The 142,540-nt window shown below is 48.8% G+C and overlaps 6 protein-coding genes across 6 annotated transcripts in view; 1 reads left to right on the forward strand and 5 right to left on the reverse strand.

Annotated features, from left to right (window-relative positions):
- Window positions 1-60,042: 60,042 nt before the first annotated feature.
- LOC128728798 (protein stoned-B) lies at window positions 60,043-64,577 on the reverse strand. The gene is made up of 6 exons (XM_053822444.1): window positions 62,379-64,577; window positions 62,090-62,318; window positions 61,209-61,967; window positions 60,721-61,141; window positions 60,249-60,641; window positions 60,043-60,184 (listed from the first exon to the last, which is right to left on the reverse strand). Exons 1-6 carry the CDS (start codon window positions 64,575-64,577, stop codon window positions 60,043-60,045), a joined length of 4,143 nt encoding a protein of 1,380 aa, XP_053678419.1.
- Window positions 64,578-64,608: 31 nt separating this feature from the next.
- On the reverse strand, window positions 64,609-70,190 carry LOC128729128 (protein stoned-A). Its single transcript, XM_053822777.1, has 3 exons — window positions 70,073-70,190; window positions 66,015-67,162; window positions 64,609-65,954 (listed from the first exon to the last, which is right to left on the reverse strand). Exons 2-3 carry the CDS (start codon window positions 67,132-67,134, stop codon window positions 64,609-64,611), a joined length of 2,466 nt encoding a protein of 821 aa, XP_053678752.1. The 5' UTR covers window positions 67,135-67,162; window positions 70,073-70,190.
- A 758-nt stretch (window positions 70,191-70,948) lies between these two features.
- On the reverse strand, window positions 70,949-72,416 carry LOC128728469 (alpha-(1,3)-fucosyltransferase C). The gene is made up of 2 exons (XM_053822095.1): window positions 71,674-72,416; window positions 70,949-71,605 (listed from the first exon to the last, which is right to left on the reverse strand). Exons 1-2 carry the CDS (start codon window positions 72,414-72,416, stop codon window positions 71,167-71,169), a joined length of 1,182 nt encoding a protein of 393 aa, XP_053678070.1. The 3' UTR covers window positions 70,949-71,166.
- A 1,597-nt stretch (window positions 72,417-74,013) lies between these two features.
- On the reverse strand, window positions 74,014-75,272 carry LOC128728496 (glyoxalase domain-containing protein 4). The gene is made up of 3 exons (XM_053822121.1): window positions 75,059-75,272; window positions 74,937-74,986; window positions 74,014-74,870 (listed from the first exon to the last, which is right to left on the reverse strand). The coding sequence occupies exons 1-3, from the start codon at window positions 75,146-75,148 to the stop codon at window positions 74,138-74,140; spliced, it is 873 nt and encodes a 290-aa protein (XP_053678096.1). The 5' UTR covers window positions 75,149-75,272; the 3' UTR covers window positions 74,014-74,137.
- Window positions 75,273-83,096: 7,824 nt separating this feature from the next.
- Window positions 83,097-119,165, forward strand: LOC128728816 (disks large 1 tumor suppressor protein). Its single transcript, XM_053822463.1, has 18 exons — window positions 83,097-83,265; window positions 87,993-88,124; window positions 89,358-89,479; window positions 92,172-92,309; window positions 107,186-107,218; window positions 107,293-107,568; window positions 107,640-107,991; window positions 108,091-108,283; window positions 108,361-108,436; window positions 109,163-109,300; window positions 109,382-109,530; window positions 109,622-109,880; window positions 110,052-110,154; window positions 111,354-111,401; window positions 114,070-114,216; window positions 114,298-114,580; window positions 114,658-114,749; window positions 114,827-119,165. Exons 1-18 carry the CDS (start codon window positions 83,247-83,249, stop codon window positions 114,931-114,933), a joined length of 2,667 nt encoding a protein of 888 aa, XP_053678438.1. The 5' UTR covers window positions 83,097-83,246; the 3' UTR covers window positions 114,934-119,165.
- A 9,636-nt stretch (window positions 119,166-128,801) lies between these two features.
- LOC128728591 (potassium voltage-gated channel protein Shaker) overlaps window positions 128,802-142,540 on the reverse strand; it is a 107,862-nt gene continuing 94,123 nt past the window's right edge. The window contains exons 9-12 of the mRNA XM_053822219.1: window positions 140,439-140,568; window positions 136,920-137,110; window positions 136,378-136,851; window positions 128,802-133,563 (exon numbers count right to left, since the gene is read on the reverse strand). Of these exons, the coding sequence (XP_053678194.1) occupies window positions 136,385-136,851; window positions 136,920-137,110; window positions 140,439-140,568 (788 nt within the window). The 3' untranslated portion in view covers window positions 128,802-133,563; window positions 136,378-136,384. The remainder of the gene's footprint in view (window positions 133,564-136,377; window positions 136,852-136,919; window positions 137,111-140,438; window positions 140,569-142,540) is intronic.

The following is a 142,540-nucleotide window of genomic DNA, read 5'->3' on the forward strand; positions in this document are numbered from 1 at the left end:
GGGCCAATCCACCGGTCGGGCCGGTTTCCTTTATTATTCCTCAAACATGCTGCGCTTCGCAAACACCCACGCACACAAACACACATTCATTGATCATACCCGCAGCAAGGACGCAACCCGATCCAGACGGGCTACGACTGCAAACTTCAAAAAATCGCCCGCCACGTGTTTGCCAATGAAGCGAGAACGTGATGGATTGAATATCCGGTCGGCAACTTCATCCGACGGTAAATCCTTTTCCATCCTTTCTCCTGGTTGGGACGTCGCTCGGAAGGATCTAGCTTCCATCCCAATCGTCTCGTTCATCTCGACTCCAAACTGCTTCTCCGTGCGGGTCTAGTCTCGGAAAAGGCGAAAACTTTCCACTCTCGAGTCGAATCTCGAGCAAATCCAAGCAAATACCGGCGGCACTAGTCCGTCTCTCTCTCTCTCTCTCTCTCTCTCTCTCTCTGTCCACGTCGTGCTCCAACACCCGGTAAAGGTTTCTTTCGATCAATTCCGGATATCGGTAGCGGACATTCGTCCCGGCGCTGGCGCTTCCGATGTTTCCGGTTTTTCCAGTGGGGGTGAGGAAATTCCATTTCCCGATCACGCCACACCTCCCCCACGCGCGGCTCCCACACACACCACAGTGCTGCCCTCAGCCGGCCACAACCAGCCGCTTAATCATTGCCAGAAGGTATTCATAACTTTCGGTAAGATAAATAATCTAGAAACCGTTTCCCGGGCGCCTGCCACGCGGTGGGGTGCTACGAGCGTCGAATTGAATTAGATTTGTTGCTTCGATAATATTTGTTTAAGTTTCTCCTAATTTATTCATTCTGCAGCTGCAGCGGTCCGATCGGCTCGTGGCACGTACCGTTCGAGCCGCCGGTGTGCTGGGGACGATGGGGAAAAAAAGTTTTCAAGTTCAGCCGGCATCGAGAGTGGCAGTTGGGCTATTAGGCCGGCTCTTTTGGGGCTGGTGTTCACGTTTCGCGGTATCGAACCAACCAACCAGCTGCCAATGGCTAGGTAAATGGAGAAAGTAATGGCGGAAGACGCAACAGCATGGTATACCGGACGATGCGAGTTCTTGGAAGCGTTTTCTCTGGATTACACGTTATGTTTGATGTGCTTCTCGGCTTTTACAACAGCTTCAATCGTTAATCAAGGAGCTAAAATGATCAAAATAATAGAATAACATGCGTACATGTTTAGATTATTACCAAACAGTGCTAGTGTGGTAGGTATCTTGCCAGAGAAGACTATTGTTTCTCTTCTCAATGTTCACCAGCAATGTTCTTTATACAACGACCATATTAATGAATACATTTCCAGTACACAATTACATGTACATGTGTAAACCCATCCCATGTGAGGTAAATAGACCATTACTCTGATAATACATCAAAGCAGCCAAAGCTTCCGAAAAGTTAGGAGATTTTGGAATTAGAACACGCCTTGTTTGCTGCCATGACACCGACTGTGACCAAACTGCAAACCTCGGCTGGTCAAAGAACGTAAAACTTATTCTGCTTTCTCCTGCTTACATTCTTGAACGCTCTGGCTAGTCACATTTCCCAGTTTCTAACTTCTGTAAGCTACTTATGCTGCTGCTTGCTGGTGAACGAAGCAGCTCGTTTTTTTTCTGATTCCTTTTCCCGAACGGGGAGTCACTGGGCAGCCAGAACAGCGTCCGTTCACCCAAATTTGCCTTCCATGCATTAAAGGGATTTGCAAATGGTTCGAACGTTGGTTGGAAGCCTATGGCTGGATGAAGCATTCTTGTTTTCTCGTTACTGCTCCGGAGTATCGTTGTCCATCCACGCGCAATGTAGCGCTGTCAAAATCAAAGTAAATAATCGTCACCGCCATGGTTGAAGTTTATTTGACGCGCGGTGCGACGCACCAACCGACCAAAAAAGATACGAACCACGTGCCATCGCGAGTGAGTTTCGAGATGGATTTAATATAATAGAAAATCGAGAAGCCGTGTGGCAAAAGGAAAACCCCCTTCACATATCTCTGCTACGAGCTGCTCCATGCTCGAAAGCAGCACATGCAATGCAATCTGACGGTGCATTCGATTTCAATTTGTGCTGCACATCGATCGGCAGAGAAAGCCGAGGTCCTAGCGAGGTCGGGAAAAGGCGGACACGTAACATGGCCACCATCGGTAGGTTGGTTGGTCTTCGCTGTTCAGCCCAAGCCAGGTATCTGTCAGCGTTGATTTGAATCCTAATGCTCCCGGGCGGGTTCGAGGGCAATAAATACAAAAGCGATCTTGCTCCGGTTCCGTTCGCGACCCAGATCGAGTCCACCAAGCCGAGCAGTTATGAGATGTAACTCGGATGCCCGGACCGATACCGCTGGCCTGCCTTCATTGTGGGTACCGAAACGGGTTCCGAATCGGTCCGCAATTCGGGCTAAAAGAAGGAAACGCCACGAGATCCGACGCCCCGAGCGAGCACATTCGCTGGCCGGTGTGAACGTGCAGCCTTTTGATACGGTGTCTCGTTGAGAGCGTCCCGTTTTTTTTGCGATTCCAACAAGGAGCAAGGATGAGAATGGCTTGGTGGGTGCACTTTTTTACCTCCCCATTTTCCAACCCATCCTCTAGCACGCCCAGACCAGACCCTTTCATCCTTCGGGCGAGGCTAGCACGAAACATAAAAAAAAAGGGAACCCCCAACCTTGGCCGTAACCGAACAAACATGTTTTCGTTTCACTTATTCATATGCATTTCCCGATTTGCAGCAGCCCCAACCTCGGGTGACTCAGGCTTCTCTTTGTGAGGATTTGCAGCTCCTTTCACCCCCCCAACATCCCCTTCGGGTACGGTGACGGTGATGCGCCATGGAAAATGTTTCATTTTTGAAATTGCTTGCATACCTTCAGGCGTATAGCGTTCGTTTGACCGGTTTACGCGGGATGCAGGTGGTAACACGCCGCTGGTCAAGGTTAGGCCAACTGGAAATAACAAACACCGCCCGGTGTGAGCATAATGTGGACGGTGGTATTTCATTTAGCTTTCCACATTCACCGCTTTTCCACCTGTTAACCCACACAGCCTGTCTCTCGCGCTTCTTCTCTTGCTTCATTCAAACACATGCACACATTGAAACGCATCTGCATAACACTGGCCCGTCCTCCTGCTTCTCTCAGCATGTTCGAACGTCCTTCTACGTTGAGGTGAAGCTGTTGCTCATCCATATTTTACTGGCTCAAAAGCCGAACAGCAAGGGAAAGGCGTAGAAAGCGCACTGAATAGGAGCGTTTGAAGGTGAAGCATACGAGAGCATGGAAAAAAAAGCTAACGCCACTCTTACTGCCCCCGCGAGAAAGGTCAAACACTCAACAGGATGGCCTTTTTCTTTGTGCTTTTCAAGCAAGCTGGGGCTTGAGACGCTTCGTTTGGGCGAGAAATGAAGCCCGTCAGCTCGTTGCACCTGCAGCGCCGGGAAAATGCACCAAAATGACCGTCCTTCGAAGGGACGCCGGTGAAAGTGAAGGACACCGTGCGATCTTGCTGTGAAGCTGACCTCATCCTCAGAGTAAACTGGAGGCATTTCCCTTTTTCCGCCGCATTGCAGCCATTTGTCGATGCGTTTTTTTATGAGTGAGTTGCAAAAGTATAGGCCTCAAAGTGTCAACGACTAGCAGACTAAATCTCAAAAATAGCTCACAAAAATGCCATGAGCGATTGCGTGTATTAGTGTGCGTAAATATGCATCATCGGTTGTAAGTTTTCCCGAGAAAAATCACCGGAAACGATCGCGAAAGCTCTTTGAAACCAAACCAAACGCCATAATATAGGAAACATACACAACACGTTACCGATAGCGTACCAGAAAGCAGCGCTCAATCAATCCCTTGCGGGAACCCCTTTTTGAATCGAGGCAAAAGCAACCCAACCCAACAGCGATTGCCCATCGTTAGCGCATTAGCGTCTAGGAGCCGGTTGGCAGTTCCGGTTCGGATAATGAACCCGCATCGTAAGCTCCTTCGAGTCGCGCGGGTTCGAACCAAACGAGAAAAAAGGGGATCGACAAGGAGATGCTGAGCTGCTACAACATACATCGTCAACACGCAATCAAAGCGCTCACTGGGCCAAAAGAAAGAACAACAATAACAGCTCGCACGAATCTCACGAGACGCTTCACATTGTGCTCGAAGAAGCATATGCAACCCGCCGGGCACACGTTTCGGTGGACGTATCGTATCGAATGGGATTTCCGTTCATCCACGGTGGGTGTTGGTGGTTGCCCATGGCTTGGAGAGGAAGTGATGGAGCTGTGGTTCCTCTTCAATCTTCCATTTCCACCCACACTCTCACTCGAGCTGGAAGGAAAACTTCACCGAACAAAAGCGCACAAAACGCTGACGCGTCGCGTTGTTTGCGAAACTTGCGCCGGAACATCTCCAGTGGTAAGGTAAGATGGGTGGGCGTCGGGTCGCTCACCTGTTCGAGTTTGATAAACGAGCGATCCTGCCTCATCAAAGGAGACACGGTGGGAAATTGTTTCTGCACATGTCAGCACGCAAATAATCAGCCGATACAATCCGGTCGAGCAGCTGGAGATGGATGGAGAAGAAACCCTCAACAGCTCGGCGAAACAACGGCGTGATGTTTCGTGGTAAATTCCCAACCACCCATGCTCTCACCCGTTACGGGTAGGTTCGCTTTTTTTTATGATCACAAATCAATACCCCACACGCTGACGTGCTCCCGATGGAACCAACCCGGGGGGGGGGTTCTCTTTCAATCGAGCCACCCGTTGTTCACACCTTTGCCGTATTTCAAGCGCCAAAGGAATCATTTGATCTTACAGCTTCCCGCGGCAATCATCGCTCGGGCAGAAAAACACGCAGCCTCCATCCTGGTAACCCTTTCCTGGTAGTGCCACGTGGTCCTGGGGCAGGATCAAACATCAAACGCAAATCATACACTCACACCGTATCCCAGCGCAGCCAGCCCGCCACCACAGCGCCGATCCTCATCAATCATCTGTCCGCGGTGCTTGGTACTGGGATGGGGATTTCTTTTCTTAGTCTTTCTTTTGTTCACACACCCTTGAGATGGTAACGACGAGCTGGTTGGGTGGGGTAGTGGAAATCTCAATAGGGGGGGGGGGGAATGAGGGCCGCGAGGAGTAGGGGGATGGTTGGGAGGGAACGAGAAGAATAACCCTTGTGCCCAAAGGCTCGCATGATACACCTCAAATTGCCCATGGGAAATGGCGAAGAGCATTTTCATTTGGATAGAAAAAAAATGAAAAGCTTGGGGAAAACTGTTACCAAAATGTATCAGTAAAATGTGTCATGAAGCATATTCAGAATTATGGGAAAATTTGTTTCATAAGAGCTATAAGATGACATACAACAAACAAGGCGTTTAAGTGTAGGCAAAATATTCCCTCTTGATTTGCATCTCAAAAAGTTATTTCTGGAATGGAGAATTGTTCAACATCAAGAGATAGTAGAAAAAAGAATCATTGCATTAAAAGTTAATGGGAAATTAACAGAAGAGTAAGATAATACCAAATATAGAAAATAAATATGTAGATTACATACTAAAAGACGAATACAATCACTACAATAGTTAACTAGTAGCTATAGCCGGGGGCTCGATAGCCGAAGCGTTAGCGTGCGGTACAAAGACACGATAGTATCGGGATCGAATCTCTTCTGAGCTTTACCTCGCACGCAGGAGTTTTATTATCCAGCTTCGAGAAATTCCAAGTCTTTGAAAGCCTTGACTCTAAGCATAGCCAAAGTAGGTTTTGATCGTACGCCGGTTTGTCGAGCCAATCAATAAGAAGAAGAAAATAATATAAAAAAAGAACACAAACATGTAGATTACATAACAAGAATCGTATATAATTACTACAATAGTAAACTAGTGTATAGCTTAGCTCTTGCTGCACACCAATTTCCTGAGACAAATTAGTTTTCACCGGCACAACTTTCTCATTCATTTCGTCAGGAAACGAATCAAAAATACATATTTTCAAATCCACCCGCCACCGAAAAATGTCCTATCAATCGCCATTCATTTCGGCGCTGTTTGTTTCATTCCTGCACCGCATGCGACATAAATATCGCAACCTAAGCGATCGCTTCAACGCTTCACAAACACCACGCTTCGTGCGCGTATTTTTCCCACCCATCCTTCACGCCGGAAATGGCTGCCCTCCGGTAGAACGTATGTCAAATTTATACTCTCCCCCTTGCGTCAACCCACATCGTTGCCACACCACACCCCGGTGGAGCGATTTCCCGCACAACCGGAAGCGAGTGGACATAAATTCCCTTTTCTGGCTTCTGTCTTCGGTGGCGAAGTCACCGCCACCAAAATGGCCCGCCTCGGGCAAAGTGAAACGCCACCGTGGGAGGGGCCAAAAACGTGTGCGAGAAAATGAGAGTTCCATCCGAGTTCCATTCGTCCGCCGGTACGGGCCAGAATTGATGATAATGCCCAATGTAATTAGCTTTCGCCAATAAATTTCACTCGCCGGTTCGGTCCCGGGGAGGGGTTTTGCGCGCGCGAACTCACGCGGGCTGTTGCTGCCGGGCTTCGCTCGTCGCGTACTCGCTTCACGTGCCCGGTAAATGGCTCACTTCCGCTTCCATTCGCGTCTCAGGGTGCGGGGCGCGTTTTGTGGTGTGCCACAATTTTTCAGCCCCAAAAATTCGAACCCAATACAATTTCGCAGCTGCCCGCAAGAGGGCGCTAGTCGAGGAAAAGCCATGGAGGAGATTGAACCGTTTTTGTTCGTGTATGTGCCAAAGAGAAGAAAGAAAAAAAACTATCGAGCGCGCGTTTCAAAGGTGGGGTTGAAAATGAGGAAAGTGTTTTTAATGCAGCTTTTCGCAGCAAAAAGAGCGGCACTGTGGAGCTGGGAAAAAGGTCGGAGAGCCCATTTGTAGCAAACAACGCGATACCAGCGGGCAAACGCTTGGCACGGGACGAAATCGTACTTTGTCAAAAGTGAATAAGAAAGCGTAGCGATCGCTTCACTTAGGTGAGCGCTTTCCCGCTGCTCGTTGCCAAGTAGAAAAGCAACGAGCGGAGTAAGCGAAACGAGCGAAAGGAAACTTCTGGCCCTTTGCAATGAACCCTTTGCGCTGCAACGATGCATCCGTCCGTCGTGCGAAGATGAATTGGAAACAAGATATTTATTGTCTCACATTTATTTCCCCGCCACCCGTGGCTTTTGCTCGGCACCCGGGTTCCCGTTCACCGGCCCCCCAGAACGAGCGCAAGAATATTGTGCAAGATTAAACGTAATGAGGCGCCCAGGCGGAGGGCCAGCAAGTCCTGATATTTGTGCTTTTATTTTGTGCTTTTCCGATTATTTTTAGCACCACTAGCTGCCCCATTCACTGGTGATTCTCGACCAATCGTCGTACTGCTATCGTTTCGTGTTTGTAACGAAATCCCACCCAAAACCGGCCGGTAACTCTGCGCGAAAAACATTTCCCAATATGCCATCCCGGTTGCCTATCTTCAGGCGCGTAATTGAACGCAACGTGATTACCGAGTGGTCGTTTTGTGAGGCTATGATTTGCTAACAATGTTACCAACATCGTGTCTAACTGTACTGCGGTACGGTGCAGGTCCTTCCAGACCCTGCGGTCTCGGGTGCACCTCACCAGCAGTCCTGTGCCGCCACAGAAACCAGCAGCAAAAGTTTGAACGTCGCTTGCTTTGACCCACCACTCGCACTGCTCAGCTCGGCACCCACGTTGGGTCTGTTTTACAAATTATTAAAATTTATTTCAAACACCTCACTCTCACACTCTGCTACCCAGCCTGTTACGTTGCTTCTGTGACCGATTTGCTGCGCTACACGAACGGTACGGGAGCAAACACTTCCCTTTTTCGAACCGGTTGCGGCTTCCTGTCAGACTATCGGTTTATTTTAAATATTTTTTTCTTTCACCCTTTCCTGGTCGTGCCGGTTGTTTCCTTACCAAAAGAAGCAAACCATGGTGGGTTGGGTATGCTTCTAACCAGATTTTGTCTGCCGGTGTCGATTTGATTGAGTAGCGCAGAAGACCAACCCCAAGCTGGACGATGTTCGTTCGAAGTAGCTGCTCGCCGCACAACGCTTCCGGTAGGAGAGGCTGTACAAAAATGGTTCACCATCGTATCGGTATGGTTGCTGGGCTTGCTTGTCTTGCTAGAAACATACCCACGCGTGCCTTCTTCACGACCGGATTCCACCCAGGGACGGGCGACGAGCCAAGCATCCCGAGAGCCATTAAAATTTAATATCCACTGAGTGCCGTAACGTTCGCTAACTTACTGCCGTTACTTCCGATAGGTTGCGCACTCGATCTTAATTCAATCTTGGTCGCATCGGTCCCTTCCGACTCCACTGCTTCCGGTGCTCGAGCGCTCTTTCCCTCCTCCCATCGGCGGGCACTTAATGATCGCGTCCATCCTTCCTCCGGAGCCAATTTCCATCGTTTCCAATTTATTGTCCTCGCTGGGGTCGCTGGGACGGCGCAGGAAGCTTTCCTCAACAATTATATCCCTGTCCCGGCGCTGGTTTTCGCATCCGAGACGCGGGAATTGATCCCACGGGCACGGTTTGGTTCGGTGTGAGTGGGAACCTTTTTTTTTTATCTCGCTTTTCTTCCAACAACTACGCCGGCTGTATCCCAAAATCGGTTCGAGCTCGTTTTGGAGCGCTTACGTGCTTCCTTTTTTTTGCCATATCTGCTACCATGCCACGCTGCGGAAATGATTTTATTGGTGGAGAGGGGAAAACCCGGAGGAATCGGAGGGGGTGGGGGGGAGCGTATCGAACCGGAAATAAATCATGCTCACGATATGCTTACGACATCACAATGGCGAGCGAGCGCACCAAAAATGTGTCTCATTACTCTGCCAAAATTCCACCCAAACCGAGCTGGGATGGTCCAAAAAAAAAAAAAAAAGGGGGGGCAAACAAAACGTTTCAGCTCTCGCCAGGCCTCGGGCGTTTTATGGCTGCCTTTTGAGCCATTGCCGGAGCGTCCTTTATCGAAGGGCTCGAACGTACGGGCTAATTGATTCGATATTTCACATGATGTAGCACGATCCGCTCGTCCAACATCGAGCAGACGAGGCTGGTGCGTTCGAAGCGACTCGATCGCGGTGGATGGTGTCACCGAGCCGAGATCCATTGGGGTGGGTGAGTAGAAAGTTTCGCCACCCGGGGGTGGGAAAAAGTTGGCCGTCTTCGTGGCGCTCGTTCGGTTCGTTTCGCACGGGATAACGCGTCCGCACCCGGTTCGGGCACTTACTTAAGTTGCCTTAATTCTTCCAATTAAACTTCAAATATGGAAGCCATTTGCCGGGCGAGACTCACGCCAGCTGACTGATGGGGTACGTCCTGGAGCCGGGCGGCTGAGAACGTCCCGCAAAAAAAAAAATAATGTGGCAGAAAAGCAAATCTCTGGCAACATTAGACAAATGGAGCTCGGCGAGTGGAACTTTTTAAAGGCTCACTTAACCCTGCGCCGTGTCGCCGGCACACGTGTCTGTGCCCCACGCACTCGACGCCATCTTTGTGACGTTTTTTGGGGCTTCAGAGGGAGAGTATATTAACTGTGTGCGATGGGTGCGATTTATGGTGCTACTCCGTCTCGGTGGGGCTCGATGTGAGATGGATGAGCACCGGCTGCCTTGGAAGACAGTTTTTTAGTCCTTCGACGGTACGTCCGTAGAAGGTGATGCGTTACTTTGTCCTTTGAGGAGATTTGTGGGTGTTTTTTCACTGTTGAACAAGACTTTACAATAGTTTCGTTAATGGGGGAGCATAGTTTTGGTACACTTTTGCAATAAGTGAGGATACTCTCTTTTTAATACATACCACATACTTGTCTGTTTTATTCTGTTGTAAAATTTTATAAAATAAAAAGTAATTAAGCCGAAATTGCTTCATGGATAAAGAAAAAAAAAACACAAATCTGTTCAATTGTTCCAAGGAAAAAATTTTCACTGTCATTGAAAATAATTCATACATTTCCGGACGACCTATGGAAAGCCAACCTTCCGTCTGAAACACACGCCATTCTTCTGCAGCCAGTTCGCCACCTTTAAAACCCGCTTTCTGCCAGTATCGATGTTTGTGTGCACACACAATGCACCTGCCGAGGAAACGATGGTGAAAATTGGCGCAAAAAGTACTCAAACACGCTTGGGAACCGATCGATCGGACTAAACTGAAATCAATTATTTTCGGCAGCGAACGATACGAACCGCTCGTGCTGTCGAATGCATCAGGCGAAAATGCGAAGAAAAAAAAAGGTACACCCAGGAAGGGAGGATAAAAATTCGCCACACAGCTATTTTTCGGAGGCAAAAAATGAAACGACAATCTGGCGTAAAATGTAGCACAACACACGTGGCGTCGAGTTGGAATCAAACGATGCTCCGAAAGCGGCAGCTTGGAAGGAATCAAGAAGACGTTAGCACGAGCTGCTAGGAGAGAAGAAAAAAAAAAGATGCAAACGAAGGCGATTGTGGTGCGCAGGATTCTGTGAAGCTCTTCAAGGGACGGTGTATTTTGGATTCCAGTTGGAGCAAGAAAAAAACAAGCATGTAACATTCAGTTGAAGACGGGAGGTGCAACAAACACAAACATGATGATAACAAAAAAATATATATCGACAATCAGCAAACAAACCGAGAAATACATTTCCGTACCCGTCGGAGCCCGTTTATGTCGCACTAGTTTTGTGGACTGCCATTTTTAAAGCTCTAAAAGCGATTCGATGGACTGATTGCACGAGAAGGACGTAAAAACTCGCACTCACACCCGAGGCGAAAATTTGGCTCGCAGAACGTACAAACATGCTATTTAGTGGAGGGAGGGCACATTCTGACGCTGGGCAAAAGCGAAATAAAATCACCATCAGAAAGATTCAAGGAATAGTAGAGATGAAAGAAGCACTCGTCATTCCGAGTACGCTCAACTGCAATCGACAACGTTGCATAAAGCATGTGATAGTGATGACGGTTTCTTTCGAAAGGATTTAATATGTATTTTGCTTCACAGAATGGAGATGATACGCAGAACAGTGTGTGGCGCATTCCCAGCAATTTTCTATACTCATTACGATTTTCAGCAAAATTACAGCGAGTAACATGGAATGATAATCACATGAAATATTTTATTTTTGGAATTGCTCGTAGATCCTACCACGAGTTTATATCCACAAATTGAATGCTTTTAGAGCCATCATCGTAGGAAATGCTTTTATTTGAATAAAAACTATTCCACTTGAATCATCGCTTCCTTCGAGAGTGAGATACCTTTCTCTCAAGCACCAGCAAAACATTCGCAGTCACCATCAATCGAGTATTTTCATATCTCTTCAACCGAGCCGTTTAGCGACGCCGGGCGTTGGTGCTGTTTGTACCACTCGCGTACCACTCAGCCTTCACGACCCGTGGCATGGTAAAAGGCGCCGCGTGATACTGCTCCAAGCGATTTCAGATAGCAGCTCATTGCGCCCGGTATTGACACCTTAAAGCCCACACTCGAGCCTATTAAAAAGATAAAAAGACTGCGCCTCCACGCGTACTCTCAGAAGCTCCTTCGAACGCCGAGTTCCTACCGGTTCAGAGTAGGTATTCTCGGCGTATGGGGTGCGAAATGGAAAGCGTAGGTACGCTGGTTTTGCATTTCCCTCTGCGGATGTTTGCGCTTGCTCGTCCAAATTGCGCCCGCTTCCGCAACGTTCTCGATGCCGGGAATGATTTTCACCAAGCGCGATGCTCTCCCCCAAACCGGGTAGAGCAAACTTCGCGTAGGCAACCAGCATAACGCTAACGGGGGCTTCCAGAAGACGAGACTGCCGAAAAACGGGACCGTTAAATTTTACCGAAAGGGATGTAAAGTGGAAAATCAACAACACTTTCTGCAACCCCTAAACTACACCCTACCGGTTGGCAGCAATGGTGAATAGGTTGGGGTATGTGGCCCTTTTTGATTGCTATGACGGTGGTGGTTGACTGAAGCTGGGCCAGTGGACGAAACCGTACCACTGACGAAATAATATGGCGAGATTGTTTGCCTCCGTTTTCTGCATACCTCGACACAAGTCACCCACGTTTAAGGCGGCGTGTTTTAAGTAGCCACGGTCGTGCTGGTGATGGGATGGGGTTGACATTTAGTTTCGTAGGTTCTGCGTTGTTCGATCGAACAGAGACAGGAATTGACTTCTCTAAAAGCGCAAAGTCAGTACTGCTGTAATTGTTAGGCAACACATCAATTCATTTTTAAAAGCTTCATATATTGATATCGAATTGATAGATTATTCCAGCTGGTTTATCTTCGAATAATCAAATAAAAACTGATCCCAATTAAAGCTTTATTCAGTTTGCATGAGACACTTCAGAGAATGAGTTTCCAACATTTTATTTTAAATCGCAATAAAAAACATATCAAAAACGACCGCAGGGTGCTGCTAAATTCAAATATTTTTGATTTTGAGTGCTATTTTTTATTTTAGCCAGATGCTCTTCTCGGAATGTTGATCAAACAATCAACTGGAATAAAAGTTAAAAGTAAATACCGGTATGAGAATGTTTCCAGCAAATGTTTTATGCATTTTTCGTGGTAAAACAATCATCGCTAATAGAAGCCTTTGCTTTGTAATGCGAAATAACAATAGAAAAACGTCCATGGAATTTTTATGAACTATAATATTCATGAATTGCACACAGCTTCTATGAACAAAATGCCAATTATGCAAAAACAATGGATGAATTATAAACGCAGCCCTTCGTTCCCGTCGGCTCATCCCGACGTTAATATGTACACCTCCATTGATACCAATATCAATGTCAGCAATCCATCAACGCCAACGCTGCACTTTCTCGTCGGATATCTTCGCCCGGCAGCAGCAAACATTCATCGGCTACAGTGCAGAAGAAATCGCAATTAAACCAAAAGATCATTATTGCTTCCGACGAGTGACTGGAGCCGTTCTGCATCCTAATAACGCTCGCAGCATCCAAGCGCGCACTCGAAGAAAGCACCAACACCGGTGTACCCGATGCTTCATCGCCCAGCTGCCTGCCTGGTGCCGGAAATGGACCCCATTTGTTTACGCTGCCGCTTTACAGCGAACTGCAATCAAAAGGTTCTAAATTAATTAAAAAGTTACCATTTCTACAAGCAAGTAAGCGATCCATCGAGGCCCCGGCAGCGATGGTGGAACCGTGCAAGTGGCAGTAACGAGAACAACGAGAACGACTGCGCTCCTGGCTTCATCGCCCCTAGCGCAAAGGAAGCAAACCTTTCGATTCCAACAAAAGAACTATGTGCTGCAAAACTGATTATCATTCCTGCTGGACCGGGGATGGGCACCGTCCATTGTCGGGCGGATCCTGGGGAATATGCATGCGGCTGGGTATTTGCGTCGATGCGAATGGATCATGAATTTGCAACAAGTTATTCCGAACATCGAGCACTCGTCGGGCTTCATCGGAGAGGCAGGCTCCTTCATTACGATTCATTTCGTCCACCCTCGAGCCCGGCTGCCGTGAGACGTACAGCTTCTTGACCGCTTCTTCGTCCTCTCGAGATTCGCTCGACTACCTGGCTGAGCTCACCAGCTTCTGAACCTGCAGCTAGGCAATGTGCGGTCTATTCGCAGCATGGTTCCGGAAACTAGGGACAGCGTTCGAATGGAGCACACCAGATGCGTTCAAGGGCTCGAGTTCTCGCTTTGAATCGAACCTGAATAGTTGGGACTAATCCACACGGTATTGCGGAGTTGAGCCTCAACAATGGCAACCCTTACTGAGTCCTATCATGAGAGGAACTAATACCTCAAACCAACTGTTCGCGTATTATGCGCTTCTTACATGGGATGGTTTGCATTTTTTTTTCTGTTGCTCATCAGCAACCTTCTCGACTGTGGGACGCAATGTTGCACGCATAAATGCTTTATTTCCAGCGTTTCGTTATGTGTCTCATGGCTTATATACTTTCCAGGCATATGCGAGAGTTTGTGCATAGCTGACTATTCACACATTATGCTGCCATTGTCTTTTCTTCAGTACGTGAACGAAAAGCAGCATCTGAAAGCTCTCTTTCCACTCCTGACTGCTAGCCAGTTCCTCGAGCTCCGAATTAGCTCTCTTCCAGCGTAAAGCGAAGCAAAACGGCAAGCGTAGGAAGCGAACCGCTAAAGTTCAGAGTGGATCAGATACAGCCGTGGGGAAACGGATACAGTAGCTTCGGAGCGGAAAATTATTCAATCAACACTTTCACACGAGCCTGCTTGGAAAACCTCCCCGGCAGGATGGCAAGGAGGTGGATACAAGAATGAAAAAAAAAACACATAAACCCTACGGTGTGCTAATACCTCCGAGCGGCAGCGTTCTCGCAACATTCCTGTACTCATACCCAAGGGACGTCTCACGCTCATCCGCTCTATACCCACGACGCTCGAATTTTCCCACCAGCTCTTCGTGTGTGGGAAAACTCAAATACGTATCGCACTCGGGAGGCTCGAGCTTAGCCCCTTTCCAGACGCAAGGCCGCGAGGAACCAGAACCTCCCAAGCTGGCATCCAAGCGGTAGCAGCGCGAAAAAAGGGGTTGCATGTGTAATGGATTTCTCGCGGTTTTCCAGAGTCCCCAAGCGCGTATCACATGAAAAAACACTTCACCCGACGCTGAGATGACGCCAAACTCGAACGATGTCGGAATGTCAGCGGATGGGCTGAGAGCCAGCGAGACCGGAAGTTTGGAAACGAAAATGAAAATTGATTACGAAAAGTCTTGAGTCACGCAGATCCAGCTCAGCAGATCCGGAGCTATAGAGAGTATGTTCTCGTTTCCCTTCGAACTGGCTTTCCGGCGGGTTTGAAGTGAATGCTGACGTGTTTTTGCTACAAATTATTTCGCCTTGAACGATGCGCTCTTTTCACTGCTCGAAGAAGACAAACGAGATCCATGATCTGGAAGCTCTTGCACACGCAACTCTCGGAAATGTTACTCTGTTGCTGCGCTTGAATACTCATCGAGAGCGCCCCAAAAAGGTAGGAAAGCTGCCGTGCATATCCTGCCATTATTTGCCTTTCGACCCAAACAATTCCAAAAAAGACGGCTATCGTCCGAGCTCCACTCGAATTGTGCAGCAATACTCTGCCCGAACAAATATGTCGTCCAGATTTATCCACCTGAATGGTTCGTTTGCTGCTTTTGAAATTGGATACAATGCTTTCCTTGCTTTCTTTACGTAACGTTACATTTCTGTCAGTGTAACATGAGATAGCCGAAAATACTCTTCCATGGTAGCTTTCGAATCAAATGCAGGTTTTGTTTGTTGGCGCAAGGTTGTGAAGTTATCATCCAGCCGTGAACTCCAAAGTATCTAAAAAAATATGTGCTAAAGTAGTGCTTTTGAACCTCCACCGTTTTGTTTGTGTGATACATTTAGCTTTCTGCTTGAGGTTTCTATCTTCCAACTAGATAGCAAATGCCTACTTCCCAGCTCATGCTCGGTTCCTTAAATTGTCTTGTCACAAAGTTTGCGTTCGCTGGAAAATTACGCACAAATGCAGCGAACCCTCCAGCAAGTTCCCTCCCAACCAGCGCGTTTTAAATCGAACGAATCGATTCCCATTCACCCCGCGGCTCGAACAGGCGCGTTTCGGGAAAGCGCAATAAATTACATTCCATCCACAGGACGCTTCAAACGAATACCCCAGCCTCTAGGGGGTAGAATGGGCGCTTGTTTTTGACGGCGCATTACAAGCTGCGAGTCCCACCGCCGGCAGGTGAGCGCGTACCAGCGAACCACAGCTCGTTCGTGAGCTTACTGAGCTTGGTTTCAAGAAAATCGTACTGCCGCCGGGCGCTCGTACGCCGGGTGCACGCTTCCGCCACCATTTGATCATTAAAAGGGCGGTTCAGGGGACCGTTTTCACTTGCTCCCGGCTCTGTTACAGCGCTCGGTGGCCCTTTGCTACGACCAAGAAAGGACATCTCCAATCGGCGGAACAGCACGCCGGCAGGTTTCTCATCTCCGGTCGCCTCGAAGTTCGCTCGCCTCTTAGATTCCCACCTGAGGCCGCCGTGCGTAGGTTGCGTGAGTGTGGTCCATTGCCGGTCTGTTTTTCTTAGCTTGCCTGTTTTTTTTTCCTCAACTGCTCCGTCTCCGGACATCTTTCGTGTGCTCGTTTTACCGAGCTTGCACCGAGCGGCGAGAAGAAAGCAAAATATTGCTCAGGAAGAATAGGGAAATTTTTAATTAAAATATGTTTTGCCGTCCGTTTCAGCATGAGCGAAAGGTGTTTGCTTCTCATGCGCTAGCGCCTTTTCTGTCCTTTTTTGCCCGACGTTCGCTCGAGCAAGGATTTTTCTTCTGGATTTTTTTTGTGCCCGTTTCCAACAGTCCTTCACTCATCATGCTTTTAACCTACCCATTGGCGGTGAAACCCAAATAGAACCTGGGGCGGGTGTATTTTAGACGTTTTTATTCACGGCTCGTGTCTCATCCCTGCTGTTGTTTGACCACTAGACACCGTTTCGACGTTTGTGGAGGAGGAAATATTAGAACCACACGCTTCTCGGGCCATCTGTTTGCGGTTCAGGTTCGTTACTCACCCGCTCGACTTGCTGGAAGGATTAAAACGCGTTACGAAAAGTAAAGGAGAACAAAACCACCTCACGAAACCAACGTTTCCCGCGACCTCGCACTACAACATCAAGAAAATATGGCCCGCAACCTAAAAAGAATCCCTTCGCAACCTTGAGATGAGCTGTATCACGAAATAATTTTGGGCCACTTTCTCGTTTTATCCTCGCGTTCTTACCGGCGCGACACGTGACCGCGTTGACCCGAAAAGGTCGGAAAGCCGCCGGCAAAGATAACATGATAAATTATTACCATTACCGAGCGAATCGCGCCCGCATTGCTGCATCCGGACGTATTTGCGCAAGGCTCTCGGTAGCATGGTTCAGCTCAGGGACATCCGGTTTCGTGGGCTCGTTGGTTTAACCGTACGGGTTGGGTTCGCTTTTGGTGGTAAGGTGCCGATTAGTGGCCTAATAAGCTTCCGGTTTAGGATTCGGGAGATACTATCAGCTGCTAATGGATCCTTAGAGCAAGCTAACGTCAAGGATATTCGTGGAAAAATAACAGTATTAGCTAAACGGGTAAGAGAGACTAAATTCAAGCTCGTTTCTTTTTCAACAGCGGTTAAATGAATCAACACGCAACTGGTGACGGATGAGAACTACCTTGTGAGTGTAACGCCTGCAGAGGAGGACTTTGGAGGACATTTGTCACTACTCAGGACAGCAATGAAAGCATCAAAAATCCTTCTAGCTACAACAATGTACCGAATGGAAGCCAAACACAGAAACGAAAACCGCACCACAGCAAAAAAAATATCCTTTATCATTTCTCTGGAGTGGTGGGAAAATGGACAAAATTCCTTTTCCTCTTTTTTTCTCTCAAATACCACTTCACCGATCCTTCGCCGCATTGTCCTTTTCCCACTGTCAACCCAAACCCTCGGAACATTGTTTTCTGCGCAATTCAATCGCCATTTTCCCGCCTCGAGCCGAAAGTGTGTTTTGTAGGTGTTTTAATTTTTTTTCTTCCTCCCAGTGTAATTACCCCCACGCGCGTAAAAGGACACCCGACCACACTCATCATCCTCAATCGTGTCCTTTTTCCGGTGCGCCCTTCCCACGGTGCGGAAAAGCTCGGTAAAACGCCACGATCGGTGCAGGAAACGAGCTATTTATCAACGATAATGGCCGATCGTAAAGATGGCCTCCGTCTCGTGCCTCCTTTCCCAGGATCCGCTCGCGTTTTTTGTCTCGCTTTTGGGCTCCCTCCCTCTCCCCCCCTTTCTCTGCCAACCAAACCACACGACCCGCGGAATCATTTCGTGGGGAAAAGGAAAACTTTTCCCTTACGACACGCGAGACCCCTTCAGCTGCCGGCTTTTGGCTGGGAAAAATGGTTCGTTTGATTAGCTTGTTCGCAGGAAACCGCGCGCTTTCCCTCTTGTGAGGGCTCCCCCCCCCCCCCCGGACATTGCTGGGTGGTGGAAAATTCCGCCCCCCCCCCCCCCCATCAAACTCAACGTCAACACGTTTTTTGGTGACGGCCATGTGGCGAGGCATCCGAAATTGAGTGAATGGTCGTCCCGGTTCACCGTGCCTGTGGTGCCCTTTTAGCCGGCCACCCGATAAATGGATGATTTGTTGGCATTTGCCATTCTTCCGTTAACCTCCGTCAGGTCGCTTTCGGTCGCAACTGACTGGTAAGGGTTGATTTTTTTTCTCTTGTTTTGTGACAATGCTAGGACGAACCGAGTAAGTGGTCTATGAGTCGTCTGCCGCGTCCGTGCAGCAACGCGATGACGGTTTCATTCCTGCGTGGAATTCTCACACAGGTAGGGTGACCGTTTTTCGCACTTTTTTCCCCGTTTTTCCCGCACATTTTGCACATTCATTCCGCTCGTTTTTGAGCCACCCTGTGCGAGATTCCCGTGTGTTGGATGTATCCTCACCGTGCTTTGACGCTCGATGCGTGCTTCCCTTGGCTAAAACCCAGCGATGCTGCGTGAAATCCCACCCCATGACGGTCTGCGAGCTGCCATCGGCCACAGTGGAGCTTCCGAACCACCCTGTGGCAGGAGCAACGTGCAAACAGGACTTTAATTGACTTGCTTTGACAACGGTGAAATTGTTTTGCGCCAATTTGGCTCCACACCGGAGGGGGTTTGCTGGCGTCACGCGTCCTTTGACGGCGTTCTCGGTGATCACGATGTTAGAGAGAGAGAGAGAGAGAGAGAGAGAGAGAGAGAAAAGCTGAGGCGAGCTAATCAGCTGTATTACCTTACACGGGCTTTCGATCGCGCGGCTCCGACGGTGTTCTGACGCTGGCACGCTAGCACATAACACCGCAACAACCCTTATTCGAGTTTCCATGAACTCACAGGTGGAGGGGAAGGGCGGGTTAGGGAGGAAGGGCCTGCCAAAAGGGGTGGAGGAGGTACCAGTTTTGGTGCAGTGTACGCTGGGCAATAATATATCACCATTAAATGTAACATCATGCCCACGCGGTAACCGTTGCCAGCGTTACTGCAAACTCTCTCTCTCTCTCTCTCTCTTCTCCCCCACCCTCTGGGCTTGTGCCCGAGCCCACAAAAAAGAAGGAGGGGGTGGGAAAACGGCAAAGGGTAGGCTGCATTTCCATGGAACGGCCGTGGAATGTGGCCGATCGTGCCGACATTCCGCCGGAAAAGCGTTCCCAGAAAGGGGTGTGAGTTTGGGGGTGGGGCTGCAATTTCTAGTTATTTGATCCCGCTTCCACCGTGTCCATTACCACCCGGAAAACCCAAACCCCTCCCTCCCTTCCATCCCCATGGTGGACCATTCGGTTCGGTGCGCTTTCGAACAATTATTGGAGGACCAGTGCCGGCCTTTTACGCGAGAACGTGTAGGGTTGGTGGGATAGTCGGGTGGGGTGGAAGAACACCCCCTACCCCTATTTGTTCTCTGGAACGATCCGAACAACCACCCACGAAAACGGGGGTGGGGGGTTGCAATGTGCCGAAGGTTTCCCGCGATGGGGCCTGCAATTGAAATTATGTTGCGCGTGCAGATTTCGAACATTCTCGAGCCGCGCACCCTTTGCGTCCATGTTGCTACCACCCCCACTCCCCCACCCCCCACCACTTCACCCCCTCGAGACCTTTCCAGTAAGCCCATTGTTCCATTTTCATACCGCGTCCAGACGAGGGTGGAAATGTTGCACTTGCCGTAGGCAGCCGAATCCATTTTCGCAAGGACACAGGGACGCAAGCAGCTCGGTGGGTCACGTGGCAGGGTGAAACGGTGGAAAGCCAGCCATACCACTGCACTCGTCTCCCGCACTCGCTTCCCATGCCGCAACACCTGCTTCGCGTGCTCGTGCGCAGATATTAACCGTGACATATGCTAAAGACGACATTAATTTTAAAATAAATTAACATCGCAATTACATCACGAGCCGCAGGTACCGGGCGGCCATTTTCTCACCCCCTTCCCCCACGCCACCACTACTTTGGAATGCAAGCGCTCGTTACGACGCAGTAGGTCGAGTTGGGGTAGGGAACGAAAGAAATACAGGGAAACCATTTTCGGCAGGCCCATTTGGCTTCGAGGTTCCGTCGGAACCCCAAAAACGTCCTTCCGGAGCGGAGGGTGGTTTTTTTAAGGGTGAGAAAAAAAATCACCCACCCTCTGTTGGTAAAGGGCGGGCGCAAAAAAATGTCCACCGACATACGCCCACACCCGACCGCTAGGTCAGCGAGCCAGCTGCAGATCATTTTCATTCGCAACAGTGATTATTTTCAAATCCCTTTACTTTCGGGCGGTGGGTTCGTCCACTCGGGGACCGAAAAGGTGATTGCACAGGGGAACGGCAGCAACAACAACAGCAAAAAAAAAACACATGATCCAAAATCCACCTACCCCCCAAAAACACCGCGCGTGCAGCAGCACGAAACCCCCGGTTGAAGTGGGGGCGTTGAGCAAAATCGGCGAAAATGGTGGAAAACTGCCAACCCGTTGGGGGCGTTGCGAGTCGGTGGAAAAACCGTACCGTAGCGTGGTTCCCGCGAGAGTGGCACTATCGTGGTATGAAAATTAGCTTTCCTCACCTTTCCCACGCGCATTCTCCCGCGCATTTTCCCGATGCCGGTGTTTTCGGAACGAGCCGCATAGAGCGTTATGAGCGGTTCCGAGCGCGTCATCGCGCGGCTCACGGTGCAATCGATAAAACCGGCCGCGGCTGCGTCCCGAAGGACATTTAGGGGATGAGAGCACAGACGGCAGGGGCTCGAAGTAATGCTACCGACACGGAGCTCGGTCCGCTGATGGAAACCGCGGGCCACCGGAAGAATAAGTATTGTAGTCGTACCTTGCGCTGGGGCTCGTTTGTACCATTTTGAAGTTATAATTGTTGCTCATTAAACAAATGGCTAAACCAATGCGAACCCAAACTGCTGCGAAAGGCACGCTGCCGGCAGCCGGGACATAGTTCGCGCAAATGAACGCAATTTAGTTATACTTTTGTTCCGGGCTGCGCGGTTGCTTCTTGTTGCATTTTCCGAGCGCCACCCGGGATGCCTTTGAACCGGGTTCAGCTGTCGGTGGAAGCGAGCTTGGGTCTAAAATTACTCGCACGCTTTAACTAATCGAGTTTTGATGCTGACGAAAACGTGCATATTTCGGGTTTCCGTCGAAACGGCTGGAGTTGCTCTATCGATTTTGTGCCGTGGCGTGCGCATTTTCAAAACCGAGACAAACAAGCGATATTTGCTCGCGACTCGTCTGTGCAACCCCATTTTGGGGGGGGGGGGGGAGGCTATAATGATAGTGTTTTCTCTCGAATGACGGTTTTAGTGGGAGAAAATAAATAAACTATCAAACGCTGTTCGAACAAATTTGATTATTTTGTTAATTTATTTCATTTAGAGGCACATCCAGACATGCTTGTGAATACTTCGTTCGTTAAATATGAAACCGAAATTGATTAACGATTAAACTAATTTGCTTCCCAAATAAATGAGTATCTTTTAGTTTGCTTTTAAACTTATATTAACGGAATCATTAAGCGTAAGTCACGAAAAATCTATAAAGTATGAAGGTGAACAAATTTAAAAAAAAACCTGCGAATCAGTTGGCTTTTCTTTTCTCTAAATCATTTAACGTCAATTAAGGCTTAATCGCTACAAATACAGTAACAGAACACCTCCAAAACTCAATGCAGCGTGAGTGTAACACGATCCGACATTAGAACGCGTGACAATCGGAGACTCAAGAAACTCATCTTGACAGGAACATTCCAAATTGTCCTCACCGTCGTTCCTGATGTACCATTGTGCACAAAACAAAATAAAACAAAGCGCATGTTCTCCATCCTTTGACGCTGAAGCACGTCAACCAGCTGCAACGAACAACGACACCGCTTCCAGGACTCGTCTAGGATCCAATCAAGGACCTTCTGGCTCATCGCACCTCACCAACGGTGCCACTCAGCCACCCATGAATGTCTGATTTTAATAAACGACCCCTCCAGCGCAACGGGATCGGTTACAAATCGAGAACGGATTAGCTGGGCCGCGCTTTCCCGGTTGGCAAATTGAATTATCTCGCGGCCCAATCGAACCCTCGCCCAGCCACCCGGTGGTGGTGATGGGCAGAAGGCAAAATTTAATTGCCCTCCTTGCCTGCTGACGGACGGCTGATTCCTGGCTGATTAAAACGGTCGGGCGCGGGCGTCGGATTCAATTTCCGCGAGCCAATTTTCGAGCCGGTGCGCGGCTCCGTTGGACGGGGATAAGAGTACGATTTGATTAGCACGTGGAAAGGATTTTCATAGCACGATGGTCTGAAGAAAGGGAAAAGGGGGGGGGGGGGGGGTGGTTTTGGAAAATCAAAGAAAAATCCTCGCCCCACTCGGGTGGTTGAGAAAGTTGCGCGTTCGGTGGTACGATTGTTTTAATTAGTTTCAATTTCAACCGTACGGATTCTTACCGGACCTGCTTTGGTAATTGTTTTGCCGTCGAGTTTCGCCTTCCACGCGCTCATAAATGATGAAGAGGCTTTCCATTAGCCTGCGTGCCGTCGATTTGTGGGTGAGCTGTTGGTAGGCGAAAAATCAGCTTAAAACCGCGACGAAGCGATCGTTTTCATAAACGGGCCGAGAGCCGTTTAACCGAAACTCAAGCACTTTGCAACGCAAGCTTAAAGTAACAATTTTTTTACCAATTCCTCCAACTTTCCAACTCTCTCTATCTCGCGCTCTCTTCCCTGTGTGACAGGCAGCTACTCGGAACAAGTTATCCGGCGAGTTACGGCATTAAATGGTGTTTCCGAAAAGTAAATCGAAAAAAAAAACATAACCGCACATTTATTATCCCTGACCTTATCGCTGCCACCGGCAAGAAGAAGTGAGCAAGGCTGAGAATATGTTTTTATTTCTCGTGCTTTTTTTTTGTTGCTCCTTTCCTTCGCTGTTTCACAAACTCCCCTGCATCGTGTTGGGGGTTAGTTTAGCTGCCCCCGAGAGCTACGCGAACTTTCGCGCACGGGACGTGCCGGTGGAGTTTGGTGTGCCATTTTTTTCTTTCTTCTCTTCTTCTACTGTTTTTCCTCAATTTTCCCGGGGTGCCCTTATCTAGCGCGCTCCCGTACGAACGTGCCACGGATCATCATAAATAATGCCGGAATTAGTGGGTAATTACTGCGACCACAAACGGGTGAACGCGCCCTGCCCGGGAGCCACATGTCCGGTGGCGCTTTTCTCGCTTATTTTGTGTGAAGCTGCGCGAGAAAGGTCGCTGCGATGAATGGGGTTAAAACAGGAAGCTGAGAAAAATCCCAAAAACTCACACCCAACCACGCGGTGGGATTTTTTTTTTTGTTTTCGCGAGTCTGTTTTGTTCGGTAGTTCCTCAACCGATCGTCTCCAACGAAACCAGACGAAACGGTTTAAAACTCCTTCACGTTAACCTACCTGAAAGTCCTCGAGCATGAGTGGACACATTTTCCCCCATCTCTGCATGCCGTTAGCTCAAGCTGCTCGTGCTAGAGCATGTTACGATCAATCGACACCCCTCGACGTGCTGCTCGCTCGTTTTCCATCCGACATTGTTTCAAGTGCGGTCGATTTAGGGCACCACCTGGCTAGTGAATCAGGACGGCGCCCCATGTCGACGATCTATTCGACGCCAAGTGCCACTAGACGGCTACTTTCTCCTGAAGCTCGTGCCCACCGACGAGAAGGCGAATAAGAGAGCGTTCTAGATAGTTGGTAGAATTTAATTAGAAAAGCCATCCCTAACCGAGCTGCTCCCTTGTGGAAAGGAAAAAAAAGATTGAGGTCGTGCCGGCGGTCACGGTGTTTTGATTTTATTTTTTCACTCCTCTTTCTCCTGGCACTTCTTCGCATCGATTTCGGGGCTCAAATCCCACCCGGATCCGGATCGGTTTTGCTGCGTTGCTACCGAAGAGACCGCGTAAATAATTAGGAAATGGCTTACTGGTTTTCCACTCGCGGATGGAATCGAAGCTACTTACTTATCCCGCCACCAGGGGTCTCTCTTTTTTGCTTCGAGGAAAAATGTTCACCCCGTGGTGCGATGGGAATCTTCGAAACCCCGCTTCGTGCTCTTAGAATGCTAGCTAGCGCAAGGATCTGACGCTGGGCGGAAGCGACGACATTTCGCGTGGCATCTCGAACGCCGACGTGAGCCGAAAAAAAAGCGAACAAAAAATCGCCCCGTTGGGACGTGGCCAGGATATTTTGCGCTTTGAAGCAATTCGGGCGCAATTTCGCGCAAACCTGCCGCGTTTTGGTTGGCGCAATGGCGAGAAGCTCGGGCCGGGAGCGTCGGTAAGCCAAGAGCAGTTTTGCCGAAAAAGTAACGCGCGCAAATGCTTACGATACGAGCGCACGATGGCAGGCGTAGCATTTAGTCTCACTTTCTTCTCGCTCGCTGCCTTCGTCCTTTTGGCTTCACTCTTTGCTTTCGGCTCGTGGGAGGTATGGAAAGGAAAGCCTCATGACAAGGATCGGTTGTAGCGCCATAAATCTTCCCAAATTAAATGCGCATTTTCCGGTCCCAGCCACTTTCTAGGAGGTTCCAGTATTTTTTTTTGTTGCTTCCCTTCTTTATCCTGCTTCCTGTGCGGGCCTAAAATCGCCACGATTTCGCTGCAGCACGAGCTGTACGTTCTTCGACCAAAACCAGTCGTTTTTACACCGACCAAGTCGACGAGATGATCCGGTGCTTTCCAATCGTTCGTTCGCCATTCGAACGCCCGATAGTGGGGCTTGAAAATGGGTGGATATTTTTTTTGTTGGCCCATTGTTAAATCACTGCGCAATCGGGCGTCAAATCCTCGCCGCATCGAAACCTCCGTAGGACGGCCGGATGATGAACGGCTCGCGAGAACCGTTTCCCATAGTCTGCTCCAGGACCATTTGGGTCCTTTTAGCAAACAAACGAAAAAGACCACATAACGCTCGTGCAGCAGCACCCATTAGAAGGTGCGAGCGGACGGGGATTTACGCAGCGTTAAGTAAACGGACCGTGCATCGGGTGGCCGGACGTTGCGTAGCATAATTTAAACCTCCAACGCTTACGCCGCGGCTGTGAGAGATGAACTCCCCAACGCTGAGGGCTCCCGTCGTGCTTTTGAGCGGGCTTGGTAGCAGCGAAACCTCAAATTAAACGCAAATTAACATACAGATTCACACGGCCGCACTAATGAAGCAGTTTGCCTACCATTCGGGCGCTCTCTGTGGGAAATGAGAAACTCCATTTTCGCCAGTGAGTTGGTGGTGCCGAGCGTTGCGATTGCTCTCACCGCATGCTGCGCCCCATCAATTCCACGCCAGACCACTGAGGAAGGTTCTCTAACGCCTCGAAACTCCTCGGTGGCGCGTTTCGCCCACGAGGAGATTCTGGGGGACTTTTATTATTTCATTTAAGGCACTTCACTTTGCCATCCGATCGCACGCTCCCAGGCACGCCCTCGCACAAAACTGCTGTATGAGGCATTTGCATTTCAATAATTCAACCACCACTCTTATTTTGCTTCCACTGCCAGCGTTAAATGGCACCGTCTTAGACACGGTGTGCCGGGAAGATGCTCGCGGGAACCGCTCGGAACCGATGGTGCGCCGGAGTGTGTGAAAATTGTAAAATATATTCACGTCTACCACGTGGCCAACCCGTCGCCACGCCGTGATCTTTTTTTTTTCACCAAACACCGGCGCTTTTTCGCAGCCCTTTCCCGTTACCTACGGCTGCTTCCTACCGAGTGCGGCTTACGGGTTAGCAGCTCATCAGTGGCGCCATAAAAGTGGAACGGTTCCTTGGGAAAACGCTGGCGGCGCGAAACGCGCCCGAGTTCGGTTTGTCATTTAGGAAAATAATGTCGCTTCTCACGCGCGCCAAGGACGCCGAAGCGTAACCTGAGGAGGGTGGCTAGGTGGCTGGGTGTGTGGGTGTGTGGGTGGGTGGGGGTGAAAGCCGTCGTTGGTTTTGCCTGAAACGCTGCCAGTAGCCAATGGTTTATGAACTTGGGAGCAGAAACGGCACCATAAACGGGATGGTGAAATCATCATGAATATTTAAGCAGCTGTATACGTACAAATTATTTCAAATTCACACACACACACACACACACTTCACCGGGAGCACGTGGTGTGGGAAGGGCGTGTCGCTACGCAAAAACCGGTTCGCAAACACTATTCGCCTGTGTGTTATGCAACACGCTCAGTCTAATTTCACTGCTAGGCTCGCTTTTAGCGAAGGCGCACCGTTAAAAGGTTACGGAAACTGGCTGAAACGAATTGAATTTCCACAGAAACGTGCAGACGCGAATTGCGAGCTGAAGTGGGAAGCGGAATACTATAGCGGAATAATAGATATTATAAAATATCTCACCCTCATCAAAACTGGCGGGTCGTGGGAGGATTTCAATTTAGTTTCATGTCCACCGATGTAAACCATCCTGGTGCATCCGAAACCAATCGAATGCTGGTCGGGTACTTATGATGCAATTGAATAGGGACCAATTTTGAACAAATTTTCCACCCTTCACGAGTAACGGTGTGGGAAATAAATGTCCTCATTAATGCACAATTTCAAAATATCGATTTCAAAAGCGAACATTGAGCGATAAAAAAAAAGCAAAGCCTCTCCAGCCAATCGCAATCGAAAACGTACCCATAATTCACGATCGATAGGTGGGTCGAAACCATAACGAATCGTTTTAAAGCCCAACCGGATGCTGGCCAGATCCGGCATCAGTTCATCCATAAAGTAAAGCGACCCGAAGTAAAACGAAAAAAAAAAGTATCACAACATGTACCCAGCGCTAAGGGTTCGCTGTTTGTCGATAAAATATTAGTTTTCTATGTGTCCCATCGCGTACAAGTGCAACACTTCATAAAAAAACATCAATCAAACACCCACTCCAAAACCAGTGCCGGTGGGGTAGGGATTGCGAAATGTTCCGTTTATGCCCGTTTTTCGATGCGCCATGCTTTTCGCCGTCGTGACAATACGGGGCGCTGAGAATCACTTAATCCTTGCCACCAGCTTCGGTTCACCCCGACAATCGGTCCGTGGAAGGGTTGGAGCAAAGAGGGCTCGGAAAAAAAAGGGGGAGCTGTTCAAACACCAGAGCATAAGACAACAACCGAACGAAACTGCACGCATTCGATGGTGGCATCGTTGAAAAGAGGGACAGTGAAGCAGGGCGAAAATTTGACCAGCCCCAAATCCGGCCCGCTTGGTACCGCAAACGTAGCGCCGCTTTAGGACGATAAATTTCACGGTAAAATATCCTACCCATGGTTCGTGCGAGCGGTGGCTCAATCCGGGTGGGTTGTTTGCCATTTTGATATTCTATTAAAAATTGATAACCATAAACATGTCCCCCTGCTGTCTCTCAGCGCCGGAACCGCAACGGAACGCCCTCGATGGCATGGTTTGGTGGGTTTTGATTTTCGTCTCTTTTTTTTGCTGCTACTGCTGCATGCCACATTTTTGTTTTAGCTTGCCGCAATTTTTTTTACAACACACCCAACAATCATTGTTTGATTTTTGCACTGCGGGTAGCAAACCAGGCCCAGGTTTTTGAGGCTCCTGTTGCATTGTGGCCCGCTCGATCTCGGGATTTTCCGCTCTCAATGGCTCTCGAAGCCCGGCAAGTGGGTGTGGGGAAAAAAAAAGGGAAACAAAAAGAATACCTGCAGCTCAGCGTGGAAAAGAGCTCCCCCTGGATCTGCAGCTGGGTGGAAAACAACAGCCAGTAGAAATTGAGCTCAGCATCCTTGTGCGGGGTTTCCCGATGCTTCTTCGGGCGGCTCGCTCGACCAGCAATGGAAGCGCAATTCAATTATCCTTCAAAAACTTGGCCACAGGCAACGGTGAGGAAATAAATCGTCCCGGTTCGGGGGCTCTCGGTGCTTTGGGCCGGGCGTGGATGGAAACCAACCGAAGCCATCCGTAGTGTCTCTGGCAACGGTTGGGATCCTTGTTGGTGAGCTAACGCAGGATCAAGGACACGGTGCTGCCTCCGGGAAGCGAACGATAATGTGTTTTCTTGTTCATGTATAATTTAGGACCCATCGCCCGGTGCTGCCCACGCATTTCCGCTGGACCAACCGGTCAAGCAACATCTTGCTACAAGTGTTAAGGACCTGACCGCTTCCGGTCTCAATTCCGTGCCAGTATCGTCCTCGTCTCGGACGCCTGGTTCGACCCAACCGGCCGCTCGTCGGTCCGATGAATAATTTATGCCCGCTGAAATCGAGTACGTGTCCTTGTGTTTGTCCAACGCGTGTCCTTTCTGCTGGGCTCTGCTTCTTACGCTTCAGCCCTTTGCGCTGCCTTGCATGGCTCGCAACCCCTTTCGACCCTTTGCCAACCATAAATTGAATCAAATGTACCCCGATGTGTGTCCGGTTACCGAGGCGTTCTTTTGGCCTTTCTTTACCGCTTAAGACACACGACCAAGCCTCCTTTTTATGGTGCCAGCGCGAGCGACCACGGTGGTTGATTGATGGACGTTGGTCCGATGAATTATGGCGTGTTGGTTTCGTGCGCTATTTTTTTTTTATCCTTCCGTGCAACCGATCGATCGAGAACGCAGGTTTGACGGATGGAAATTAATGACACCGCAACGGCACGGGAAATGGATGCATTTTTCTCCTTTATCCAACACGCATGGGTGCGAGAAAAAAAAGAAACCCCAACACACATCGCTTCTTACCCACGAATGTTTGTGAAACAGGCGAGCGTAGCGATAGCTAAAAGAAAAAATAAACGCAGACAAACGCAAACACGAACAGCGGCCTGGATTGGCGCCGAAATCGCGGTAGCAAATCGTTATGAAACACAACTTTCCGTTTATCATATCACCTTCCATTGTTTAGCTCCCACCTTCTTTTGCTTCCTTTTTTTTTCTTCTTTGCTCCTTGCGCATCGATACCCCCCCCCCCCCGTGACGATGCTGGGAAAAGGAGCAGAGGAAGCCAAATTTGATATCAAACCAACCCAGATCTCTTCACTCCCATTCACCCACGCTCGGGACTGCGCATATTTTCTTCCACCAAATAGAAAGGAATACGACGGGACGAGCAAAATATATACCCCAGCTCGGTAGCGCTTTTGTCGTGCAGCTTGCCTACCTTTCGGGCGCATGCGACAGGAACCCGAAGGGCTCTTGGGGCTGGGGCAGTTGAAGTGCTTTCGAGACGCAAAACCTTCCACCGAGAGCGGCCACGTGGCAGTTGGTAGGGGGTGTCGTTTTTTTTCCTCTGAATAATTCCCCCCGGTTCGCTTTGGATCAACCTTCCTCGCCCTTTGGTTCGGCGATGAAATTCCGAAAGAATGAGCAACGAGAAGTTTCCTTTTCTTCTCGTTTTATTTATTTTTTTGTTTTGCGTTGCCATGCTGCCGCAAAAGCCCTTCCAAAAGCCAGCGGAAAGAAGCGACCTGCGGACTGTGGTGGGCTGAAGAGGCTCTCTTTGGGTGTGTTATTTATTTTGAAACCACCACAAACCTCAGTCGAGAGAAACACAAGGCCCTAGCTGTACCTGCAGCGTGAAAACGGAGGGAAAAATCATACACCCACATCTAAGACTGTCGTGTCCGTGTAAGGTCCGGCCAGTAGAAGGTGAACATTGACTTCAAACTTTGCCCAAAACGAGCCTCGAACAGGAGAAGCTTCTTCGACCATCAGGCATTGTTGCGTTCGTTTCGCTCGGAAAAGGATGTGTCTTTGGCTCCTGCACGCCGGATGTAAAAGGGCGCGAGGGATGCTTTATCCGGGATCCAGATTTCTTGATTTTTTTTGCGCCGCTCGAAGAAAACACTGCCAATCCTTACTCTCAAGCTGGCTCACAGCGCGTGGGTGGCAGTACTTTTAAGGCGTGAAGCTCGGAGGAGAGCGCGAGAACTTAAAGGATGCGCATTGTTGGCCCAGACAGTGAGCTGTTCAGATGTTTTATTCATCACTGGCCCGACTCTGGGCTGCGTAAAAGAAGCATACGGAAAACGGTAGCTGAGAACGCTAAAATGCGAAAGATCCGTCAATCATCAAGTCCTTTTTTATCCATCCTGTTTCTGTTTGTGGTCACTGAGCGTTCTCAACATCAGCCAGCACGCGGGTTTATCTGTTTTGGTAGCAAGTGGGTGTCGAAATGCTTCTTTTAGATTGCATTTCTAAAAATGAATCCTCTCATTTGTGACTGTTAATTAGATCATATCCATCAACCGATTAATTTTAATAGCTTTGAAAACGATTTTCCTTTAACGTTTTGATCTATTGCCCTCTCTACATTCAAATCCAGCGATGAGACTCACGTCTTAACACCTAATAACGCTTGTAGAACAATTAATGGAATAGAAGCTTTTGAACTGCATATGAGATCACAGGAACAAGCAGGCTATGATGCAAGCACGTCTGTAAGAGCTGCTCTATAACCCGAACAATTCTTACACTTAAAGTATTTTAGGTGCTGGATCATTTTAACAACGAAACTAACCTGAAAATGAACTTATTCTATACTAAATCGATAAGGGAATGAAATGAAAAATATATGCGCTTTTAGCAAACAGCAAAACTAATTAAGCTTTTAATAATTTGAGACTCAACCCTGAATAGTGCCTTGAACATGAGGATGAAAAATATGACCAGTTAAACTATCATTAAGTGCAGGGTTTAACTAAAGGAATTTAAAATAACTTTCCAAATCAAGCGAGTGCCGTGGAGAGTTTCATAAACAAACTACGGTAGAGAGCCTAAAAAGCCTTAACATTAACCCATCCTCAATAATTCACATACATTTTTAATGCTACCTTTACAGAAGCTTGCTCACGAGTGCCACATCGGGGACACCCTGGTAGCAGGGTTCAGTTTGAATGATTACCGCCTAAAATCACAGCTTCGAGCAAGCATCCAGCGCTGCCTGGGCCATTTCCAGTGAATGAATCGCGCGGCATCACCTTTTGCTCGAATGGCACACAGCCAGGCGGTACCATCGCTGGCTGAGCAGGTTGATCCAATTTGATAAATGACTCAGCTCGTTCCCTCGAGGTGAAATTAAATTACTAAAATGATACATCATCAGCATGATGAGTGAAGAGCCATATCCGCGGACTTACACTAGCCCTTAGAACGGCTTAAGGAGAGCTCACTGTATTATCTCGTCACCCCGGAAGCACTTTAGGCAACCTGTCACAGTAAGGTAGTGTATATCTCTTACGAAGTAGGTGAAAAAGCTTTATAGTCCCAAACGGATAATGTGTGGAGAAAGAAAGATAATGCCAAACACGTAAGTCAACCAAGTAGGTACTTTTGTACGTTGATGAAATGAGTTAGCTTTTCCACGAGAAACAACGAATTCCGCGTAAATAAAATCGGGTAATTAAACGGGCTATAAGCTTTTTACTACCTTCAAACATCCCAATGAATTTTTAATTTCAACAGCAACGTTTAAACTTCCTTTCCAAAAAAATCACGCTGCATCTGGTAACGTAAATCATCAACGAATTCCAACTTCACAGCTAATGGATGCCTAATCTAAAGCCTGCATAGAAGCCCTTTTTACATTGTGCAGACGAACGGCCTGATTTTCAGCCTAATAATGGCACGCCTTCACGGGTACCGAACATCCACACCTTCACCTGCGGAAACTAATTCAATTAGTCCACCGAGCACCACGGGTCCCCCTGTGATGGTGGCTAGGCGGAAATGGCAGTTGGTCAATTAATTTCCATCAAATCTGTGCCGACGTCGAGCACCGTGGCCGGGTTTGAAAACAATTGACAGTGACCGGTCTAATTATCAGCCTGACGGGTCTCGTCTAACGCACGGCCTATGAAACGCTAAGTCCCTTCCGTGAACCCAAACGGCGTGGCCAATCAAACGCCCAGCAGCAGGATTTCCCGCTCTACGAGACATGCCCGGGTGCGAACTGCCACAGGGTCTGGCGGTCTGGCAAAAGGTCAACCCGGGTGGTACCGAGGGCAAAGCCTTTGGAGAAGGTTTGAGAGATGTTTGGGAGATGAAATTAAAGTCGACGCACCGTTGCGCTCGTCGCCGATCCACGGATTGAGCTGACATCGATGGCACCGAAACCGTCAGAATGACATTTGTTCCTACCGGCGCTACGAGATGGCACCGTTCCAGAGTCATTACCGGTTCGGTGCTTCTCATGCCTGATGACATCATCAAAGACAATCAGTCCGCTACGTGACCGATCCGGCGTGTGTATAGATCGTGCTGAGTCTGCTTGACATCATCTACGGCTGCACGTTTTGTGTCAAGTTCATCTGCCATCCGGCGGTCAGTTCGTTGCGTGGTTTTGTTTTCGCACGCGCCCCCGGAACGTTACGTTACGTTCCGATTACTTCCGGCTCGGTGTCGCCGATATAATTACCTTCGTATACGTCGCGCGTGGCCAGGACATGCCAGGGATACACCAATAATTAACTCAATCATTTCCCGAACAGAGCCAGCCTCGTGTGTGGATGGTTTGCCGTGATTAGATCGCACGCAACGCTTCTTCCCGTGTGCACCTTTAAAGCCGAAACCGGGCTCATGGCACCAACCGGGCGTTAATGCCATTAAATCGGAGCGATTAAGCGGGTTCCGGCGAGCCACGGGTTGCGGATTTAATCGGTCGACTAGCAGAGTGGGATTAAACCGGACACCGGCTGGCGCATCGTTGCGATCCGCAAATACCGAACCAATTAATTATCCTCCGAGCCGTGTCCGATCGCATTCCGGCGTGTGTGGGTGGGTTTTGCTGTGGGCTGATTGAGCCGTAACTTTGAGGTGAACCGTCGCTAATTAGGGACGAGCCTCGTAATGACATTTCTGGTTTGAACAGGTAGTCGAACGATGGTGCGTGGTTTGCTGGAGGTGAACGTAGCCTCTACGATCACGTACGGTATTTCGCCATATGATATTCATGAAGTCACCGATGCTACTCAGTGGTCAGTGCTTACAAAAATAAGTGTGCCATAAAAGGGAGGTGTTTTGATGAAAATTAACAGATAGTACAATGTTTTAGATTCTGGCTACAGTTAGGCAAACAGTAGCTTTTATATATGTAGGAATTTTTAGTGGTCAATTAACGAATTTTCACTGTGTACAAAAGATTTATTTTCGATTAATAAGACAGGGAAAGCCTCAAAGAAATAAATCATAAAACAGTACATGCATACCAAAAGGCATTAGCATACGAACCTTTCCTTAACTCACTCAGAAAGCTCCGTTTTAATCGGTCTCCGCACACTTCAAGCTCTGCTCAGCAGTTATGAACACCGCTTTCTCAAGTCTGTAAAACCAACTACGAAAAGTTCCCATTTCAGCCATCTCCAAGCTTAACCAAACAATATCCACTCCAAGGCGGCGTTGGCAAAAAACCGCACCAACAAAACACAGCGCCTAATGTCGAAACCATCCAACGCTTCCATAATAAGGTAGTTCCTTTCACTAAAGGCCATTATCAGCGCAGATTTCACATTCAGCCCGCCTTTAATCAGGCGCCTACCCCGTCAGCGAACGAGCTGGAAGGATCCTGCGTAACGCGCAGCTACCGTTGCGAGAACGGGTGAAATTTTGCGAATCGTGCCAAGTTATCCCGTTAGTGCGGCTACGTTAACGGAATCGCACATTTCCCGGGCAGCCATCGTCGGCAAAGATCCCATCACGATCTGCTCGCAGCAATGACCCTTTATCCGTATGCTTTAAATTTTCACCCAACCGTGCCCGATGCGTGCCGGTGGAAAATTAAGCTCTACTCCACCGCCCAGCAGGAAAAAGACGTAAGTCCACCCGAACAAACTAAGCGCAAGAACGAAATCTTTCGAATGGGAAGCGGGCTACCAAACCGGAACGTCCCTTCCGTCAGGGCCCGCAGCATATAGCAGCAAGGGGGATAATTCGACCAAAAGTTTGAACGCTGAAAATATGGACTGCTCGGTTCAGCACAAAAAATAAACACTCACACACGCTCAAACAGCTTATATAGCTCGGTCGTTGGTGAGCTGAAGAGCTCAACTTTTGCCAGGTGAGCATCGTTAGCATCCTCTAGCCACTGGGCTACCGTTCGTCTGGGCCAAGGACCTTACGTTGCTCTAACGATGCTTCCTTCACCTACCAGCCGATGGTCACCTGTCCACTCGGCACGATCTCGAGCAGTTGGAGGGATCGAAACGGACATAGGGCTGAATTTGAAAACTTTAAAATTTACGTACCACACCCACCATGGCTCGGTCACGCTGTGTCCAGCTTAATCGGACTGCTAGCTGCTTGATTCAAGCTGTTCTCCACTTAAAGCTCACCATCACCGGAGTTGCTAAGGGTCGGGTCAGCATATTAAAACACGTTGTCGATGGTGAGTCGAGCTAGGATGGGTGCAAACATCGAGCCTATAATCAGTTCACCCATGCTGCCGATGTATACGATGCGTTAACAGTCAATCTTCACGCTTTAGAGAATGATAATGGTCAAACATTCGAACAAAAGTTTGCCTACATTTAAGCGAAATATGTGTGCATTTGAAATAACGCATTTTACACGCTCGAGAGATGTATAATAATTCAATATTAAACTCAAAAGCTCCCTGTTGATGGTAGCCTTATGAACCGAAATTCATTGTTTTTCCATTCTTGCAATATTTTCAACAAAAGTAGAAATCTATTTGTTTTTCTTTCACGTTTTCCCCAAGCGGCATTTTATTAGAAAATTGTTTCTCAGCTCAATTAAAGACCGAAATGAACGGTTTAAACTTTTGCAGCATACTAGTATTTCTCCAACAAGCCAATTTTACCGCGAAATCATTGACAAAACGCCTGCTGCATATTCATCCTGCATGTGTAATCCAACTTCACTCAGGTTCCTTCACCTGAGCATGGATCAGCTTCTCGCAATCGCCTTTTAATTAACAAAATGTACACCATACACTCCATAGTCCACCCGTTACTCATACTCACGTGAAGAAGCCTGCTAAATTCATACCCATACGAAAATTTCGCACGCCAGCTTACACCCATTCCAACCAGAGCCGAAAATCCTTTCGACCGTCTGCTCACTGCTGCCGGGTTCACCTCAAAGTCTCGAGTCGCTCGTGCATGCTTGTGGTTGATGATTGCTACAACCGGACCAGGAAATTCAAAAGGCATAAACACGAAAAAAAAATCCCAGCAACCTATTCAACCCGCTCCTGTTGATGCATTTCAACCAGAAAGCCCCCTAGGAGAGCAGGTAGCCGAAATGAAACCAACACGCATACCCACACGAGGTGAGGGTTTATTTTTTTGTGTAAAGTTCACTCGCTCACGCCTGCCCTTCGGTGTCCGGTCGTTCTACAGCCGAACATCGGTGGGTGCGCTTGTTTACACGGAAAACTCTCACTCGCGAGCTTTCGCTCGACCGCGAGCCTGAGACAAACCGAAAACTGTAACTCAAACTAGCGTACATGCCAAAACAAAAAACCATCGCGTGCAAGCTATTAAGATAACTTGGATCGGAAAAATAATATCGTCAAAAAAAAAAGTAGCAGCAAGAACACAAGCTCGGGAAAACGCTCGGCAAAAATGTGCAGCAAAAACGGCGCACGATAGCCAAACGGACACGGTCCGGGCGTGGTTGTACCAGCACACACGCTTTACACGAGCTTTCCGCTGCACGATGGCCGGTCCTGTAACAACTAAACTTTTAATCAATTTTATAATTAATGCAAACGTGTCTGGAAGCGTACCGTCGACGGCGAAAAGGGTGGGCAAAGTTTTGCCCAAAAACTGTTACCGCTCGCGTTCCGACGCGGTTTCGCGGTTGTTCCCGTGCACTGAGGGCTTGCTGGTGGATTCGATGTTATTTATGTTGCCGTTACAAGCACCATCCGAGCGGGAGATGCACCGGGCGAGCTTAGACGGAAGGTTGATTTGCTTGAGCCAAGAGCGCGACCATCGTTGTAAGCGATACCCATGCATCCAGGGACCCGACGGGAAATTAATTGTTTCCACTGAACGAAGCAGAACCCCGGGTGGTTGTGTTGGCGCACGCCTAGCATAAAGAAGGAGAGAAAAAATCCAATCCACCCACGTCGGCTACGGGAAAACTCGGCTCCAACTAACACGCTACGAACGGGTGGATAATACAAAGAAAACACACGCGCAGTGTGGATGATTAAGGGACAACAGTGGAACGAAAAACCGGCAACCGTTGCGCCTTGTTCAATCATCGAGCATCGGTGGCCGTCGTTACAGGTACAGGTGTCATCGCATCGCATCGGTCCGGCCATCCATCAAATCTTACGCGTGCAGTGGCTCTGCAATCACGACCGTTAGTGCGCCCGAAAGGGCTGCAATCCGCCCGACACGCCACGGATTCCTAGCGCAATCCCAAACCGGAACGAACGCACCATGGAGCCGTTCATTAGAGCCCGTATCGTGGCCCTGGTGAACCCATCAGCGTAACATAATCGATTTTCCCGAAGCCCTCCTCCACCCATTAACATCTCCAATTATTGTACGGTCGGGTGCACCACGAGCGAGCGGAATTACATATCGATTGCTGAGCGCTTTCATCTCCACCGCGTGGAGGCATTTTCCGACAGGCAGCGCGCGCTGAAAACCGAACCGATGGAGGCACAATTTTTGGACCAAAACTCTGCGTGGGGATGTTTCGCAGGCGATGTTTTTATATACATTTTTTGTTTAGCTTAGCTGCCAGGCTCGCGTCAATCTGCGGCTCCATTACTGGGCGGAGTCGGGTGAGCGATAAAACAATCAATAAATGCATCCCTAACGAGGGCGAACGAGCGTTTCCACACAGCAAACCGCTCTCCCGCACAGGCGACATACATCCGAAAACAAATTCATCCACTTAACGAACGCCGTAGGAGCCGGCGGTTCGTCTCGAGCGGTTGCGAGCAAATCGAATTCATTACAATTTCTAATAACTGTCAGTTCTCCTTCCACCGTGGCTCGTCGCTCGTCGATGATGAAAAGGCGCTTTTCCGGCCATCGTGAGCGGTGCAGGGGATGGAAAATAAAATCGCTTTGACAAGCACAAGTGATGGAAAGAGAGCGAGAACGAGACAGGCGGCGTGAACCGCTACCGACGCACAGATCCAACCCAGCCGCATCAGCCGAGCAGTTGAAAGAAAGGACCGAATCAGGGTTTTGATCTCATTATTTTTCTCATTTTCCGCCATTTACTGGCGCAGCGGCATGCGGGCTGATGGAAAGCGGGAAGCTGTGGAAAGCGACGACATCATCAAATGCCTCATCATTTAGCCCCGCGGCTGCTCGGTGTGTTCCCAGCTCGCTACCTCTAATGCGCCTCACAAAAGCCGCCTTGAAATCGGGTACACAAATTTGCCAAACGTCTCGTTGCCAACGCGACCCGAAGGATGGTTGTCAATAATTTTGGAGGGTTAGTATCTCGCGTATCGCCACCCCACTGGGTGATGTGTCAAGCGATTGCGGTTCGGGAGCTGATCAAAATCAGCAGGCGAAGGCGACCGCACCGTCGATAGGCGTTAATCAGGATCAAATTGAAAAGCAGCCCGCCGCGACAGCAGTGAAGGATTGGCTCAGGCAGGTTGGGTTCGCGCGTGTGCCGCTCGTCTTTTTACGCGGCATTATGGCGCTTTTTGTGCGCCATTTTATGACGAACCCGCCTAAGGGTTTTGCCGTGAGGAAGCCCTTTCAAAGCAGCCGTTGGAATACGGAACGTCTCGGAAGCCGAGCATGTGCAAGAAAGCAGACAAAGTATGGCTTCTTTTCAAAGCACCACCAGCAACCTTTTTGGGGTGAATTTCTTTGGTATTTAAATTCCTCGGCAAGTTTTTATCCAACCCATCACCCCTATTCAGCTCTCGCCCGGGGTTCGTGCGTGTGGTTTCACCCAAACGGAAACCCGGAAACGGATTCGGATGCGACCTCGACACTCGACGGTCGATTTTGTGGACAGGTTTGTCCAATTTTATTTATTAGACAACCTCGCCGTCCATTGGCTAACCCAGGCACAGATGCGTCCCGGTTCCGAGCACGGCACGATGAATCACCCTCCAGGGAGGTCCTCTTTGCCGGGGATTCGGGATGAAAGATTTATTTCCGAGCCTGAGAGTTTCCGAGCCCGAATCCGCCACCCTATCAGCCACTGGTATGCAACAAGACGATAATTACGTAATGCTTGCAGTGGAAACCTCGAATCGGATGCCGTCCGCAAATCCTTCCGTCCGGGCAAAATTTAACCACCCTTCGCGGATGACGTGCTGCCCCCGCGGGTTGCCTACGATTCTTACGCTCGCCCGCTTCGTCTTCACTTTCTTCAGTGAGTGGCCCTGGGCGTGGAAGGAGACTTCCGAGCCAGCACAATATTTATTGCTCTCTTACGGTGCCTTCGTGTACCGTCAGGAGAAAACCCATTCCGGCAAGCTGCTGCCAGGGTGACTTCCTCACATTGCGAAGCGTGCGACCCACGCGTCTGAGATTTATACCCAACCAGTCCAGCCCCGAACAGGCACGTTAAGGCACGTACCCGAACACTGACGGTTCAGGTGCAAACTGCGCCAATGTCGCCGGAGCGGCCAACGCATGATTCATGCATGGGATCGCATCCATTTCGCATGGTGCTCCCGCAAGGATAATGCCCCGTCGGTGCAGCGCCCTCTGGCGAAGAAATGACGTCCGGTTGCAATGTAAATAAATAACGCATTGTGTGCGTTCTAATCTCCTCTCGGTGGCTCGGTGGCGTGTGGTGGAACAGGAGATAGGAATAAAATAAAACAATCCGACGGTGCCCCTTTAGACTATGCCAACTCGCTCGAAGAGTGGCTCATCGATCATAAAATTCACATCAACGCACCGGGGGACTGACGGTCGTTCGGGTGCAGCCAACTCGAATCGCGGTCTCCATTTCGAGTGAAGCGTAGCTAGGGTTGAACGGGAAGAAGAGACTTGCTGCAATTTCCTTACGCTAGAGTGAGGCACTCGTCCCGGGACATTACTCATTCATAGGCGGCAATGAATATGTTGCGAGCTGATGGCCGCAATCCCCTGCCAGGTTCGATCGCTTCGGGTGGCAGGTGTTGTTGTTTCAGCCGTCAACTTGAGCGCACCGCACCAGGTCAGCTTGGGTCAAACGGCTCGTCTCAGGTGGCCGAACATGCGACCGGGTCTTCTACAATATTAATCAATTGAACAATCAGCAGGAACAAGTTGCAAATGTACAATGTCATTAGATGAGCAAAAAAATAATGCCACTGCAAGCTTGTTCAGCACCACAACTCTCTCGTATCTCAGTTTATGCCCGATGCTCGGCGAGATGCTCAAGATTCCATGTTTAAACAAGCATCACGTTTATTTGCAGTGACGTTACTTTAAGAGCTGCTTTTTTGCATACAGCAATTCCAGCTTTGAGCACTTTTAGTCTTCTTCTAGATACAAGACTCTATACCAGATATTACTTACTGGGTGTTACTAAAACGAAACAAGTGTGTTATTCTATTCCTGAAAATCATTTAAAGCTGTCTAAAATAATAAACCCTGCTAGCTTTTGAGTAGTTCGAACAAGATCAATTAGTAAACCATGTTTGATGAGCAGAATGTTCAAAATTCGTTCCAGAATACCTAACCCGATCAGAAAATACGAGCCCATTGTACACGGAACAGATGTTTGGATCTCCAACCTGGTTACCCTTACGCAAAAGTCGCATCCTTAAGAAAAACGATAACCATTCCAATAGTGAAGATAACACCACCAGCCCAACGAGAGCTTCGCCGAACGACGATTCAACCCTCATCACGGGCTGCCATCTTCCGAACACGAATGTTTCCGCATTTCCCACGATGGATCGCTTCATCAACCGAAGCAATGTGCAATTTCCTACTCATGGTACGATTCTCAACAGGTGCCAACCATTTCTTTCTTCAACACTCGTTCACTGTTTCCCTCTACTCACCATGAGTTTCCGAGGTATAGCTAGAAAAAAAGGATACTCAAAGCAAACGAAATCTCTCACCCATGTGTAACTCGCATGCAGCGACGTTTAGTAAAATCCAATCAATCCAATGTGCATACTGACATCTCAAACCGTCTCCTTTTTGCTCCTTCCAGCTTCCCTCATTCAGCCCTTCATCCGACACTCCATCCAAGTGGTCCGTTCGGAGGCAAATCGAATGGAAAAGTTTTAAATGATTTTTAAAAGAGATGATGGAGTTTCGGAAACATGTTTGCCTTCCGGTGGGTGGTGCGTGCCGAAGATCCGCGTGCACGGCACCATCCAACATTCCCGCTTTCTTCTTTCCCTCTACATGAAGGCCGGCGAGACTGTCGTCGTTCCAGTAATTTTACACAGCAAGACAAACCCGCCGGCGATAAGAAAAGGAACAGGCGGGTTTTGTGTGCCGGATTTCGATCGTTTGTACAAACTTGCAGCAAACGTGCACCATCCGCGGGATTCGAGTGCAGCTATTTCTCGCTTCCGGTCACACGGTGGAGCAGCTGCAGACGGTGAGGGTGGGCGAGGGGTGGGAAAACCGACATGAGCAAGCATTTTCCGCACGATCCGCGTGCGCTTGCTATTAATTTTGCAGTTTCCACACTCGCGTACGTGAAAAACATCGCCAAAGAAACGTTACTTGGACGTGAAAATTCTGATGCCAGGAGGAGGGGGGTGGAAGTGGAAGGAATGGAGAGGAAATTTTAAATTGAAAAAAAAACCAAAAAAAATTTACATTCACATACACACACGCAAACGCACCAAAATCGAAACCGTCTTGGTGCATTTTTCCACACTTCCCAATCTTCGTTCTTATAGGCTCTCAAGGGGGGGCTCCAGCTGCCTCTCCTCTCTTCTACCCACCACGCCGACCGCTGGGAAACTTTCACGCGGAATGGCTGTGCTTTTCCACTTTTTTTTCATGCTCCACCCCCGTTTCCGAGCGGCATTAGTCGCCGTTCTTGTACTATTAATGGCAAACAGTTTGATAGAGCAATTTGCCGCATAATTTCGTACGAAGTGTGTGTAACCCACTCCCCTTTCCCCCCCCCCCCCCCTCATACTCAACCCCCAGTGCCCATTGTGCGGACCATTAGCTGCGAGCGGACGGAAACCGGTAGAACCGAGCGCATGTTTGCTTTTCCCTCATAATGAACCCAAACCCAGGCGAGGCTCCGAGAGCGCCGCGAACGGAAAGTTGCTTATTATGTGTTTGACTTTTTCGGGCAACTCGGTCCCTCGCTGGTGCATCGCCCTCACTCCCGCACCCCCCTCCCCCCCCCCCTTCTCGCCGTAAACCAAGGGGGTGGACTTGAGAGAGGGGATTCCATTCTTCGAAACGCCCTAACAGCACACAATAAAGCGCCTTCCACCGAGGGAGCGCCTTTTGTGCCGCGAATGAACGGCTGAGTTATATGTTCACTCACCCTCCCCCCCTTTTAAAGGGGGTAGATTTGAAAACTCACCCCCCCCCCCTTTTGCTGGAGAGTGAAAGAGCGCGCGCTTAGACGTAATTCATACCCCCCTTCACCAGCCAGCCAACCTCCGCACAAAACCAGAATCCAGGGTATCGATCAGCGGATGGTAGGTAACGAAAAATTCTCCACCGTATGCAGACGTTAGAATTTAATGCCCCATTCACTGGCTGTCGGGGGGCCAGAGGAAAGAAAAGAGGAAGAGGTTGGGGGCGTTACTTTTACTGCCACTTGGGTCCGGGTCCTTCCGACCACCCGTTTAATGGCGCGTGCTTTACACGCTTCCTTCCCGTGCGTCATAAAATTTGCATATTCCTTACGCAAACATTCCGCGATATTCCACGTGCAGGTGGAGGCTGCAAAAGTTGTGTTTTATTTCTTGCGATATTTTTTTCCTCCCATCCTCGAGCTTTCGTTTCATTCGAGCTTACGTCAGAGACCCCGAATGGAAGCAAGCCGCGTGGCGTGGAAGCGAGGCAAGAAGATAATTAATATTATTAATAATTATATCAGCCCTGCAAGCCTCTCTGCGGGTAAAGCTCCCAGCCGGGAAAGGTGAAAGCTCCAGCCTATGCGAAGCAGGAAGAGAACAAAATTTACGACACAACGCCACCGAAAGTGGGATGGAGAGATAGGAAGCAATAGGAAGAATGAGAGCGCGACGGTACCGAGTGAAACCTTTTTCGGGTCCTTTGCGCCGGATCGGGCGGCACAAGCGAACGACGCTGTTTAATCTTTGATTACGGCCATAATTAAGGCGACTCTCATCACGTCCGTGTGTCCTGGTTTGCCATACCGCTTGGTGGCTTCTATCGCGCACCAAAAACCTCTCTTTATATGTGCATATTTAAGGCGACGTGGAAGCTTCGGTGAATTTCGTTCAGGAACGCTGGCAAGCTCCTGGGGACTGGTTTTGGAATACATATTTTTTTATGCACTCACCAGCACATCAGCCGACCATTTGGAGCCTGTGCGGACTTGGGTGGGTTCTTCAATAGCACCACATTGGACAGGTATTTTGGTGGGATTGAAAGATCACACTCGTTGAGGATGCTGCTCAACGTCAAACGCACTCATTTCGCATGCGGTTGATGGAAGAAGAAAAATAAAGCATAAGCCAAACGACACCAGGAACCTGAAGGGTCTCTGCAAAATTTTGTTAGGTACATCGATTCCAAACGCCGGGCGTTGGAATGCCACAAAATTGCACTCATCGAAGACAAGTTACACCGAACGACAGGAAACCTAGCGCTTCCGGATTCTGGTTTTTGGGGAAGGAAATATTCCCGGTCCAAACCTGCGCCAGAACCGTTCACAGGACAAGTTTGAAGGCCCAAAATGGGGGCCACTTTTCCGGTTAGTGGGATCGTGCTGGTGGAACGCGGATGAAATAATCCCACCGAAACAAGCCATAAAAATGAGCCTCAAACGGAACGCCCCATCGACGTTCTCGTAGTCCCTCGTCATCGGGCAGGCTCTGTAAGCGACACGGGTGTTGGTACAATAAAAGAAGGACTCCGCCGCAGGTGGAGAGGTCGCCTTCTTCAATTACGCCAGCCGAGAGGGAGCTCAGCCACGAGCAATGCTGGACGTTGCCGGTGGAACTTTTGCGTGAGGAATGATGGCTGTGGGAAGCTGATTTCATTTCCATTTCCCAAAGTTAATCCTCTCATGCCCATTCCGCGCCACCCGTCGAGCTCTGCTGGCAGCTATTGGGTGGCGTCCGCTAGATAGCGCTGTGAGCGATTCGGAGAAAACCTCCAGTAAACGCACTCCATGCCGATTGGGTAGGGATTCCGAAGTGGTGCTTCATATGGTCGATGATTAGAGCCCCGGTAGCTAGAATAGAATTCAACGAAGAATGCCACCCACGAAATTTCGATTGGATATAAAACATAACAGGAGCTCTGCGAAGGGGCCTGACCGAAACAAAATCAGAGCGCTTTGAAAATCGAAACCATCGGAATGCCAGGCATGACACGCACTAGCAATCCAGCACGAGATGACTTCTTGGTATCAAAAGCGCACCAAAATAGAAAAGCGAAAGAGCACCGAAAGCCCTCTCTCGCTCTCAGCGAGGAAAAGCGCGAAAAGCGTGGCCCTTCCGTGGGCGTCCTTCGCCGTGCCGGCTCAACACGCAGTAGAACAAAACATCGTTAAATCCAGTGATTCATTTCCGTTCCAGCAGATGGCAAAAGGATTCCCGGACCTTCACCGTTGCAGTAAAGCCCCTCGCACGGAACCGGAACCATCCCGCAGCGGGACGGGTGAAATTGATTTTTGATCCCTTCGTTCGTTCGGGCTGATAAATTGTAAACAACTCACCACCGAATCCGTCCCGGGGGCTGGCGCAAGGACGAAAAAGGACGATGGTGCGGGAATCGAAAGCAAAACCGCACCACCGTCGCCTCGATCGAATCAATCTGCCGAATGGTACGAGAGGGCTGCAGGGCGTGTTGGGGGAAGTAGGAGATGATGGTGGGGAGGAGGGGGGAGAGGGTGTAATTGCTTCCTTTTCCGCCATATTTCGCCCCATCTCGCTCACCGCCCACAGGACCTGCCGTTTGCGAACCCGATCATCTCGATCGCCGTACCAAAAATACAATCGTCTTCGCACCGTCGCTTCGATAGACGTCAGAACGATGGGCAAAAATATCCTTTGCCCTTTTTCCTCACCACCGCAACAACACCCCCACTCATCCTTAGAATAGCACACGGAAGTGTCGGTTGCGAACGAATCGAGCCAACTGGGCAACGATCAGAACATTCCTCACATGGACGGTCGCGGTGGTAAACAGTTTTGAAAATTATATCCACCCACAAATGGGCAAGGAAACCCCCCCCCACCCCACCCCCTCTCTCTCGTACTCCCTACCTCTCCATCCCCACAGGAAAAAAGGGGCGATATGCCCCATCGCTCGATTCGGGTATCAATCGCACCCGGGGTTCGCGCCTTATTTATCGGCCCTTCGGGGGAGGCGTGGGAAAGCAAATAAATTTCATTATTACATTATGATTATCCCTCCCGGGCCTTTTTTCCACCACCACCATGGTGGGTGCTGAAAAAAAAAGGAAACACAACCCAACGAAGGCACGTTATTCAGCCGAACTCCGAGAGCGTACGGTTTCAGTTGCAGCTTTATTTATTCACTGCTTCATAGTGCGCTTCCATGCCCTTTGCGCGTGGGTCCTTTTTGGGGTGGGGCATGGGGTCGAAATCTTCACCCGTAGACCGGTCGACTGACCGGCAAACAGTCGGTATTTAACGGCATTAAATAATTCACCATTCGAGCGGGCGATAGGACGCTTTTAATTGATTTCGCCCGCGTGCATTTTGTTTAATTTTTTTTTCTTCTTTGCTCACCCCATCCCTGGGCAGCGTTAATGAAATTATTGTCTATCTTTTATTGCGCTGCGCTCTTTTCACTGACCCGCATTGTTTGTTTGTTTTTTTTTCTCCCTCTCTTTGTCTCTCTCCTTCACTCTCGGTTCCCTTTATCCATCCGGCCGACCGTTCATTACATTACGCTACAATTATTAAATCAGGTGTCACATAGCTTGCGTTAAGACAAACAAGCCGTACAAACACGCATCCCAGGGGATGGTGCATCCTGATAGGGGAGAAATATTAAATACCAAAAAAAGCAGGAAAACCGGGACAAATGCATGCAAATGTAACGTTCCAATCGATATTTGCAGAGCCAAATCGGATGGTATCAGCAATGAATGGGGAGTTTTCCGTGATCAAATGAAGCCTTTTGATCGTGAAACAGGCTACTATTACATATTAATGCAACCCCACGTGAGTTTTCGCATTTGGGTGAGCACTACTGTGGTTCCAAATGAAGCGAGTTGCTGCGTAAATTAAAATTTTTAAATGAGAAAAAGATGCTCAATACACAAACCAATTTTTTAATTGAGGTTCAAAATAAATGCACACCATTAATACTGAGGATCAATGATAAAATTGTTAGCAATAAAAATATGTACTCAGCTGAATGACTTGTTTGAGATCAAATGTTTTCAGCGAACTGTAAAACCCTATTCACACAATTCTTTTGTTAAGTTTAAACATATTCTCTATTTAAAACTTTAATTTTTGATATGTTTCCCGTACTTTTAACCTTTTTTCTAAACATGTTTCCCCGTAGAAGTCTGCCACAGCTGCATTAAGAAATTAAACCCAAAACTACTTTCTTCAATCCTTTGATTCGACGCAAGAACGTGCCTCTCAATCTAACACCACAGCAAAGCAACGCCAGCCGTCGAATGCATATTGGGCTGCGTTTTTTTTTTGTTTTTTTTTCTTCTGTTCTCATTTCTACACGCATTTTCATCCCACACTTTCCATCTGCTTGATGACTCCTTTTCCTTCTCGCTCCAACTTGTTCTCGACCACTGCGGTTCCTTCGACGCATTGTTCACCAAAGTCCAATCGCCCCAAATCTTCGCAAAGGAATGATTTTTACCCCAATCCCTGTTGTCCCTTTTTTTTTGCTTCTCTCTCCGATCTCACTTCCACCAGCTGGCTGACTTTTGTTAAATTTGGACTTTCTTGCCATCATTTTTTGACCCTTTCTGGCTGCGTACGAACCGTACGTCCACCTCCGCTTGATGCGGTATGCCGGTTTTCTTTAGATGTACCACATTTTTTTCTCCGCTCTTCTTCTGCGTGTGCTTTTAAAATTCATTTTCCTCTGCAACGCCGTGCGGTTCGAGCAGAATTTTTACTTTCCCCCAGTGCTTTGCGGCTCGCTCATTATGCCCCTGGTGCAGCGAGAAGGTTTGAAGTTGGATAGAACCGGACTCGAGCACCCATCCACTCGTTTCACAATTTTTCCGCAAGCTTTCTGAAATCTTTCAATTAGAGCAAAAGCATGAATTCCGCTCATACAGCTCCCCCAAACACCGGGCCTTGAGAGGAGGAAAAAAAATTAAACACACCACCGCGTCCGGCAGGCTTTAATTCGGCCCGCCCAATCTGCGGCACCGAGTGGAAAAGGCTTCTCGCTCCTGCCAACCATAATAATTGGGCAGGATAATCGTAACGAGCTGAAGAATAATGATTGCACCAAGACCGAAACCTGCGGGGAGGCTGAGCTGGTGCAACCTTCGCCTCATCTAAGGACGAAAAGAAAAAAAATATGGCCGGCCCGAACGGACGTGGTTCGCTCCATTGCAAGGAAGTGGAAAAAAATCGCTCATCCAACCGGTGGGAGTAACATTTCCACAAAGCGAACCAAACCTCTCTGTGGTGGAGGGGTTGAAAAGGCTCAGGATGGGCCTGTGGACGGCGCGTTGAAGGAAGCGAAATTATAGTTTCCTTTCAGCGAGTAAAATACAAACTTTTTCTGATTAAGCTTTCATTCATTCGGCCGCGCTGCCGGCGCGCGTTTTCGACTGATTAAGGCTGCATTTGATCCAAGTCCAGAGTGACGAATGACCGAGGGAAGCTAGATGAGAGGGAATGTGGAAATGGACGCAAAAGGATGAAACAGGGCGCTAAATTTAGTGCCAATGGTTTGGCGCCAACCGTGCGGGCAATAGATTGGATAAAATTTTAATTAATCATAAACTTGGGTGAGTCGCTGGTACGCGGGAACTGGGTAAAAAGGATGAATGAGGAAAGGGGAGAGGGGGGTTGGGAGGAAAAGGACGAGAAGCAGAAGAACGCCAAAGGGCTGGAAGCAGATGGTGGAGCGAGAAGAAAAACAATCCCGGTAAATCCTGTAATGCCACCACGGGAATGGGCGGGAAAGTATTAATCTCTTCCCACAGGTGTTTGCTCGGAAGCGCACGCTTTCCCGGGTTTCCCGGCTTTTCCCAGCAGGGTTTTGCGAAAAGTTGGGCGAAAAAGTTAAATTTCAATACAAAAACGTTGATGCTTAACGGCGTTTGACGCGGGCGATGTGGGGATTTTCCAAAGCCACAGCTGACAGCGATCTGTCGACGAGTTGCCTCTATAAAGGGGTAAAAAATGGCCGATGTCGTTCTTAGTCACAGTTAATTGTTAACTCGAAGTACTTCGACAGCTCGACTACGTAAAGTGGAGTTCAAAAAAGGGTTAATTTAGAGATAAAGTTGTATAAAAAAGCTTGTTTTCAATCATTATTCACAGCAGAAATTTTTCATCATAAACCTATAAACAATCATAGCCCATAAATTATTTTGTTAATATATACTCCAAACATTTTTCTTATTATTTATTCAAACATCAATTCAGTAAAAATATCTAAAAGAAATAGCATTGAAATAGCCGTCGCTGTTACATAACTTATAAGCTATCATTTCAGTATTGATTGATTCATTCATCAACATTTTGAATGAGCCTTCATTTTATATTTGCAATCGCAAACAGCGCTTACTCTAAAACCATTAAACCTTGAGCCTATAGTGACCTTGTATAAACCCACACACATCTGCAATTAGCTCGTTGGCCTCGAGTTCGATACTTTTCCATCATTTACCATCCATTTTACGCGAGCTTCCATCAGTTCGGGCAAATCGCAAATGCCGTTCCAAATACATGTCAAACATGGGGCGAAACAAATCAAACAAACCATCACCGACAGGTTGGATGGCCCGCTACAAAATGGAGGCAGAAGAGAGCAAATTATCCTCTGTTTTGGCCGATCTCTCGCTCAAAAACCACTCGCGATCAAGCTTCGAACGTCAAATATTGGCAAAGCTAAATCGTTGCATCAACTCTCCGCTCCGTAGCGCACGATGATGCGGAGACGAATTTGCTCAAAGTCAGCACGGAAAATGCCACGAGGGTGAGTGGCGAAAGAAACTGTTGGGAAAATACGATCAACATAAACAGTTGCAACGGCGGAAACTGCGCAAAGTGAGCGAATTCGTAAGCGACCTTGGTCGGAAGGCAGTCAAATGCGAATGATGGGTGAGGAGCTACACAAACACACTCACACACTTGCACTCAACACGGACAAGAATGAGAGAGAAGGAGAGAGAGAGAGAGATCATTCTGGTAGAAGCCGCCTGCGTTTCAGCAGCTGGAAAAGCCGCGGAAAACATTCGCTCGCCAAATATAAATAAATTTTGAGCTAAAATCGAAACAGAAGCGCGAAATCATAGACCTGGCCCGAGGGGTGTAGGCGGCTGAGGGGACCCCTTGGTGAAAAGGGCCACGCGCGGACACACACACACACACGTGCACACTCGCACACATACACACATATCACTATTAAACGCGACATGTGTTTGCTCATGAATATTAATGAGCTCCAGCACGAGAAGTACTGGGCGCCTCCATCGGCTTTATTTCGCTGCCATTCGCACACGCGGCATTCCGGAGTGGGTTTTTTCTCGCCTCTCTCACTCGCACACTCTGTATGTGCCCTCAATGTGTCTCCCCGTTACTCCTCCGTTTGGGTGTTTTCTTTTATTTCATTCCCTTTTCTTCGCCACCGTTTTGTTCTTTCGATGCCGCTCGGGAGCATTGACAAAACGGGCGCACATATGTGTGGCGCCTCCATCGCAAAAGAACGGGCTGGCCAGGGCTGGCGGGTTGGGCGGACATAAATAGGAAAAGTGGTGCTTAGCTTTTGGCTGCACTCGCGCGAGGGTGAAACGGGAAAGGCGAAAAGTTGCCAGCTTCGTCCCCATTGCGCCCCCGTGGGTGGAAAAGAATGTGGAAGCGGGAAATTATGTACTCCCTTTTTTCGCGATGGGAACCGGGCGGGATTTATCAGCAAACCGTACCTTTGTGCGTCGCGAGGGCTGTTTGCGCATTTGCCGCCCGGTTCGGAAGCGAGTCACAAAATGAGCTACGGTTCGCTTGCGCGCGTCGGTGGCTTTTGCGACGGCATGGACTTTCCGGCGACAGTTTTTTTTTTCTCTCTTCTCTGTTTGCGGATTATGGCTAACTTAAATTTATTTGGCTCGCCAAAGTCGCGTTCACGAACGCGGGGAAGAAAGATGGCCGGCTTCTTGTATGTGAGAACCGGAAAAGCCGCTGCGTTGGCGGATCAACTACCAGGCACTGTACGGAAGTGTTGCTTAAGAGCGACGTAGTGATGGTAAAGGAACACATTCCCTTAAAATGTTGACTCGAACATACATCCCTCATTGCATGCTCATCTACACTATATCTACAAAAAACACGAAAGAACAGCAAGAAAACTAAGATACAACAAAAGCTGTCCGAAAGACCCGACCAGATTTAATTCAAATACGCCTTAAATGTTATCTCACTGTTATTAACACATAGCTTGTTATTACAACCTATCCTTAATAAACTGTCGTTTATACCCGCTGGTTCAGGGTTACATCAATTTATAAGCCTCGAAAATAAAAGCCCCTAACAATTATGCAAGTCTTCTTTGGTCCTTCCAAATAAAGGTCCTTCAGGTGAAGGCTGCATTCGTGCTCATTTCTTATTCTGATGTACAGAGGCCCATTCTTTAAAAAAAACACCTCAAAACCCCCTTATTAAACCCGAGAGCTTTTGCTGGCCCTCCGAGTAAGGTGCGCTTTACCATGGCGCTCTATTCAAATGAACACAAAACAGGGCTTAAATTTAATTAAGCTTGTCATACCCGTCCTGTGTCATAAACACGGCTGCAAGGTGTCCGCCCAATGTGCGTTTCCCGTTTGCGATTGCATTCCATACCCACCACATCCGAGCGTCTCATCAAAGCTCATTCTGCGTGGGACATGCACAATGCTCGCTCTCGGGGGACGAAATTCGGTTTTTGCAGCATTTTTTCTTGCTCCCCCTTTTGCACGAAACGAAACCGAACGGAATAAAGAAAGCCGCTCGGTGAGTGGAAAAATTTAATGAGGCTCGTTGCGCGCTCGCTTCCCACTCTCCGGGGGGGTGCATCGTGGTTCGGTGGGTTCGCGGATAGTGAAAAAAATGGCGAACTTCAAACAAACTTGCGCCGGTGGCCCCCGGTGAGGCAGCATTGTTCGAAGAAAAAGGAGTTCAAAATTATTGCAGCTTCTGCTGCGGTCGGCAGTAACGGCCAGGTACTGGTTGGGGTGTACCATAGGGACGCACTTCAGAGGTCTGTATATTGCGAGCAGTTTGCTTTTGATAAATGTTTTATTTCTGTGAGATTTACGTTAATATTATGCAGTTATATACTTGAGCTTTTCTGTTGAGGAATAATTTCTTAAAATTATTCTACCAAAGCTAGCACTAGCATGAGTTTAAACTCCTATTCACACTAGTTGAAGAACTACTGAGAACATCCTTAGAACATTATCTAAAGGTGCTTTCTTTAAATTGTAAGCCATTAGAAACCTTAAACCTCACCAACTGGCTTCATTCAGCTAGCCAAGAGATATAAATGGCTCAAAGAGGTATATTTCATTGACAAAATAAATGACAAAAGCTCTTGACCGTGAGCGATTTATGAGACGTCTGTGATGCGCCTAACTCACTAAAGAGCTATAGTGAAAAATAAGCAGGCAAACTAAACCTTTATACCCATCTCCAACTCAATCTTCAGCTTCATTTGCAAACAGTTGTTCCTCGTTGCAATTGAGAAAAAACCCACGCTTCTTACCAGTGCCAACATCGACATCCTTTACGGTTTGTAACCTTCGATGTGCCACACTCAAGGGAGGTCATTTTTCCGACCCTTTCCAATGCATCCTGATTGTCCTTGGCACACGGTTCAGGAAATCGATACGGAAACAAGTCCATTGCCGCGCCGGAGCATCGATTCCTTGTCGAGGGCATGCATTGTCGCGCCACATTTCGGGCCTCAACATGCTTTATCCAACCACTCTGCCTGCCCTAGGCCATCATGCTTCTCTCTCTCTCTCTCTTTCTCCTTCTGCTGATGTGAGAAAACATACCGAATGTGCCTGTTATGTCATACGGCCCACCTCAACCAAGATACACTCTTCTCGCAAGCGCTCTTTCACCGCTTTTCAGGGGAGGAAATTTGAAAATGCTCTTCGCTTAACCGGAAGGGCCACAGCTCGGCTTACAATTAACCTACATCTCGCCGTACTCGCCTGTCGACGCATAACGCACCGTCTGCCCTTTGTCTACCCTTTCCATTCGCGTCCTCTCGCCAAACGTCCAAACAGACCAGCTCAAACATGATGCCCTTCCTGCTGGCTGAAATTCCGAATCCGGTCCACTCCAGGTCCCGTACACCGAATGCCGACATTCGCTGCAGGAACGCACATTTTCGCACAAAAACCACTTGTTCCTCGAGCCCTACCATCCGCCCTATCCCTGCCATGCCGGGGGCCGTCGTAAGCGTAGTTGTGCAAATTTGTATACATTTATTTCGAATAAAAACTCAAATATTTGGCTTCACTCCGACCCCAAAGCGGAGCGTGTGTTTTTGAGGGTTGTTTTTTTTTCTCAACATGGCCCATCCTTCTTCCACCTTTTAAACCCTTCCTCCCCCCCCCCTTTCTCACCGCTAAGGCCCCACTCTACACGCAAACAATTCAAACAGCTTCGGTACTCAAAGCTGAATGGGGCTACTACAGGTCTTTCATTAGATTGCAACTTCACCGATCCGTTTTGGGGGATACGTGCGAGGTAGAGCGGAGTCGAGTACCAGCCAGAGGGAACATTTCGATCTCTCCCAGCCCCATTGAAAAGGAAACAAACCGGCCACAATCCAGCCGAAGCCTGTCATCTGGCCACCCGTTCGCGTTTAGCCCTTTTGCCCCTCAAAAGGCTCGTTGGTTGATAGTGTGCAGATAATTCTTTTCCTCTTATTTCGCACCTCTACAAGCATCAAATGGAGCACCAACACGGGTTCTCGATGCTGACTGACTTCAAATATATGCTCGAAATGCTCGCACCATTGACGGCACAGTGGGACAAGTCACCGACTAACCAATTATTGCTTGTATTTTGAGGAATAATAAATGACGTTTAGAAGTATAACAGTTCTTTTTGTATACCTGGATGACAATAACCTTATGAGATAGTGCTGCTTGTTGAAAGATTACAAGTAAAAGTAAAAGTATAATCCTTTAAAATGATCAGCAGCATTCTTTAATAACTTCTTAATAACTTTAAAGGGTGATTTAATTCGACAAGTACATATAACAGAGCTCAAATATACAACAGAGCATTTAGAAATTATTTTTCTTTTATTAAATTATTCACACAACTTTTATCATAATACATATTCAAATTATATTTCAGTCAATTGCCATCCGTTAATCATAATCTAAACTTTTCTGGGTATTTTAAAATTATTTTCTAGATTTTTAATATTATATGTTTTAAAAGTAGTGCATGTTATTATAATTATTCTAATAGTGACGGCAAGGGAACCAGTAGTGGCGACATATAATTTAAATCCTTCATGTTTCTGTAATTATTTCCCCCATTTAAAGAATTGCCTTAAAATGCTGTAGCTCGCCCCCCCCCCCCCCCCAGCCTGAATCAGCCTGTATTTTAAACCCAAATCATCACGTTACTCTCCAGCATGGGCCGGTAATGAGCGCATCACATTTCGATGGCAGGAATTTTCCCCCTCGCACGCTCGCACCACACGCGCACGGTGAAAAAGAATTTTCACGCGTGAAGCACGACTCGCGGACTTTCCCAAGCACCACAGAAAGAAGAGTGAGCGAGGGATGGCGTGCAGTGAACGAGTGCACCCGTCACCCATCGCGCGGAAAGGTCACCCGGGCGAAAACGGGGACTGGCCTTTGAAAAAGAGAAGTGCGAATAATTTTAACTAAGTACGCTCGCTCGCCCCCGCTGTTCGACGGCATGCCAGGCCCGTTTTCATCTCGAGTTCGCTTTTCCCGACCCAGCATTTTCCCTCCCAGTGAACGCTTCGCCAACTCTTTCTTTGCCGGTTCGTCATTCATCATGCTTGATGTTTTCACAAGAGGCCTGGCAGAGGGGCGGGGAAGGTAGCTGGGTGACATGGAAGGGGGAGAAGGGGAAAAGGGGTTGGAAAATCACATTCAAAAGTTGCATCAAGCTCTCGGCAAACCCGCACGAGCGCGAGCCTGCCACCAGTCGCAGCCTCAGGTAAGGCCGCACGTGTAGCTGGAATCCGCGCAACACCCGCTCTGGACCTCCTCGACCTTCCCGATCCTCCTTCTTCCCTCATACATCCCGTGACAACCCCTTGTTCTGGGCTTTCATGGGGTGAAATAAAATAAAACCGAACAAGGCTCACGGGAGGCGCACGTTAATTGGAGCACTTGCCGTGAATGCACTTTTCCTTGCAGCTGTGAGAGAGGGCCGGGTTGGGGGAGAGGAAGGGGAAGAGGAGGAGGGGGGGGTGAGAGATGAAGGGAGGAGAAAGTTTTCCCCCTTCCCTTGATACTCTTCCCTGCCAAATCTCCTTCACCTAGCGAAAGCCAGCTACTTGGCGGGCCGGAGTGTTCATTTAGCATAATTTTAAAAAGTAGACCCAAACTTCAGCATTTTCCCCCGAGCGCTGGCGCTTCGTTTCTTCTTGCAGGCGGTGGTATTAAGAGTTTCTTTTAAGCAGGCACTACAACCTTAGGGGCGAAAATACAGGGAGGGATGGGACCGGCAAACCCGGCAAAAAGCGCAAGCATCCCCTTTTCGGCTCGACGACGCGAGCGACACAAAACTTGGCAGAGTGCATTTGAATTTCAAACGGAAAGTTGCTATTTGATTTCGAGCCCGTTTCCACCACGCTTGGGAGCAGATTGTTTCCCACGGTCGCGTCCTTACGGGGGTGGGGATTTCCATTGGCTCCGATCGGCTCAGAAAAACGGAACCTTCAAGAGCGCAACCGGACATCGAGCAGGAAGCACGACGAGCGGTGTGGGCATCCTTTTGAAAGAAGCTGACATGGCGTCATGAAACCGAAAAAGGGTGCACAGTTTCCGAAGGGTGGGAGGGATGAAAATTGGGGTTCGGGGGGGAGAGAGAGAGTGGGAGGGGCGTAAGTGAGCCGAATCGCGAAGTGTTGCGCGGAAGAGGCTCAAATTTTGAGGCGACACAAAATGACACGCCCGCTGAAAGGATCCTTTTTTTTTGTAGCCGCTTTCCATTTGCCTACTCGCCTCTTGTCGGTACGGTGAGGTGTGTAAAAGGCTTCGTGAAGATGATCTGTGTCGAAGGACTTCTCAGGACACGCTGGCACTTCGGCTCGACAAGTGCCGGTGACTATTTTGAACGTCATTACATTTGAATCAGTCAACCAAACATAAGAGTATTTTCGCGTGAAGGATGCTTCGTTTCACTTGTAAGTAGCAAAAATTGTCCATCGTTTTCATTTACTTTATCTTCTTCAGACATTGTGTAGTGCCTCTCAAGTTTGCTTGATCCCTAATGACTGTTATTTCTATTGCTTGCATGTTTGATATTTCAACTGAAATACCGACAATCAATTTATCATCTGATTAAATAGCCAAGCTGATTTGAATGAACCACCATTTGCTTTTTTAAACAGCCTAGTTACTATAAGAGTAGGTTCTTGCGCTCTCTTTCTCACTCTCTCTATTTCTCTGCAAGCTTAGCAAGGATTCTGGAGCTCTGATCGACGAGTACGCCAAATTAATTAGACTAATTCATCCCGACCTAACGTGGCTCCCTTTCCCGTGGCAGGCTCATAAATTATTTCCCATCCTTCCAGGGGCACTTCTCATCTCCAACCCCTACTGTCAGGCATGGTGACGCATCCCAATCGCTCTTACACGAAAGTCCAAGCCCAGGGTCAAGAGGAAGATGATGAGAGTCCTCTGCTCCGTACCTTTCCCACTTCTGCAACACGCACCAACTACCTCCAGCTCATGGTTTCAGGCTCATTTGCGAGTGCATAAACTCACGCCACGCTCGTGATGCTGGCAGAAGTAACTGCTGGGGTGTGCCTCCATCGTCCGGAACCGACGTGCCCAGGGTCGATTGCTCGATGACCGAAGGAGCCGCTAATAAATCTTTTATTAGCTTTACTCTCGCCGCCCGCTTTAGCGATGGATACGCCGATGATTGAGTGAACGTCCGTCGAAATGGCTACTAGAGCTTGCGTATATGTGTGTATTTTTGTTTTTTTTTTTGACACAAACTTACGCAACTGTATTATTGGAACTTGATTCTCGCGGTTTGCTGTTCCTCGACCTGGGGTCGATTAATTTTGCACATTTTACCACAACGAAATTGAACGAAAACAGAAGTATTCGTGGCGTATAATGACGGACGATCACTTGCGTTAATGATCGATTGAGCGGGTTTTTGGGAGAGACGTCACATCTCCAATACAGTTTCATTTTGTTTTTCCAACTCCAATCCCACACGAACGCCCTTATTGAACGAGGAACCCGCAGCAATCGATAGCGATAGCATCAAAGCGCCTTTTCCAGCTTCTTTTCCGCATCCGAATACTCTGCATATGGGGAGGAATATCCGGAAAAAAAACACCCCACCAACACCAATCGAAGCGAACACATCTAATCCATCACTAAAGAAGTAGACGGAGAAGCTGCGAGAGCGCCATGTGCATTGCGGGCTCGAGTGTCCATCGCTGTGGCGCTCTGGATGGAGAGAAAAACGAGAAAAACCCCCTTCCCGAACCGGGAAAACCGATCAAGCAGACGGAAGCATTACAGCGAGGGTACGAGACGCTGTTGGCTTTGTTTCCGCATTCATTAGACAAATCGCTCTGAGCCTCCCGTTCGTCGAGGCCACAGGAAACTGGGCCGCACTATCGCACCATCCCGGAAGTACCATCGCCGTGGTATGCTGGCGGGATGAATGATGGAATTCGCTCGTGATTTATGCTCCAGGGGGCGCAAAATTAGCATTCGATGAAATGCCCTTTTAGGGCGGGTTTATTAGACGTCCGTTACGGAGGCATCGGCTCTTATCAGTAACACGGCCGGGCTGGCTTTATTTGCCCGATTTGGTTCGCATCGTCGGAATCCATCCTGAATAGCATCTGCCTGGTGCGGAAATGGTCAGTTAAATCTTTGCCGACCGGTGCACTTTTTTGATTACATATCATCGGCGATGGGGTTTGTTTTTCTTTTGGGTTTTTGATCATAACGAAAGCAGAACAGAACCACTGGACAACGCTGGAACTGGTGACAGCTCTGGGGTGTTGACAAACATGTCGCTTTCATCAGCATGATGGCGGGAGCTTTATAGTGAAGATAAGTAAACGTAACTTGGCGCAATAAATCTTGCATTTCCCCGAAGTGGACGGTGTGACGGTGATGCTACATGAGAAAAGGAAGTACATCAGACGAGTAACCCAACTTAACACGCTTTTGCACTGTTGACCGTTGTTAATCCATTAAGAGACATGCGGAAACAGATCTCAGACTGGCTCTTCTGAAGCATTGAATGCTTGATCCATACGAATTGACGTTAATTCTCCAACGCTCTTCGACATCCTTCCATTTGGGAATTAGACAGTACTCTATCCAATTGTAAACCATGACTGCTAAGACCTCTAAGATAAGGCTGACAACTAAAGCTCTTGATAATGGTAACATCTAAACCGTCCAACTCAAAAGAGGGCCATCAAAAAGCTCTACAATTCGGCGTGTGCAACAATTATATACTGTGAAATTCTGTTTCTCAAAGCAATTTTACCTGTCAACTTGAGAGTTAAAGAAAGGCTAGTAGTAAAGATTCATTTCACACAGTATTGCAGTCTTCAGAAAGCGTACTGATACTAAAAACTTCCTTTAACATATTTTCCAGAGCCGATTTAACCCCAAAATTTATTTAACATGATCTACTAACACGCAATGCGCCAACTAGGCCCACACCCCAAGAAACCATACCAGTATAGTCTGTATAACACTTTGAGTTTATTTAAGTTATTGATTCTCTTTCTCTCCGCTCCGTACCGTGCTTTACATCTTGCGCTCGATCCGCACCCGACCCGCACTCGGCTGTCATACCGCAGGCTCGGTCCGGATGCGCGCGTCCGCCATTTTCCAACCCATTCCAATGTCACAACGATCTGGGGTTCACATGTATAATATATATATTTTTTTGGTTGCTTTGTTACGGTTTGGTTTGCTCCAGGGTTCACTCTGAGGTGAAGGATGTCTATATGTATATATGAATATTTGTTTCCCCTTGCGCTACTCTGCTACGCGGCTTCACGCCGAGAGTCTGCTTCTTGCAGTATGACCGAGCCCGAGCACGTAGCAGGTATTATTTTGCCATCGTGCTTTGCTGTATCGTTCCTTCAACATCTCGCTACTGTGTGGTTTGGTTATCTACGCCGGCCAACGAACACCGACGGTGTTCTAATCCAGAAACACCCGGTATCGGCTAGCTGGGAAATACTGAGCTGTCACTGTGTTTCGTTTGTGTTGCTTGGGGCTAGGTTTGCTTTGTGTGGATCAATAGCCCTTCGAGGATCGGAGTTCACCATTACGTTCATTCACTCTCGCACTGCGAATGCCCTCCCCTCGAGGCTTGTATAGTTGCATCGAAGCTGCCGTACGTTTCGGCGAACAATTTAAGTTTCCAAGCATCAACACGTTCGTCAACTGCCATTAACACGTCCGTTATGTGTCTCGCATGTATATGCTATGTATATCTTCATATATATATCTAGTGTTTTTTTCTTCTCATCATTTATATATAATATAACTATGTATATATGTATATTGTTTTCTCGTTTTTCGTCTTTTGGTTTTTTTTGTTCGCTTCGATCTTTTTAAATTTACTTTCGACCTACCATTTATTGCGCGATATCATCAGCATGCCGTGCCATCCCCACCTGACTACTCCGCTTGCTCACTGTAAATCTCTAGTCTGCTGTCAATAAGTTTCGTTCGGGTTGTATTTTGCTTGTTATGTTCGCTAGTTATTATTTAGAGTTTACCGATAGCAATAGCATTTCAATATTAGTCAACCATTACATTTACGTTGCCTATTTGTTTGTGTCACTGTATGTTTTGTGTTATGTTTCGCTTGTTTTACTATGTTTAGTATCATTTGTTTATATTTCTCTACTGCTCAATCAAAGTAATCTAATCTTACGAACCGTATATATTTGCATAGTGATTTAATGCTCCTCCCAGCGCATCACAAACCGTAACACATCCGCCTCCAACAACAGCGATCGATCCGCTTCAACAGTAGCCGTCATAACCGGAGTAACGTCGCACGGGACTTGCTTCTCATTCTGGTCCTTCGAACATGAGCGAGCGGAACGTGAAAATCGAGAACCCAAGCGCCAGTATGGCACGGACCAGCGCAATACGGGGCAAAGACTATCACCCCGTAAAGCTGTGGTTCGGCCTTTTTGTTCTGTAGTAGAAAGGGAACTAGGAACAGCGGAGATAAAGGTGTTGCCACGTGGACAACCAAGGAACTAGCAGCGAGACCCGCACAGTTGGCCCGCCAGGGTGAAATGTCTAATGATATGTCTCCGTACGAACCGAAAAACCCATTCCGGATGGACGCAACGAATCGAATACAACATACTTACGAAATGTCAAACGTAACCCGTTAACTGATTGTGTACACATGAGAGCTTGTAACGAAACCGCAGGCCCACAGGAAACCCCTGGAAGTCCTGCACAAGGCCCATCGGTTGTGTTAAATTAAACTATACCCTAAACGACTAGTGTGCGGGACCGTGAAGCCCCTTTTGCGGACAAAACGCGAAGCCTTCGCACGCGCTGACTCAACAAATTGGACCTGCCAGCAACAGGAGCCGGTCTCGTGGAACCCGGAATGGCTGGCGCGGGGCAGTAATACTCGTCGTACTCTTGAATTAATCGATACAATTACCTCATACATTGTACATGTTTTGTTTCGCGTGCGTGTATCGCCGTAATGCTACTCAAGAAGCTAGTAAGCCGCAAACCGAAGACTGTAGACGCTCGTATGTACAGTGAGACGCTCACCGAACGGGGGAGGGCAGAAGACCGAGTGGGGTCACGAATGGGAACCAGCAGGACTCCGACGTCCCAAGCTTAGGGAGCACTGAACAACGATAAATATGGCTCTCTAACGCCCGAAGAGCCAGCGCTCTACCGCTCGTACAACCGGCCTGTTGCCGCTGAACGAGTAATTCCGTTCTACAGCACTGCCTAATATCTTACTCTGCATCACTCCCCGGTCACGCTACGTGGTTTGGTCACGGCTGTATATGCTAAGTGCTTTCGCTACTGCTGCTGCTGCTGCTGACTGCACAAACGTCTCTCTGCCGTCTGCTCAGCCACACGTCTGCTTGTGGTAACGGCTTTGCTTTACCAGCACACTAGAGCCTTCTAGAGTAAGGTGACAAACAGCCAGACCTCAGGCAGACGAGTGTGAGAACGACGAGCAGAACCTAAAACTGCCTGTCTGTTTTATCTATCTTGTATCTGCTTATTGTCAAACTAATATAATTCAATAACAGCTATAAGTATGCATGTATCTATATTGTATGCAAGTGCATGCGTTCGTATGCACATGGGTGTATCATATGTAGTAGCTAGAATCCCCGCGGGGACTAGTGTGAGTATTCTGTAATATTGTAAACCTTCTCTTCTGCAAGCTTTATTCCCGCAGATTAGCTTAAAACGATCACCGGTGTACGGAATGTTGAATGAATCGCTTAGTTCGAATCGGAATCGGAATCGCTCGGTGCGATCGGTGTCGTCGCCATCGGTTGCTCCTCTTGTATTGGCTGCTTCGAAACAGTTGTCGCCGCCAGGTACGGATTCAGCGACTCTCCTGTAGTGTGCTCGATACCAACCCTGCGAGTATAAACCGAAGATCAATTAGACTGAGGCAGGTGGAGAGTTCATTGTGGGAGCTTACCGGTATTCGTGTCGGGCCAGATAGCGGACGTACTTCTCCGGTGGTTCGTCACTTTCTGAATCCTGGACGCTCACCGAGCGCACTGTGGTATGGGAGGCCTGCGTTGCCGGCATCGTGAACTCCACGTACGCGTATGGGGCGAGTTGCTCCGGAATCTGGTCGAAGCTGGTCAACGCCATCCGGCAGACGAGCTGGTGCGTGGTGTACGCGCCCTGACCTTCCTTGGGTAGTCGCGGACATCGCCACACGATCGCACGATGATGGTGTTCATACTTCGCCTGTCCAGATGTTACCTCGATCAGAGACTCTTGCAGCGTGTCGACTGTCCCCAGGATGCGCTCAATGCCCTTGATCTTTCCAGTACGTCGATGAGCTGACTTAACCGAGCCATACCTGAAGTAAAATATATGTAAGCCTGTACCTTTCTAACCAAATCCATTATCCAAATCCATCAAGTCATTCTGATACCTACCGGAAGTGTTTCTCCACACGGAACAGATAGATCCAGCATTCCGGAATCGGGAAGCGAATCGAGACGTCTTCGCACGGTATCTGGCCGAGTTTGCGGGACGCAAAACCAGGCACCAGTACGTCCGCACGCAGCTCCACCTTGTTGCCAGTCACGCACCAGGTCGCCTTCAGCTGCAGTGGTAGCTCACGGTTCTTGGGCGGCCGAATGCGGAATCTCATCAGCTCAACGTAACACGCATCTGGAGGCTTGAATTTGATCGTGCGGCTGCGCTCGTACTCATCCTGCTGCACACAGCTGTGGAACTCGACACCTTCCAACCGGATCCACTCCTCCGTCACCACCGGTATGATATCGTGCCGGCCAACCACCTCCTTCCCCTGACGCCACAGATCGTTAACGCCGAGTTCGATGTCTGGCATACCTGTGAACGAGAATCAACATCGTGAACAGCTGGAAGGGTTGAGATTGGAGCTCACTTCTCCACATACCAGTGAGGAAGGCAAGGAAGAACAACCGGACACGTGCGATCTGTTTCAGCACGTGACCCTCGGCGTCCTGCTCGACGTACAGCTCATCCACCGCCGTCACCTGCACCTCCTCAGTCTTGTACGTAAGTGCTCGATCTCGGTGCACGTTCATCTTGAATAGTGCCTCCTCGATGCACACGGAGAACTGCTTCATGTCCTCGTAGTTCATCGAGCCGAGCTTAAACAGCTGCGAGATCTGAGGCGCATGCTCCACCGGCAGCCCGAGCTTCTTCAGATCGCTGCCAAGCTCCTTCACGCCCTGATAGTCACCCTGGATGGCGTATGCCGCGAATTGGCTCAGTTTGTTCGTCAACCGCTCCGCTTTGGTCACCTGGCCCGGTCGCACGCCAGGACGCTCCTTGTAGAACACGTACTGCAGCTTAATGGTGAAAATCTTCCCGAAGTTATCGTACTGCTGCGCGCCGATTTCCGACACCGAGTAACACCCCTGCAAGGGTAACTCCTGGAACGGTTCCTTGTCGGTGGCCGCATTTAGCAGCTGTAGTACCGGATTGTCACCCTGGAACACCAGCCGAATGAAGATCTTTTTCCAGAACCGCTGACCGGTGATTTTCTTCTTGTTCGGCTGGCGCAGCTGCATTTCCCAGCCGTCCCCGTGGTAGATCACACGCGGGAAGTCCTCCAACGGCTGCGAAACGTCTTCGTCGAACAGAGGTGTTGGAGGTGTCTCCTGCGAGTCGGTGCGCTCGAGTTGGGGCTCTGAAATATTAGATGTATAGTGAAGGTCGCTCCAGAGATCACACGCGACAAAGGAATACTCTTGGCAGCCTTCAATCTACCGAATATACCCCATTCAGAAGTCCTTCTCAGACTATACTTACTATCCGGCATGCTAACAGGAATGGGTTCTCCTTCTTCGCTGCGATCGAACGGATTGACACGCGGAGACGAGTCACCGGAGTAGATGGAAGCTGTCTGCGGGCTCTTTGGAGGTGGTGCCAACGCCAACGCCGAGTAATTCGTCTCCACACCCTCCTTCGGCCGGATGACCACGTTGAACTCTCTGCCCTCGTCGGAATCACGCGAGTGTGACCTTCCGAAGGGTGTTCCCTGAAATGTAGCCGTCGTTAGTAGTGACTGCAAGCAAGAAAAAGGACTCTACAAGCTTACCTCCGGTGCCGGTGGAGCCTGCATGCTCAAGAAAGGATCGTCAAAGCCATCGTCGTTGCCGAATCCATCACCTCTCGCGTCATCGAACCCACCTCCACCAGTCGCAGGTGCACCTGTTCCCCAGGCATCACCACCGAACGCATCAATCTCACCAACAGCACCTCCAACGCCTAGTTCGCTGTCGTCTAGGAAGATGTTCTCCGATCGACCAGTTCCTCCCGTCAGACCCATTCCACCGACACCTGTACCGGCTCCAGTGCTGTTCTGTTTGCCCTCAAACTTGGCAGCAAACGAGTCGAACGCGTCAGGTTCCCGCTGGTCCATCGTGTTGTTGTTCGCTAGGTTGGTCGCCCCAAACAACTCATTCGCGTACTCCAAACCACCAACTGCGGGTGCTACTGCCGCGACCGGTTCGTCGTCTTCAACCATTGCGAAGGGGTTCACCGTGGTGCCATTAGTGCCCCCTATCAGCTGGTCTTGCACTGGTTCACCGTAGTACTGCGCCGTAACACCCGTCGGCTCCTCGAACAGACCCGTTTGCTGCTGAGGCTGCATATCCAGATGGTTGAAGTCGGAATCCGCATCGAGCGGCATCGACGCCACACCTGTGCCATCCTCCAGGGTCGTGTCCATTTCCATCTCCATCCCACCAAGGGTAGGTCGGTCGAGAGTTGGCAGATTCACAATACTACCCGAGACAGAGCTGGGAATATTGCCAGAGGTGATGTTCGAACCAGTCGGACTATACTCTGACGACACCTCCGAGCGCATTGCATCACTCGGATCTGATGCGGGTGCCATCTCAAGCACGATCTCAGGAGAAGGCTCCATATAGCTTTCGGTCGGCACTGGGAGGTCCTCGGATAGGGGCTCTTCCATCGGGACCTCCTCAACGGCAGGCTCCTCCACCAGCTCCAGAGGAACACGCTGAACCACCGGTGGTGGTGGCTTTGGTGGAGGAGCTGAAACAACTGCCGCGCTTGGAGCTGGTACAGTTGCAATAGGCTGCACAACCGTGGCCAGGTTCTCGGCCAGGTTCGGTACAAACGCTGCCTCTGACCCGGCACCACCAGTTGCCGCCGGCATCCCGCCAAGCAGGTCATCCAAGTCGTCGCTCAGAAGGTCCGGCTTCGAGGGACGCGGTGCCATAGCGGCCGTCGAGGGTTGAGCTGGCTGCGAGAACAACGACAGGATGTCCTCCTTTGTCTTCGGAGCAGGCGGTTTCGGTGGCGCCGCCGGTTTCGGTGTTGGACCTGTTCCGAACAGATCGAACAGGTCCGCTTCTTGCGTGGTCGTCGCCATACCCGTCACTGGAGGTGGTGGATTGACTGGCGAAGATGCCAGCGAACTCCTTGGAGGTGCAGGTCTCGGTGGTGGAGGCCGTGGACGCGGTGGCTTCTGCACTGGCGTGACAGATCCCGGACCTACTCCTGCCTCATCCGCGAATGGGTTGTCACTGGCAGCAACCGAGCCTGGTTCAACGGCACCGCTCGACATCAGATCTCCAAAATCACCAGGTGTTGGGCTAGGTGAATGAAGATCCCGCATCGATACCGGACTGGGCGTGCGCGTGACCGGGATCTTCTGCAGAAGGTTCGTGCTGGTTTGGTCCAGCTGATCGGCAATCGAGCTAATCAACTGCTGAGTAGCGTGCGAGGGCGGGATCGGACGTGGCGGGATCGGTTTATGCGGTCTCGCTCCGCCTCCCCGGGATTGGAGTTCGTCTTCACTTGAGTACAGCCCACCAGCACCATCAGGATCCATCAGAGCGGCGGTCGTGTTGGCGCCCAAGTGCAAGTGCGTGGGCTTCGGAATGATCAGATCGTCCTCCTCGTTGATCGTGGTATGGAAGAAGTTGGCGTTAGCTCCATTATCCGGTGCCATGGAGGCCGCCATCGTCAACTCCGGACCAGGTGCCGTCGATGTTAGCACGTGATCAGTCGCCATGAACAGCTGCGCGCCAGTTGTAACGACGACAGGGTCTCCACCTCCGAACAGGTCCATGCCAGTTGTGGCAGGCATCGGGACATCCTCGTCAGCTCCACCACCTCCAAAATCCGCGAACGGGTTACTGCCACCTTGCGCCAAGAAGGGATTGTCCGACTCATCGGCAGCAGAGCCGTCATCGCCAAACAGAAACGGGTTCGGAGTCGCGTTACCCGCCAACGGCTCATCATCCATTAGGAAGGGGTTCGCCATCGTGACGTACCGCTGTTGTCTCTGTATTCTTCTACTGGTCTATGAGCTCGCTTTCGAGCAACTTAATCTCGGTTCGGCCTGGGCCCAGACTGGGTACGAACGATGTATCGAACGGATCGATCTCTTCGGGCTCTCCACCAACTCCGGCACCGATATCAAGCGATCCGCAGCTAGCTTGAGGCGTTAACACCTTTACGAACACCGAGCTTGGCTCCTGCGCAACGTCCGATAGAATATCTGACACAGCGTTAGCGTCTCGTACAGGTGGCGGAATGAGCTCGTCCTCGAGCAACTTCAGCTCGGCTCGTCCTGGTTGCAAATTAACCGCGATGGACGTATCAAAGGGGTCAGCCTCGATTGGCTCACCACCACGTGCCGGTGTCAAGACCTTTTGCAGGTGTTCCTCTTCTCCGCTCACGCCTAGCAAATCCGACCGGACCGAGTGAACTTCTAACGCCGGTGAACTGGCTCGTGGGTCGAACTCAGGATCCGAGAGGCTGTGGTGCAGCGATGCGTTGTTGAGCTCCTGCTCGAGCAGGTTCAGCTCAAGTTGTGTCGGTGCCACAGACGGTACAAATGAGGTGTCGAACGGATCAGCTTCAACGTCCGGCAGGGATGGCTCACGGTTATAGTACGGCGTTAACGGCTTCTTCGTCAGCGACTGCTCTCCGTCGAGTTTCAGCAAGTCCGGTGTTGGTACGGCAAACACCACCGACTTGCTTCGGTTCGCGTTTCCACCAAGAGCGCCTCCGTTAGCGATGTGCAAGCTTAGCGAAGATTTGCGTTGTGCTAACGACTGGAAGTCCTCCTCAGTGCGCTGATCTTCGTGTGACGTTGCCTGATCGTCACCGTCAGCTCGTGGATCGAAGTCGGGATCACTGAGCGAGTGGCTTAGACCCGCCTGGTCGGTGAGAAGTTCCTCCTCTAGGAACTTTAGCTCGGTCTTCCCCGGTGCAACGATGAACTCGACGTCCGAGGTGTCGAACGGATCACCGGACGTTACCAACTCGGATACACCTGCAGTACACTCAAGGGGTGCGTGTGCGATGCCTGCTAGATCCGAGCTGCTACCAGATAGCAGGTCTTTCGTAAGCGTGCCAGTACCAGAAGTTACCTGCAATGACCCCGGCTGGTCTGCGGAGAACAAGTCAGGTGTGATTGCCCGCTCAACACGCTCAGCAGCTCGTGGATCAAAGTCAAAGTCGTCGTCGGAAGCGTCACCGGCTCGAGGATCAAACTCGTCGTCCTCGACCGCGGTGGCGGGGAGAATACGTTCAACAAAACCGGTGTCGAATGGGTCGTCTACTGGTGCGTCTTCGAACTCGTCTAAATTAACCACTAGTAAACCACCTGCTGAAGGAGACTTTGCTCGGGAACCTAAAAGCGAGTGAAATCAAACATCACAAACTACATTGCAGTAGAAGAACCGCTACTCACCTTCTGCTTCTCCAGTCAGAAGCTCAAAGTCGTCCCCTGCAAGGGCTGGAGTGCGATTCTTGAGATCGTCAAACTCGTCTAGATCTAGCTCCTGGACGACCGCAGACTCTGCCTCGCCAGCCGGAGCTTGTGCCTTACGGTTATCTTCTTCTTCCTGATGCTGTTTCTGGAGACTCAGATGGAGTGATACGCTGAGATCGATCGGAACATCTGTCGGAAGATCGGCGGAGTCATCTAGCAAGCTGAAGGCTTGCGGCTCTTCGACAACTGCTTGCTCGTCTTGCTCAGGAACCGCAGGTTCGCCGTCACCCCGACCTTGCTGGCGTTGATCACCTTCGTCAAAGCTCTCAAGCAGCAAATTCTGGATTCCACGCCGCTGTCGATTGCCCTTAGTTGAGCCAGTACCGACACTTTCAACTCGCCCAGTGAGAACCTCGACAGCTGAGCCGATACTCACGAGCTTCTTGCCACGCTTCGATACCTCCGGTCCTTTTATAACCTTCTCCGCGTAGGAGGTGTCGAACGGGTCTTCGCCTTCGAACGACTCAAGAACAGGTGACTCTGGTACGTACGCGATCGGTAACTCTCCACTTGCTATCGCATCGATATAGCCAGTGTCGAAGATGTCCTCTTCCGCTTCCGAATTGGGCTCGGATTCCGAAAGCTCTACGACTGCGTTGATGAGCTCCTCGGCCGCCCGTTGCTCCTCCTCAACCTTCGCAGCCTCAGCTGCCCTTTCGCGCTCCTCCTGCTCGCGCCGTTCACGCTCTTCACGCTCCTTGGCCTCCTGCTCAACACGCGTCGGTACCTTCTGAAAGAAGGATGTACTCTTGATGCGGTCTAGGTCACCCTGGGTCTTCTTGAGCACCGAGTCAACGCCACTGGTGAGCGCTGCGAACTTCGACCATTCCTCGTCGGTTTCGGGCTTGTCCGGCTTCTCAGGTTTTTCGCTACCGCCCGGCTGGTCCTCGCTGTCCGATGGTGCCGCCGAGTTGAGCGCCGACTGGTTCTGGTGCTCCCGGCGGTACTGCTCGAGCTCCTCCTCGGTAAAGAGTTCCTGATCTTTCTTGGACTTTTTGCCTTTCTTTTTCTTCTTCAGTCCTTTGGGTAGCTTAAGCATTATCTAAACTACCGAGACATCGAAGCGTCTGCAGAGGGTTAGAAAAGACGGAAAGCAGGAGTGTCAAATACAAGGTTTTCCACCATCGGTCACGGGCGAATTCCCACACCCATCCCGGTTCCGGTGTGTTTCCACGGCAAAAATTGATTCCAACACCAAAATGGTGGCTTACGTTCGCAACCCACTGGGTCCGTTACATAATCCATCGAAAACCTGGCACAGGTCCATGGGAATGCCGAGTTCAAGGTCACCGGAAAACGATTCGGCGTTCTCAAACGCGAACTACTTCCGGCGTTTTTACCCCGAGTGGTACGATTTTTAACCCTTACAGGAAGACACCTTACAAACCGGAACCAACCCGTTCCATCTCTCCGTGGTCAGATGGGAGTCATCTGACACCGTTCGAGCGGTGATTCACTGATTTATCCTTCCATTCGGAGACCACTACGTATCGTGTAAATACACTTCCGGTTTCACCAGCAGCGAAGGACGAAGGCTCCAGCGAGCAGGAAGGAAATATCGTTTACACAAACCCAATAAAAGGACCACCGCTGACGGTGAAGGGTGACGACTAAGCAATTCTGAAAGAGCGCAGAAAAACCCACTACCACCATCGCAGCTGCCGTCGCATACGAACGACCCCAGAGGGTTGATTCTGACGCGAAGGGAAAAAGGGCCGTCGAAAAAAAAAACAAGCCATCGCGTATCGCGATGAGAGGAGAAGAAAGTACGCGTGCGTGCACGTTGTTTGTCTACCGACCAAACTAGCACCTGTGTGTGGCTGTGTGCGGTTGTGTGCGTAAGGGAGAGTGTGCAATTTTAGCTGATTGAATTCAACACGGGCACAATGATTCGAACCAGCTCCTGCGAGAGGATAGGGCAAACGCTTCATCCTCCTTGGCTCCCTAATGTACGTGATGCAACTTTCCAGAACATTTCCATCTCGACCCAGGGTAATGCAATATCCTGTATTTGATGCAGGCTGCATGTACCAACACCGGAGTAGAACAACACTACGTGAATAGTCTGCTGCGCTACGTACAGAGCTACGTACTAATGACATCACCCAAGCGTTTTCTGAACAGCACACTTCGACCTTTTCTTCCGCAAAGCGGAATCTTCTCAAGAACCTGAAGCGCTCCCTCGTATCCTGGAAAAGTCTGGACGCTCAATTATCCACCGTAATTGGTAGTCTCCGGTAGAGGCATATACCGATGGAAAAGCCAGCCAACGATGCGGCAAAGGTTGATTGGTCGAAGAGAGAATTGATCGGCTCCTACCCATCGTGGGTCACTTACCATAGCCGTGGCTCAAGATACTGGATGCTCGAAGCGAACGTGACCGCACGCATCGGTACATCTTCACAAACCGACACGGCGTCGTCCTGCTCCAGTACTTCCCAACCACTCGACATTATTCGCGCAACCGCCCCACGGTCCTGTTCGGGGTTCGATCTCTCTTTCCACCCTACATCGCGTACATGTACATCGTCCCTGACGTCGGTTTAAATGGCCTTTTTTTTGCTTCTTCTTTTACACTGATCCCTTCAAGAACCGCTTGCCCATCTTCAAGCCTGCTTGACGTCGCAAAAATCATCCCACTATCGTCCTTGCAATCGGTTCGCTCAGTGCAATCGAAGGAGCACCCCAAGCACCCGAAGACCAAGCCGCTAGCGGATTATTGATTTTTACCGAGAAATTTGACACATTTTCCTCCAGCCTGCGGCATAGTCCTCCCACGCGCGTCGCCCTCGGAAAATGGATGCAGAAAGTCGGAGCTTTCGCTTAAACAAAGCAGCGCTAATTAAGCTCGCTATTTTATGACAATCGGTGTTCTGTTCACGGTATCTAAATTGGACACCAAAAAGCATCGCTTGTCGATTCCACTTTCTAGCAACTTCTAGACGTTCTGAACAACAGAACATTCTCCAATCTCAGAATTTTCTAAAATTTTGCCAATCATCCGCTCTAAGATTCGACGCATATTTGCAACAAAAAATTAATACCACAAAAACACACACACATTCACTCCCGTATACACACGTACATCCTTCTGACTTCGCTGGAGCTCCCTGCTGACACCCACTATCCTTAGGTTAGTTTTTTTTTGCTTTGCTGAGCTTCAAGATACAAAGATTCCTACTTACGTCTCCTCTTGAGCGGTAGAGCATAGGAACGCCTTTGTCGCGAGGTGTTGACTGAAGGAGTGCGCCGCTTAGCGTTGTACGTGACGGAATCCTTTACCGATTCTTCACTGCAACATTCGCGTTTAGTTCGGCCGAAAAAAAAACGAACAACCTACCACTACCGCTTGGTCGCTCAGAGAAAAAGAAAGGAATCGTATCCTCGCACACTGCACCCCGTAAACGTACACGGAGAAGAAATCAGCTCAGTCTCAAAATGCTCAGGTTCTTAATTTGGGAACGAGGTCCTTCGAGGATAGCTACGTCTCGGTTTGACTGCTGGTCTTCAGCAAAAAGAACACTTCAGCCGCTGGTTGACTGGCGGCTTTGTAAAACAGACGACTTCCGTACTGTAACGCACGCCCTGTGCTCAGTGACGGCAAAGAACTTCCTGCCTCTATCTGCTCGTTCTGAACGACCCCGTAGGTGGCGCACGGACACTCAATGTCCCATCATTTCCCAACACGGAGTCACTCATGTATGCGTGTGCGCACGCGACCACCCGTCTGCAGGTGTTCGAGGTTTGTGTGGGTATGTACGTGTGCTGCGTTCGGTAGTTGGGGTGGAGAGGATGGGGGACGGAGGGCGAGTTTTCCTGCGCCCAACGCGCACAAGGGTGGATTGAAGATAGTTTGACAATTCGCTGCAGCCCGTCCGTTGGTGTGACTACTGATCGGATGCGTTAGAGTTGAAGCAGGCACAACAGGCCTCCTCTTCCATTGGCCCACTGCCACCCAATACCACTAAACCCCTCACCCCGTTGGCTGACGTGCGTGTGTGGGTGCGCGTATCTCGATGCCCTCCAGAGCCTCCTGTGAGCCTGAGCCAGATCGGGAATCACCTTCACGGTACTAGAAAAACACGCAAACGGGAAGCCTTTCGGGCAAGAACTGACCGATGGCAGGATCTCGGCACGCTCGTCCGTACAGCTGCGAACATCGGGACGGGAAAACCGGCGCACGCGCAGAACAGCAAGCGTTCACTCTCGCGACGTTCTGATGACGTCGGAGCGGTGAAAATTCGTTCTGCTTCATGGTTGAGACGTTCCAAACATCACCTTCGGGGAGCAGCCAGTGCCACGCGAGTACCACAATCTCCACCAGCGCGCTGTCATGCGTACAGACGCGCCGGGCACTCGCTGTCAAAAAACGGCAGCTCCTGAGCACTGACGGAAAACAACATCTTCCCGTCAGGAGCACCCGGTGGCCGATCGATTCGAGCACCGACTGGAAGCGGCTGCGCACTAGACCGGGACTCTTCCAGACATCCAATTCCAGCGTCTGGCTTCTCGCGGGCCATTCCAGCGGGCAGAGGCCACCATCCAGCAGAGCGGCCAGATTGCATAACATGCAATTTTTCCGACGAACGAACGCGCCTGCCCACGCCGACAGTGAAGCGCACGGACGCGAAAACATTACATAAAGTACCTGTAGCCAGCACGCAGCTGACCTCGTTTGGTGGTGCGAGATTCTGAGATGCACCCGTACCAGGGTGACAGATGACAGGCGCTTCCAGGCTCGAACGGAACCACTATTTGGCCTATCGATTTTGTGGTAACAAGCAGTCGAGGCGGGTTTTTGCGCGCCGATGTTTTTTTATTCACATACCACTGGGCTAATCTCTTGTCTCACTGAATGCGGCGCTCGCTTTTTAACTCTAAAACATACGTCTCCTGCTTTGGAAAAGTATTTCCTCGCGTTTATCATGGGGTAAGAATAGTAGATGATCAGCTTAATGTATACACAGAGTCCTTACACATAGTTGCAATAAGTACGTTGGGTACAACACACCTCATTTAAGCGTGTTTGGATCACATACGCTTTGCGCTCACTGCGGTTGATTGATTTATGTCAGAATGCAATCTTTGGCTTTGCGGTGCATGCATCGGCGTACCACCAGGTCTTGACGTCCCGGTAGTACTGCACCTTTTCCTGTGCGCCCACGCTATGCAGCTTCACGCACAGGTCGCAAAATGAGCTTGTATCCTCAAGCGCGTAATGCTCCTTCCACCAGAAGTACCGCACGTACTCCGACGGGTTGTCGACGAGATATCGCAGATGCTCCACCAGTGCATCCACTGTTTCATAGTCCTGTACGTCGATGTACGAGCCAGGTGGCATGAAGCGGTTGTAATCAGCTCCACCGTACACAACAGGCACAATGTCATGCTCAAGCGCGTTGTACAGCTTCTCGGTAACGTAATCGACACACAGCGAGTTCTCGAACGATAGGTAGAACCAGTACACCGTGTCCAGCATCTGATCACACTCAGGTTTGCCCCGAGGGCATCTGCAACAGAACGGTGCGTTAGTGTTGATTGACAGCTAACCTACAGCTATAGGACACTAAGGACGTACGTCAGAGGCCCACAGGAACCGTAAACGTCTACTTCCAAACGGGCGGACTGCATCTTCTGCACCAATCGATCTCGTTCCGATAAAGCCCCACAGTGTGACACAAACTGGGCGGCCATTCGGCGCTTCTGGGAGACGATGGCCTCCAATGTCGCGTTGGTGTAGTTATCGAACCCATTCCGCCAGGCTGGACGGAATGCCGGTGCGATCACCTCACCACTCTCCAGCTCGACGATGTTCTTGTAGTTAAACAGCACGTCCGAATCGAGCCGATACGTCATCGTCCAGTTGAAGTAGTTCGCCTCCAGTTCGAGCTTGTGCTTCGTGTGAGCCGGCGATTCCATCACGGCAGCTACGTACACCTGCTGAGGTCTTCGAACGTCCGGTAAAGGCCGATCCCAGGATGACGCCACGTGGAACACAAGTGCGTCATAGTCAGCCACAGACGGCAGCAGATTGTGGTAGCTCGTCAGCACACATTTCGTCTCTGGACAGTACTTCATACGGAAGTAGTCCGGCCCGAGTGTTTCCGCCATCAAACCCCACTGACTTTGCTCGAAGAAGCTGGTGTACAGCAGCACGTACAGAATTCGCCCGGTATCCTTCGCCGATCGTTCGCGGTTGAAGTCAGCCAGTACGCTGTAACTGTTGATGCTTGCCTTCATGCATCGTTCGTACACGATGAGCTTCAGGAACAGATAGATGCCCACCAGGGCGCACGCAAACCCGATGTATTTGATGCGCATCGCGCAAGCGTCTTAACATCCGAGGAGTTCGAGCATGCGCTCTTACCACGCTCTACGCTCGCTAGCGATCAACTGCAACCAGATGGCTTTGGGTTGATCTGCTGGCTTTCTTTCTTTCTTTCTAGGAAGAACGAACGCACTCACCACTTCACTGGCAAACGTCACGCAACGATTGTCATTAGGGTGTGAAGTGATGGAGTTTCGAACCCAACGCGGGTCTGCTTCACATCGAAGCGTGCTCCGATATCAGCCGGGTTCCATATCTACGATCCTCTCCAATCGGTTTCCGTCACCAAAACGCGATTGAACTGTCAGCGTGAAAGAGGAAGAAACTCGCCCCGTTGATAAGGTGGTGCCTTATTTAACAATCCGTGCGGGCTCGGCTAACAATGAAGGGTGTTTGTTTACACTATGATAAGCCGCGCGGTTGGATTACTCAGCCCTTCGGAGCGAGCAATACCAAAAAGGGTGCAGGCTATCCATTTTTTGTATTTCTTTCGTGGTGTTTCTTTCCTCTGTTTGCTGAAGCCCGACAACGCCCAAACCGGTAGAAAAGCGAACCGATGCTCGGTGGGTTTATTTGTTCCTTTTTCAGGCTAGCAAGAGCAAGAATCGCCACATCCGGTCGTGCCCGTCGAACCATCGGAATCGGCCGAACCGGTGGCAACGGCTGAGCAGCAGCACGAACCTTTCTGCTCGCCTTCTATCACATCCCGTCCAGTGGCGCCCCCTTGTGGCCGGTTGCTTGAACTAGTGTTGCAAGTGCAAGTGCAGCCGGAATCGCATGGCCTGCAGCCGCAACTGCGCTTGCTCATCATGCGCAAACATGGACAGTCTGAGAGAGAGAGAATGAGAGAGAAAAAAGTCCCAAGTGAGCGAGAGTCAAGCTCAAGATTGGTGTCACCAGCAGGAACGAACCTTTGCCACACGTGCGACACGGCATGGCGGGAAGAGTTCTGAAGGAAGTGACGAATGAAATCGGTTGATCGTACAGAAGAAGGGTTGATCGAGGGCGACACGTGTCGTTGAGTGTTTGCTGGGGCACTTATGAGAAGTTTTTCGATCAGGTTCACCACGCAGGAACAACGTGCAATCTATTACGTCGGAAAATACAGTCCGTCAGACAAACGCTTTCAACTCACAAAATGGTTCGAAATGCGAATCCAGTTGCACTCAAACCTTCCGCCCCACACACAGGTTAGGTAATCTTACGCGAAAGAACCGAAGCAGCAACCGCACGGATGCACCACCGATCAGACAGTGGCCTAATCGATCGAGCGTGCGACAAAAAAGGCCGAGATCGAGCGGAAAGTAGAACTAGCGCAGCTAAAAATGCACGCCGTCTGCCGCGATGCACGCAAGCCGATGCACATGCACCAGTTCGATCGGCGGCTGACCTTCTCCGCGAGCCACCTAATGGCGGCTAATGTCGCGGTGGAAATGATAATAGCCGCACATTCCCCGACGCAGCTTAATTACAGAGGTGAGGGAGAGTACCGAACGCTTTTTCCCTCCCCAACGCACTGGCGTTTTTCCCTCCCCAACGCAGACAAACACAGGCTATAGTAATCGTTAACAATTCGTTTATTTCCCACTCTAATGATACAGTATCCCGCAACCATTTTGCCTCTTTCTAAGGGGCGTAACAAACCAATTATGTGATTTTTAAGCTAGCAGAGCATTTAGTAAGGTTAAGAAGGCACCAGAGGCATCACGCTGGATCACTTTTCCTGGAATGGATCCTTCGCGATGTACTTATCCAAGGCAGCGTTGCTTTCCGGGTCGAGAGCAGACAGCTCCGAGAAGCCTTCCTCATCGACGAAGCAAATCTCGTGACCATCCGGATCGGCCAGAATGATCACGCGAACTGTCGCCTTCCCTGGGGTATCGAGCGAGATGAGCGGTGTCAATACGGTTCCACCGGCCGCCCGGACAAGCTCGTCAATTCGCGGTTGTTCCGCGTGCGGGACAGCAAACGCAATCCGACCGTATGCCTTGGCCCGATCCAACGCTTTACCGGCTGCAAGTTGGCGCAACTCCAACACGAACTTTCCCTGGTCGTACGAAAGCTGCAGGGCATCCGTCGATGCACCCGCAACCGGAGCCATTGTGAGCGTATCCGCCCAGTAACGGCGCGATCGCTCGAGATCAGTTACGTGTAGGCCAACGCGCTGTACTGGATCGGCACCGGGTTGGACCGATTCAGGGAGAACGAACACCCGGTACCCGTCCGGGGACACGAGAGTCGCGTGCTGACCGGATGCGCCCTCCTCGACCGGATAACCGTGGGTTCGTGCTCGCTCGACAATCTCCGTAGATCGGATCGTGATGCCAGCGAAGTCATTGCCGAGCGCGTACTCCTTCACGCCGTAGTTGTACGTCAGCTCGATCACGAAGTGGGAAGCTTCCGGACCGTAACCGATCATTGTTTTGCTCCAGCGGTTGTCATAGGGTCTGATGAAATTTAATAAAGAAATGTCAATCGATTCGTTGCGTGAAACTCTCGGTAAAGGCTCTTACCCGTTGCAGGCGGCATCACAGCCTTGTGTGAATTCCTCGTGACGCAGGACCTACGACAATGGAAAAAAGGGAACCGATTATGTGTCTGGAAACTAACGTACACCTAACCTCGAGCCACTCACCTTCATGCCCAATATCTCCCGGAAGAAGTGGATGTTCTTCGCACGGTTTCCGATCTTGAAGACATAATGCAGGGCGCGGGCGGATATCATCTTGCGAGTACACTCGGAACAGCGACTAGAGATTGCGGTGAGATTGCGCTGGTTCTTAAATAGTAGCTGCGCTCGTAGATGGACGGAATGGCCGAATTGAATGTTCCCGGTGCAACGGCTGTTTAAGTTATGATAGCGTTGCGACGACTCTCGTGGAATGTTTGCTTACCGAACAATGTGGAGGGTAGTTGCTTTACTTGCAGGTGACGCAGAGGCTTCTGTGGGAAAAGGTTAATGTAGTGGGCACTCAGATTCGTGGAAAATAGCTACCGCCGTAGCCGGGAGGAGTTGTATGAGTTTACGTACCAACGTGACAGTTCGTAGCTACCTCGGTTAAAGCTGCAATATTTCGGCTTGAATTTATCTTTCCACAACGAGCGGCCGGTTTAGTTTCATATAATTAAAATAATTATGAAGATTCAAATTAATATCTAACCGAGTATTCGTTAATGCAACAGATTTACAACAGCCGAAATCGTTAAATGTCATAATATTTGCGTCACTGAATCACTGTGCGTTTTCTTCTGGACATAATTGTACAAAATAAATTTGTTCATAAATTACGATACAGAAAACCATGAAAAGTACAGTCAGCTTTGAAATAAACCTTCGTTTACGGAATAAGAGATTTTTAAGAACAGTTACAATAAATCTAAAATGGAAAAATCACGCCATTTTCATAGATATTTCCAACAGTGTGATGAAGTATCTCAATCAACGAGCATAAACCAAAACATATTACCATGAAAGTTGCATGTAACGCTTACAAGTACGCTTGCACGCAATTGATTACTATAGGTCAACAATTACATGATTTTAAAATATAATTTTCCTCTTAGTATTAATCTATTCTTAATAAGACAATTATCATGATATGTTGAATATTAAGCTTACCATATTTCTTCTTTTATGCTTGTAACCAACATACAAATGAATGTAAAAAATCTTTTACTTGACTCGCACGCAATTTTATGTAAAAACGATTCATTATTTGGTGTTTTCTCATGATTTCCGTTTTATTTATCTTCTATTTATTTTTATTTGTTTTCCCTCTTTATTCATATTAAAATACCCCATAGTTGCCCCATAATAAAAGAAAACATAATCGTTTTAGGTTTGTGTTGTATGCAAGTAGCTTACATGAACATTGTTTGAATTTTACACACCTCAGTCAGACCATAATTCCTGCTATTTAATGTTTTCCATCCGCATTTCCGAAACCATCATCCGAAAGCCCGACGTGCTAACGATATCAAAAAACCCACCAGGCTGGTGTTTCGTGAACCGTTAATGCAATTCGGCATCCTGCACGCCGATTCGGGGGTTATTCGCTTATGCGCAATGTGTCGCCCTATCGCACATTCTCAGTTCCGGCACCGTCGAAGCCACCCTACGGGCTCCGGGTTTTTCAGTTTCCCACCATCCCTTAGCTCAGCGACACAATGCCGCGGTCAGCATGGACGCTGCAGTCCGTAGGGTGAGCGAAAAACTCCCGGAAAAGCCCTCTACTCGCTTGCACCTAAGGTTTCGCCAAACCCTTGACATTGGTGCCGTCCTTTCGGCCTGGTCGTGATTTAGTGTTGGTGACGGCTGGAGAGCAGCCCTGCGAGAGGAACGAATCTCTGAGCCACGAGCAAAAGGAAGTGAGTGACCTAATAAAAGCCCTTCGACTGCCCGCATCCTTTTCCTTTCCATTTCCCATTTCCACCTCCCAGTTAGCATTACTCAACCGGGTGGTTGAGTTTAACAATTCGCGCACAACTGCTCATTGCGTGCTGTTTAAAAATATCCTTCCGAACGGAAAGCGCGTGTCCTTCCCGAAGGAAGGCGAATGTCTCGGTCAGGCTTCCTCTCCGATGGAAGCCATGCATGCCCGCACACGTGCTCCGGAAGGATACCCGACAAAGTTGCTCAGTAACGGTAACGGAAAGAAGAGAAAAAAAACCGTGACACGCTGAAGCTCCCTCGTGCCGTCTCGCTCGCGCGGTGAATCCTTTTTTTGTCCTCCCTGTTTTTTTTTCTCGCCGTAGGGTGTAACACCGGCCTCGAAGGGCGCAGAGGAGAGAGAAAAGAAAACTGAACAGTGCGATATTATAACATCGCCCTAGCTACGGCTCGTGACGCAAACAGAGAAACGAACCGGCGAAGCGAGAGCGGAAAGCGTGCGAACGCATGTGTGTGTGTGTGTGTGTGCGAGGGTGTGCGTGCGAGAGAGAAAACTAATTGAAAATAGTACATGGAAAACTGAGAGCCAGGAGCGGAGCGGTTGGCCCAAAAAAGAAAAGCGATTATGAAATGCGCCAAAAATGACTGACGTTCGGCGTTTCGGGGTGGAAAATTGCATCGCTAGGAGAGAGAGAGAGAGAGAGAGGGAAAAAAACAAGCAGCTGCCCGGCAAAACGGACCTGAACGGAGGCTTTTCCGAGCAGCATTTTCTCGCCGGACCCTTTGTGGCTTCCCTTCACCTCCACCGGACAGCTTACGCTGCGCAAAGCTGGCATAATGTGCCCTTTAGGCTGCGTTCGATTGAAACTGAGAGTCTATTTATGCAACACCGCAAACGAAACCCTACGGAATCGAGAGCATCGGCCGGGAAAATGAGAAAATGCGCGGGAGCGTGAGCGGGGCAGAAAGAGAAAAAAAGGCCATTAGCAACACACACACACACACACCAGCCGTTTACCTCGTGATTTTCACATTCATTTCCCTCTCTCTCTCTCTTTCTCTTTCTCTCACCCTCTCTCTCTCTCTCGCACGCGTTTCGTCCTGTTCGTTCTCGCGAAGGACCGCTTGGGGTGAAATAACCAAAAAAAAAGGGAAAATCAGCGCCATTGCGTCGGTGTGAGTGGTTCACACACGTCGTCTCTCTCTCTCTCTCTCTCTCTCTCTCTCTCTCTCTCTCTTTCGCTCTCTCGCTCTTGCCCCTTACCCGTGTGGTCTCGCTCTCACACCCAAGTGCGTGCTGGTAGCGCCGAAAAACGACCGCACAGGAGGGTTTGTGAACGTTCCACCTGCTTCTTCGACAGGACTCGAGCACTTGAACCGCAGCGACGAGCAGCGTGGTCTCGTGATCTCGGCGGTGTTTGAGGTCGTCGTCGTCGTCGTCGTCGTTGTCGTCGTCGAGTTACTGGCAGCTCCTCCTGGCCACCCGCCGTACCGTCGCACCTGCCATCCTTCAGGTCAGGGTCTACGGGATCTGTTGCAGACAGCAGGCACCAAAGAGGTACATGACCCGTGCAATTCCGGTTGGAGGGGTGGTTTGTTTTGTTCAGCTCCGCCAAAAAACCCCCCTCCCGTGCGTGTGAATGTGTGCGTGTGTTTGTGTGAGCTGTGCGTAGTTGCACCGGATGTAGTAGGGTGTTGTGAAACGCGCAAACTGTACCACCAACCTCGTGGTTTGTCGTCCTGGACACCATTTTCGTGAAGATCCTCGCATCGTCCTGCACACCGTTAGCGTTACTTCCCGCGGTTGAAGCTGGCCAACATCGTAACGCTGTTCGTTTCCCAAAACACTTCCGGTCCTCTGTCAGGACATCCGGAGGTCAGATGGAACGAAAAACACCCGTAACGTGCTGTGGGAGCTCAACTCCCCCATCTCAGGTAACCATGGCCCGCGTGGATGAAGTGAACAGAACCGTTACCGGCGTAACGCGAACCACTCGAAACGGTGTTCCAACGGGTCCCGAACGTGTCAATCGAGCCGAACAAAACGAGCCCTTTGTTTCTGTTCAAACAAACAGCTCAGACCCTGCGAAAGGGCGAAAAAACTTCTATCAACAACCAAAAAAACACACGCACACAGACGTACGCACACACATACGCCCACGCGGGCGAAAAAGGATGCCCGCCATTTTCGGGGGGGCCCCCCTTAAAACTCAACCGCACGGCAATCAAACGAGCTCCGAAAATTGAAGCAGCCTTTAGCGTGTGTGTGTGTTTGTGGGTGAGTTTTCGAAAAGGCAGAAATTTTTGGTGTGCAGCAAAAAGGGCGAACAGAGCCTACGCGTGTTGTAATGCGCCTTTAGCCACTATCTCCTGAGGGCACATACGCGCAACGGCCCTTTCGAAAAGGGGGGGGGGGGGGGAAGGGGCAACAAAAAACGGCAATCCAAGCGCGCTTTGAATTCGTTCCCGGCTTCCGCAAAAAAAATAACCTCCCCCAGTGCGTGTGCGGTGAAGTGGCGTTTTTATTTAATTATTTTCCTCTCTCATTCTCTCTCTCTCTCTCGCTCTCTCTCACTCTCGGGTGTTCTGCCCCTCTCTCTATCTCTCTCACACACACACACACCCTCTCTCCCTTCGATCGGTCGAGCTCATTGGGCCACAAACCGAAGAACAATCGATGATTGACTAGCGATCGAACTGAACGTAGCGCCTGAATGTATGCTATCAGCTGTAACGCGTGTGTGTGTCGAAACGAGCGCGCGTGCGTCTGTACATGTGCGTTTGTGTGTGTGTGTGTGTGTGTGTGTGTGTGGGGGTGCGCGCGGTTGTGTGTGCCCTTTCCCTGTCGCACCTGCAGCCCAACCATACCCCAACTCCTCCACGCTATCCCTTTCCGACGGGGCGTTCCGCAATGCAGTTCCAATTGTGCCTTCGACGAGCACACCATGTGCGAGCCAACCACCACCAACGCCCTGCAACTTGGGCACAACCACCAGCACCAGTGGCAGCTATCAAACGGAAGGTTCAATTTTCCTTTTTTCTTTTTTTTTCACCCTACATCCTCCCCCAACGACCGGGCCGGAACCATAGGCCTACTAGGAAAAATAACCACCATTCTCTCTTTCTCTCCGCTACACGTTCTATCTCGCTCTCTCTTTCTCTCTCTCGCACACACTCTCTTTCTCTCTCTCTCTCTCGCTCACGCGCTCCTGTTTCCAACTCTTTCCTCGGATTTGGGTCGTCCCTTCGGTTGTCCCTGGGCACCCTCTCCCACAGCACCCCACCCCCCTCCCCCCCTGTAGGGTTTTGTCCCTCGTCCAGTTCGCTCTCGCGGTTCGTGCGCTCCCCCACGACCCACCGCGGCCCCGTATCCTTGATGGGCGAGCGTGGCGCACACGCTGACGCTCGTAAGGATTCCACCCCCCCTCCCCCTCCCCCACTCCCTCTTCCCCCTGTGCTCGCCCTTGGTGGGAGGACCGTACTCGCGGAGAGGCGTTATTATTTAGTTGGATCTTAGCAACCGAACCAACGCTCCGACATTCGCGCGGTAAGTCTTCCCCGGGCTCGGTTGCGTGTCGGTGTTGTTTCGCTGCTGCGTGGTACGTGCGTGTGCGTGTGTGCGTGAGTGTGTGCATGTGTGCCAACAAATTGCCCCCGGTCCCCCACCGCCCTTAGCAAAAAAAAAAATATACGTCCATACATCATGCGGTTGCTGTGAACGATTGTGAAACATTAACCCGACGCGACGACCTCTGAGAACTCCTCCGGTCCGGTGGAGGACAGGCGCACCTCTACCAACTCTAATCGGCTATCAAATATCCCACGGCAAAGGGGTGGTGGAAAGGGGGAGGGAATCTCCCCCCTCCCCCCTCCCCCGCGGCCCCTGTTCCTGCAGCGAATCGGCGCAGCGGGAGGAAATCCGTTTAAAATCGATTTATGCTGGCATTAACAAAACCCGCTCTCAAACCCCCACCGTTTTTCCTGTGTTCTAAAGATGCCCCACACCCCCTCCCCGCCCTCCGCCAGTGCACTTAAACGCCATATCCCCCCCCGCGCGTTCGCTCGACCCTAAACGGTTTAGTGCGTGTTTGAGTTCGCCGGGCTGAGCAAACCCGAATGAGTCTGTTTTCTTTTGCCCCATAATCCCGCTGGCAGCTTGAGTGTGGAAAAGTCAGAGGAAAGCGGGGAGGGAAGGTGGAAAAGGACAAAACACTCCAATCGATTTCACCCTCTCCCCCCCTGCTCCCACTCACCGAAACGTCTGCAGCCGCTGGCGAAACGAGCGAATATAGATATGTGTTTATATTTATATTCGGTGTCGTATGGGAAGTATTTTTAGTGCCCTTCTGCTGGTGTGTGAGGTGTCCATCTCACCCCTCCGAGGCTTCAGCTGTTCCGCTCTCCACGTGGTCCGCAGGGTTAGATATTTTTTTCGCACCACCAAAACGGCACCATTTTTGCGAGACCCCTTGCGGCTTTCTACCGTGGCGAGGTCCCTGAAGATTGGCGCAGTTGCGTGCAGCGGATGAGCTGCGGCATCTTGAAGAACCGCTGTTCGTTCGTGAGCTTCCTATCCAACTCAGAAATACAAGTCCACCCCAGGGCCACCGTAAATCCCCGCTCAAGACCGGCGCGCGATAGATGAATTATTAAAATTAAAATTCAATGCGAATCGCACCTGCCACCAGGGCACTGCGAACGTCAAGCAGTCGCGTCAGTACGTCAGCAGAAGTTGCCATTCCCGGAGTACGGTTGGTTTGCGACCGGCCGGTGGTTTCTTGCTGACACGTTCGAAATTTTTCGGCTCGCAACCATGTGCAGACGTTCGCGCCGTTTTGTGTCGAGACGCAGCGACCTGAAGCGGCCAGTGCTTCTCACGATGTCTGTTGTTAGAAGTTCTTTTATTTCTGCGAAACGCCCGCGAGTATCAGCGGGTGGAGACCCTCGCGAAAACCCTCGCGAAGCCTTCCCACGTCCATCAGGCGGGCGAAAGACGGTGGTTTTTGGTAGAGCGAAGCAGAAATGATTTTTCCAATCGATAACTTCGAGCCACAAAATAAGATCCGTTTGCCAAGCAACCGCTGTACGCGGCAAATCTGGGGTACGTCCACAAAAAGCACAATGGTGCGCTGGTATGGCCCTTAATTCTCGGAAGCACAAGCGCACCCTTGATGGAGATCATTAAAAGTATGTTTGAGATACGCTGCTCCACAAATCGAGCTGAGCTTGCGATTCTGGGGAATTACTTTGTTGGAAACATTTCAACATTCGGCTCACGCGAGAACGCGCGGTTCCCGACTTGGGACGTCATGGTAGTCACTGGCGGAGTGATCTCGCGGTTCTACGACGTTCTCGCTCGTTCTAGCGGCAGAATCCGGGCAGCAAAAGCAGAAAACATTTCCAATTCCAGCGAGGTCGAGCTAAAAGCAGCTGTCCTCGAGCTAATTCGAGGAACCCCGGTAAGTCGCCACCTCAGCCACCCTAATTCTGGAAGCAAACGATATCAATTAGGTCCAGCGATAGGACCTAACGAGGTTCGATATGTTGGCGACCGGCCATGGGCTCCCACCTTCCCACACCTTTCGCTCCTTCCCTGTTCCGGTTCCGTCTGACATGTGATGTACACCTTGCCGTACCAAGCGAGAGAGACAGAGAGAGATAGAGAGAGTGAGCTGGTAGCTGGCGGACTAGCCGACTTTGGTAGATAGTAGTGGCTGAGAGCGGATGCCCAACCGATGGGCCCCCGGGAGAGCCACGTGCCGGTGAGAGTGAGCACCCTCTGGAGCCCGTTCTTGGCCCCACGCGTGCATCCTGACGAGCCCACGGCTCGAAATCGGAAGCCCTGTGATTTCTCGCTACCTCACAAGACCGAGCGGTGCAGTGACGGCTCGAACACGCAGTCTGGCTGGTGGACAGGTTCAACTGGTGTTGCTTTCGTTCTGGAGCATCCTGGCCTCGCGAATCCTGGCTCCCAAAGATCCACACTAATCGTTCCAACTTCTTGGGGGGCTCCGGGGGGTTGTACGACTTCATTTCAGGGTGCGTGGTTTCAGTGCAGCTGCTAGCAGACGCTAGGGGGCGCAGTGAAACGACCGAGTGGTCAGTGAACCAAACAAAAACAACCACCTCCGTGTTCTCAGAGGCAACTGCACGAGTGACGAATCGAACAAAGCGAACTCCCTTTTGCCAGCGGATGTGAGTGCATTGTGTGTATGTGTACCGTGTTCGCGTGTGTGTGTGTGGCAGCAGAAAAGACTTAAAGGTACTACGGAGGAAAGGCAGACGCGTTCAAGCGACCAGTGCACCCGCGTGGAGGTGAAGTCCGTTACGAGAACCGAGACCTGACCACCGACCGAGTGTAGGCAGGTCCTTTGCAGGATCAGACCAGCCCCCCCTTGGGGCCACCTCGATCGGAACCATCAACCACATCACAATGCCAGTGAAAAAGCAAGGTATGTAATCCACCAGCTCGTCCTGGTGAGCTCTAGTTCTAGTGCTCCACCTGAGCAGTTGTTGTCCGCCATTATCGTGTATTTTCTGTTTGCTTTCATCCTGTGTTTTCGACACGCGACCAAGATACCTGCTCCTTTTGGTTAGCTCACATCCTGGAGCTTATTGTTCCGAATCCGCGGGCGGTCTGGCGAGCCGGAAATTAGATTACATCTGATATGGAAATCAAATCAAGTGTGCCCTCTTCTCCGATCGCCTTCGCCGGTAGAAACCGGGGCCCCGGTTTCGGAAGCGAAACCAGAGGTGGTACACATTGGGAATAGATCAGCAATTTAATTATGCAGCATCCCCGAACCGCAACCGCAAACCGGTCGCAACCACACTCCCTGGTTATTCCGGGAGCTTCCTGCTTGGTTTTGGAGCAGGAGGTGGGCTTTCGTGGTTTTGGTGTAGCTTTTGCGCTCGCTGCTGTAGTTTGCGATTGCTGGGTGGGTGGATTTTCCAACCAACGTGGTGTCCGGTTCTAAGGGCAGAAAGGGACAGAAGAACGATAAAGAAAACAACAACAATAAAACACAAAAAGAGCGCAAAACGAGGCACCGACGTCGGTGTGGAGCGGCTCAATCCCGTTTGCTCACGGAAAATCTGGTCGCGCTGCAGGTCTACGTGTAAGGCTGCGGTGTGTACACATGTACGCGCCACACCGGTAGTCACAGCATGTCGCTTGTGAAGTGTTAGTTAAGCCAGACTGCTCCTGTTATATAATTGCTGCCATCAGCGCTCGTGCGGTGCTTGCCCGCGCTAAGCGGTGTACGGGAAAGGAAAAGGGCTCGTTTTTCTTTTTTTTTGTTGTTGTTGCTGAATACGAGCTGGCATGGGTGGTTTGCGGGTGTGTAGAGCAGCACTGTCTCTGTTCTGCTGCAGGCAGAGGCTACCACTGTGCCTGGTTCTCGGCACAGGTGAGGATTTATGTGAGCAAGTGTACATGGATTGCAACAAGCTTGCAGGGAGCGACATCCACCGACATCAGCGACATCTTCCGGCTGATTCCTCACTGGGCACACAAACACAAGCACATTCCTCCCTCCCTTATCCTCGGCACACACACACACACTCACACACTCACAGCTCTAAACGACCTATCCCTCCCACTCGGGCACACCACTAATGTGTCCATCAGTGTGGTCAACTTTGCAAACACGGGCTTGCGGTGAACTCCTGCGAACTGCTGGTGGCAGTGGAGGTGCCTCGGTGCCTCGGTGCCTCATTTCCGCTCAACACCTTCCTGCTCGCGTGACCTAATTCCCATGGTCCACCCTTACTCTGCCCCGTCGAAAGCCAGCGTCGGAAAGGCTTCAACGAACCCACACCCCAGCCAAACAGCATATGCTGGAAGCCACATCCTGGAGCTCAGGAAGGCGTTCCATTTAGGGGCACCACTGGACGTATCGATGCGTTCGCTCACACCGGCGTTTGTTTCGACCCAACAACCCCCAAAAGAAGCGCACCTATCCGAATACGGAAAGTCGGTGCACGGCCCCGGAAAGAATTTTTGACGGGAGAGGTTATTAAATCAGCGCCACCCACACGAGGTGTTGCTACTGCTGCTTCGGTGATAACGCGTGGTGCTGCGATTAAAGGAACAATGGCGTCCATTGGTCGTTCGACCCTGGTGTTGACACCGAACGTCACCCTTTTCGCCAAGGCTTTCCCGAAGGGTTGTGCACCTGTTTTTCGGCTAACTCGAAGTGCGTGCTTGCTCGGAGCATCGAGACGACAAACCGCAACGAAACAGATAAGCGCAATGGCGTGTTCCGGTGCTGCCAAACGGCTTGTACGGCAAACTTCTAGTAGCTGTCTGGTAGGTGGCTTATCGCGTCGCTGCAGCTATTCACCGGACGTGGAGGAGAAGGTCACAGTAGCGTCCGTGGGGGTTTGTGTGCTCTATTTTTGAACACATACACACCTCTTGATTCGCACAGCCATTACGAAACACATTCCGCGGTGTCTGGCACCGGTACCAGCCGAGGACCTGGTCTCAGGCCCGGCTGAGGTGCTACGACAAGTGCGCATATCATTGCAGGAATGTCTTGCTTTTTTTCTTCTTTTGAATGTTTGTTTGTACGAACGAGAGATAGTTCTGCAGCTTCGAGCCTGCAGGGCGTCACGGTGGGTCTAGGGAGTCACCGAGGTACGCTGGATTCGAAACGTCCGCATGCGAGTCAGCCCAACAAGTGTGACGTTAGCGTTGCATCTCGCTTCATCGCTCGCTGGGTCATGTAGAAGTGGACTTTAAATAGACGAAAGCAAGCGAAAACGAGAGGAACAATCCCCCCCCTGGTGGTTCGCCTCAGTTGGCAGCCATCACCGGAAACGGCGTAAACCGGCTACCGTGAACGAGGTACTTGCTCAACGAGGTTCTCGTCCTCTTGTGAGCCCATTGTTCGTTGCCATCAAACGAGCACTTGCAGGACGCCAAACCCCGATCCTCCATAGCGTGCTGCTCGATGGGCTGGGAAGGATATCAAACGAATGCACCTTCGAACGGTACGCCGGCCTTCAATGTCCATCCGATATCCGGTACTGAGCATCAACGCTGACAGTGGCAGAATTCGCACACACATCGCAGGAACCACTCGGGGGATGCAATCAACGCGCAACCATCTGCGTCGGTGTTGATCCTTCCACCCGATACCGTAGCGGGTACGCTTCGATTGTACTTCACCGGTTGGGAAGCTGAAAAGTTGTCACGTTTCACCGGCTCGCAGCCCATTTCCTAACCTTGCTTTATAGGGCGCAGGAGGGACCGAGCCTGCAACCTGACGCATGTGGAGGTGAGCATGTACTGGCGATGAAAGTTCTGCATCCGTTCAATCTGTCCGTTCCTTCCCACGGGACGCATACGGCACTACGAGCGCTTCGACGCGTTCTATCACATCGAGCGCGACTATCCTCGGGCTGCTATTCTGAGGTAGGGTACGTCCATGACGCGGGAGGTTCTAATTTTAAGTCCGTCAGTAAACTAGACCACGCTTCCGACAAGGTTAATTTCCTAGCGAAACATTGATGCTATCGATTTGCAATGTAACGCGATGTCGAGCTGTTGTTGGGGAGTTACAGCAACATTCACTTAGCACGTTGGTGTGAGGTGGTGGCCTTGCCTGTGGCCATCCAAACACATGGTGCCAGAAGCGCGAAGGAGAGAATAGGGGTTTCCTGTCTCGGAGTAATTTCTTTCCCACAAAAAAATAAATAAACCAAACCGAAATGACGCACCTTTAGGAGGGGGTTTTATAAGGTCGTGTGTGGTATCAAAACACCATCCACATAGATCAGCCCTGTCGACGAGTTAATACACCGTGTGCTTGTGCTGCACACGCAAACCAGCGCCCCCTAGTGGCTCACTAAAGCAAGCTGCCGGTAGGCGTTTAGTCGGATTTGTGTATTCCAGATGTTCCGCCGCGTTCCTACGCCGTCATCGTAAAACTCTTGCCGGCCACAGCAACGAGCGGATATCCTGTTTGTACAGGGTCGATCGATAATCGCCTCCCCCGACCCTCTTTTTGTGGGGGCGTTATTTTACGACTAATCGCGTACGTTACGCTGGCCGCCGAAAACTCTCTCGTACACCGCAGGATTGCTGGGGTTGTCCTATTTTGTCACGCTACGTGTTGCTTTTCGGGTTGGAAGGATCGAACCTTGCTTGAGGTAGCAAAAAAAAGAAGGAGAAGTAGGAAAAACCGCTGCACTACTACCGGCTCTGCCACCTCAGTGTTCCACCTTTAGCGTGGGTGGTGAGAACCCCTTGTCAGAGTGGTACCTAATACACATCACCGCTATCAGACAACCGAGCGTTGAGCAAGGCCTGGTGGTGTACCGAACCTTAAACTTGGCTGCCGTTTAAAAATAGCTTTTTTCGTGTCTCTATTCTCTCTCACTCGAGCTAGTGCAGCTAAAATAGCTAAAACAGCTCTCGCATTCTCTGCTTTTCCTGTATGTCTTTCTCTCACTTTCGCTACCTGATTTGCATTCGCAATTTATTTTACGTAAATGAAATGACCGTATCTGCGAGTAATCATAGCGCCACAAACCGTTTTAGCCGACGTTACTGAATGACGTCTGAGTTAGTTGATTTCTCTTGCGCTGTGCTTCACCTCAGGGTCCATTTCCTCAGGGGGCACTTTCTTCGACTCCAAGGCTCACGTTCTCAACTCCAACATGCTGCTTCTTTTATAGCAAATATTGTCGATACCAAGCGGTACGTCAGTTAGACGAGCTGCTTAGGTAAGCCTAGAACATGACCACCATTAAGGAAAGCCCCATAAAAACGCGAGGTCCCACTTCCACGGCACGCAGGGCTCGTGAACGTACGTGCCACTTGCTGGGAGCGAACAAGAAAAGAACCTGAACTGAAAAAAAAACTCCGATAAAGTTACGAACCGCAGCTCGCACCAAACCGACCGGCCTTGGCTAGAACCGTGCGCTGGTCCCCGGGCACCAAAATAGAACCCGAAAAGCATACCGCCCGACATTGAGCGAATATGAGTTATGACAGGTTGGCTCCGATGCACGATTTGCGTGTTAATTGAGAGTTGTTTTTCCCATTTTGTTGCTGTATTTGGTGGTTCAGTTCGTCGAAGTTGTTGTTGCGCCACAAACCTGCCGATATCGGTGGTGCACTTTATCTCGCTCTTGCTCATTCGTTTTTCTTTCGAATTTTCATCCACAGAAGCACACCGGGCGCTCGAGCTGCTGGAGGACTACCATTCCCGCCTGTCGACCCCGCAGGACCGCGCCCTACGCAGTGCCATCGAGCGGGTCATCCGGATATTCAAATCGCGCCTCTTCCAGGCCCTGCTCGGTACGTGTTTCGGGGGCTGCCTACCTTTCGGGCGGCGACGTCAACGCACCGCAAGGTTTTGGAGCAGCCGGAGCGTGTGGTTTCGGATGCGACTGACGAAAACATGCCGCTATAATGGCGATTTCTGCTTCGCCAGGCGAAAGCGGCTTGCCACCACTCGGAAGTGGGTAGAAAAGGGTGGTGTGGGATGAGGAGTTGGGCGGGGAGGGGGGGGGGGGCAAAAAGGGGGGGCTATTTATAGCACACAATTAGCAAGATGAAGCTTATGCAAGCGCGACCATCGCCCACCGTCCACTGCTGGTTGCAAAACCGCTCGATATAACGAATGGCAGCGTACGCGGGGATAGCAAGGACCAGCAGGAGTAGTTGTCCAACACAAGCATAGCTCCATACCTCCTCCTCCTCTCCACGCTCCTTCTCCGATGGATCGAAATGGGCTCGCGAAAATGGCGTAAAGGGCGGAAATTGGGCAGCCGCTGTCGGTTTGCCGCAGTTTCATCCAGATTCCCCACGCCGGTGGTTTCGTTTGCGTCATTAAAAATAGCCCGGAATGTGAGCTCCGATCCTCCGATCGCGCCCCTACCCTCCTCCACCGCACCACCGCATTGTGCCTTATCGCTGGTGGGGCGTCTTTTTCGAAAGAGAAAATCTCGGCTGTTTTTTTTTTCCAGCGGTGGCTTCCCAGCTTCTCGATGATTCTTCACTCTCGAAAGCGGAATGGAATAAGACGTAACGGAAAATGGGGAGAGAGAAAAAAAATCGAGAAGAAAGGAGCAACATTACCATGCTTTTCCGACGGCCTGAAAGGGGTGGGATGGTGTTCCGCGAAGAAGACGCGCTCTCGGAAACGTCGTCAGTCGTTCGGCGGTTTCCGATCGATTTCGGTGTCCATGCTGTCAGTTTTTGCCGTTTTCCCAGCCCATACCGGCTGCGGTGTCCTAGATTTGACACCCCTGCCACCGGCTAACCCCCAACCGTAGCCTGGATGACAAAGTGGCGTCCAAGAGCATGATTAGAATTTTTGGTCTAGAATTTTATGACATTCCCAGGGTGGGATGAGCCTTCGCAAACTAGCACCACTCCCGGCCATGGACGCCGATCTGTCTGTGTGGGTAGGTGGGATTGGTGGGGGGGGGTGGAAGGGAGGGGGGGGGGGGGGTTGCCCAACGCCACGACTCTTCACGCCCTCCGAGACTGGCGCCATTTAATTCGCGTCTCTTCCTCTTTCTGCAGACATCCAGGAGTTCTACGAGCTGACGTTGCTGGACGAGTCGAAAACGGTACAGCAGAAGACGGCAGAAACGCTGCTGATTGCGAGCAAATGGGAGCAGGATAATGCCATCAAAGCGAATGAGGTAAGTGCCGGTGGGGTTCGGGTGTAGCTCCACAACCACCCTCCCACACTCCTGACGCTTCGTTCGCCGTGGTGAAATCTGATCCAACGGCTTCGAGCCGCGAGCCAACATGACCGTTTTGCATGCCCCTTCGTTCATTCGCCGTTGGTGTTGATGGATGCTCAACACATACGATGTTCTGCCCCGGCACGTGGAGGCTGACGGGCGTATCTTTTTTTCTTCTTCATCTTCTTCTTCTTCTTCTTCTTCTTCGTTCCTTAATCAAAAAGCAAACATCCAACAAAAATCTCCCCACCGGCTGTAAGCAACAAAAAAAAACCCGGAGCAATTGTTATAAAATTAGAATTTGGCCCCGGGACGAACGCAACCCTACATGGGGCAACCCCCCTTTCCGTTGCGTATCTACTCCCCCCCCCCCCTTACATCGTGTGTCTCGCCACTAGAGGGCGCTCGCGTCACGAAGGAACAGCACCGGTGCGAAATCACAGCACCGGTCATTAGTTGGGAGCTGCCTCGAGCAAATTAATAACACACCCCTACAACCGCTCAAGAAGCGTTCCTGTTCGTCTCCACACCACAGAGCAACAGCTACAAAAACACCTCGCTCGCCAAACTTCTGCACCGTCCGGGAGTCTGTGGGAGGTGATTTTATAGCATCCCACCGGCAGGAAGGTGCCGGGCGATTCGTTGCAAATCGGCGTGAAATATGAGCACATTTGGCCGACCCGCGGCTTCTGTGGGGTGAGGGTGAGTTTCGGGTTTTAATAGCTGCTTGCGATGTTCGAGGGCATGGGTGATGACGGATGGTTAGACGAGAGCGCTCGGATCCCTTACCCTACGAGACGCGAATCGTAAACATCTCACATCTACCCACTGCTAAAGGCTCGAGCGCGGTGCCATTGCGGATGGGGATAGAGATATGACCGACAACGGAGACTCGGATTAGTGCTGCATCTTCAATATCTCACTCTCTAGCCTATTCGCGCTCTCACTCAGCGCTAAGTAGGTGTCAGTGGAGGTTCAGTTCTGGGGCAGTTTACGATCTCGGAGGTCGGGAAGTATCACACCGATTCGTCGTACCGGCATCCAACACCTGCTTCATCCGACGTTCACGGCTCTTCTCTCGCTTAGCCTGCGCTGATGCGTTCAGTGTTCCGATTACCAGACAAACGGGCAAACAAGAGGGAAATTTTGAACACCTTTTCGGTGAGATGGTGATCCCCACTTGCTCTCGAACGATCGAGTTAACCGCTCTTGCAATGTCTCCCGCAGCTCTCTCGCTCTCTCAATCTCCCTCACGATCTCTCTCTCTCTCTTTTGCTCTGGTTCGTGTGCTATCACACGCGCGCTTTCCCAGCCTCCCATCCTTGCTGACTTTTCCCGCCAGATCCACCGATCGTCTGTAGCGTCCCGGGACACACTTTGGGGCGCCCTCTGGTGGCGGCGCAAAGTCGCCACGACTGTGACTCTCCGCGCTCCACTCTGTGCGGACACGGGACTAGTTGAGATTGATTTGTTTGGGACCGCGGACGCGTGTGTAGTCGGATTTGTTGTTTTTTTTTTATTTGTTCTATTGCTTACATTTTTTGCCGTTGTTTCCCGCCGTTGTTCTGTTCGTCCTGGGTGGGTTTTATAGGGAGCGCCCTTTTTCAATGCGCTGGCCGGTCGTGCACTTCTTCGTTCACTTGACTTGGGATTGATTCACTCGTCCATCACATTGTCTTGAAAGTACATTGTTACACTATGGCGTAACGTTCAATCACGACGGTATCCCACACCCGATTTGAGACGTTGTTCCCAAACCGTAGTGTAACAGAGTCCGTTGTACGGTGCAGGAGTGTGATCGCTAGAAGTGGCTGCTTTGTAGACCGTAGAACTCCCACCAGAGCTCGGCTTCTTCGTGCGAAGGACGATGATCCACAGTGTCACGTCCTCGACCAGAGGTCCAAGTTTATCTGTACCTCTGACCCTAAGCTGGGTTATTTTTGAAAGCCCATAAAATCCCACGCGACAGCTTGGATTGACACGACCACGTGGTCATGCTCCATAAACGCGCTCGAGTGTCCGCGAAATTCCAGAGCACCCAGTTGCTATACGGTTTGCAGGATGGGAAGTGACGCTCAGGCCATAGTCTTCTAGGGGAATATTCGGAAGCTTCTTCTGACAATTACCCAGATTCCCCAATTGTGCGTAACTTCAATCAACTCTGCGTTTTCTCCCATTAAGTACAGCTACATCCAGAACACTACGTGTAGTCCAAAATACTCCTCAGGAGCTTTCTGTGTAGTTATATTGTGATGTGCACGGTTTGGCTTGGTTCAGTGGCAGTATAAGAGTGTGTCGATCGGAATCAGGGCATGAAAGCGGTGTAAAGTGGCATTTGAATCGATCGTACGGTTAGCGATGCCAATATGATCGATTGGGTCTCGATCGTCCGCCATTCGCGGCACCGGATATCGTCGTACGTGTCGCCCAGACGCCGTACAGATAAACCGAGTGATCGCTATACAGTCTGTACCGATTCTATCCCGCTTCCGCATCATGCCGCCAAATCGAAAGTGAGTGTACGTACTCTCGTTCCACGGTCGACGGTCTAGGTCTAACTGAGATCTAGATATATTTAAAAAAAAAAGAAAAATGTGAATTAAGCTCATTTCTAATTGATTTTCGTTCTCACTTCGCTCTTCCACAGGCTAACCGCATCAAGCAACAGGAACAGGAGCAGCAGCAACAGCTGCAGCAGCAAGCACCACCGCAACTTCAACTCCAACAGGACGTGGACAAGCAGGCGATCAGCGAATTGCCCTCGCCGAGGTTGACCACAACCAAAGTGAGTCGTTAGAGCCCGCTCCCCCATTTACGTGCATGCTCGTTTCTTGTAATGCGTTTTGCTGTCGCTAGATCGAGGGGTGTTGTGACCCCTTGCGAGTGTTTCTTCATCATTCTTTACTTTCGTTGTTTTTTGGACCACAAAAATTTGGTTTTTTTTTTGGTCATAGACCATTTTAGGCTTTCGTGTCAAATCGTACTGTTATGATTTTTAGTGTCGTAGCAAAGCTCAACACCTTATGGTATTTTTCATAGCAATTTCTAGTGTAGTACGTTTAAGTTTTCTATGTAAAATGGCCGCCCACGCGTCAGCGATTGTAGTATACCATACACACTTAGAATGTTTCGGTAGGGTTTTTTCGTTACCTAAAGACAACTATTTTCCTACTAATGTCTGTAAAAAGAAAGAAAATCATAGGAAAGCGATAGCACTGCACAAAGAGGCAGCGTTCAAAAAGCCTGCAGGCGCCCAGGTTCGATCAGCTCAGGTCCAGGATCAGCGCCAAACATTAGTACCAATTGTCAGCCCTGTTAGTAATAGCCCTAGGCTTCCATTCGCCATTCGCTTTATTAAACCGCATTTACCCTTTCCACAACGTTAGCATGTGTTTGTGCCTTACCTTTTCGTATGTGTTGTACGTTTTTGTACGTGTGATTGTGTGTGCGTGTGTGGTTATGATTTATTACTTCATCCCCCCCCCCCCATGCTGGCGATGAAAACTGCCCCAACAATAAAACAAAAAAGAAACCCTACTCCCTGACTTGCGATAACCAGCTTTGCCACGTAAGTACACGTTCTCCACCTGCGAATAGCGAAGAATGCTAGTGAACGGCTTCCAGATGTGCCGGCATGGGGTTCAATCGTTTCGACCTGAGTCCGAGCGGCATTTCCACCCCCTGCAAATGGAATTTTCCGGCTCGAAACGCCAGTACGCTCGCCTCCTTCAGCTCGAACCTGGTGCACGTGAGCCTGCTTCCCTTATTCGGGTGTGAATAGTATGTCAACAATTTTCTTCGCGATCTCGCACTCACCACCTTTCTGCAAGCAGGCAGGCAGCCTCAGCAACCTGCCCGCATGCCACGAACGGGGGCAGAATAATTCGAAGAAATTACTTTCCCCGGCACCCTGCCAGGTAGGGTGCTTTGGTGGGTTTGGGGAGAGATAAAAATATATATATAATCCATCATCAAACGTGCACGAAGGGTGCAGAACAGTAGCAGAGCGAGCGAACGATAGAAAAAAAAAACTTGAACCAAACGAAACGGAACGCGCTTGGGGCCGGAAAGAAAACAAAAGCTGCTCAAAGAATGTTTCGATTTAGAAATTACAGCGATCCGGAGGGGAAGGTCAAACGGAAGGTATACGGGATGGGTGGAGGGGGCAGGAAAAACGGTGTTGAGGCGCCACTTTACACACACACACACGCACACAGCCAGCAGCGAGTAAAAAACTCGAGCAGTGGCGTGTGAACAACAATAAAGACGCCAAAAATAACACAATCAAAAAGGAGTGAAAAACAAGCTTCATCGCTGCTAATCAAATATAAACCATTCGCAGCCCACGCGTGGGGGTGTATTTTGCTGGTAGGGGGTGAAATATGAACGAGAGAGAGAGAGAGAGAGAGCGAGAGGGAAAGTACATAAGAGGGTGAAAGGTGAGCGAAGGTGGGAAAACGCCCCAGCACGGCCCGCAGAACGAGTGTATCATAATGATAAATTTTTCCTGCTCGCGTTGATAAGTGAGGGTTGCTTTCTTCAACCATTTCATACGCGGCGCGAGGTTTTTTTTCTTACTTCCATTTCTTTCTCTGCTCCCTTATAGTGTTTCCCGCTCGCTCGTTCGGTTTGTTTTACATTAGTCACTGCTTTTTCGGTCACTTGTGGGGTTTCTTCTGCCACTTACTTCTGCTTAGCTACAAGTTTCTAATTCTTTCACGAGCCTATTGCTGCTCGGATACTTTCCACACCAGCCCGATCGCAGCTGCCATTCCGATGGATGCGTTTTTATTGTTTGTTTGGCCCCGGTTTGGCCGCCAGTTTCCCGGGTGTGCCCAGCTCGTCAGCATTTCTCGCTGAAGTCGGATATCTTCCTATCCTTCAGCTTCTGCTCTTGCAAACGCGCAGGCTGATGCGCGCATTATTCAACGGTCCTTTGTGCCACATTTGTGCACGGAATGTTGGCAGACTTGGTTCATTTGGGTTTTTTGTTCTTTAAAAAAATCCCCCCGCACTCGGGTCCTTCCCAACCCTTGCTGCCCCACCAATAGGCCAACTTCCTTTGCACAGCACGTATGAAGGCTTATGTGTCTATTTTTTACGACGTTTTTCGTGCAATTTTAATACCAACCTACAGACCACCATCGGCGGGTGGAAAGCGAATTTTACGACGCTGCAACACGCGGCCAAGCAGGCCAAGTTGGGGATTGAACCACCAACACGATGCGCTTCGGTACGGGTCAGAATTGTTTACCAGAGTTGTCTGAAAAAAAAATCGCACGAGTACACAAATCCACACGCTCGCTGAACGGAAATGCTTCATCTGGCGGTACCGCGCCCATCCGTTGGTTCGATTTGAGTCCCACCCAAGCCGAGAAAACGCCGTGTGGGTTCTACAGCTGCCGGTGAAATTGAACACCAACACGGGCCGTGTCCGGCTGGGATGATGGGATTGTTTCATGAGTCCAGACCAGACGATGCTGACGTGACGATGATTTAATATGCTACCGGCTTACATACGTGTCCGAAACGTGCCGTGGGGCTAAATCCAATCGGGTATTCCAGAGATGGCCACTCTGGCTTTATCGGGAAGTTTGCCAGAATGAAGGAGAGTGTTATCACCACCTCAGTGGATCGTCCAAAAAAGGCATGTACACTTTTTCTAGGTCACTTTCTACCTCACCGACGAAAGCGACAGGGTTTTCGTGGCACCGTCGCATTTGATAGTGTGTTTGCGGGCGACTTTAAAAGAATTAGGCCAAGAATCTTTAAAAATAGACTCGTGAAATCTACACGCCACTCCGTCTGCGAGAAGAGAAATATAATAGCACTAGTGGTGGTATTAGTAGTTGTAGTTAGTATCCCGAACTGTCACACAATAGCTGGTAGATGAATGACGTTCACCTTCACGACGCGTTCTCGTCTGCTAGTTTTTCGAGAACCCTGACAGGTTTACAGGCGCATACAAATAGCTCGCTGTCATACGTTGATTTTGAGCGCAAATGTTCACGATGGATACTTAAATGAAATGGAGCATTCAATGTTAGGAAATTTGTTACTCGCTACTTTTCGATTCTACCTCGACTATCTGTAAGGTAATCGTACTTTACAAGCACATCCATCAACGATGTCGTCTTCCAATTACGGCGAATGCCTTCCGACCTTCCAACCTCAGCCGCAAATGTTCAACAACGTTAGATAATAGAAGGTCTTCTCTAGTAATGGAGGTACTTCCGCTTTTTCGTTCCACCCACGCTAGTGCGTCAGGCAGAGTGCGATATCGTCGTATCGCCTAATCGATAGCACGTTTCTTCGTTAAAGCATTCCTTGACCGCGACTCATCGTCCTTCAGGTTCATTTGTCAAGGTGACGTGCAACATGCCGCATCAGTCAACCCAACCCAGGCGAACAGCGTGCCGATCGGTCAGCTCATTCCACCCCGTTCGTAAAGCATTAATCGCAATTGAATGTGAGCTTACTCAACATAACCGGGCTATAAAATAAAAGCACGCTATTCCGGTGCATTCCAGCTCCCGGCGCAGCTCCTGCTTGCTCACGGTCCGGCTATAAGGATGCGGAAACTAAACATAAAACCGAACCGAAGCAAAAAAAAAAGGCGAGACACCGAACTCATCAACGTTGATTGCACGCTCGGTTGAGTCGGTTTATGGGCCGCAAAACGTTCGACGACAAGTGCTTCGGGTTGGAGTAGAATAAAAAAAAAAGGAACAGAAAAGAAAAACAGCAACTGCACCCCGGCAAGATGCGCATCCTCCTATGTACGGTGGAGACATTTTACGATCCTTCGCCCAACGTCCGCCAATATTTCCCACAGCTTCTGCCCGCCATCCCTGGAGCCACGAATCTTTGTTCAATTATATTTGTGCAGTGACGTTCACGTCCACGTTCCGCTGCACCGAGAGCTGGTATTTTTTACGGGTGTGTTTAAAGTTTATTGTCGCCGCTTCGATGGTCCTTTTGCGGCGTTATTGCAGTTTTGCGACGTGCCACGTTTAACCGGACAGTAGCCAACGCTGGTGTTGCGGGTGAACCGAACGTCAGAACGTTTCTTCGAGCCACAATCGGTCCGTAATTGGTGTGCACAATATAAAACGATCGCGCAATGATTTGCGAAACAGCCCGAGAGATGGTGTTCAAGGGGGGTTTTTTGATTTGTGCTAGCGTTTAAACAGGGGTTCTGAGTTGATGGTGCTTTAATATTAGCAACCAATCGCTGGGGGAGCTGAAGGCGATTGTTTCAGCCGTCATGTCGCCACGAGCTCTCTGTCAGTGTGCGGTGTTGATTAGCAGCGTGTTATCAACACCGGAATAGAAGTAATACGTTTGCTTTGGAGTTTATTAAAAATAAACTGTCACATTGCATTATTACGTTTTTGTTGATCATTAGCGTCTGATGTGTTAGGAAAGAGAGTGTGTGTGAGAGAGAGAGAGAGAGAGAGTTCGTTCTCTGTGGTCGAGAGATCAAGAGAGATATTTTCCCTTTTTACTGCTTCTCTAGCATCACTTTCGACTTTTGGACATACGTCAACGTCATCTCGCAATTGACTCGTGAAGTTTCTCACCCCACTGTCAACCGTTGCCCGGAGACAAACATTACCGACATGATCATCTGTCTGCCTACTTGGACATGATCAGTTTTGCTTGTGTACATCATACACCGTACCGACCGTAGACCGTCCTAATCCCCGAACCGCAGCTTAGTCCTTCACCCCGGTACAGGTACCCCATACCCAAGGTTTGCGCGACTACCTGACCTGCCTCAAGGGGTGAATGTGTGTATGTAGACCGATGTATGGCTCAGTCATCAGCTGTGCCGTTGGCCTTGAAATTTACGCAGACAGGTAGTGCGGTTCGGGACACCCCTTGTTCTTTGCTTGCTTCTTTTTGTGCTCTTTCTTCGACGGTCGTAGGAGGCTGTGAGGATGTGTAAAAGCGGCGTTATTGAGCTGGTTGTTGCTGACAAGGTTGTCGGTTGCTTGATGTGAATTCTTCGCCACGTCGCGTTGCACTAAATGGGGTGCCTTTCGGACAACGTTCGACAGGCTTTTAGGGACTTTAATTTTAAGGTCCACTTTTGAAGGCTCTCTTTAGAATAAGGGCTTGGATTTTTCTTTTCTGCATTAACACACACTTGTAGCTCACGATGTATGGCCGAACTCACGCCACCAGGAATGTGTGAAAACGTGATCACGTTCACGCTCGGTGTATATGCTACTGCAAGAGCATAAAATTATCACCCTAACCGTTTATCTCGGCCCTTATCTGTTGAAGGGCGTGCCGTGGTTTGGCTGCTCGGTAGCACAAGTGTGAACGAGTACGAACACCCTGCAGCTAGCCATCCAAAACGAGGTGTCGCAATTCAACAAACGGTCGTTTCAAACACGCACTGCAAACCCTACCGGTGCCAGATGTTGGCCAATCCACCCGGATGGTGTGTGTGTGCCGCTCTCTGGGTTTCTCCGCACGGGATGGGTTTAAGGTCGGCACGGTGGTGAAGGTTCGGGACAGAAACAACAACAGGCAACTTGCAATAACTAAAGCGTCACCAAAAAAAACGAGCACAGGGAGAAAGGAACATGGCCATGTGCTTGAAAATAACCGCACACACGCACGAAACAAGGTCACACGCGGGGGTGGAACCGATCGAACGGATCGAACGAATTTATTTCGAGTCGCCTGATGTCATTCCGTGTGGCTAAGCTGCGCAGACTGCAACCGAGTGGCAAAGTTCACCTCTAAAAATGTTCATCCAAACATTTGCACGCACGCTCCATTGCCTATAGTGCCGCGAGCGCGCGCGCGAGAGAGAGAGAGAGAGAGAGAGCGCGTGTACACACAAATCACCGGCTTGAGCCGCTCGACCCGCGGCTATAAACAACTCGATGGCACTCTCACAAGCGGTGCGCAGCGGCCCTGGAAGGCACTCACCAGCGACGCGCGGCCATCACGCGACGTACCAAGACTCGCGTCAGCTCGCGAGCAGGCACTTAAGTGTTGAACCCCGTCGAGAGCGCGCCGGCTTCTCCAGGGCCTCAGTGTCCGTGTCATTCGTGTACCGTGCGTGCGTGCGTACTGAGCCCAATGTCGGGCTGTGTGATTGTTTCTTTTTTGTGTGTTTTGTGTTAATTTCCCGCACCGTATTGGAGCCTGTTTCGGTTTGGGGTCGGTGTCAATTTTGTGGCTCGATCTGGCGCTAGCCAGCAAATACCAGTGTGTGTGTGTGCGTGCGCGCGCGTGTGTGTGGCGATGGGAGTGGAATTTCGTGATGGGGGAAAACATTTCGCCTGACGTTTGCCGCTGTCAAACTGTCGATGCTCGCGCAGATCGGTGGCGCTCCTTGGCAGGACGAAGGACATCGCATGCTGCCGTTTTTCCCGTGCTCGGCCATCATCTTAACTTCATTCAACTTTTCCACCCAACAGTGTCACGGCAGGAGGGGCCGATTATGTGCTGGCTCGCGCGTGTGTGTGCGTGTGTGTATGCTTTTGAGTGGCGGAGGAGGAGGACCTCCAGGCAGGGCGAGAAAGCCTTTTAAAGTTGGGCGTTGGTACACTGACGACGTCGTCGCTGTCGGGGTTGGGGTTGGGCTTTATCCCTTCACACCCTGCACCCGCCCTTGTACGCCGTTCGAGTGATCATGGGGTCCCGTTAGGGATGAGTGTGTGGGAGCAAATGAGTGCAATTGGGTTTTCCTGGAGAGGATCGTGTGGGATGGGGGGGAGTGGCAAGGCGCTTCCGGTTGTGTTGGTCATCGAAGGGTGGTGCGAGAGGGAGAGAGAGCGGCATCTTCTAATCGATCAATCCGGGCTACTGCAGCACACACAACCCGTGGTGAGAACCATTGGGCATGTGTTGGTATGTGCCTCTTGCAGCACTCACGCCAGCCGGGTTCCACGGGAGTGAGTGCTCGATCGCGCCCGACCTCCCTACCCATCCCCTCACCCTCTCCCACACTCTTCGGATCTTTCACTCCTCGAGTGTAAATGACGGGTGACATTGGGTTGCAGGGGTGGCGAAGCAGAAATGCCGGCAAAGGGTTCCGCTTTGTTTTGTGTGGAAAAAGGGGCTCGCAAGACGGGAAAAATCGGCATGTGGTGGAGGGTAATGTTATTCAAAGACCCCGACTCATCTCAAGGGCGCAAGCGCACACGTTACACCCTTCTGTTGCGTCCCTTTTGCGAGCTGCCATCGCCGTGGTGTTGGTGTGTGCATACTGGAGTTATTGCTTTTCTCTTTCTCTCTCGCTCTCTCTTGCCCTTTCCTTGTTCCGGGGACGCATTTCCACACCCTTCTGGAAAGGGCCCAACAAAAACGTAAGGGCCTTTCAAAACACACCAAGCGAAACGGTTCACTCACGTGCACTCACTCACAAACACACACACGCATGCTCGTGACGGTTTCATCTCGAAATGGAAATTGTCAACCACGGTCGGGAAAATGCGCGACATTCTCAGCCTTCCACCGTGTGGCCCCATTAGCTTCCTCCTGCCCAGTGCGTCCGTCTCTAATGGCATCGCGTAGTGGCCCAGGGAGAAGAGCCGTCATTAAGGAGCCGCCGGGCACGGGTGCATAAAAGCAGCAGTTAAATAACCATGCACCCTTCCTTCAGCGTTCGCTTTTGTGCCCCGTTCGCTCGCACAAATGCCGCCGCGCACATATGGCACGCAGATGCGCGAGCAGCGGCTTCGTCTCGCTTTAGCGCATGGTAAAGCACGCAACCTGAGTGGCCGCGTGCATGAGCGTGCAGAGCACAACCGTTGGGCTGGGTGCGTTGGAATGCGGGCGCGTGTACGCAGCTTGAAAACACTCACCTATCTCGCTCGCTTGCTCGCTCGCCCAACCGTGTATGGTGACGGCCTTTTTTCGGGCCAAAGTCACCCGTCCGCTTTCGCCGTGCGCGGGTGACGACGACGTCGGCGACAACACACCGTCAGCGTCATTCATGGAGATGACGGGGCCTCGTTGCGTGCGTGTCCGTGTCTAATCGGTGCGCGGTCGATTCGCGGTGCGTTGCTGTGTGCATGCGAGCCGCTTTGGAACGCGCGGCACTCACCCGTGAGGTGGTGGCACTCACGCGCTGGGCCATCAAGCGCCACGCAGTAACGGATTCCGGTCGACCGGTTTTTTTTGCCTCTTTTTTTTCTTCTCTCGCTTGCACCCGGCATTGGGGACCTCCCAGCCTTTTTTGGGCCGCGTCATCCCAAGGGTGGAACGTGCAAAACAAAACAAGAAGAGCAAAATTGTGCTTTGCTTCTCGGCGAAAGCCCGGTGGTGTGGTAAGGTTTGACGCGTGTCTAGTGGCCGAAACACTGGCTTGCTTGAGGATGCAAATTTGACCGATTGTGCGGGAATTTGGTGGCAAACGGCGGGGGTTCAATTCGACAAAATGTTACCTGTACACTGACTCGCTTTCGGCTAACGATTTTCCTTGCCAAATTTGGTCACGTAAATGCACGCTTTTCTGCCTAACAGTTAGGTCCCAGGCTGGTTCCCAGGTATAAGAGAGTAGGAAGGTTTGCGCTTCCCTCGACCGCGGCAGTTATCGCTTGATCAATCAACCTTTCTCGTTGCCGTGTGCCACAATTCAACCCGACCTGCTCAGCAATATCAATCAACCAACCTACATCGGAGCTATCAACCTATATGCATTATTAATCAGCCACCCCCGGGAAGATAATTTCGCCGCGCAGCAACAGAAGAATGCGCTAAAAAGCCGCTTTTATTGATTGCACCGTCCAAACGAAAAGGCTGCGTGCGTCAGCGCTCGAAGACGGTACGCAGCTTGCGAAGCGTTTCATATGTCATTCGGTTTGTTTTGATAAACAATCTGTTGTTTCAAAGCCGAATGAGGCTGTTTTTCTCGGTGGAAATCGTTACCAATTTTCATCACGAACACGGCACATAATTTCAAAGCTGAACAAACGAAGCGAGCGAATCCACAGGACTCATTCCTCAGGCATGCTCACGGAGCTCGACAGTGTAATCCTCTTCTTCCATTGCAGTTGACCCACGCGGCGTGCGCAGAAGAAAGCGAGCTCGTTTCATGCAGGCAAACGATGGCAAAGGATGAGTTCATGTTGCAGAAGTAACCGACGCGCACCAAACTCGGTCACTGCCGATTCGGCGTACGTGGATTGTTGTTTTTTCGGCACCATTCAGCGGATCTCGCGAGTATTTATAGATTCCGCGATGGTGCCTTTCGCAATATCGGCTCGTCGTCAGCGGGCAGGAAAAGCCAGGCGAACGGCTTGAGTCACGCACGAACCCGGCTCGTATCTCCTACTTCACGCGAGTGCAAATAAGCTAGCTTTATGCAGGCTCTATTGCAACGGAAACCGTACCGAACGGTACCTGTGGAATAATGCAACCGAGGACAATCGAAGGAACAATGCATTGAAAGAGCAACATTTGGCTGCAAGTTGTGAATTGATGCAAATGCAGCCATTGATTAGCTCGCATTCACGTGCATCAGGTACTCGTCATCCTACGGATGCCGAACGGTGTTCGAACTCAACCCTTTCTGTTAGTGTGACAGAGGGAAGGCGTCTGTGGAATAATGAGATGCAACGAGTGCGATTGCATACGCATGCCAATCGTCGTTACTGCACACTTGCTTGTTGTGCTCGACAGAGAAAACTCGATAATGGCTTTGTGTGCCCGCGTATCGATTGTGGGCCACCAATACTGCCACGTACGATATCGTGCTATTTATGCGGCGCGTTGGTAATTTCCGGATATAAACGCGTGCCTCCGTCCGATATTAACGGCATTTCAATCGAATTCCGGTTGGCTCTGGAATGTTTATGCCACACCTCGCCGATGAGGTATTGTCTGGGAACACTCGGTAGCATTTGGTGCCATTACGACCCGATCGCTTATCGTGCTTCCTAGAACGGTTAGCTGTCATTGAGCGTGAATTTCGCTCCAATGTAATTTTAATCAATTCTGTCCTATCTATAGCTCGGCTATGGCGAAAGGATTGAGCGCTGGCTCTCAGATATTCGAGCTTTGAGGTGGTCTGACTCAGCTTAGCCGGGAAACATTATCGCTATTGTCTGAAGTTAGACTTGCCTCAGAGCCGTGCCGGCGCTGTTCTGCTCCATGGTTCCATCATTCATTATTATTTTCCTCACTGTATGCTGGCTTTTCCTTATCGCTGACCTTTTCCTTCGTCCGCCGCAGTTACGCTGTTGTTTTTTAATCGTTCATTCATAATGTTGTGGCCGTTTTTTGTTTGTTTTATTGCTATTGACATTTTTTCATGAATGTTTGTTATTGTTTGGTTGTTATTGCTATGATTGTTGGTAGATGTTGTGGCGATTGATCGTTGTTTGGTCGGAAATTATAAACTTGTTTTGAATTTTAGCAAACAGTTGTGTGATGCGAAGCTTCGGCAGTACTTTTGAATTTTGAATTGTTTCATGATTTTCTTGCATTCAGTCATGATTTGAAGTACATTTGGTTATGAAATAAATTTTGAACCATTTGAGCCAAACAGTTTTGTTGTTTGACAGGATAGTTGTGTTAATATAGTCACGGGGAATGTTAAACTCTCTTCTTCCCCTTCCATATTTAGGATCGACACTATCATATCAGATTTAATTAGTCTAGAATGTTCATGAATCGTGTAAATCAAACAATCTCCGTCCCGCGTGCCACAATCCATTCGATTTATCTGACAATTTCAATTAACTTCCCAACAACGGCAATACCAACCTAAATGCATTATTAATCGATCAAAATGATAATTCCGTCACGAAGCAAGAGAAGAATGCAATACAAAAATGGTTTATTGAATGCATCGATGAAAAGAGGCTGCGTGCGTGTTAACGGTTTAAAACAGCACGCGGCTTGAAATGAGTCACACATGTCATTCGGCTTGCTTCGATTAACATTGTGGTGTGTTTCAAAGCCACAGGAAATAGTTTCTTTGCGGAAATTGCCAGCAATTTTCCTCTATAATCTCAAACCGTTGAGCCGCAACTGCATCGCCATACGACTCAACATCAAAGACGAGTGAACTAAGCCACGTTTCGCAGATGTGTTTGTTTCACTTGGCGAGCGAGGTTTTTGATGTTGTAATCCTTTTATTCCATTGAAGTTGAACCATACGGCGTGCGCAAAAGAAAACGAGCGCAGTTCCTGGCAAAATGATGGCAAAAGCTGAGATAATATTGCCGCTGTAGGACGAGCGATGCGCATCGAACTCGGTCACTGCCGAGTCGGCATCGTAGATTTTCTATGTTTTTATTTCGGCACCATTCAGCGGATCTGGCGAGTATTTATAGATTCCGCGATGGTGCCGTTTGCAGTATCGGCTTGTCGTCATCGAGCAGAAAAAAGCCGAGTACTGAAGTGACTCACTGGCAACCTGACGCGATATTATGGTTTGCCTCATGGGGGTTGAAAAAAGGGGCGTTTTACACATGTTTTATACGGATCAAGATGTTCGCCCTGATGTTGATTGGGAATGCGCTGCGATAGCTGTACGGTTGAGGGTGGAATAATGCAATTGTCTCGTAGATAAACGAAGGACTGCGTTCCATGGGGTTTATTGATCGATGCACTGAAAGGGGAGAATATTTATCGATACATTGATCAGTTGCTCGCATCGTTTATGTTGAGCCGACTCCAGCTCAAAAAGGGCAGCAAGCAAAAGCGAATTTATACGTCGTATTATTCATTTATTTATTTATTTATTTGGTGGTTTGCTCATGTGAGTGTTTACTAACTTTGAAACACTGTTGTTCGGTTCATTTGATTTTGTGTAATGAAATTGAACGTTTGCGATTATTCTGAAGAATGTGCTTAACAGCAGAATATATCTTAACGGTCAGCTCGGGGTCGTTAGCAAAAAATGGAACAATCTTTATCATTTTGCCGATTCAGCCATGTTTAAAATCTATTTTTGATTACCCTCCACCTGAATTCCCACCAATGGCCAGAGTCTGCGTGTGCCATAGAGCTCAGTTTCTTCGCGTTTTTGCAGTTTCTGCGCGCGCTCGAATTTTCTTTCCTGCTAAATTTCGCAAAACAATGCGCGATCCGTTCCATCTTCGTTCGTTTTCTCGCCATTTGTTTTTCTCTTCTCCTCCCAATTGTGTGGTGTGTGGCATGCCCGAACGAGTGCCTGCTCGACGACCTACTCTGGGCTTTGCACTACAACGAATTAAACATACCGATAGGAGGTGGTAACATTCCTCTTTTAAACTAGAACGCCAACCAATAACCAAATCCACATCAACATTGTTAATCTCTTTCCCCGTTTCCCTCCCCGGACGTGGATTGTGCATTTCCGTTTGTCTGCGTGTTTTAATGTTATCCTTTTGCTACATTTGTTTTCTTTTATTTTTTCTTTAACACCAATTTTCCTTCTGGCTACAGACGCAAGTTCCTTGTGCGGAATCCAAACCCATATCAGCCCGATTTCACGCCAAATTGATTTAAAATTTCTTTCTCTTTTTTTCTTCTCTTTCCACCCGGCTTAATTTCTCTCTCCATCTCTCTTTCTTTTTCTTTTTCTTTCTCTTTCTTTCTCTCTTCCTCACATATCTACAACTTCTTTTATTATTTTCTCACATCTCGTTTCGCTTTCCATTTTCCTCTACATTTTCTTCTCCCGTTTTCGCACGTCTTTTAGGTGACTATCGTTTGAGAGCGTAGCCCCTTACGCAATCCGGCGTTCGGCAGGCCATCGGCCCTGACGCGATTGCTTCGCCCGTTGGCCTCTGGGCCCGGTGCAAGAAACGTTTCCCTTTTCATCGGCACATGAGACACGGCCAAAAAAGCTCAATGGAACGGCGCAAAACCGATGGAGCCCAGTAGGGGTGGGAATAATTTTATTTTTGTGGTGGTGAGAGGGCAAAGGGGAGTTTCACTGGGGGCGAGAATGGGATAGAGAGAACGAGGGAAAATGAACGAAGCGCTTCGTGCTGCGATGAAGCGGCATGCTGGGGCGTGGGTTTTAGCCAGAGGAGGGTTGAGTTGTGGAATCTTGGGAAGCGCCGCTAGCTTTAGGGCAGTAATTTTGAGTCAACAAAATCGACCCAGCCCGGAAACGGGACCCGGTCGTGGTGCAGATAAGCTGATACTCGCAAACGAGCCTCCCGGGAGCTTCTTTGTCGCTGTTTTCCACGACTGTTCGATGTTCGATTTTCGCTTCCAGCTCGAGCGAGCCCCATTTTCCGGCGATTTGTGTTTTGTCGAGCGTACCATTCTTTCGAGCTTTTCCGATTGTGTGTTTGGGTGGGGGAGGAAAAACTAGTCGTGACACTGGCACACGATGCGTCAACCGCGGCACCGAAAGCCTTCGAAAACTAGGGAATAAAAAGCCCCACCGAAGGAAGGGCGATTTGTTTGAATGATAATAAAAAAAAGCCACCCACTCCCATCGCCACTCGCGAGTGAATTTTACATTGTTGTTGATAGTGTCGCCATTAGCCAACCGTGGTTCGTCGTTTTTCTCCATTTTATGCCCCGTTCACGATGACGAAGTTTTGCTTTTTGTTTCCCCCCTATTTAGCCAATAGTTTCGAGTTTGGCTGAGGAGCATCTTTGTTGTTTAGTGTTTTTTTTTCTCTCCGTTTGTGTCGTGCTCGTTGTGACATTGTTATCCCCTACTCATATATTAAGCGTGCGTTCGTTTGTGTGTGCGTGTGCGGAAGAGTGTATTTAAGGGCAAAGTGTAATTAGAGTTTAAGCAACAGCGAAAGCAAAAAAGTGCAATAAAATCGAGTGAGAGAGGGAGAGCTTACGAAAGAGAAAATAATAAAAAATATAAACCTAATTTGCATCCTCCATTTTGTGTTGCGGGTCTATAGTACACCGGTACTAAGTAGCACGCCGGGTGCGAAAGAGAACAAGAGCTTCCGCTAGGCTCTTTCACGCACACGCAGACTGGCATATTCAGATGCGCGCTGGTGGTTTGGGGCTCCGGATGTTCTCCTGGTGAGCCGGGTTTGCCGTTGTTTAATTAAAGCATCGAAAGATTTCATAAAAAGGACACCAAAGTCACCGACATAAAGAGACATTCGAGTGGCTGAAAGAGAGGGGGAGAGAGAGAAAGAGGCGAAGAGAGAGGAGAGAGAGAAAAAGGGAGAAGCGAAAAGAAACAAATTATGACTACGAGAAAAAAGAAACGTCAGCAGGACGGCGGTGGTGGAGCTGGAGGTGGAGGAGGAGGTTTCCTGAAGAAGGTTTCGTCCTTATTCAGCCTGGACACGGTACAGTAGAATATTAGCAGTAGTTGCATACCTAGCGTTAATAGTAGTGTGATCGTCAGTAGTATTGGTTTGTACATTTAATGTCATTTTGTTACTTGTTGCAAGTGTGCTTGCTTTAATGATACATTCGAACCTTTTAACAGCTTCCTTCTTGTTCATGTCCTTGAACAAAGATTTATTTTCCTTCACACGTTATAATTCAGAATCAAGCGAAAAACATTCGAACTGTTTGAAACCAAGCCGCAACTAGATACATATTTTCATTGATATAGATGGAAGATTATTTGATCCTTAACGTGTCCCTGATTAAATGAATTAAGATGGTTGTTTCGCGTTGCTACGATGGAATGAAACAAGGGTTCTAGCCCATATTCGGACGTACTATAACTCATATTCTACCTTTTATCTCTCTCTTCAGGTTCCAACATCGAACGCGAATGATACGAAGCAGGTGAGTACGAAAATGTCTTCCAGGAGGCTGTTTCCAGAACTTCAGCTAACGAGTTGTTCTTTGTCTCCTCACAGCTGAATGGCGACTCACCGTGGGAGTACGATGAGATAGCCTTATTGCGTGGTTCGACCGGGCTTGGTTTCTCCATTGCGGGTGGCACCGACAATCCGCACATCAACCTCGACGCCTCGATTTACATCACCAAGGTGATACCTGGTGGAGCAGCACACGTCGATGGAAGGCTGCAGGTGAACGACTGCATCGTGGCAGTGAACGAGGTGCGAGTGGTAAATGTGACCCATGGGGAAGCGGTCGACGCGCTCAAGCAGGCTGGTGACCGTGTAACACTGGTATGTGATGACCCTACGTGAGCTTTCCCTCGGCGTTCGCTCAGATCTAACATCCTTATGTACCCTTGCAGCACATCCGCCGGAAGCGACCTCCAGCCCAGGCACCGAAGCTGGAGGAGATCGAGCTGCTCAAAGGCAGCAAGGGTCTTGGCTTCTCGATTGCCGGTGGCATCGGCAACCAGCACATCCCGGGCGACAATGGCATCTACGTGACGAAGATCATGGAAGGCGGTGCAGCTCACATTGATGGGCGGCTCGCCGTCGGGGACAAGCTGATCGCAGTCCGAACACCGGACGGAGGAGAGCGCAATCTCGAGAACGTGGTGCACGAGGAGGCGGTCGCGACGCTCAAGGCGATCACCAACCGTGCCACGCTGATCGTGCAGAAGACAAACATCCTGCAGGCGCTCGCCAACTCGATCAGCAATCTGAACTCACTCTCGACCAATGCGATGAACAATGTGGGTGTTAGCATGGTCGACCACGCCTCACCGGATGCTGGCGGTGGTGGTGGTGGAGGAGGAGGAGGAGGAGGAGGAGGTGGAGGCGGAGGCGAAACAGGAGGAGGTGGTGATGTCGAGATGTCAACTGCGAGGTCACACTCTCCGGCGTTTGGGCTCGAGAACAGCTCGTCCCGGTATGCGTCCTCGAACGTGCTCGAAACGGGCATGCCAATTGGTACGCCGCGTGCTGTTAGCAGCGAGGACATTACTCGGTAGGATTCCGATCGCCCATGGAGTTGTAGGATGCCAATCTCTCATGCGACAATTTTCCTATTTTCTTCTTTCTTAGAGTACCACGCACCATCGTCATCCGGAAGGGAGCATCCGGGTTGGGCTTCAACATTGTTGGGGGCGAAGATGGACAGGTATGCGACAGGAATATGCACAGGAGTTTGTTATAAGCTGACTTTTCTTTACTAAGACATATGATATGACAGGAGTTTAGCATATATACCTATTTTCTGATAATGATTACTGTTGCTATTCTAATGTAGTAAAGTATTACCATTGTAAAAGGCTATAGATTTCTCCCACTTTAGATGTATAATCAAATATTCTAGAGTTTAGTTAGTAACGATGAAAATGTTGCAATGCTACGTTGTTTACTTCTACGCTATAGTGGTCATGTCGTAATCACTATTCTTTTTCACGTACTGAATAGCAACGTCGGCTGTTAGAATTGGAACAAATACTAACATTTATTTAACCCTATTATACATCTATAAGATGTCTGATTTTTTTACGACGTCATACTTCGGTAGCACTATATGGATAGGCTAAGGAAACGCTAAAGAAACATTCAAGCGATTCTTCGATTCAAACGGAGTGAACTTTCGATGTGTTCTAATAAGCGAATATGTTAACTTTCTTTAAACCGATTTGAAGCGTTTTGCATCCCTTAATCTTACCCCATTTGATTGCAAGCTTTTCCAACATCAAATCACAATCATAGGCGTGATTCGTGCACTCTAGTAACCGTGATTGCTGTGTGCAATTCACGAACCGTTCGCAAACACCAAACAAACTACGTTAAGGACAAGCAGCAGGCAAACGCATTAAAGCATCCGTCTCATTGTCCGTTTCGTTTGCAGGGAATCTTCGTTTCGTATGTGCTGGCGGGTGGAGCAGCTGATCTAGGTGGAGAGCTAAAACGTGGCGACCAGTTGCTCTGTGTAAATGGCATCAGCCTGTCGAACGCATCCCACGAAGATGCCGCTCAGGCACTCAAGGTAGGTCCTCTTTCACAGCTTCAATAGGTCCTTTTTCACGTTGACACTAATATTGGCGTTTTGACGTTTTTTTCTTTCTAGAATGCTGGCGGTACCGTGACACTGGTGGTGCAGTACAGGCCAGAGGACTACAACCGGTTCGAGCAGCGCATCCAGGAGATGAAGCAAGCCGTGGCCGCAGGCACTGGCACACTGCTTCGGACGTCCCAAAAGCGTACCCTCTTTGTGCGGTAAAGTGTCCCGGAAAAGGACGACCTGCGAACAAGATACTGATCCACTATCCCCCCGATACTGATTCCTCATCTCCTCTTCCACTTCCAGAGCGCTCTTCGATTACGATCCGAACCGGGATGATGGGTTGCCTACGCGCGGGCTCCAGTTCCGCCACGGTGACATCCTGCACGTGACGAACGCCTCCGACGACGAGTGGTGGCAGGCGCGACGTGTGATCGGCGAGGACGAAGAGGAAAGCATCGGCATCGTACCGTCCAAGAGGCGCTGGGAGCGCAAACAGCGAGCTCGCGACCGTAGCGTCAAGTTCCAGGGGCACGCCGGTGCCAATAACAACAACCTGGAAAAGGTACCGCCGGGCGAGGAGGTGAATGTTCCTCCGTGGGTCCTCTCCGGACCCCCGGGTTCGGGTCGCGCAGTCCCGAACGCACGCGAAGTCCTTACTGACGTGGGTGTTTTTCTTTCTATTCTTTCTCTTGCTTTTGGGGTGTCCTGTTTCGTTTGTGCCGTGCTGCGAAAGGTTTCCACGCTCGATCGGAAGAAGAAAAACTTCTCTTTCTCCCGCCGGTTCCCGTTCATGAAGAGCAAGGACGACAAGAACGAGGACGGGTCCGACCAGGAGCGTAAGTACTCCTCTTTCCTGTGCTATTTCCGCCTTTTGCTTCCTTTCCACTACTCCTATCCCCACGTGGTTAAGCTCCCGACCGATTCGATGTGATCGTCCTGTTTCAGAAGGACTACACGCTGTATTTGTATTTGTCGTGCACCAACCATGTGTGTGTGTGCCTGTGTGTGGGTGTTAGTTAGCTTGCTGGTGCGATGGCACTCTCGCTTCGTCCTTGCACCTTCCGGCCGTCGCCCCACTCCCTATTTGCATACTATCTACTCCCCAGATGGTTTGTTGCATTTAATTTAGTTTCATTTTTTTTCCTGTTTCGTTTTATATATTGTATCCTCCTCGTCCTTCTGCACACATGCCCACACTGCCACTGGCGGGATCCATTCTATGTGTGTATATGCGAAATGCACCGGCGGGGACTTTCCCACGCATTGTACGTGTTGCGTTCTGTGTACTATGTCCTGCCGCGCGCTGTGTCCGTTGTTTCCCATCCCCCTCAACACCACTGTTTTCCACCTCGCACACCATCATCATCACCAACGTCATCAACGTTCCTCTTTCCATTCGGTGGGGGATCCGTGCAGCCAATGGTAACCTGTGCGATCCAAATCATCACGATTCCGAGCAGCGTAAGTTTTTGGGTTTCTTCACTACTTTTTTTTCTATCACCTTTTCTGTGCTCTTTTCCCGCTTTCCTTTTCTTTCATTTCTTCCCGCCTGTATCACGTGTTGCTTCATTCCGTTGCCCCCTCCAACCATCATCCTTCGTTTGGTGTTGGGTGTGTGTAGCGTGTGTGTAAGCTGCGTGTGTTTAGTTTTAGTTTTCCGCTCAAACTCGGCTTTTCCTCCGTGTGGGAATTTTTCTCCGGGGAGGAAGGTATGCTGCCGATTGCGTTTCAATGCACTCCAGAGTCTGATTCGCTGGCACCAGCATGTGCCCCGTTTATTTGTACCGATAGTACTGCTGGTAGAGGGTTTGAAGGTGCCCGTTTAAGCGATTAACTTTCCAAGAAACGCTCGAACCAGCACGTCATCCCCAAAAGCGGACAGCTCGTCCTGTGCATCCTGCATTCCTACACCGTTTCGTGCATCCTCGTTCGTTCGCCAGGAGCGAATCGAGTTTATCTCTCACTCTCTGCTCTCAATTCTTTCATCAACCGTATGCGGGAATACTCTAATCGTCATCTCCCGTCCATTTTACAGCTTTCATGCTTTGCTACACACAAGAAGACGCTAACGCCGAAGGTAAGTGTTCGACGGTTTCCGATAAATCTCGCTACCGATATAAGTATAGTTTTCTTTGTGTTATCGACTCCGTTTGTTTTCGTTTCTTACGCGTTTCGTTTTTAGATGTTGGGTTTCTTTCTCCTTCCCCCTGTGTCCTTTTCTCTCCACCCCTGATTTTCCCCCAAAATCGGTCCTGATACTCTTTTAGTCGGTTTGGTTTTGGTTCCTGTCATATAACATTCGTGCGGTTCCGTTCATTCTACAGCGTACTAGAAAAACACGCGCAAGCCTCTCTGCCAATTAGTCTATTTTATCAGCATTTAGGTTTTAATCCTGTTTTATTACGTTTCATTTCTCGTTTTGCGAGACTTCGAGCAAGCAGCAGAAATCGTACGGTATCTACAATGTCTATCCTTGTTGCAGTGATTAGAAAAGGACCTAATGCCAATACGCTCTTTTGGCACTTGATAGTAGGTTGAAGGGCTAATGTGTCCCTTCGACTCGTTATAAACAACGACGGCAAGACGATGTATGCATACTACTAGCAAGCTCTTATTCTAATTTCGGTGCAGGTTCTGATCCGAGGATGTTCACCAGCGTATCCTACCATCTTTCGCCGGCTATGGGTTACTTTCCGCTTGTTGGTGTAAGCGCGAACCATCGTCGTTCAACATTTTGATAATTGAAAACAAGAACAGCGCTCATCTCCGCCTTAACTGCGCCCACTAGGATCGAATCGCATCCATTCCGTTACAGTTTTTTTTCACAATGTTTTTCTTTCTTTCGATTCGCTTCGGTTTTCCATTGTTTTTCTTCTCTCTTTGTTTCATTCACGCGGTATTTTTGTTTCGCTTTCTCTTAGTGCTCCCATCTATGGCCATTTGCTCCTCTTTCTTTCTTCTCTTTTTCTCTTTCTTTCTCTTTCTATCTCTCTCTTTCTACATATTTCTGTATCTCTTCTTCCCGTCCAGGTGGTGGTGAAATAATCTACCGCGTGGAATTACCCGATATGGAGCAGATAACTCTTATCTACCTGGAGAATAACTATGCTGACTGTAAGTCTGCCGCCACCGACGCCGCTGACTCTCGCCCTTTTCTCTCTTTTCGCTCCTATTTTCCGTCCCCATGTTTTTTTGTTGAATTTCTATTTTCTGCTGTACTGCCAACTCTTGGTATTATCTCTTGTTCTGTAACATGGCATTCTGGTTGTTGTTTTTTTACAATTTCGCTCACTTTGATCATTCTCTTCTCTTTCTCTCTCTCTCTTTCTCTTTTTCTGCTTGTCTGTTGTCTTCTCTTACGTTTCCGATTTCACTCTCGTCTGATCATCGTTATCCATTCCGCCTTTTGATTTCAAGCATTCCACTGATAGTTGGTTTAGCAGTTTAGAAGTATAAACAAAGTTCTAAGAATCACACATTATATCGCTCTCGATTATGTTCTACCGTCTTGATTAAGTTCACTCACGTTCACTATGCGGATGTTTTATTTTATTGATCTTTTGTTGAATAACTCTATCTCGTTCCGGTTCGAGCGTGGTTCGGTGTTGCGTTTTGCTCGTGGTAGTCGCTCGAATCCGGCCTGCACCGTCCCTGTTGCCGCGGTTTTGTGAACTCCGTGTCCGATTGCTTCCCGTTGGAGTATGCATTGATCCCCAATTTACCTCTTTTGGGGCAGGTTGGTTGCCCACATTATCGATTGGATGTTACAGGGAATCGCTTTTCTGTTATGTTTCTCCCGCAAGCTGTGTTGGATGGCATTTTCGCGGCCAGATCTTCACCCACATGGTCCAATGTGTTGCTCGCAAACACTGCACCGTTTGTTAGAGGAATGAATTTCGATGTTAGTTGTGTTTAGTGCATGTGCAGTCAGTATTGTTTCTTCATTTTCGTTTTAGTGCTTCGTTTGCATGCTGCAGAGGGCCTGGGTAAGGTGTAGTTTTGGACATGTTGGTTTCGGGGACGATACCATAGTCGAGAGGGAAGAATTGGCTCATCCATCGTTGGGTCAAGATGCAAATGAAAGGGTGATGTGTGAGAGAGAAAGAGGACAGAGACAGTCATCTGCACAGATGTCTCGTTTTAGGTGAAGGATCTCGCAGCGTTAAGCTATCACCAGTCTGGAACAGAAGTAGCACTATTAAATCTTCCCGATTCGTGCATAAAATGAACATATATTTATTGGCGTATAAGGCTTGCAAACGGCTCTTCGTTCGTCTTGACAGCTGCTCGCTGATCGTTTACCAAAGGACAGCCTGCGTATCCTTTCTCCTCACACTTTACGCCCGTACCCGTCACCTGTCCACGTTCCGTTTCGGTTCCGTTCTACTCGTTTATCGTCCTGCTGGCCGTCGCATGTCGTTTGCCCTGTTTCTTTATCGGATGCACTACCCTCTCGGTTCGATTCGTTGCGTGTGTTCTGTGTGTTGTTTCATTCCATTCCCGTTTCAATGTACACGTTTATTTGAACACACATTCCTATGTGTACCACACCAAACGTCGTCGTTTCGTTTGAGACCCGACAAGTGGTGTACGAACATGTCATACACCCTAAGTAACCCATTATAGCACGATTGGATCACCCAAGGATGCGGGCTTATAGGGCTCAGACGGGCGTTAAGATTTCCATCGATTTTGTCACATTTTCGGCTAATCCTTGCGTTTATATGCGTTTCTCTTTTCCCATCGCACAGCGGAGGAAAATATCTTATCGTACGAGCCAGTGCAGCGCCTGCAGATCACCTACACTCGTCCTGTCATCATCTTAGGCCCACTGAAGGATCGCATCAACGATGACCTGATCTCGGAGTATCCGAACAAGTTTGGTTCGTGCGTACCGCGTAAGTGATCTTGCAGAAGTAGAATGCTTGATATGTTTCGTAACCTTTAGTTAATGTTTCTATTTTTGTACCTATTTGCAGATACTACGCGCCCGAAGCGTGACTATGAGGTGGACGGACGGGATTATCACTTCATCGCATCCCGCGAGCAGATGGAGAAGGACATCCAGAATCACCTGTTTATCGAGGCGGGCCAGTACAACGACAACCTGTATGGCACGTCGGTGGCGTCGGTGCGTGAGGTGGCCGAGAAGGGTAAACATTGCATACTGGACGTGTCCGGAAATGCGATCAAGCGGCTGCAGGTAGCACAGCTTTACCCGATCGCGGTTTTCATCAAACCAATGTCGGTGGAGTCGATCATGTACGTCTAGTTTCGGGTGATTGGGCACGGTGTTCTCGTTGTTCGTATTTTGAGAACATGATTTATCTCTCCTACAGGGAAATGAACAGACGGATGACCGAGGAGCAGGCAAAGAAAACCTTCGAGCGGACGCTAAAGATGGAGCATGAGTTTGGCGAATACTTTACCGGTAAGCGGCACTTCCTGCTCTGTTGGGCAGCACTTCGTCTTGCTTGTGACACTAAAATGTCCTTCCTGTCATTGCAGCCATCGTGCAAGGCGATACGATCGAGGAGATCTACGGCAAGGTGAAGAATGTCATCTGGTCTCAGGGCGGACCGACGATCTGGGTGCCGTCGAAGGAATCTCTATGACCGCAGGCAAGCATCACCTGGACGCTGCCACCAAATATGCGCGCCCGGCCCGTGTCCCGCTCCGGCCACCATTGACGATGATAAAGCGGCGCTAGGAAAACGGGGGCGACGTTGGGAACAGGACGAAAATAGAAAGAATCGAAAGAGAAGAGTCATGCAAGGAATATATTTGAAACAAAAAAAAGAACAAAAATAATAGCAAAAAAAGTAATTAGAAACCGACAGGAATAGGAAAAGAGTAAAGTGTGGGGCGTCTGCTTATCGCGATCCACTTACGAGCGTAATACGTATTAATATCGATGAGCAGCGCTCCCAAGCGACCGAAGAATTAAAAGGTGATTGTTTGTTACAGTGAAACAAACTATACAAGGTGCACCGGAAGGCGAACTGGTATATGTATCATTAAAAACATGTATCGCGACGATGGGTTGAGAGGTTCCGAGTGGTTGTCCCCTTCAGCCTACCGAGGCTGGCGGGACTATCGATCCGCCAGAGTTAGACACTGTTACTGAGTTGAGTATAGATAGCAAATAGTGGAGAGACAACCCTCCCGATGGCCTGACGGGCATGGCGTTGAAGAAGACGCCGAATCTAAAGGCGTACCAATGCAAAGAAGCAGCTAGGGGTGGTAGAGCGAGACACGAGCCGATGGCAAGCAGGAACAATGGGGATTTTGGGGAGGGTTAATAAGGGCAACAATATACTTGATCGTATTTATATCGAATACTAGAATATCTACGGCAAAAAAGGGAGATTTGCGAACGTGTCAGAAATGGAAATATGGATGTATTTAACACGATTAAAACGAAGAATTGATGGAAAGATGAAAAGGGAACGTTGGTTGAGCGAGGTAGTATTTGGGTTCGAGATGCGTTAAATTTGCAATGTTGTTGGAAGCATGTTGCAATGTGTTGAAAGGAAGAACATAACGCTAAAACCATTTTTGATAGATCCTTGGATGATCGAAAGAGATGATGAGGGTGTTTTTGCTATAGATAGCAACTAATCGAAGAAGAGAAAATAAGAAGAAATAAATAGAAAAAAGATAATGAGATAATGAAAAAAGATGAAAAGAATAGGAAGGAAAAAGGAGTTGGTGAAAACAAATGGGATAGAAGAGAGTAGTAAAAAAGAGCAGAAAGAAAATCGAGTAAATCCGATAGTAGCAAATATGTTTCGTATGCTTACCCCTAGAAATCAGACGAGGAATGTTGTTGTTGATTAAAATATGTAATTAATGATTTTTTTAAATTTGAATAATAATTTTATTTTAATTGTACCAACGTATTGACTCTCGAATGTTACAAAGCCGCCCCGCTCTTGGAGGTGTTGATTTGCCGTTCGCAAAGGGTCAGGTATGGTGTAACGAAGGGCAGATTTATGTTTTTCTCGCTGTTCACAACTGTTCGAAGCAGGTCCGTTCACGTTTAGCTGTTTCGCGGTATTATGGTGTTGAGCATTATCTGTATTTTTATTTGTTCTCCTTCCGGATGTTTCATTAAGGCAGCTCTCGTGCACGGCAGGAAAAAAATACTGGACGTTAAATGTTTGTTGGCGAGAAGAGGCTCTCTATATACTGCCATTCGCTGTTTGGGTGGCTAGCAATGATAGAGACAGAGAGAGAGAGAGCTAGAGCAAGAGAAAGAGGGCAAATAGTACCATGAGTTTTTGCACGTAGCTTGTTTTTCGAGACTGTGAGCGAGGCAACCAGAAGTAGCAGACTAGAACCCTTATTGGATATGCCCTACGGCTGCAGTAGGTAACAAGAAATGGTTGGTATTTAGAATCAAAGATTATAATAATATTGCAACCCCTTTCTAGCAGATGGTACCCGAGGTTTAAAAGTTATGGGCTCTACAAGTGCAGAAAAGTCAAAAAAACTCACTCAAGAGCCGTCGTGATGCGAACGGTGTGTTAGAAGTGTACATAAGCATTCAGCATATTTAACTCTATAGACTTTCTCTTTGGGTTCACTGATCAGTTCTCTTTTTCTGGTTCTACTGTCTCTCTCTCTCGTCCTCTAATTCACTGTGAGGCGCCATTTTCGATAGATGGCCTCGGAAAGGAGAAATACGAGTCATACAGGTTGGTCAAAACCACCTTCTCCTATCGTCTCCTATCATCACTCTATCCTCAACCTACACCTACCCTGGCACGTATACAAGAGCAGTTTTTTCACCAACACCTCCTCCTGCGGACAATCAAACCAACTCTGGCGCGGGTGCGGCCACTCATGCATGGAACCGGACACCGAATGCCAAAACAAGAGCAGTATTGCAAGTGGCAACAACTTTGACCAAATTTTACTCATCCTGCCAACCTTTTCCACCATCACCACCACCAGCAATTCCGCCCCACCAGGACTGTGTGCCAAACTGAACGTGGAGCGCAAGGTTTACGTTCACGATCCACAAGGAACCAAGTAACGCCTGGAACGAATGAGCAAACGCGTCCCGCCAGCCCGCACCCGTGCCATCCTTCACCGTCCCGGTGTTTTCCCGTTGCCCATCCATCCTATCCGAACACCCGATTGAGGCCACCTGCACATATATGAGGAGGCGAGAAACCGTTCACGAGGGGCTGCTGGTCGTTAGGGGTAGTTTCGGAAGCTCTGTGAGACAGAGTAGACACTAAACTAGCTAACCAAAAAATGATAAACGTGAAAATGTATTCAAAAACAGACGCGGAGAAAACGCAGTGAGAAAACGTGCACATATGCAAATGATTCGCAATACACACCCATTCACCTTACACGCGTACACACAATTCATTGTCAGAGCATTATCTAGAAACTAAAGTACACTCGAAAGCGAACCATGTAAGAAGAAAAAAAGTGAAATATAAAAATGTGGGGCGCGCAGCTCAGTAGCATAGAGTTTAAAGTTGTTCCCGCAGTTGCATTTTGGTTTCGCAGATCAGCTACGTGGTGGAGCAGTACAACAGTAACAACCATTGGCAAAGCTTGGTAGAGCCCATAGCAGTTGTATCCGTGAGGGCGAAATTTAAGTGGCGGACGGAGAATGGAGGTGATCAAAGAAGATGAAATGACAGAGAAGCGAAGGGAACGATAACTAAATTATTCTAGTTGGCGCGCGTAAAACCAAAAAGCAAAACAAAAGCACAGTAACAAAACAACAACAGCAAAAAAATAATAAAACCAAGAAAGCAAAGCAAAAAATATAGAACAAGATAAATGAATTAGGAAGCTGCCTTACATAAAATCCCATTTTTTATAGAATGAATTAAAACCAAGCAACATCAATACATTGACGTTAGTTGACCGTATTGGAGTTTGGCCAACGAGTAAGAAGTGTGTGAGCTAAGGAGAATGATAGATCACAGTGGGGAAATGAATAAAAAACGACCATTAGATGCCACTAGAGGTCACCACAGTCGTTGCTAATCAGCACTAACTGTGCAAAGCAGCCCATACAAATACGAAGAAAGATAAAATTTAAAGATGCCTGACGGTTATGGAAGGATTAAGGAACAGAGGTTAAAACGAAAGGAGCGATAGTGAAGGAATAAATTTGAGTAAAACCATATGATGGGAATCTGTCTGCTATCGTGGAGATGTTTCAACATCACCGCCATGGAAGGCCTCTGAAGTGATGGTAATATGTCAGCTTTTAAGGTCGCGCACACATACATGTATGAGTGTGTGTGTGTGGGTATGTGTGCATGTAAGCGATTTGTTGGCGACTATGGTACTAGCTTAGCCCTAACTGTCGACCCTAATTTATTACTACCTGTAAGACTATCGGTGGGTGCGCGTGAACACATGTGTGTGCGTATTTCCGTTTCTCAGAACAAAAATCACAATCGCTCGTCCTTACTCGATCGCATAGCTCATGTGCAGGACATTAGTGAAAAAAGGGATGACACACTCACACACACACATATAAATATAAATAGAAAACAAAAAGAAAAACCCGTTACAGCATTATATTGTTGATTGAAATGTAGATCGTGTAAGAGAATGAAGTAAAGAAGGAAAAATAAAAAGAGAGAAGGAGAGAGAGAAAAATACAAAGCAAAGAGAGAAAGATAGTGAACTACACTAAGGCAAGCAGTAGCTAGCACGAATTCGAACGAAATGAAAGCGTGAGGCAGAGGGTTCGAGGTTGGTCGTAGCTATAAAGTAATAATTGCGCCAGTTCTAAGGCAGATGAAAGTAACGGTTTGTTTAAGTATTGTATTGCAATAAAACGTGACAGTTGGTGCAAAATAAAGAGCATGTGTTTTCATTGTTTGGAAAGAAATCTGCAAGTTGTTGATGTCGAATACCCGATCGGTTAACAGGACACCTACCTTATACAAGAGTATCAATTATCCTTCAACGCCAAAGCACTAAATTTGGTCACCTGTGCGAACAGAACTTGCAGGCTCATGATGTTTCTATAAAACCGATTCAAATGCAAGGTGACGACTATCTCACAAGTTCGGATCCTCGACATATTCTTTCCTATTTAATTCTCCGGCCAAAACGATAAAAAACACGTACACACGGATGGAGTAATTTTTTACAGGAGGAATGTGTTTGGATTGATTTATTTTCGCAGCGATTTTTTTTATAACGGTTATAAAACATTTCATAATCTTAACAACGTCTTTATTTTTTTTTGTTTGTTTTTAGTTCAAGTGTTTCTCCTGCCTCCACTCTGCTCTACTCTGCTTCGTCTGTTTCTTGTTTGCTGGGTTACTCCTTCCGCACCACTTCCTGCTTCATTTTCCTTGCTCTCACTCGCTCTGCCCCTTCGATTCGTCTCGTCCCGCGGATCCTCGCTTCCCCGCGCGGGACCCAGAAGAATCCCACCCACTGCCACGCGGGCCCATTCGCGATATCCTGGCGTATTTCTAATGTATGCGTTTCGTTTATAATTATTTTGGTTGGCCTTCTTTCGTCGCTCTCGCAATCTCGCTCTCAGCGCTCTGCTTCGACCATGTGACACTTTTCTGGCCGTTTTTCCGCTAAAGTTCCGGTTCCGGTACGACCCCAGGGCCACTCAGGGAGGAGGGGGATTGTTTGCTACCAGCGTTGGGTAGGCCCACATCCGCTTCGTTTCCGGTTTCTTTCTGGAAGCAGCGAGCGCCAAGCTCGCCAACTCGAAAGCGGGCAGCTTCTAGTTGAGCGGTTTCACCACCTGGTAGGAACAGGCTCTTCATGAGGCGGAACATTACAAATGTGCTCCAAGGATGCTGTGCATGCTGCATTGCCTACCTTTATGCGCAACACTCTGACAACGAACAGCAAAGTACGCAGCCAGCTACTCCGCAGAGCAGCAATACGTCCGGCAAGGGCAACGACCTTATCTGGCGCCAATACTCGCCCCCTTCTCCTTCTCCTCCCGACCTTCCTCTTCACCTATCTTCACAAACCAACTGCTTTGTTGAAACCGCAACCCTGCCCTGACCTCTTCTCGCCCCATGCTCGTGCCTTTCCGGTATGTTCCACGCGCCGTAAGTTTCTCATCTTCCAACCTTTGCTCGGTAATGGTAATTATAGCGAATAATAATAGTAATATTCTTAATCTTTCCACCTTACAGTGGGCGATCCCGCGCGCGACCAAATGTCCCATTTTGGTTTAGTTTTGGTTTCGTTTTGCATCGGGCTTTCCTGTTCGTGTGCGTGTGGGTGAGCGTGTGGTTGTTTGCTGTTGTGGCTGTAGGTTTCTACTGCTTCGGTTTCGCCCGGAGCGTCGATAGCGTTAGACTATTTATACAATCCTATTTCACTTACCTAGGGTTGAGAAAATGTGGTGCAGCTTTCTTCGCCACGAGGCTGCCTCGGTGTGCATGTGTGTGTATATGTGTGTGTGTATGTTCGATGAACATGATCTTGAAGATGGGTTGTAGACGGGGGAGAGTGGAAGGAAGGGATAGGAAGGGAGTGGGAGATTGTGTGATGTTTGTATGTATTTAGTCTCGTCCTTCACATGATGCTCCGGTGTTGACGCCCTGCTCCTCCACTAAGGACCCTTCGAAACGCTACGTCGGATATCGCGCATCTGCTGACAGCTGGACTCTAGTCGCCCATCTATCCTCTTCCTTCCTTTCTTATCACCTTTTCACTCTTCCTTCTGCCGGTTTGTCACCGCTGGTTAGTCCAATTTTCGATCGGTGTTTGTTTCCTTTTGTTTTACTTTGTTTTGTTTGTTTCTTTTTTTTTGGTATTTGGTTTGTTCGTTTATTTTATCTTTTTTTTGGTATTTTCTGCAATCTTTTTGCTGCGGTTTTGTTTGCATTTTCGTTTAAATTAAGCTAATGAAGTTCTTAAAAAGCTTACTTGCCAGTTTCTTTTAGTTTTTGTTTTGCTTTGTTTGGTTTCTTTTCGTTTTCGTTAAGTTTTTTTGGTTTGCGATATTTATTTATTTATATATATATATATATATATATGTATATATGTATATTGGCTTCATCGTTCAAAATTGTCCGCCTCGTGCTGTTTTTTTTTGTTATGCTTTGGTATGCGTTTCGGGTTCACTCGCACCTCTCCTCACTTCCCTCCCCTCCCCCTCGCCTATAGCGTTCTGCCAGCCCCTAAACTAATGCTCGCGTTTATGCTTCCACCGATCGTGTTTGTTCGTTTTCACTAATTATCTCAATTTCTTTAGCCCTCGCCTTTGCATGCCGATCGTTGATTTTTTTTGTTACACTTTCTTTATTTTTTGGTTTGTTTTAGCTTGATTTGACTAACCACATTTCCGTTGATTTCGTTCGGTGTCATTCACGTACTTTCTGTTTGCTTCATTTAGAATTTGCACGTTATTGTGTGTTGTTTTGTCTCGATTTGTTTATCATTCCGTGTGATTCTCGCATTTCTTCCTAAGTGATTTGTTTTACCTCCACTTGCAGTCCATTCTTGCGGCGTAAGAATATCGGTTGTCAGCGCACCTTTACGAATATGAAATCGGCTACTAATCCACAAGCCTTCAAATCTGCTATCGTTGCTCTCTCGATCTCTCTTATGACTAAACATGCCTTAATACAGAAATATAAATCTGATTATATTAATGTTTAGCGTGTGTTACATATTAATACAAACAAATAAGCAGAAAACTAATCTGCTCCCCAAGTGATGGCAGAAGATATATTAAGTCAAAGGAGACATATTGTGCGAAAAATAAACGATGACCATTTCATCTTTAAGAATCTTTTTTCTCCTTCCACCAAACCTATTCATTCAATTTTATCCAACTCTTTTCCTCGTACTCATGGACAAAATATCTTTCTTTCCATTCCAAAATCCCCACAGGTTTGGAGAAGGGAAACAGGGTTTGGTGATTAAACATGCATAGAGAAAGAGATAAGTAGATTGAGAAATCGTGATAGGAAGCAAGAGTGAAAGCAAGAGATAGCAAATGAAGGATCATCGAGGTGTAGCCAGGTGGAGCTGCATGAACGGGAGGAAACGAAGGGAACGGGAGAAGAAATACAGAAGACGATTTGGCTTTACGTTTTAAACATATGAAGTTTAATTTTATTAAGTAAAGCTTTTTCTTGTTCTCTCTTCGTTTGTATTTTTAATCTTTAGTTTTCTCTTCCTCTTGTTTTGTCTCTATTTCTTGTGTCTTACTCTTGAAGAAGTAATAGCTTCGTTTACGGTTTTACGTACGAAAAAGGAAAAGAACCACGAGTGATCATGGCTTGTGTGTGTGTGTGTGTGTGTGTGTGTGTGTTCGTGTGTGTACGTGAGTAGGAGTGTTTATGTGTTTGTGAACGATTTGCATTGCGCAGGAAGAAAACGGAATGCGGAGATAAGTTGAGATGTAGTGAACACTTTTTAAGGGTTTGAACTACGCTCGCGTGTAATAAGACGGCATTTCAAGATTGCTAGCTGGGAGTTAGGGGTAAGCATCGAAAAACAAGGCGCCGGTTGATACGTGTATGTGTGCGAAATTGTCTCATAGTGTACTCGTGTATTTTACAGGCTTTTATTTAAGAGAAACAGTGAGAAATAGAAAGGATAGAAAATGAGATAGGAGGAGAAAGAGAGAGAGAGAGAGAGAGAGAGAGAGAGAGAGAGAATGACCGCAAAGGTTAAAGCGGTAGCTTTTCCGAGATGGAGAGCGCTCTTACCATCAACAGGCACCCTTAGTGCGAACTATTCTATCACATTCTTGTATGTAATTTTTCTCCTACTTCTTTTGGTAGAGTGTCAGTGTCGTGGCGTTTTCAATCTACGCTCTTTCTCTCTTTCTCTGTCATGATTTGTCTACTCCTATGGTTTAGGATTTTTTGTGAAAAAGGAGATCTTTTCAAATCTTCTTGGATGGTTGGGTACTACTGATTATAATAGCTGTCATTTAGCTTTATGTTAGTTAGACTTGACAGGTGTCAAACGTTCCCAAAGGCAGGGTGGAATCCTGGGTGTTTTGTTTTTATCTCATTCTAGAAGATGTTCCTACTATCGTTCTCTCATCATTTCTCATACATACTCTCTTTCTCATTACATCTCTCCCTCTCTCTTTCTCTCTCTTTCTCGCTCTTTCATTCTCTCTCAATCTTTTTTCCTTCGATTTCTGTTATCATTCACTTCGCCTTGAAGAAATCCGTTTTAGGTGTCTTCGAGCCGACAGATATACTTCCGCCGCAAGTCGAGCTTCCCTTTCCTTGCCGGTTGCTGCTCTTCGTATGCGTATGAGTGTTTATGTCGGTGTTGGTGTCCACATGTTCGGATTCGGTAGCATGTCTATTAACTAGTATTAGCTTACGGGTTCGCCTTATCCTGTTCCTAATGTTTCACTGTTTCGTTTCTCCCTGCCTTGCTGTTACTAATTCTGCCTCGCATAAAGGGGATATCTGCTTATTTAAAATTGGTTTTCTTATGCTGCTTTCATTTGCATGCTTTCTCTTTCTCTTTCTTTCATTCCTTTCTTTTTTTCTTTTCCTCTCCTTCTTTAGTTAAGCTTACTTTTATTTTTGTTTTAATCATAAGAATTTTGGTTCACTGCTTGTGTGTGCGTGTGTCTTCCTCTGTGTTTCTGTGTGTGTGTGTGTGTGTTTCGGTGTGTTTTGTTTCTTTTTTCACCTCCATCTTTTTGCTCTGCTACTTGCTCACCTGACCAACCTGTCGGTGTTATTAATATTACTATTACCTTTATTATTAATATTAATATTATTATTATTATTTCTTCGGTTTTTTCTCCTTGCAAGGATGGCTCGTTTTGCCTGCCTCGCTCCCCCGCAACGTTCATGTATCCATCTCGTCTTCTACGGCTCCTTTTCGGGGGTGCGTGTGGAAGCAAACGCGCCATGCTGGTGCGCGCCATTTATATTTAACTACAACTTGGGATCATCCGCTACCCCTTCCACTGTTCTTATACAGCGCGCCTCTTATCGATTAAGAAATGCGGGAAAACGGGATGCCGGATTAATGTGTTCTACGCCTCCTTCCGGTTCGGTTTCCATCCGTTCGCTAAATCTACTTCTAGCATTCTGGCCGCCTATTTATCTTAACCCTCTATCGTTTTTTTCTCTCCGCCTCTCTCTTTCTCTTTCTTTCTCTCTTTCTCGCTGTCTCTCTCTCTCTATACCTTTCATTTCTATCTTTCACTCACTTTTTTTTTCATCTACGATGTCACTCGGGTGGCTTGAAGGATTTTCTTCTCTTTTGAAGTATACGAAAAGATAAAAAATGTTGAGGGGAAGGAGGAGAGGCTGCATAACAGTACGTGGCTGTTCAAACATTGGGAAACTTGAGTGCGGTGTTGCCTTTTCATATGTTGGTATTTCAATTAATTTTTAGCATTTCTTGGACTGGCATTGCTAGTGTTGTCTACTATTCTTATCAACAGATGATATCGGTTTCATTTGTTCGTCTTCTGTCTTAGTTTTACTTTTTTAGCATATTTTTTCTTGCTCGTTTCTTCGGTTATGCTTCTAACATGGTTTTATTTACGTTTTCTACCCAGTACTCTGCCTTTCGCATTTATCTTCTGCATGATTTTATTCTTTCCTTTGGTATTGTTTCCGCTTCACAAGTGAGTTCTGTTGGCTATGCCAATTTACAATAACGTTTCATTTAAAGACCGGTGAATTCGAAAGGTTGAGAATTAGGGACATTACGAAAAGAAGCATTCATCTAAGCTAGCTGGTGTGCGCTATCTTTTTCTCTAAAAGCCTACCAGCGTTATATGAATCGAATTGTAAAGGACAAAAGAGGCAGATACAGGGGCTAGGACGTAGGCAAGGGATTAAAGAAAAAATAAGCACTGAATGTGTATTTGTGAGTGTATCTGTGTGAACTCGCCTCCTATTCAATTAAATTCTATTTTTTCTTTCGCTCTCTTTAAGTGATTCTTTGTCCATTTCTTCCGCTCATATGTTAAGGTTCTCTTCTTTTCCCTTTCATTTCTATCTTCTTCTCTTTTTCATTCTACACGAAGGGCTAACTAACAGAAGCTGACGTGGCGACAAACTTACAGCTAAGGATTTTCTTTATAATTATTTTGGTTTAGTTTGATTTGGTTGTGTTGTTTTCTTCTCCTGCATTTCATTCCGCATCCACAACGATTCGCTCTTGCGTGGCTGATTCGCTACGTGGCAAATGTGTAGTTGTTTTTTTAGTTGTATTTTTTGTATTTTTTGGTTTTTGCTTGTTTTCCTTTGTTTTGGATTTTTGGTTTTGCGTTTGCGGTGGACTTATGTGGGGTTTGTGAGTACTTTCTCACCATTCCACCATTATGGGCAGCGGGGGAGAGGCCGAACGGGAGGGAAGGATGCTGTTTTGATTTATCGTCTGTTCGTTTTGCATTAACTTTAGTTCACTTCACTTCCGCTTGTGTATTTCGGAGCGACCCTCGTTTCTAGTTTTGTATCTGTAGCCTCTTCCGTTCGAATTCTTAGGAAAGCGAGCGAGCTTGAGAACGAAAACCTGACCCAAATTCAAGAGCACCGATATACAAAGTCAACAGACATCGAAAACCCACGCTGGGGCAAGTCCTCCGATCGTGGACGTTTGGTTTTTCTTTCATCGTCATACAGCTCTTTTCTTTTCTCTCTCTCTTTTTTGATCTCGCTTTGTTTTCCACATTTTCTTTCTCTCTTTCTCTTTTGTTCGAGTTGACTGCGTACTCGAAATACGCTCGGTTTGTTTCTTTTTTTTATTCTTTTGCTAGCGTAATGGGTTTATTTTTTTGGTTTGTTTTTTTTTTTGTTTTTGTTTTTTGGTCGAATCGTGGTGATGCGATGAGTGGCAGATTCCTATAACTCTTTGCTTGTTCTTGCATGTTTGTTTGTTTGTTTAAAGGACTATCTAAAGGTAAATCTTAATTGCTACACCGTGCCTCCGGGCGCTCTGCTGCTGCTGGGGGGCTCAGCTGAGCCGTGCTGTTTCGAGGGTCGCTAGCCCTTTTAGATCCTCTTTGTTTGACCGGGGCCCGGCTCCACTCCTCCGCGTTCTGTGTGCATTCTATTGCTTGTTGCACGGAAGCCTAGCCTAGCGTATTGCAAACAATTTGGTTTTTCTTTTATTGTTACTTTACTTCTTTTCTTCTTATCAACTCGGTCGCTCATTTTATATTACTTGTTTTTTTTTGTGTTGGTACGATCCGGTAGCTAGTTTCAAAATGTTATCAACGTATTTTGCTCGCTTTGTCCCTTCTCTTGTGTTTTTTTCCCGGAGCTTCGCTGTTAGTCAAAAGAGTATTTAATATCTTTTACTTTACTATTTTCTTTGGTTATTTTTCACTATCTCACTCGCGCTCGTACTCACTTCGCACTCTATTCCCGTCCCTCTCTGACTCGCTCGCTTTCTTTCGAACGCCAATCCGCTTTCCCCTTCAGCTCGGCGTTTTCATGTGTATGTTATGGTCTGTGATCTCCTGCACTGGTTTCATCTCCGCTTTTTATTAAGCTTATTTCTCTCCGCTCTTCTTTTTTCTCTGTTATTTGGTGTCCTTGTTTCCTTGCACATTGTCTCTCCATCTTTCTCGCACTCTTGCTCTCTTATTCTTGGTTCTCTTTCTCTCTTTTATTTTATTTCTTTTGTTTGTTACATGTTTTTGTTGTTATATTTCTCCTTGTGTTTAGTGTGTATTGTTTTTGTGTGATGAGATGATCGTTTGCATTTGTTTGGCATTTTCTACTGGTCGCCTAAACTGGTCACCTTCTCTCTTTTTGTTATTGTTTTATATCACCATTCCAGCACTCGTTTTCTCTCTTTCATTCTCACTCTTGCTACTTCTCCCTTTCGTATGCCCTTCCACAAGTCGAGGATTTACTGCTGCAGATTGTTCCAGCATCCAGTGAACGATAATAGTGTTCCTTTGTTTGTGTTGGTGTGTGCGTGAAGGATGGATTGAGTTTGGTTTCGATTTCGCTGGTGCCGGCCACGTACGCGATCCTGAAGGTGTTCGAGTTTCGTTGGAATTTCGACAAAAAAGGGCCATGCCCTTTGACTTCGTTTCGAGCTAGCAACTCCAGGCCGCAGAACACATTCGAAAGAGACACACAACGAAAACATGTGTGTGTGAAAGAGTGAAAATGAGAGAGAAAGAGAGTGAGAGAGAAAGAGAGATAAGTGAGTGGAAAAGCGAAAAAGAAGAAGAAATGGTGAACATGTAAGAGCACCAGCTCCGGCTTGGTTGTCGGTGGTGCTAGGGTATGCACCTTAAAAAGGGTTAGCGCATATGGAGCGATCCTTATCCCCTTCGAAACCGTCCTCCAGTGGAAGCAGGATTCAAACAAGTGCGCGAAAGCATCGGGTTGTATTGTTAATTGACATTGTGTTTGGTTTCTTTTTTTCATTCTCTTGTTTGCTTAGGAACGCCGTGGTGTCGTGGTAGAGCAGAGCAGAGCTAGACTGAACCGCTCCTTTGTTTTCATTTTCTTCTCAGATGGCGATAGGATAGGAACGATGGCACGAATTGAGATTCGCCGTAACCCAATGTTAGCGCGAGATACGCACAGTTGGGTGTTGCTCCTTCGTACCGGAAGCAAGCGTAACAAACCTAACCCAAGCGAGAAAAACGACTCAGAACACAAGGGAGCGAGAAGTCCGGGTGCGCCACGTGTTAGTCAGCGTGGTGTGGCAGCCGTACGTATGGGTGTATGTTCACACGTGTTATCTCGACGGTACACTAATCAGTCAGAGCGCATTGGTGTTGGGCCGTTGTTGTACGCGTTTGGTTGTCTTTTTGTGTTTGATTTTGTTTTATCCTTTATCAAGTTGTTCGGTCATCGGGCAGGTACTCGTACACCGTTCCGGTGGCAAATGAGAAGTGTTGGTTGTGTTGTTATCGTTGCAGCGTGGATGATAAACGTAAACTTAAAGCAATAGAGAAAAAAGGAACGAATTCGCAAATGTGATATTATACAACAAAAATATAAAATTGCATCAAACCATCTTTCAAACGAACCAATAATAAACAAAAGATGAACTCAATAAAGAAAAACAGAAGGATACATTCTTCCAAAAATGGAAGAACATACTAGAGAACTAAAACCAAAAAGGTACGAAACAAACAAAAGAGAGAAAGTTATCATTTTGAAATTGAATCGCAAAACAAACAAACAAAACCATATAAACAGATATTAAAAAGTGTATGTGTGCGTGTAAAAGAGAGATAAAAGTGAGAGAGTTGGAGAAAAAGATGCAAGAACAAGAGAAAGAGAGAAGAGATGATGGGAAAGAGAAGAAGAGTGAGTAAGAGAGAAGGAGAGAAAGAGAAAGAGAGAGAGAGAGAGAAATTAAGAGAGTTTATAGATATTAAAATGATGAGCATATGAAGGAGGACAGCGGAGCGGAGTTAAAGGTTTCGGTTTCGTGCTACAGATGTGCTACAGATGGTTTGTTTGCTTGCTTGCTTGCTTTCTCCGTCTTCCCTTTCACTCGGGGAATATTCGATGGAGGCCAGTGAGAGTAATTCGTAGTGTACTAAAAGGACGCAACAATTGGGATGGCAGCACTTTTTCTTAACATGTTTTTTTTCTCTCGTTTGAATTCATTATCATAATTTGTTTTGTTTTTTTTTTGGTAATTTTTCATCGTTTCTTTTCATTTTCATTTTGGTTTTGTTTTTACTTAGATTCATTATACGATATAAGCTTACACACGCCTTGATTTGCATAATTTCTGCATATTACTTCATTGTTTAAATTTTCTTCTGCACTTTTTTTTGTTTGCTTTGCTTTATTGACGCTATCCTGTCGTTGACTCATGCGCTAAAGTAGCTTGGGTTTACTTGTTTGGTTTAGCTTGTATGCCTTGTCAGTACTTGTGTGTTGTATGTGTGTAGTGTTTCTGTTCCGGTAAAGGTGTGTTTGTTTGTCAGTGTAAACGTATGTCGTAACACGGCTTTTGCGACCTAACTTCTGTCTTCTAGTGCACTCTACTTCTTAAGATCTCTGTCTCTCTCGCGTTCGCTTCTTGCTCGCTTTCGCGCAGTGTTTTCATCATAATTTGTGTCACTATGTGCTTCTTATTCCGATTACGAGTTCTTTTTGTGTTCTACCGCTTCTTTATTTCTTTTTATTGAATTAGAATCTATAAAGAGCATTACGTTAACCTCTTTCTTTATTTTATAGAAAAAATATATGAATAATAAATTAATCTGATTAAGAATTCTATTGAAGTACTTGCTCTATAATATCTCGTGTGTGTTTTTTTTTCTTGAGGGGGAGGGGTTTAGGATAGAGTGTGAGTTTCTTATGCTTTACTTATCTTGTCTCCGTCATGCTGCTCGCTCGCATCGTTTGTCGGATTTGTTTTTTTAGTAGATGATAATAAACTGGCAAACTACTGGCAAATCTACCCAAAAAACGTCCACGAGTGCGCGCCTGCCTCGTTAAGCTTCAGGACTTTGTTTTTTTTTTAGAATTTTATTTCCCCCACTCTTTCGTGTCAATTTTTTGCTTGGCCAGGGAAGGGAGACGACGAGGACTCCCACGCTCCTTTGCCAACCTATCGCTAATCCTACGCGCCGTATTCCGCTGGTGCGCCATGGAGACATCCTGCCGGCACGCCACCGTCTACTCGCCCTGCTGTCCTGACACCTGCTTCCTCGCCCTGCGGAGATGCGTGTCTACCTCCCGTGTGCCCTCGGCTAAACGTAGGTAGGATACTTTTTTGTTCGTTTTTTTTTTGGTTTGTTTTTGGTTTCTTTTGAATTTACTTAAGCAAACTCGCCAGCCGTCACCAAACAGCTCACTGGCCGGCCCGGCGAGGAGCGCGTATAGATAGAATTGAGTTAGATACAGAAAAAACGAAAGGAATATCTACAAACGGGGAGAGGGACCGGTACGAGCGTGGCACCGCTGCGGCCCTGCCGTAATGCTTCGCTCAAACGTCCATTCACTCTTCGCTTTGGGGTACCTCAATGTGTTCGTGTGTGTGTTTGTGTATGTGTTGCTGGCTGTCTGTAGGTGTGAATGTGGGTGTGTTGCGTTTTTAACTATAACGTTTACTTCTTTACTTGCGTTGCGTTTAAACTTGTTACTTAAACCTCTTACATACTCGCCTACACGCGTTACTTTAACTTTAAGCTTGTTTAGGATGAGTTGCTCTGCATAAAAGTGTACCTAGCGACGCCTTCCACCTTCCGCCGCGTCCCACCTGCTTCCAGTGCCCCGCATTCTCGCACCCTGTCTCATTCTCGCGTAGCCTACGATCGGAATAAAGTGGCGAATTGGATCAAAAAATGTAGCAAGATAAAGCGAGCTCCTGCCCACGATCAAGGATGGACGGTGGCGAGGAGTGTTTGGGTGGATGGGGGGGGGGGGGGGTTGGTGCGAAAGAGGAGGGCTTACGGAGTCCTTGCGTGTGAGAGTGTTAGTGTGGCTATAGCTACGTCCCTAACAGCATGCTAACCATGCGCACTCTAGCCCAACCCAAGGCAGATCTGACAGATCAGGCGCTACTAGCTAGTACACTACTGCTGCTGGTCTGCCTAGCGCCCTCTAGCGGTAACCCTACGTGCATGGGCAGAAGAGCCGGAGTTTGATGTTATGTGTGTGTGTGTTTGTGTGTGTAGGAGTGTGTGGGAGGCATCTGTGTGTGGATCGAGTCGAGTGGCCAAGTCTTCGCTATTAGTTGGTATTCGCTGCGCCGGTGCATCTCTTGCGTGAAAACGAACAGAAAAGGATTCGTGTCTTGTCTGGTGTTGTTTTGCGTTCCTTGCCCTACGCTTCGACCAGTACCAGACCTGCCCCCAGCCCTCGAGGTTCAGCCCTAACCCTAGCACCTCACCATTCGTCCGCTTCCTTTCGCCCGGTTCGACCAAGTGCGCCAGAAGCGATTAGCTTGTATGTTTCGTTTTTTGTTTAAAGGTGTGCCTACGCCTTGGGGTTTTGCTGCTTTGCATGCGACGCGTTAGTTTTTTGTTTTCATTAACTTCGTTAATTTTTTTTTGCTTGCTTGCTAAAGGTAATGCTGCTTGTAATGTTACGTGTACGTTTTATGTGTGTGTGGCTGCGAATGATGTTGTTAATCGTTTTTTTTTGTTAATTTTTTTTGCTATGATTTTTTACTGCTTCACTTCTCACGTTAATTATTGATTATTTACTTATTTTTGGTTTCGTTCCCTTTGGTTTTGCTGTTTGTAACAGTGGTTGTAGTAGTTCCGACTCGTCGCTTTCCCTTTTCCTCTCATCCTGCTTGGGTGTGTACATGTCTGGATGTCGGTGTGTGAGTGTCGGTATGTGTGAGTGTATCCTGTGTTTTCCTTTTCCGTTAATTAGCTTTCGGACCCTCCTGATTTTTCTTATCATCAGCCGATGCTTGCGCGTTTACTTCTGCCTGCCTATTTCCTGTCTTTTCTATTGTTTCCTCTCCCCTCTCCGCTCTCTCTTTCTCTCTTTCCCTTTCTCTCTCGGATTTAAATCTATATTAAAGTTTTTTTTTGGTTTTGGTTGATAATAGATGAAAAAGTTTGCAAAATACGCAATAAACTGCGGATAATGTGTTCAGTCCTCGCGTCAAGGACGAGTGGAACGGACGTACGGCCGAACGCTAGGGTCTACCTCTGCCTCTCACACATACACCCTGGCCGGAGCGGCAACAACCCCCCCCCACCCCGCTAAACCACTATGCACCTACTCTCTAGGGGGGGTTGCGTTTCGGTTCGCTGGTTTTTCTCTTCGCTTCGCATCTCTTTAGGGGTTGCGGACAGCCGAGAGCCTCCCATTTTCAAAAACCAGCCACCGCCCTGCACCGCTCCCTCCCCTTTTTCTCCGATAAACCTCACGCGCACACAGCTTACGACGGTGCGCAACGATATAGTACTTCATCTTGTGTTCACGCTTCTGGCTCGTTTTTTTGTATCATCTTTTTTTTTGTTGGTTTGCTTCATTTTTCGTTTGTTTGTTGCAGTAGCAGAAATGTTAATTAGGAAAGAAACGAACGAGATAATAAAAACGCAATATCTTTCGGGAAAGCGGCTAGGGGGCGTGCTATGCCTACGAGTCACTAGGTTTTTTTTCTTTTCTTTTTGTTTAGTTTTGTTTTTCTCTTGCTTTCTCGCCTCGCACCTTCGGTCACCCTGACGCTTGGTCACTACCGTGTGTTTGTGTGTGTGTTTGTATGTTTGTGTGTTTGTTTGTGTATTTTTTAAACATTTTTTCATCCTTTACTCTCGCTTTGCGCTCGCTCCCCAAGCCCCCCCATGTGTCCATGTGTGAGTGTGTCGGCGCCACAACCCGCGCCATTTTCGCTTGCTGCGCGGGCCCATTTTGTTTACCAATCGGTCAGCATTAATTATTATAATTATTAATTTCCTTCGTTTTTCCTCTTTCTTTAACACTAAAAGTAGCCAGGCGCGCGCCCGGCGAGATTGAAGGCTGTACATTTTTGTGTTTTGCTTGTGTGTGAGAGTGTCCGAGTTCGTGTGTCATTTGTATGTGTGTGGGGGGAGTATGTTTTGCATTCCTCGCTTGAAGGTTTTGTTTGCTTATCCTTTACTCTTTCGCATCCCTCCGCTAGCTTCCGTATCGCTGGTTGGGGGGTTGCGTTAGTTCCGTCTTTCTCCGCGTGAGGTCACCACCGTTCCAGGGCGTTGTTCCAGGGCGTCCGGGGGTGGGCAAGGGCGCTGGTGGGGCGGCCGAATCCATCCTGCTGCATCCATTGGTGTCCTTATCGCGTGTGTCGGCTACCTTTCCCTCTCTAGCTTTCTCTATCTCTCTTTCTATCTCACTATCTCTCTCTTTCTCTGTCTGTCTTTCAGATGACACTCCTCTGCTGGTGGTATCTACAGGTGACGTCGAAATCCGGCCCCTCACCACTGCTCCCCGGAGCCCCAATCCCCGCACCTGCAGCTGTCGATTCCTTCCGGTATGGTGAGGCTCCACTTGCCCCAAATCCCTGTCCTCACCCTGTACCACAGACTCCTCCGGACTCCACGTAACACCCTTCGAGGACGGTGGCTGAGGTGATGGCCGAGCTGAGGTCCTGCTGAAGTTCGATGTTCCTCGTGGGCTGGCTGGAACTCTGGAAGGAACCGTCGAGACCCCCACCTCCTTGCTGCTACGGTCGACGACTGTCACGTGGTGTCTCGCTGTATGTGTCTGTGTGTGGTGCTCAAACCGGCGATGGTGCTCCGGCCATTGCGGTCTCCTTTCAGACCGCTCTCGGTGAAACTGGCAGCCAACGTATCAGTTCCGCTGGCCAAAAAATAGCGCGAAGTGTTCGTTTCACTGCACGTGGAGTAGTGCGGGGGGAGAGAGAGAGAATGAAGAAGACATATTAGCGGAAGGTGTTCAGAGGAAGATGCGGCCACCCTACCACCCACGGGAGGCGTTGCGTCCCGCGTGATGGGGATGAGCCCGCGTTTGTTGGACTGTTTTTTTTTGTACACGGGAACATAACACAGACATTGAGGGAAAGGGAGGAACGGGAGAGAGAGAGAGGGGTAAGAGGGGAACGAGAGGGGTCCGGGAAATACGAGAGATTCTCGAGGTTTTTGGAGGTCTTGGAGAGGATTCGAGGAACTGGACTGGTCGTCGTCGTAGTCGTCGTCTTCGAGTTCTTGGACGTCCCGAATGTCTGAGGTTGGAACTCCTCCCTGTAGTTGATGAGTTCCAACCCTGGTTCACGTTTGCGGGACTCCTCCGAAGAGGTTCTCCCCAGGTCAGCCTACCAGTCGTAGTGGTTTTGTATAGGAGCTCAGCGAGCCCGTAGGTCTCGAGACTGTGGTCTGTGTTTGCCGGTTGTTCCCTGTCTGGCCCCGTGTGGCGAACTTCCCAATAAGAGCAGCACGCTCATCCGCTGCTGGAGGATGACTTGCGTCCAGCAAGACAGAAGAGAAGCTAGAGCTAGCTAGAGATAGTGGCTATTTATACGAACGGGCTACTACGTGGCTACGAGCAAGCGAAAGGTAGGCAAACGGTCTGCATTCACCCAGGCTCGAGCCATTCTGCGTGGACTCCGAGCCAACAAGGTGGACCGTAGCGCAGTAGCTCTGGAATAGAGGGACGGAGGTGTAGCGAGCAGTAGCTACTAACAGCGCGTCGCGGCAGGGGTGGGATATAAAGATCAGTAAGAATTCGTTCATTTCGTTTTGTACAAAGCGGAGATCGGAACGGTCTCAGCAGACCTCGCAGAAGGCTGCAGGTGTATATTCCTAGAGTGCATATTGAAGCTCGTTTGCTCTTGTACTTCTTCAAATCGAGAAATTTGGGATAGAGATGTCGGGAGAGAGAAAGTATCAAAGTAGACTGGTATTGGTGACGAAGGGCTCTCTTACGCCCCACTCCTCTTCTGTACCTGTGGTTGTGCGTGTGTGTGTGTGTATGAGTGTGTGTGAGTGAGGGCCGTTGTCTGTCTGGAATGGTGTTGGCTTGTCTGTGAGGGAATTGACGGGAGTGGGTTTGAGGGAGAGGGCACTCGTCCGTCTCCCCTTGGCCCCTCCCTTGTCACTGTGTAGCTTCCGAGCTCTTCAACCCCCCCTCCCCCGCACCCAAGGGCGTTACGAGCGTCCTGCTCGGCTACGAACCTCTCCCCGGGCCTCTAGTGCGATCGTCTCCCGTGCTAGCGAAAGGGCTGGAGGCGAGATGGGGGTTCTTAAAAAGGTGAAAACGTTGCCATCGAACGAAACAAAAGAGATTAACGCGTGAAAACCATACGTAACAGAAGAGTAGAAGTGGTAGCAACAAATCGGCAATAAACGAAACGATCGAATTAAAGGTACAATTACGGTGAGTTATAGGTGCGAGCTTCTTGTCTGGCAGGTTTTTCTTATACTTTGTTTTTGTATCTCTTCTTTTTTCATCTTTTAAAGGCGTTTCGATTATGATCTCGTTTACTCATCGTATTCCAATACTCTACTTGCATCGTTGCGTTCGGGATCGTGCACCGGGTTCAACTCCTCCGTTGGTCCGGCTGACATAAAAATGCGGCTCCAAAAATGAGCTGTGGGACTTTGGCATGAAGCAATTCGGGTCTTCAAGGTTTAGTCATTATGGTTTATCTTCAAGGATCCTCGTACAATAGACTCGTCTGAAGCTGAGCAAGTCAAGCTGGGCAACTTGTTATAGAAGAGGCAAAGACAATTTCCCACAGAAATGGGACGTGTCGCGTGTTGCGACCTGAGAGCTAGAGAAAAAATAACACAGTTACCGTCCGGACATCTTGCGGACGTAACTTCAAAATGGCGCAAGGTAGTATAGAAGGAGAAAGAAGCACAAAGAGGTGGAGAAAGAGATAGATAGAAAAGAAACGGGTCACTGCTCCCAGACATTACAGGAGCGTCTAAGGAGTCGCGGAAAAGCGCCCAGATATGGCGGGATTTCCCGCTTTCCACGGCGCCGGATCCTCAAGGCACGCTAGAGGCTAGCAAACGGGCAAGCGGATTACTAGACATTGCGATCGCGGTGCGCACACCAGCTGATCGGCTTCTAATTACGCAAAAACAAATTCCACAAACACAAACACACACGTACGCTTTTTTTACTTCTTATTTTTGCTTTCCAACTTTCTAATAGCTTTGTACCGAACAAGACAAGGGAGACAAGGGTAGGGCGTGAGTAGGCGTGGTGTGAGTGACGTGTAGTTGAAGCTGTATATATGTATCATATTCCGGTCAGGTGCGTATAATGAAGGAGCAATGCTTTTACTTACAGGCCGCTTCTGGTGCTCGCTGGTGGGGTACATCGCCGAATGGTGCCGTGGGAGAGACGCGACAGACTGACGGGAGAAGGTGCGGGATAGAGATACCGGGATGTTGTGCGGATCGCTCCAGGGATCGGGAAGTCACCGAAACCTTGGGAGCAATAGGATTTTTGTTTTGCATTGGGAAGTCACTAGAGGGATCGAGCCTGAGCGAGCGTGGACATCTTCCGAGGACAGCTGTCGAGGAAGATTAAGAGAAGGAACTCCAAAGACACTCTGTAGGACGCCGGGAGAGACACCCTCGACCCATGTACCACCGGTGAGCACCGTCCGAAGCCTAAATACAGAACTATAATCAAAAATAAGTAAATTATAATATAAACTAGCAGAAATAGCCATACCCAGTAGTCAGACATCGGTTTCGATACTAACAGCTAAAGCGCTATTATGGCGTTGTTGTAAATTATTATTCGTTCCACCGATGCTTCCGGCGCCGCCGGCCCCACCTCCACCACCACCACCACTTCCGGCGGCGCCGCCGACGGCTCCACCGACCACTCCGCCGCCTGTACCGCCGCCGCCACCACCACTGCCTCCACCGACACCGAGGCCCCCGCCGATATCACCGACACCTCCACCACCTCCACCAACACCACCACCACCTAAACCTCCACCACCACCGCCACCATTCGATGGCTGTTTACAGCAGTTCTGTTGCTGCTGCTGCAATTGTTGTTTATCGGTAAGATGCGCTCCTAAAAATGGAACCATACGATTTTGTTCACCTAGTAGGCCGGGCGTTGTCTCGACCCCGTCCTCCAGGTCCATCATGTCGGACGACGATTCGGACAACGAAGTTTTCTTTAGATGTTGACCTGCGCGGGATAGAAACACATAGACGATAGTGAAAGCAGGCATCTTTCGGGAGGATCAGCGACCTTACCTAGAGTGCCAGGAAGATACGGGCAGCTGGTAACGTGATTGAAGTTCTGGCTCTGCATCTCCTCCTGATCCGTTTCCCGATGGTAGAAGTAGTTGAAGTTGCTGACGATAACCGGTACGGGCAGTGCGATTGTCAGTACACCGGCAATCGCGCACAGCGAGCCCACGATTTTGCCCCACACACCGACCGGCCTTTTGGGGTTAGGTTTTTGTTTTTTTGTTGGTCGAGATGGAGAGAGAGAGAAAACGAGAAAGTGTGTGTCAGAAATGTTAGTACAGGTCGCTGGAGGACGCCAACTAGCTGGTGTGTGAGTGGTTGTATTTGTGTGTTTGTGTGCGTCTGTGTAGCTGTGTGTTTCGAGTGAGAGAGCAAGGATGTATGCGATGTGGGGCATTTGATAGTGGAGCTACTGCTTAGGGTCGTCGGATGGTACGTGTAGCAAGCAGGCATGTAGCGTGTGGATGTGTATGTGTGACTGATTAGTGGCGCAGAATGAGGACGAACTAAGCTACGGTACTGGCACTAAAAACAGGCTACCGGGATAGTTTTACACGCAATGGAAGGCTCCCATTCCTGACCGTCTGGAGAGAGAGCCTTCCAAAGAAAAAGGAAGCAAAACCAAAAATTAAAAACAGAAGAAAACAGGACTACACATGCACGGCTCGGTGAATGGTGAGCTGATGTTCCCGTGGGCTATGAGCCCGCGAATGTGTGAGCAGGAAGGAAAGGATAATGACCCAAGTTACCCTGGAAGCGTAAGCGAAGCGATATACACTGAGCACGCATGCACGTTGGGGATGGATATGACAGCAACGGGACTGGAGGTCGGCGCCATGTTGAAATCCCCAAGCCAGGTGAACAAGGCACCGCCACGTTGTTCGGGATTAATGATGACAATGAGAACGATAATGTGCCGCAACGAGCAGGAAGAAGGCGATAAGTGCTGAGATCTCCGGACATGGAAGATGACGCAAATGCACGGAAGGAAATGGCGTCCAAATGGTGCGATGGAAGGTGAGCTGAAGTGCATGAGTGAAGCTGGAAGGAGTAGAATGGATGCAGGATCTAGGTGGATGGCTAACGTCGCAGGTTTGTTGATGCGGTCTGCTCATCCTCCTACTAGAGGTTGGTGGACCCGGATGTGTCACAGCAATGGACAGGTAAACGAGAAAGGTCTTTTGTTTCAGGCAATATCGTGTGGTGAGCTGAATGGATGATACCGAGCGTGAAATGGCAGATGAAACCGACATTAGGTCCCCGAGCGTGAGTGAACCGTGTACTACGCCCTGAGAATATGCCATTTATGGATGTTTTCACACTCTCGCACGGTTGCAATGTGTGCCCCATCGTCTGATATGATGCACCATCAGAAAATGCAACCCGTGCGAAATCAAAACTGGCAGTTTGAACCACAAATTGGACATCTAATCAGGGAAATCATTCACATACCGCTCGTATTGAAAGGCTTTTTGAAGAGGATTGTTTCCTTTGTTCCCACGAGTGCAACAGTGCATTCCGAAAAAGGGAGCTCAATCCGCCGAACATATTGATATATGTCTGGGGTTGCGCTCGAAGAAGAACACCTCACGCCAATAATAATCAGCGTGGTTTGCAAAAAAAAAACGTTCGAAACGCCACCTGTCAATGATGGCAGCTATCAAAGAAAAAGAAAAACAAAAACTCGTTGCCTACATTAAGGCGTACGGACAGCCGCTTCATTCTAGCGATGCATAACTTGTTGGTTCGGTGCGCTATCATTTGCATTGTAGCAAGGTGTGAAGGTGTTGCCAGCACGGCATACGCTAGTCAATCAAAGCAACCAGTGTGAGGTTGCTGGTCACGCACACACACCGCTCAGAAAACCCAGACCCAGGTAACCTCAAATAGGTGCACACTCTCTACCCGTGGCGTACGTCAGATGTTTCGTTTGTACTCTCTAGATCGCGTGACCGTTCCCGGTTTGGGTTTTTTTGCTAGACTGGTGAGAAGGGAATGTCGGATGTGTCACGCACACATGCAGGTGGACGCGGATGGGCAGTAAGTTTTGGGAAAAATGGAACGATTGGCACCTAGCGCACCCGTTGCGATGGGTTGCGGAAACCCTTGGGTAGCCTGTTGTGGCATGCGATCGCGTGTACGAGGAACCTTCATCATGTGGTGCAGGAGTAGGAAATGGCGCACACTACCACGCGCTAACGGGAGTGGTACTACTAGGCCCGGTTACTCCTACGCCACCTACAGGTACCTCTGTTGAGCTCGGGTGGGAGTACACCCCGGTGTAATGCCGCGGGATGGCTGTGTGCGGGTGTGCTTATGTCTCTAAGTATGCGTGTACGTGTTGCCCGGTACAACGACGAGCCAGTCATCCCGTCAGGTCCCACAGGACATGGCCGCCTGCAGGATGCTGCCTGTGAGACACTACACGAGATGGTACACTCTATCGCTGTCCGTGCTCTATCGGCAGCTTTGGTGATGGAGCATGAACATCGCACCCCAGGTCAGGTTGGTAGCTGCTTGTAAGCTCTCGCTGACGGTTGTGAATGCGGTGCAGTGCAGTTTGTATGGGTTAAACACAAGTGCAATGTATATGGTGTTGGAGCACCCTCTCCGGTATCAAATGGAACGACTGCAACGCATGCCCCATTACGTCCGGTGAGAGAGAATAGGACTGGAAGGCGCGCGAAACCGGTGATGATACCAAATGCAGATGCAGATAGCAGGACGACAGTTTTGGTTTGATTGTGTGATGTGTTCGGTGTGGAAAGGCGTAGCGGAAGTAGTGTCGTCTAAACGTGACAAGCGAAGATTGGCAGCGATGGAATGGCTGAACATTGCGATTTGTGTACATCGATGCAGGTGTTTCGAGTGTCAAAAGCAACTGGTACACCTTCACCAAGGCGATCAAGCTGTGAATGGTGAGGTGATCGCAGAGTAGAACGAGAAAAGGAGAGCGTTTTGCTGACTGGGCAGGCAAAATTGCACGAAGATAGTAGCTTGAAACTGAATGTGTGCGAGTATGGTTGTGTGGGTGTGTATGCACGTGTTCGGTCGTATTTATCTATGTAGTATACAATCGACGAATGGTATGACTAACGGATGAAACAGAACACAGAAGGGACAAAAACAAAGGTGAACGAATGGGAATAAGAAAACGAGCAACAGAGCACAAAAACAAAATGAGTACAACAAAAGGAAAGGAAACAACGTTAGAACAAAAGAAGAACACCGAGAATGGAGCACGAATGCGAATAGAAGAGTTGAGAAGAAAGTGAGAAAAACGAGAACGAGCGCATACAATGAAACAAACGTGTGAAGCGCTCGAGCTGGTGTATGACGACGATTCGTTAAAACAGATGTGGCAAGAAGTGGTGTGGTTTTTAACAAAGCAGAAGTGGTTTTTAGAAAAGAACATATACACAACGGGTTTGGGGTTTCGGGGTGGCCGGATGAGTAGGGGAGATGTTTGTAAGACAAAAACAAAAACGAAAGAAATGATATAGACAAGAGAAAATATCATACGTCATGTCACCATATCCGACAGTAGTCATGGTAACTACAGCCCACCAAAATGCATCTGGTATGGACTTGAAGAATGAATTTTCGCTTCCTGCTTCCGCAAAATATACCGCCGATGAGAAGAGTACAACGCCTGCAATTCAGTATCGGGTGGTATAAGAGAGAAATAGAGAGAGAGAGAGAGAGAGAGAGAGATTTAGAGAGAAAGAGAGAAAGAAACAGATAAAAAGAAAGAAAGAGAAAGAGAAAAAGAGAGAGAGAGAGCGGTTGTTTAGTGTACATTTTATCACACGATTTAATCCCCTCGCAGTACAATTGTTTGCTCAACAAATGCCACGCTGCCCAGGGTTTATGTTTGAGTAATTATTTCCGTTGTTCTTTTCCCGTAAAAGCACTGTGCTATTTCTTTTTTTTTGTTCCATTACAACCGCAGCTCAAATAATAAAGCAAAGTAAACAAAAACATTAACTAGACACGACCCATTTGTCGGGGTGTCCGTTGCACTATCTCTCAGATGAAGGAAATTGAAGCGAAATTTACCCACTCTCCCTTCTCACGCGGAGTATCAGTTTCTACCCCCCCCCCCGCCCTAGCCATTTTATGCACATTTCTCTAAACGAATCAAACGCGAAGGGCAAAACCCTCGTTCGGTGCACTCATGCGAGGCTAGGAATTATCGTTGGGATGCGCTGAACTAGCGGTCGAATGGTTCAAAACGACCCATTGCCAGCTGCTCGTGTAAAAAGGATAAAACCGAAAAAAAAATTAATAAAAACAAATCACCAAATGCATTTTTCCTCACGTCATCACATCACGGGAAAAAACTGTGGCTTCAAACTGCATTCGAGAGCTCACGTTTCGCTCTTCGTCATCGGTCGCCCTACTGCTGGGCGCACTTCGGCTCTTTCCTTCGAGGAGCATCCTCCAAAGTCCTTATGTGTGCGGGTGTGTGGGTGTGTGTGTGTTTGTGAACGCGTGTATGTGTCCCCTCTGTCTCGGTTCACCTGCCGTAGAAGCGAGAGCGAAGGGAACCCGAGGAGGATCAGGGGAGCCAAACGAGCGAGGGGAAAAATGTGAGGAAGGAGCAGGCGGGGGGGGGGGGAGGGTGGGAGGAGGTAGAGCTGGAACCGTGTCGCCCTCGTTTCCGTGCGGGACCGGAGCCCGGGAAACGGAAGCTATTAATGGCGGCTTTTTAATACATTCTATGGCTGTCCGGAACCGTCCAATGCTTTCGAAATAAACTCATCAGCGCGAGGTGGGTAGCAAACGAGAACACGAGCACGAAGGGCCGTCGTTGGGCGGCAGAGAGGAAAGCAGGAGCGGTGGGTGAAGGGGAAACGGTAGGAAAGAGGAACAGGAAGGAAGGAAAAATTGGAGACCGGAAGGTGGACAACAATATGAACGAATATCCGGAGCAGGAAACGAAGCCGACAAGGAGGGAGAAAGAGAGAGAGAGAGAGAGAAAGAGTGAGAGAAAGAGAGAGAATGAAAGACAGCGAGAAAGATGAAGAGAAGGTTTACATCCCGGATGAAAAATTGCACTCCCCCGACCATACCACCGGTGGGTAGAGAGAATTACGCTGCATTCCAACAAAAGCAGTTCCTTAGACCCCTGCCAGGGGGCGCTTTTTTGTTCTTTCGTACACCGTGACGGTTGGACGCATCCTTTCCGTTTCCGGGGGAACGTCGGTGTACCGACCACGGTAGGCCGAACCAGCGATGTCCGTTTTCCTGCGGCCGGTGAAAGAAAAAACGCAAACAATGGCGCATGGAGGCTTTGTTACCGGCCATTTTACCAGGCCCCAAACAGCGGAAGGAAAAGCCTGGCCCAAAGAGACGATAGTGATGATAAACGCAATCAAAAAAAAACTAAAAACAAGACACTAAACACAAAAACCCCTAACACACACACACACATACACATTCATTCAAAGGACGAGATGGAAAGATAAACGAGAGCCTGCAGCGGGAAATTTGAAGAGAAAAAATAAACAACTGCCTGCAATCGGCTAACACCGGTGCAGCGGGGATTATCCGGCGAAAAAGCCAACCATCCGCGTCCTAATTTCGCGCTTCCTAGACCACAGAGTGGACCATAGCCCGGA

This window comes from Anopheles nili, chromosome X (genome assembly GCF_943737925.1).
Source record: "Anopheles nili chromosome X, idAnoNiliSN_F5_01, whole genome shotgun sequence".
NCBI lineage: Eukaryota > Metazoa > Arthropoda > Insecta > Diptera > Culicidae > Anopheles > Anopheles nili.

Coding starts and splice junctions, on each gene's coding strand:
- LOC128728798 (XM_053822444.1), bottom strand. CDS start 64,577: ATGGCGAACCCCTTCCTAATGGATGATGAGCCGTTGGCGGGTAACGCG. Junction 61,968..62,089: donor TCCTGTTAGCATGCCGGATA/GTAAGTATAGTC, acceptor CTAATATTTCAG/AGCCCCAACTCGAGCGCACC. Junction 61,142..61,208: donor CTTCCTTGCCTTCCTCACTG/GTATGTGGAGAA, acceptor TCTCGTTCACAG/GTATGCCAGACATCGAACTC.
- LOC128729128 (XM_053822777.1), bottom strand. CDS start 67,134: ATGCTTAAGCTACCCAAAGGACTGAAGAAGAAAAAGAAAGGCAAAAAG. Junction 65,955..66,014: donor TCTGACTGGAGAAGCAGAAG/GTGAGTAGCGGT, acceptor ACTCGCTTTTAG/GTTCCCGAGCAAAGTCTCCT.
- LOC128728469 (XM_053822095.1), bottom strand. CDS start 72,416: ATGCGCATCAAATACATCGGGTTTGCGTGCGCCCTGGTGGGCATCTAT. Junction 71,606..71,673: donor GGTTCCTGTGGGCCTCTGAC/GTACGTCCTTAG, acceptor GTTCTGTTGCAG/ATGCCCTCGGGGCAAACCTG.
- LOC128728496 (XM_053822121.1), bottom strand. CDS start 75,148: ATGATATCCGCCCGCGCCCTGCATTATGTCTTCAAGATCGGAAACCGT. Junction 74,987..75,058: donor GGGAGATATTGGGCATGAAG/GTGAGTGGCTCG, acceptor CCATTGTCGTAG/GTCCTGCGTCACGAGGAATT. Junction 74,871..74,936: donor TGTGATGCCGCCTGCAACGG/GTAAGAGCCTTT, acceptor AAATTTCATCAG/ACCCTATGACAACCGCTGGA.
- LOC128728816 (XM_053822463.1), top strand. Junction 108,437..109,162: donor TTGGGGGCGAAGATGGACAG/GTATGCGACAGG, acceptor TTTCGTTTGCAG/GGAATCTTCGTTTCGTATGT. Junction 114,750..114,826: donor GTTTGGCGAATACTTTACCG/GTAAGCGGCACT, acceptor CTGTCATTGCAG/CCATCGTGCAAGGCGATACG.